General features: G+C 41.6%; 5 protein-coding genes across 7 annotated transcripts in view; 3 read left to right on the top strand and 2 right to left on the bottom strand.

Annotated features, from left to right (window-relative positions):
* Positions 1–33,356, top strand: part of ubac2 (UBA domain containing 2) — a 42,382-nt gene extending 9,026 nt beyond the window's left edge. The window contains exons 4-8 of one of the 2 annotated variants that reach the window (XM_072657545.1): positions 16,737–16,802; positions 18,975–19,022; positions 19,288–19,545; positions 28,857–28,997; positions 31,062–33,356. In XM_072657545.1, the coding sequence (XP_072513646.1) occupies positions 16,737–16,802; positions 18,975–19,022; positions 19,288–19,545; positions 28,857–28,997; positions 31,062–31,169 (621 nt within the window). In that variant the 3' untranslated portion in view covers positions 31,170–33,356. Of the gene's footprint in view, positions 1–16,678; positions 16,803–18,974; positions 19,023–19,287; positions 19,546–28,856; positions 28,998–31,061 lie in introns of both variants that reach the window. The other variant, XM_072657544.1, reaches the window with a different exon arrangement.
* gpr183b (G protein-coupled receptor 183b) lies at positions 5,963–11,280 on the bottom strand. 2 transcript variants are annotated; one of them, XM_072657542.1, is made up of 2 exons: positions 11,248–11,280; positions 5,963–7,993 (listed from the first exon to the last, which is right to left on the bottom strand). In XM_072657542.1, the coding sequence occupies exons 1-2, from the start codon at positions 11,269–11,271 to the stop codon at positions 6,884–6,886; spliced, it is 1,134 nt and encodes a 377-aa protein (XP_072513643.1). In that variant the 5' UTR covers positions 11,272–11,280; the 3' UTR covers positions 5,963–6,883. The 2 variants fall into 2 exon arrangements, with proteins under 2 accessions (XP_072513643.1, XP_072513644.1); XM_072657543.1 differs by having other exon boundaries at positions 11,221–11,254.
* Positions 33,357–36,613: 3,257 nt separating the features above from the next.
* On the top strand, positions 36,614–49,292 carry LOC140535483 (transformer-2 protein homolog beta-like). Its single transcript, XM_072656879.1, has 8 exons — positions 36,614–36,737; positions 41,901–42,040; positions 42,332–42,503; positions 43,755–43,943; positions 44,223–44,338; positions 44,427–44,537; positions 47,500–47,573; positions 47,779–49,292. Exons 1-8 carry the CDS (start codon positions 36,705–36,707, stop codon positions 47,787–47,789), a joined length of 846 nt encoding a protein of 281 aa, XP_072512980.1. The 5' UTR covers positions 36,614–36,704; the 3' UTR covers positions 47,790–49,292.
* A 1,740-nt stretch (positions 49,293–51,032) lies between these two features.
* On the top strand, positions 51,033–108,337 carry igf2bp2b (insulin-like growth factor 2 mRNA binding protein 2b). Its single transcript, XM_072657326.1, has 16 exons — positions 51,033–51,461; positions 52,665–52,725; positions 79,185–79,233; positions 82,031–82,082; positions 87,745–87,808; positions 90,689–90,982; positions 92,925–93,059; positions 93,164–93,286; positions 95,484–95,619; positions 97,387–97,518; positions 99,177–99,239; positions 101,823–101,939; positions 102,261–102,335; positions 102,986–103,117; positions 103,260–103,373; positions 104,866–108,337. The coding sequence occupies exons 1-16, from the start codon at positions 51,287–51,289 to the stop codon at positions 104,962–104,964; spliced, it is 1,821 nt and encodes a 606-aa protein (XP_072513427.1). The 5' UTR covers positions 51,033–51,286; the 3' UTR covers positions 104,965–108,337.
* Positions 108,338–114,792: 6,455 nt separating this feature from the next.
* Positions 114,793–129,116, bottom strand: tmem41ab (transmembrane protein 41ab). The gene is made up of 5 exons (XM_072657691.1): positions 128,944–129,116; positions 118,902–119,052; positions 118,427–118,588; positions 116,552–116,690; positions 114,793–115,022 (listed from the first exon to the last, which is right to left on the bottom strand). Exons 1-5 carry the CDS (start codon positions 129,114–129,116, stop codon positions 114,793–114,795), a joined length of 855 nt encoding a protein of 284 aa, XP_072513792.1.
* Between the last annotated feature and the right edge of the window lie 15,063 nt (positions 129,117–144,179).

Genomic DNA, 144,179 nt, shown 5'->3' with positions numbered 1-144,179 from the left:
AATAAATGTGGGGGTGTTAAAATATTTCCCTTACAGGAAAGTGACATTTCTATTCATTTAAATTTTAGTTTCAATGATGTCCTGAAAGACGTTTCCTCAATTGTGTGTGCTTACTTGGATGACCTTCTTCTCATTATTGAACACATGAAGATTAAGTGTCCAGATGTTTTAAATATGTTCAAGACAGTGGTTTCCCAGGGGTGCCCTTGTCATTTTTTTTTTTACATGACTGTATTTCTCTTCACCACCAGAGAGGGCAGTTTATATCATTTAGTAGTGCATAGTTTACATCCCCACACTCAACTTCCTGTTAGAATGATTGCTACGTTGATAAACTTGTGGCTAATGATGCATTTGCTGGGTGTTTCAAAATTTCCTCTCTATGTTCCTCTCTGTATGTGTAGTGTCGACATCTGAATTTAGTTCCAACATTGTTCTTTTTTGTTGTTGTCCATTTAATAGGGACAGATGGATGAGCTTAAAAATGTCTCATACGGTGTGTCCTTATATAGCTCCCTATAGCTCAATGCTGATTTACAGTGTTTGCCCATAGGCCTGTGATAAAACCCCATTAGAGACTGTGTTAATAGGCTACTCAAGTGTATTAAAGGGGAAGTTCACCATATGTCACAGTGAGCACTTCTGGATATTGGTCATTGGTTTACTGAATTTGGCAGAGTACATAATCCAGACATTGACCACACATGCCTCGGCTGGGGGAGGGGGAGACCCCGCTCTTCTTCTTTAACCCATCTACAGCAGTGAACACACACACATTCTAGTAGGCAGACGGCTATGCGCTGTGCTGGTAGGGTGCAGTATGGGCCACTGGTGGATGGTGGGCAGTGGATCTCAGACCCTGGCTACGATGCTGTGTCGGGTCTTGATGTCCATCCTGGCACCCCGCCGTTAAAATCCACAGTGAAACGTAGAGGCGAAGGCCCTGGACGGAAGGAGCGATGGGGCACGCTAGGCAGCTTTAGCTTACTACGTCTTGGAGGGCCAGAAGATATTCATAAGACATGCTTTGTACATTTACACTGGAGGGGCCGGAAGGACCCAGCTTAGCTTAATTAGAAAGGAAACTCATATTTAGGTTCCCAGGGTGTGTATGTACAAATGATGAAAGTACTGTGCCTTGCAACATAACACTCTTACCAAACATCTTGTAAGACAAGCAGGAAAGTACCTTTAATGACTCTGCCAACCTGCCCTGTAACAGGCCTTGGGAAAACAGTGGGTACCAGTCCTGAGAGAAATCTAGCATCGCTTTGTTCTCACTATACTACACAGTAAATGACTTATGAACTTTTACTGCAGCGAAGTATTGTGCTACACACCGGCCGGCCGCCTCTTTGAAAATGAGCTCCACTTATGAGTCATATAAACAGTCCTAAATACACAATGTTTGTGGACACTTTCTAATGAATGCATTCATCTCCTTTAAGTTGCACCCATTGCGGACACAGATTTGCAAGTGCACACACTATAGAGAAGCACTGCCAATAGAATAGGACTCTGTGAGCAGATATATATATATATATATATGAACCTATTGGCACCATCATGCTTCCTAATGCCAGACTTCGACTAGAGGGCTATAAAGCTGCCCAGCAGTGAGCAATGGAAATGTGTTTTCTGGAGTGATGGATGGTTCTCCATCCAATACTTTTGGGAGAAGTTGGGGATGAGGTGGGTTGGTGATTATCAAATTTTATATGTATGTATAAAATATGTAAATGGTATAAAATAGCCCACAGTAATGTTCAAAAGGTTATGAGGGATCAAAATAAGTCTTAAGTGCAGTGTTACATGTTTCTAGAAGAGTGACAGATCTTACATACTCTATGAAATCATGCAAGACATGCTGGTCTTCTGACATAATGGGGACTTTGGGGGTCTAACATAAATAAAAAGCTAGTGGAATACACCACAGAGTGAGGAAATGGCATCATTAACTGTCAACAGGGTTTTCAAACCTCAAAAAAGGTTTCTGTTCCAGATCACTTTTCAGTTTTTGTTCCTTTGCAAAATATGGCTTCACTGTATAACCCATTCAACCATAGATGTATTATTCAGTTATTAATCCTCAAGCATAAACCATTGAGAATTATTTGGCAACCATTAGATTTAGCATGTCTTGTGGAGTCCCACAGGGTTCTACTGTAGGGCCTATGAACCTATGGTTAATTGGGATAGTATTGTAGTTTGAGTAAATAACTGAAGTGATGGCGTACATACAGGGGTAATGGCAGGGGTGGATAATGGGGGTACGAGTCCAGTACAGTTTGCTGATCTTCCTGCTCTAACAGAGCTGCTAAACCTGCCAAGTAACAGGTGAGATGAATCAGTCTGTGGAAAAGCACAAAACTGTGCCCTCAGGGACTGGAAATGCCCACCCCTGCTCTAAGAGATTAAACCAAATACTTTTTCAGAATGGCAGTGTTAGATATGGACAAAAGTATTGGGACACCTGCCCATCCATTGTTTCTTCTGAAATCAAAGGTATTAAAAAGAGTTGATCCTGCTTTTGTTGGAGTAACTGTCTCTACTGTCTAGGGAAGAAGGCTTTCTACTAGATTTTGGAACATTGCTGTAAGGATTTGGTTGCATTTAGCAACAAGAACATTAGGGAGGTCAAGACATTGGATGATCACTACCCCTCCTCATCACCAACTCCACAGCTCACCCCAAAACTATTAAATGGAGCACTATCCATCATTCTAGAGAACACAGTCCCACTGCGCCATAGCTCAGTGCCCACCACGCCTGGCATTAGGCATGGCTTCGTGTGTTTATCTACTGGGACTAGACACGTTGTTTGCATGCATTTACACATCTGTCTCAGCAATGGGTGCAACTTAAAGTAGCTGAATGCATTCATTGAAAGGGGTGTCCACAAACATTTGGACATATAGGCTGTGTTTTACTGTGTAAAAATGATTATAATAATAATGATGAAAGGCATTTGCACACCAGGTGAGGATGAGATTAAAGTAGCGAGGTGGTGGTCTATCTGGTTTGCAGTTAGGTGTGAGTGTGTTACATTAGTTCAGAGGTTGAGACGTCTACTTGAAAAAGCTCTTGTTGGTATCGCCGCTGGTTTTCACAGTGTTCTCTTTTTAAAGAAGTGTCGAGTAGAAGTGTGCTGTTTCATCTTGACAGGGCATGATCTTGTAACGTTAAGCCTCAGAACCTTTTTCAGGAAGTATTGTTCTGTTTTCTTAGATTTCAAAACTCAGAGATTGCCTCGCAGTTAACACCCTAAACTGTGTGCTTATTTATGTCATTAATGGTAGGACTTACTTAATGGACAAAAGTATTGGGACTAGACTTAGGTTATATAATGGTAATATGGTATACTGCTGTATTTAAACATTTTGGTAGAATTTTTCAATTATGAAGTGTCTGATACATGTCTGATCTAGTACACGACCAAATAAGCCAATTTCTCACATGTGCATTTTAGGGAGCCATAGAGTGATGCGCTGTGGGAGCTCAGTGATTGGAATCTGATGCCCGGTGGAGCTGTAGCTGAGCTAGATCCAGAAATGATCAAAAACCACAGGTTCATTTCAGCTTTCTGTCTTTTCTGGCAACAGTCTCTTGATCTGACTTGGGTTTCAGTCACAATGTATTCTGTGGTGAAGAAAGAAGTGTTATCTTCCTAACTAAGCTGACGCTAACCGGCGCCTCTCTCCTGATTCAGAGCAGTTTAACATTAGTAATGGTCAGATTGACGGTTTAACATTAATTGAGTGATTGATTTAGCACTGTGCAGGGTTCACTTTGTCACCCTGTGAGAAAACTCAACATTGTATTTTGTGTTTTTAAAATAAGACAGGATGAGATTGTAAGGACGCCACGTAAACAGAAGACCACCCACGATAATACTATATACCGGGGTCTTATTTCGAGAAGTGATTAAAAAAAAAAGCAGAGACCACCCAACCCGAATTGGGACACCTGCTCATTCATTGTTTACTCCAAAATCGAAGGTATTAAAAAGAGTTGATCCTGCTTTTGCTGGAGTAACTGTCTCTACTGTCCAGGGAAGAAGGCTTTCTACTAGACTTTGGAGGAGAGCATTGCTGTGAGGATTTGTTTGCATGTTGTATGATCACCACCCCACTTCATCCTCAACTCCCCAACTCATCAAAGGTATTGAATGGAGCACCGTCCATATAGCTCACCCCTCTATAGCTCACGTTTGACATTAGGCATGGTGCCGGTACGTTCATGCTTATGCACTTCAGAGAGTCCTGTTCTGTTGGCAGTACGTCTCTGTGAGGACTAGGCAAGCTGTGTGTGCAATCCGTGTTCGGAAAGGATGCAACTTAAAGTAGCAGAATGCATTCCCTGGACGTGTGTGTTTTGATGGCTGAGATTGGGTGTAGTAAACTGCTCAAAAATAATATGTCTACATTAATAAAACATTGGGAAATTCTTCTCCTCTTCTAAAGGCATATGCTTAGTCTTACAGTACATGGTTGGTGTGGCGCAACAGATAACACCACTACCTGCCTGTGAGCTACCTCACCATGTGGGAGACTGGGGTTCGATTCCCGGTCTGGGTGGCTATGCTGCGCTACACCAATAAGAGTCCTTGGGCAAAACTCCTAACACTACATTGGCCCTCCTCTGTAATACCAGTAACCTTGTAAGTCGCGCATGTGTAGATATTTAAAAACCAGTAGACGGGCCTTAAAAAGGAAACCTATACAATACATTTAAAAGTGTGTAATCAGGGGACCTACAGTGATGATACACTGGCTCCTAATGTGCGACAAACGTCTCGCACCAGATTTTAAAAAACACCCACCCCACATGGTTTAGCAAGTTCTCTAAGTGCAAGATCAAAGTGCATGGCCAAAGATCCTCATTCATATGTGGTTGGACGTGGCTTTAAAGGTTCCTCAGAGATGTACAAAACTGTACAAGCATGACCATCAACGCTGTTTGAGCTGTACATGAGTTGTACACAGTAAGTCACATCGTCGCAAAGTTAACTTTCTAACTGATGTGACTTTGCTAAATTGGGTGGGGTGGGGTGGGTGTGTGTATTTTTAAAATCTGGTATGAGATGTTTGTCGCACTTTAGGATCCAGTGGTTCCACACATGTATTTTAATACCTTTTAGAATAAGAATAATTTCAATATGTATTTGTAAATGAATGCAGTTTGAGTATAGTTAGAGGCGCAAAAAAAAAGAGACAGGGGTCCAGCAGACTAAGACGCTGTCACTGTGATCAGAGGTTCGCTGGGTCGAATCCCGATTACACCAGGGCCCCAGAGAGAGCGCAGTTGGCCTTGCTCTCTCTAGGGTAGGTAGATGACGCATTCCCCCACATCACACTAGTGCGGCTTAGTACAGGGCTTCCCTCCAAGTGCGTTGGTTGTCGCATCAGCGGCAGTTGGCTAGCTCCGCAAGTGCCGGAGGGGCCGTGTCTTGGTCTCGCCCTCACTAGTGTCGGGGGCTTTGCATGCGATGGAGCGGGGGAGAGAATGTGTACGGGTTGGGTAATTGGCAATGTAAATTCAGGGAAAAATCAGAAATCACAAGCTGCAGCCCACTCAGAACTGTGAGGGCGTGTCAGATCGCAGGACGATTGGCAGTGGCATCAAAATGGTAACGTAAACAACCCCCTGTCAGGAGCAGTGCCAGTCTAAAATGCTAGCCTACTGGGCAGACAAGATCAGATCATGATTCTGGTGGTATTTTTTTTTTTTATTGTTATAGCCACTTTTGGCATGTTTTAATAAAGCAGTGACACTTCATGACTCTGACTCATGTTTTGCTGGGTCAGAGTGATTATATATATTTACAAATTCTAAATAAATGAAGAGGACAGAGTTAACCATCCTTTAATCTTGCTTGCTATAGGTAATAGTTCAAAGAGAATCAGAAAAATGAGAAGACAGTGGCTTTAAACAAGTAGTAAATTAACAGCTCACCAAACTGCAAGAGTTAACATAAGAACTCTTTATTTTGTTATTCACTGTTACTCAAGCATTTCCTCACCATTGTTCTACTTTCCAATCCTTTAAACATCAAGGTTGTACCACTGACTGCAGAAAACATGGACGCTGTGCTTCCAGTCCCTTCCATATAAAAATAAAAGCCGAAACCGTCTGCCATTTGTCCGCCAATTTCAGAGAAGCCCTGGATTCCCAGTTGATTTCTGGGGGAAATTAAAAATGCGCCAGTGGAGATGGAAATGCAGTTTAGAGGACAAACGATGAGATGGAAAATGGGCCGCTTTGTCATTGAAACAAATGGGGATGGGCAGATCTACACGTCATACTGCAGCCAGCCAGCAGAGGCACTAGACGCGTGCTGGCTTCAGGTTTTAGATGCGTTTCAGTCCATGTTTTCAGCAGTCATTGGGTTGTACAGTTAACGTTGCCATTTCAGTTAACTTTGGATATTTCATAGATTTAGATACAGAATCGTATTTGATAAAAACCATGTCCAAGAAGTCCTCATCATAGAGAAGAATCGTGCAGACAACGTGCATGTTGCCTCTAGTACCAAAGTTGAGAAACACTGCTGTAAACAACCATTGCCTTTAGGAAAGAACTAAAGGCAAAGGTGATGAACCTTTTTTGATTATTATTATTTTTATTTGTTTGAGAGAGAAGGGCTGTAGGTATAAGTTAATATATTAGACGACTGCATTAGTTAAGAGGCACCAAAATCCTGTAGCAGAAACGTTTAGCAGCTTGCATGAGCTAATGATCATTACGAACATTACAGCTAACCACAGGATGCTCATGAGAACTCGCATGTTGTTGAAGACTGGATCATGTCACATAATGTACCTTATGTACCAATCCTTTATCCAAGACTCACCCATAATCTTCACCTATGAGGTGTTTGAGTTCAGGAGCCACTCCTAATGGGGCTCAGAGCCATGTCTTTGAGGTGACGACTCTTGTTTCGGGAATGATTCAAATAGTTCTCGTGCGTGCCAGAGCTTTCAGGTGAAGTCCTTCCCACACTGGAGAACGAAGTGCTGACCTGCCGCTTTAGGATCTTCATCACCTTCCTCTTGTAGCCCTTGCAGGCAAAGAAGTAGACAAACGGGTCCAGGCAGGAGTTGAAGTTCATCAGACACACAGTGATGTGCAGGGAAATCTGGAAAGACTGAAGCTCCCCACAGTCCGGATTGTAGAGGAGCTTCCGGACCATGTACTGCAGCAAGTCCAGGTGGTATGGGCTGAAGCACACAACGAACACCAGGACCACTCCGGCGATCACTCCTCTGGCCTTTTGAGTCCTTCCAGAGCGCTCCGTCAAGTGGTTATCCTTTGCGGCCAGCTGCAGCTTGCGAGAAAGCACGGAATAGCATATGAGGATAGTCGCCAATGGAATCCCGTAGCCCAGAACCACTGCGCCGATCAGTATGTATGGCAGGCCTTGGACGATCTCAAAGTTTGGATACTCCATGCACGTGATGGTACCATCATGTTCTTCATGGGTCATAGGCATGCCCAGTAGCGGTAAGGTCTGTGCCAACACCACCAACCACACGATCAAGCAAATGTACTTCACGTTCTGCACCTTCCTCAGCTTGCTCAGCCTCATCTGGAGCACCACGGCCAAGAAACGGTCCACTGCCAGGCAGGTCATGAAATTGACCCCGGCGTAGCAGTTGAGGTAGAACAGCAGTGCCGTTAGCTTGCACAGGGTCTCTCCCATAGGCCAGTGGAAGCCGAGGCCGTAGTAGATAACTCGAAGTGGGAGTGCCAGGCAGAAGAGCATGTCGGACACTGCCAGATTGGCTGAGTACAGCGTGGTGGAGTTGAGCTTGTTGCGGTTGGAGCGGATCACCTGCAGAGCCAGAACGTTGCCCAACAGGCCCAGCAGGCATATGACTGAGTAGATCAGGGGCATGAGCACTTGTGCCACCGGGCGGTGGTTGTACAAGTTGGTGCAGTTGATCAAAGTGGAGTTGGAGGCCTGTTCCACCATTGTCACTTGATGATGACTCTGAAAGAAAAGATAAGAATGGGCATTGGAGGTCATTTTATTATTATTTTTTATGAATTTTTACCCAATTGTCCTCGCCAATTTTTAGATAGCTAGTTAACCAACCCACTCATAACTTTTCTCCACCTCACATGTAATGCTCCCAATACTGAGAGAGTGAGGATTGACACATGCGCAACCAGCCACTGCCTCTTTCCTAACAACCGCCGATGCAACATAACTGGGCAACTAATGCACTTGGAGGAAAGCGCCAGGTTCCCAGCACTGATGCATTGGCAGGCCGAGAGACCGACAGAGAGAGAGAGAGAGACAGACACATCTACCCAGTAGGATAGAGCAAGGCTAATTGTGCTCTCTCTGGCTCTGACTGCTGATTGCAGGCAGCGTGACCCTGGATTTGAGCAAGCACCATAGTCAGCTGAACCGCTCGTACCCCCTTTTTTTATTTGTGTTTTTTATTTATTCATTTTTTAAAATATATATAATGCTAGAAACACGTGACATGGGTGGGTTATAATACAAAGGGTTCTTCAAGATCTACATTCGGATTCACATGAACTAACATCCATGGTTTTTGACTTTTGGAATCTGGAGTATTAATGGATGCCAATATCTGTTTTTGTGTTCAAACAAGCTGTTTTCTATTGAACCTCCTTGCTCAAATGGGCATCTAAAAGTAGGACACAATGTTCAGTCTGTCAGCAGTGCATTAACCGACAGGAAGGAACACACATCTAACAATGTGAGTGTGTGCTGTTTCAGACTAAATTTGTTGCATATGCTGATATTCACTTAATATTTATACCAGTGATCATGTCCACCACTATGGGCTGTGGCTGTCTCTAGAATGTACTAAAATACCAAAGTTCTTTTAGATGTTGTCCAGCGCTCAGCCGTTTCATCAACCCAATTAAATTGCGTCTGCCGGTATGCATGAACAGATGTGTTGACTAGATAGTGCCCTGTAAAATCAGTTCAAGCAGTTTGAGTGCTGATAGAACTCAGACCAGTGCCACACAGGAGATAAAGTAATAGCCTGAAATACCTTGAAAAGAATGGTAGTTATATTTTAAGTAAATATTATCTTATTAGCTTGTTAATGGGGTTTATTCCATTACACAATTGTTGTTGCACTTCTGGGATTACTACATTATTGAGAAATTAATGCAATGGTAAGTTTCACAATTTATACTATGTTCCTTACAGTAATGTAATAACCATATACTGTACACCAACTGAGTTTCTCACAGTATGCATGAACTGATGTGTAGCCACATGTCGCCTACCCCAATTCCACTAGTTTATCTAACTAGCTTCCAACACCACAGCTATAGCGAACGTACTGCTCCGTACTGCTATGGTGTTGATGCTGATAGAATTTGGACCAGCACCACACAGCAGATGAAGTAATAGCCTAGACCATCTTGAAAAGAAAGAAGTGTGAGCCTGAATTACAGTGGGCAACAAGGTGACTGAGGGGGACAGCTCGCACAGCTGAGTGTGGGGAAAAACACCTCCTAAAGGCCAAAACGATGACTATCAGCCTGCTGAAAGGTAAAGCCCCAGAGTGATGACATACACACACCTCAGAGTAACATCTGATCAAAGCAAAAGAAACACTCATCATGGAACGAATGGCTCGAAATATATAATAAACTATATATATGATAACTATTAGTGTAAACAATGTTTGGTATGAAGTTTACTGGTGAGTGTATAGAATATTCCTCTTAGCTTTTAAGAAAAAAAAAACATTTAGTTACTATACTAAAATAATTAGGTTGCTTTGTTATTGTTTACTGAAATACAAATAACTTTGGGGCTAATTTGTGACCTTATCAAATATTACTAAATAATACAGAAATAAATTCCCTTTTTCTTATTGTGAACTATGGTTAATTGTGCAAAATTGTAAAGATTTGAAAAGGCCGTACTAACTTACAGGCCACCAACTACAGGAAATCCTCAGATACATGCTCGAAACACCTCTTGGAAAGATGTAACATAGGTTTTCAGGCTGGCAATGCTTGCTGGGTCACACTAATAATACCGAGACCTTTTATACTCTCTCTGAAAGTTTGAGGTCTAGAAGAAAGGCGTCAACATGCCAGTTACGCAATCTTTTGGTTGCCAACCAACCAAAGGTAGAAATGAACAGTGTTCATGCTCTCAGAAGTAACGATCACTATAAATGACTCAGTAATGTGAGTAACTCTCAGTTGATGTACAGTATATGGTAAGTACGTTACTGTCAGGATTGTACTATAAAACGTGAATATAGATGTAAAACGTCTGATTGTAACAATTTCTCAATAATGTAGTAATCCCAGAAGTGCAATAACATTTGTGTAACGATATAAAACCCATTAATATGATATAATAAGCTATTACACATGATCAACATGATAATATTTATTTAAACTATAACCACCATTAAATGTCAGATGCTACATTATTGGTAAAACTGGCATTACGTTAAGTCAGTATTACAGTCAGTATCCTGTAATACATTCATAGGCAAGATATTGCATTATTGACCAAGTTAAATACAGAGTTATACTCCGTAACTGGTTCATTTGGTTTACAGTGATATTCTTTATTGTGATAATCCTGCAGATGACAGGCATTTTTAAATGTATATTATTGCCCAAGCGTAATATTTTGCTCAGACTTTCTAAACCTTGACGACAGCCTCGTGGTCACACGCATGCAACATGCAACAACTACATGAAGTATGAGCAGATTGACGTTCTTCAAGCACAGTAAGCACTGATTTTTTTTGTACAACAGCAGCTTGACAAGAAATTTGTTAGACTCCCAATACTTCTGAAATGATTTATTATGCAAATGTGTTTCTTTCAAACTTCAGTCACTAATTTATAGAAACAAGTTCTTAAAAACGTGTCTTGGATTTCTAACTAAAATTCTGCTAAATTCAGTTCTGCTTTTGGTCAAAATAAACTATTCTTGCCTCAGTTTTTGGTTTGTTTGTAAGTTAATCACGTCGATGGTTATGTCCAGTAATGTCCGTTATCATTACTAATGCCCATTATTATTAGAAGGTTTAGATAGTTGGATGAAACTACACCCAATTTGTCTCTGTCCATCACTCTGGGACCATTTCAGCTGCTTTACGAATTCATTAGGATGCTCAGATTTTACACACAGCAGCTTTTTGCAACAGCCATATCATAAAAAGCAAAAAATCAGCAATTCTGTTTACTCACCACAAGGCTGAGACGCAACTGACTTACCTGGTCGAACACTTGGTTACTCATTCGGCAAACACAGCCCCCCCAAACACACACACACACACCTCTCTCTCTTTTTTTTTCCTTCTTCTTTTCTGTTCAAAATTGAAATGCGGAAGTGTGAAACTGCTAAGCTTCATCACTTCCTTTCTTCTTCATTTTTTCTTCTCTCTTTTATCTCTCTCTCTTTTTCCCCTCCCATTCTGTGAGCCTGGGGGAGAAGCGAAACTCCATCCTCAGACGCTTTGACATGAAACTGAACTTAATGTTTTTTTCTTTTTCCACCTTTCCAACTCCTCCTCGGTCCGCATTAGTGCTCAGTGAAACTTCGTACTGGCCAAGCATGAATGGGTGAGGGTCATTAGTGGAAAATATGCTGATATTGTAACGTCATATTATAGTCTATTACGCAAGTGGAAACTTGAGCATCACGAGCATTAGTTTTGGTTCCACTCTGCCACTCTGATTTGCTCCCCTTGTCCAAATCTATCGTAAGAGAGATGTGACCATTGAAATCATGGTTCAAAACAGTAAACTGAAATTCAACAAAGCCAGTAGACCAAATCAGAATGGGCTGCTCAGCGAGTGAGACGCTTATTTTATGTAGCAGTAAACACTGTATGTCCAAATTTTATGTCTAAAGTTTGTGGACAGCCCTTCTAATAAATGGGCTTCGGCTACTTGAAGTTCCACTCTGACACACACAGCTTACCTAGTCCCTGTAGAGAAGTCCTGCTAATAGTATAGGCCTATCTAGTACAGATAAACATGAACCTCTTGGCTCCATGCTGCCTAATGCCAGGTGTGAGCTAGAGGGGTATTGAGCTGTGGAGCAGTGTGGACTACTGTGTTCTCTGTGATGATGGATAGAGCTTTATCCAGTACTTTTAGCTCTTTTTACCTGGTCAGTAGAGACAGTTCCGCCAATAAAAGCAGTTGTGACGCGCACCTGGGGAAAGGGCCACAGTGACCTGGTAGGCAGCGAAGCTCAGAGACAATACAAACACAGGGCTCAGGTGACTCACCAACCTTTATTTCCCTCGCCCTCCACCACACCCAACCGAAAACTTCAACAAAACATCACTCCAGCAGTCTCAACACACGTGCAGAATTTCCGAACTGCGGGCCCTTTTGTGCCACAGCCTGGGCTCATTAGACTAGTTTCCCGGTGTCTGGAGCAGAAGGTGAGGGAGACAGGGGTTGCACAGTCCGGATGAGTTCATGACGATGGCGGCCCTGGAGACTCTTCTGTTAGCACCGTGGAGGCTCCGCAGGAGGTCCTCCGCCTCTTCTGGGAAAACGCAACAGCAGCAGTAGTCTGGGCCGGCGTGAGTGCAGTCCACCCCTCTGTGCACCATTCAAACCAGCCAAGCTCTGGATGAGGCTGCCGCTGCCGGTCCTCCCGGTGGGCCTCTTGCTGCAGTAGATGGACCCATTCCCGCCTTTGTGCTGAAGTACCCGGCGGGGGCTGCCGGCCATGCTGCTATACAGGATGCTATACAGGAACTATACAGGAATTTTTTTATTTATTATTATTTTTTTTTAATACCCTAGATTTAGGAAGAAACAATGAATGAGTAGGTGTCCCAATATATTTGTCAATTTTAGTGCATATGAACAAGACAGGCCCTGAACCAAAACTTTTATTTTTGTTTACTCTGTTTCCTGTCGACCCAGTAGGGGGCACTAGTATTTTCAGGAGTACAGATTAACTCAATGGGTCTTGGATGATCAGCACCTCACCTCATCCCCAACTCCCCGGCACATCCCAAAAGTACTGGATGGAGCACCACCGTCCAGCATTCCAGAGAACACAGATCTTCCACTGCTCCACAGCTCAATTCTGGGGGGCTTTATACCCCTCTAGCCCACAGTGCCAGTGGGTTCATGTTCATCTGCTACAGAATGTCCCATTCTATTGGCAGCACTTCTCTACAGGGACTGGACAAGCTATGTGTGTGCATTTGCACAGCTTTGTCAGCAATGGGTACAACTTAAAGTTAAAAGCTGAATGCATTCATTAGAAGGGGTGTCCACAAACATTTGGACATAGTGTACCTCTCTTGAGGATCAGTCTCCCCCACTGTGAGCAAAGGGTTCTCCAAGAGTTCTTTACTAAAGACACCTCATCGAACCGGCTCAGACGCCTTAATGATTCTTTGCCTGTTGAAAAGATTCATTGTCGGAACCGAGCAAGTCTTTAGGAATTGTTTTTAAGTGTTTACCCCTATCCCGACCACAGCTTTAACCAGAGTTCACACTTCTGTTTTCTTACAAATACGCCAAGCATGACAACTCTTCAGTTCAACAATCAAGTTCACCGCTGGCCAGCACAATCATGTACATTTAAACCAGGGCCTGTGTACAGCATGTACAGTATATATGTCCCGGGCCTAAACCGATCCCTGGACTGGAATTCGGGCCGAGATATGACTTGAAAGAACTGGTCATGGATCAGCTGTTTGATTTTATGCACTTTAGGTAAGAGCTAACAAACCTACATAAACGCTGAAAACGCTTTACGCTACATATGATCACTCTCTCTGAACCTGCCATTAGTAGAGAGAGTTCCTCATCTTGTTGCTGCGTTTTGCAACACGTAGAGATTTCATCACCAGACCCTGTGGCATATGATTAAAAAAAAAAAAAATCCCCTCATCCAGCCGTCTGTTGGTGCAACACTTTGCTACAATATTGGTCACGCGCCGCAGCCGGAGTCAGCCGTTCACTTGCACTGTTAGTGGTAGTAGTTTTAAACATTTGTGAGCTTTAAAGCAACCTGTTGTGGTAGGGGGGACGACCCCATGCTGTGCTGTGGTAGGGTTTTGGATTCAGGTTGAGGTTGTCTAGTTTGACAAGTGGGCGAATGGAGAGAAGAGATGGTAAAGGCTTATGAGGCCTGGTGCACGTCGCAACCCGTATTTCCATAACTAGCAAAGTGTGGGGTGATGAGCTGCTTTCCAGTCTCAACACCACTGTATTCTCCTGAAGTCGCCATGGTGTTTAATTTTTCCTCCAGTGTTGGTTAGAATTTATGTCAATTTTGGGGGTGTAAATAAAACGAGGCTAGACTGTGATGTAACAGTTTGGGGGGTTTGGAATTGCCCTGTTATCCAGCTCCTGGTTCTGCAGAATTTCTATGGTCAGTTCCATGAACTGAAAATGCAGTTCTCCATTCTAGGGAACCTTAAGCTGGAGTGTGTTTACAGGGTATAGGAGGTGAGTTAGGAGGCCATTAAGGGCGCTGACCGACTATTTACACCAATTACAGTTAAACTGCTTTTGTGTTTTGGAGACAATCACCTGCTAACTGCTTTCAAACCACAAGTTCTCCTTTCGCTGCCAGCATGAAGTGTAAGTGCATCTGTCTGGTGTGTGTGTGTGTGTGTGTGTGAGAGAGATCTACAGTGGCATGCGCTTGCACAGTTTGCCGTTTAACAAGTAAGTGCAGGAGTGGGGCTGTGAATTTCACACCTACCAGCATGAGCTTGCGTAGGCTAGACGAGCGCATGTGTATTTCAGAAAGGTCAACATGGGGCTGAGCCGTCATAAACACAAGCAACCTCCTCCTCGTACACACTCCTCCGACTAGGTGTGGCCGCACTTCTCATCCTGAGGTTTCTTTGATCTGTTTCAATTTTTAGCTGCGAAGAGAACGGCTGATAGAGCGGCTGGCAGTTTCTCAGTTCTCTACGACCGTTCCTGTACATCTGTCTCGCTTTCTATCCATTTCAAACCCCCCCCCCCTCTTTATTTCTTGACGTCCCTCTCTGTATACCCCCCTCTCTCTTTCTCCAGCTGTACACCCCCCTCTCTCTTTCTCCAACTGTACACCCCCCTCTCTCTTTCTCCAACTGTACACCCCCCTCTCTTGACCTCGCTCTCCCCATCTCGACCCCACTCTCTCTGAACACCCCGTCTCTCTCTCTCTCTCTCTCTCTCTCGCTCTCCCCATCTCGACCCCACTCTCTCTGTACACCCCGTCTCTCTCTCTCGCTCTTTCTCTCTCCCCATCTCGACCCCACTCTCTCTGTACACCCCCTCTATCTCCAACTGCACACCCCCTCCTCTCTCTCTTTCTTGACCCCTCTCTCCATCTCAACCCCACTCTTTCTGTACACCCCCTCTATCTCCAACTGCACACCCCCTCCTCTCTCTCTTTCTTGACCCCTCTCTTCATCTCAACCCCACTCTCTCTGTACATCCCGTCTCTCTCTCTTTCTCTCTCCCCATCTCGACCCATCTCGACCCAAATCTCTCTGTACGCCCAGTCTCTCTCTCTCTCTCTCTCTCGCCATCTCGACCCCACTCTCTCTGTACACCTCTTTTGTGGTGTGGTGTAGTGTCAGTGCTGGGAGCAGCTCTCTACCTGGTCTGGTGTGGGCCGGTCTCAGCAAGGTCCGTCATCTGAGGAGGGGCACAGACTGGATAACAGCAGAGCAGTTGGCGGCCATAATAGGCCTCCGGTCAGTGAGTGTGGTTTCACAGGGTGCCTCTGACATGGAATATCTGGATGTGACATCCGCTGATTCTCACCGGAGTGACCCCATTGCTTTCCCGGAGTTGGCGGTTAGAGAAGAGCGGTAGGGCTGGGACTTTGACACTTCAGTGGTCTCAGTAAACAGGCTCTATATTCCAGTTGCATTAAATCGCTACACTTCCAAAGCCTGAAGAATTTAAACGAGACTAGATGGACAAAGGTAGTTGGCGATCCCTGTACAAAAGGGCCATTGGAAAGAGGGTGGGAGATCTCCAATGCAGGATTATAGCTAAGATCAGACACATGGCACAGCTTAATCCTTTAGCTGGGGAAGAGTGTCCTTTTTTTGTGGGGTCCACATTTTTATACAGTGTCCAGATTTCCATTTTACAGCTAGCCAAGAGCTGGGGTGAGAGTTTGTTTGAGTATGGACCAAAGTACTCTGTTTCACAAAAAGAAAAAGTCGTTCCCTCAAATGTTCTGTACGGGGCAGCTAAACTGCCAATACGGTGTACAAGGAGGAACGAGATAAAGGGGCGTCAGGGGACTGACCTGGTTCTGATGGTCCGGGGAATGGTGTTAACACGACTGAAGTTGGATTACACTGGTTACAACCTGATAGATGATATCAGTTTCTTTTTTGTGGTGTGGGGTCTGGAGGTGTTTGTGAACCTGACGAGCAAGGAGGCTTTTTTCTTTGAAGATAGGTTTTTTGCTTTATAGTGGTTTCTTTTTCTTTTCTTTTCTTTTCTTTTTTTATGCTTTGATGGAAGCCGTTTAAAAGTCAAAAGTCTCACAAATGCATCACAAATGTCTGTCTCTGAATGTCCCTTTCTCTACAGGTCATGTGTCTCTCTCTGTATATACCATGCATGCCCCCCCCCATTTGATATGTAACTCTCTGTATACATCATACATTTACGCCCCCTCTCTCTCTCTTTCTCTCTCTCCCAGGTTAGGTCCGGTCTTTGCTCTCTTTGTGCCTTTCTTCTATTCTATTCCTCGTGTTCAGGTCACTCAGCTACTGGGCTACATCTCCATCACCAACAAATCTCTCGTCTACATCGTGGGCCTGCAGGTGAGCTGACGTATAACCTGATTTACATTTTCAATACAACTGAGTCGTCCACTACATGTCCAAAAGTGTGCAGATGCTTGCTGGTCTTCTACCCTACTGTAAAAGCTTCTACTACTGTGGATTTACTGTAGGGTTTGATTGCGTGCAACCACTAGAACATTAGTGAGGTCAGGTAGTGATGTTGGAACTCGACTCCAGACTTATCCCCAAGGTCCCGGGTGGAGCTTTATCACTCTAGAAAACAGTTTCTGTGCTCCACAGGCCCTCAGGCTGACACTGGGGGTTTGACCTGTTGACCCCATTAGCATTTTCTAGACAGCTTCTCTTTAAGTCCATACTGAAGTGGCCTAAGATAATCAGCGTCTGTATGAACAAACATGTCTTACAGATAAACAGATAAAGGTGTGCTTTCAGCACGGACGTCCACCACAAACATCTAGCGTGACTGAAGGAGGGTGTTGTCTTCACCATTACACTTTGCCCAACATCTGTACACATCCTGAGATCAGAGTATGAGCTGTGATGTGTCAAAGCATCAAAGCATCAGCAACTGTGTTGTGAATAAAAGCTTTCGTTATGTGCTAAGTCAGCTGCTGTGGCCTGGCTGCTCAAACCCCATCTTCTGTTTGGAGGTTTACCAGTTCTCTTTGTGGTGAGATGTTAAACCATCAGTGCTTTAGTAAAGAAATGTTGAAGCTTTCATAGCCGTGCACATAACTGTTTACTCTGTAGCATACAGATAGATAGATAGATAGCTAGATAGATAGATAGATAGATATAGATAGGTAGATAGATACAGATATATAGGTAGGTATAGATACAGATTGATGGGTAGATAGATACAGATTGATGGGTAGATATAGTTAGGTAGATAGATACAGATAGATAGATAGGTAGGTATAGATACAGATTGATGGGTAGATATAGATAGGTAGATAGATACAGATATATAGGTAGGTATAGATACAGATTGATGGGTAGATAGATACAGATTGATGGGTAGATATAGTTAGGTAGATAGATACAGATTGATGGGTAGATATAGTTAGGTAGATAGATACAGATTGATGGGTAGATATAGATACAGATTGATGGGTAGAGATAGATACAGATAGTTAGATAGATAGATACAGATTGATGGGTAGATATAGATACAGATTGATGGGTAGATATAGATACAGATTGATGGGTAGAGATAGATACAGATAGTTAGATAGATAGATACAGATTGATGGATAGATATAGATACAGATTGATGGGTAGATATAGATATAGGTAGATAGATTCAGATTGATGAGTAGATATAGATAGGTAGGTAAATGCAGATAGATAGGTCTTTAAAGTGGGGCCAAAAAGTATTTAGTCAGCCACTGATTGTGCAAGTTCTCCTACTTAGAGGTCTGTAATTTTCATCATAGGTACACTTCTTTATATAGCATTTAGCAGACGCTCTTATCCAGAGCGACTTACAAGGTTAGTCGTATTACAGAGGCGGGCCAATGTAGTGTTAGGAGTCTTGCCCAAGGACTCTTATTGGTGTAGCGCAGCATAGTCACCCAGACCGGCCATCCTTCTGGCTCTCACAGACCTGTGACTACATCTTTAAGAAGCTCTTCTGTCCTCCACTCGTTACCTGTATTAATGGCACCTGTTTGAACTCGTTATCTGTATAACACCTGTCCACAGCCTCAAACAGTCAGACTCCAAACTTAGCCATGGCCAAGACCAAAGAGCTGTCGAAGGACACCAGGAAGAACATTGTAGACCTGCACTAGGCTGGGAATAGTGAATCTCCAATAGGCAAGCAGGTTGGTGTGAATAAATCAACTGTGGGAGCAATTGTAAGAAAATGGACGACATACAAGAAAATTGATAATCGATGTGGCGCCCACGCAAGAGCTCATCCCGTGGGGTCAAAATCATCATGAGAACGGTGAACAAAAATCCCAGAACTACATGGAGTGACCTGATGAATGACCTGCAGAGAGCTGGGACCAAAGTAACAAAGGCTACCATCAGCTTTGGAGATGTTTTAGTGAACACAGTGAGGGAGATGTTATTAGGGTTTATGCTAATATTACTGTTTAGTGCTCTGAATATCATATCTGTCTTACTTTCTTCAGAAATGAATAAGCATCCCAGTCTGATTATGTCCATTTATCTGTCTCACAGTTGTTGACCTCTAGTGCCTACATGTGGGTCGTTGCTCTTAGTGGACTGGTGAGTTTAAAAACTAAAAACCCCTCATCTTCACATTTCCTGCAACACAAATAATCCTCTGCAAGCTGCTCTGCATACCTGCAGTTCTGTTTACTCATCCACCTCAAAAATGTGTTACCTCTGCTGTTTCTCAGTCAAACAGAAAACCACCTATACAGTCATTGGTTCTGCCCCTCTGTTAATGTTTGTGTTTGTGTCGTCGTGGCGACTCAGCCATCAGTCCTTTGGATATGTTACCATGGTGTCGCATGTTGCTGTGTTCTAGATCTCTGGCTTGCTGTACTATAGCAACGCGTTAGCGGTGCAGTGGTTCCTCCAGATGCCCCGATGGCTGGCTCGTTGCAGCTCTCTGACCCTGGAGCCCCTGTTCTCTGGCACGGAACCACGGGCAGAGGCTCCGGTGGGCATGGGGGCCACGCTGGATATCCAACGGCAACAGCGGATGGACATGCTGGACCAGCAACTGCTGCTCTCCCAGTTGGCCCAGTTCAGGAGGAACGCTCAGCAGCAACAGCAGCCACAGGTAAAGACTATGAAAGATATTCCAATGCCTGTACGTATATTGAAACCTTAGTCATTGGCTGCGGGTCCGATATTTCCTTCAGAAACTGCTGAGCTTCAAAATTGGCGTTTTTTTGTCTTGTCAGATGTTTGTCATATTTTTTCCCTATATCTCCCAATTTGGTTTTGCCAGTTAACCAACCCTTTCGTAACTCTCTCTAGCAGTAGCAATGCTCCCGACACTAGGAGGAGCATTGTATCTCCTCTGATACATGTGAATCCAGCCTCCGCCTCTTTTAGAACTTTTTAAAGTTTTTTACTACAGTTTACCACCTTCACCACAGTGCAGTTCAGCTTGTACGGTAATTCATGGGCTCTAAGTTCGACAGCATTTTAAATGTGGTAAATTCCAAAAAGTACATTTTATTTTGAGAGACAATTTATGGGAAAGTTTGGCTTGAATGGTTAATGTAGTGTTTTTCAATCGTTTCCATCGATTGGTATCTGCGATCGGCTAATCAATCTGAAAGACGATCCACAATGGATATCAACCCCAGAACACTCCAAAATGGTTAAACGTTGTTCTGTTTTTGGCCACCAGGAAACTATTTTAAACTACTATTTTGAACATTTCACAATACAAATACATACAAAAATACAAAGCAGCCAATGACAACTGAGTTCATTTGCAGATCATCACATTTATGCCATTTTTGGATTTTTGAATCTGAAAATTCTCCATTTCATTGTAAAGGTAAAGGTGCACATATCTGTCACTGTACAGCGAAATGTGTCCTCCGCATTTAACCCATCTGTGGTAGTGAACACACACACACGAGTGAACTAGGGGCAGTGAGTACACACACCCAGAGCGGTGGGCAGCCAACTCCAGCACCCGGGGAGCAGAGAGGGTAAAGGGCCTTGCTCAAGGGCCCAACAGTAGCAGCTTGCCGAGCCCGGGAATCGAACCCACAACCCTGTTATCGATAGCGCTCTAACCGCTAAGCCACCACTGCCCCAGATTATTATTGGACTAATAGAAATGCTCCAAATTTATATGAACTAAAGTAATTTTATCTTGGTTTTCATTGAAAGCTGAGCTATTAGCTTTCCTTCTCTTGTAAAGTTACTATTTTGGAGATACAAGGTTTATATTATATATGGATTTACAGACCGTGGTCCTAAGCCTATAAGATCTGCCTTCCTGCAGCTTCCACGTCCAGCCTAAATTAGATTCAGCTAAGCAAACACTTCTGAAGGCAATCTGCGAACCCCTGATCAGGAGGTCTGTATGGCTTGGAGGTAACATCTGCAAAGCGGTAGAGCTCCATGAGAGGTGTGGTGGAGGCTAAATTTAGAAGGATAGGAGCGATTGGAGAATTATCATAGTTCCAACTATGTCCAAATGTTTGTGGACGCCTGGTGTAATGAATTCATTCATCTACTTTAGGTTGCACCCGTTGTTGACACAGATGTGCACATGTATACACAGCTTCTCTAGTCCCTGTAGAGAAGTATATGAATCTCCAGAGCAGATAAACATGAACCTATTGGCACCATGCCTAATGCCAGGCCTGGGCTTGAGGAGTATAAAGCTCCCAAGCATTGAGCTGTGGAGCAGTGGAACTGTGTTCTTTGAAATTATGGTGCTTCTTCCGATACTTTTGGGATGAGATGAGGCAGCATCCTGACCTCATTTATAATGCTCTTGTCGCTGAATGCAATGAAATCCTCACAGCAATGCTTCTCCAAAATCTAGTAGAGAGCCTTCTTCCCAGGACTGTAGAGACAGTAACTCCAACAAAAGCAGGATCAGCTCTTTTTTAATACCCTTGAATTCAGAAGAAACCATGAATCAGCAGGTGTCCCAATACTTTTGTCCATACAGTACATGTCATAAGTGAACATGAGGGCCAAGGCAGTGATATTTCTAGGATTTCATACAGCGAATACGCAGATGTTTTCAGTTGCTTTGACCTAGACATAATAGCCTGTCCAGGAAAGAGCTCTGGGTCCTAGCTAGCAACCACCTGTGTTTGTGAGCAAGCTCATGACCACAAAAGGAAATGCCAGGCTTCCCACATTTTTGCATGAAGTTCACTTTTGGAACATAGTGGCACGTATACACAGTGTTAATGTGGGACAGTGGTTCAATATCTGTCCATTCATGGTTCAGGTGTACAGTAAGATGTAGATTGGATTTCTGTATAAGGTGACCTAAGAAGGTTATAGCAGGTTAGTGATGGTGATAACATCAGACATCATGATTGTCTTCCGTTCACACAGATGTTGTCACTAGTTTGTTGTCAACAAGTATAAGCAGGCTGAGCTTTTTCCAAGCTAAATTAAAATATGACAAGCAAACCCCATCACTCTAAGAAGTGTATGGAAACGTATAAGCCTAGCTAGTAGTAGCTAATCACTGTTTTCACTATTTTTCAATAAAATAAAAATAATGAATTACTAAAATACATTTAAAAATGTAATTAATAAATAAAAACAAAGAAAACTGGTCCAGCGGCACTATGACCCAAGTTCATGCTGCCTGCCATCAGCAGCCAAATCCTGAGAGAGCACAATTGTTCACTCAAGGTGGATAGATGTGCTTCTGTCTTTCTCCCCACATCACTTCAGTGTGATGCTTGATACTGGCTGAAACGGGCATCTGCCAGCCAATGCATCAGAGCTGGGAACCTGGCGCTTTCCCAAGAGCGCGTTGGTTTCCCAGTGGCATTGAGAAAAGAGGCCAGTTAAAAAAGAGGCCCTCACCCTCCCAGTGATAGGAGAATTACATGTGATGGGGGGGAAGAGTAGTAATGAGTGAGTTGGGTAATTGTCTTTCTAAAATTGGGGAGGAAACCTTTTATAATTATTAAAAAACTATTAAAATAACCCTAAAAAAAACAAATATTTATTATAATTAAAAAGAAAAAACAAAAAGAAAAAAAAAAAATATATATATATAAATTAAAATATATATATATATTCATATACTCATTTTGTGACAGATTTCATATTGAAAATCAAAAATAAAAATATGCTTATAGTTTCATTCCTATGAACAAAAATGCTGTCATTTTTTAATAGCAATAATAATCATAATTATAGTATTATAGTATTATAACAATATTCAGAATTCTTTTTGCTTCCAAAGTGGTGCTTCAATTACTTTGAAATAAAGCCAATGATTTAAAATGGATAATTACATTGAATTGTTTATTAAAAAACACTTTTTAGGAAAATGCTTGATATATTTATTAAATCTATAAAAGGTACTCAAACAAAGAATGTACTGTAACTGTAGTCTGGTTTATAATATTTACAACTACATAATCTTTAAATCTTTGAATCTGCATCATTTAATGTAATGTTAAATTACTGATAGATAAAACCTGACTTTTGAAGTAGTGTTTTCTGTGTGTTTGTTTCTCTAAAATGATTACTGAAAATTAGCTTTGCGCTGTAATGAATACAGCTCTAGAAATCCAAATAACAAGTTCATAAACTGGTTGTCTTTTCAGCATGGAGCTGTTTTGATCAAAATATGTTCTCTAGATGTTCTCTTTTTTTCCACCACCTTTTTTTTCTTTTTTGTTCTCAAACCAAAGGAAGAGGTTAGTTTCCTGCCTACATGTGCGAACACACTCCTTCACTGTGGACTCTGTGATTAACATACGGAGCAAGTGTGGCCTGGTGATTTCTGATAAACATTCTGATTTCTCACAGGAACATTTGAAAGGTTGCTTTTCCGTGGTGTCCTACCCTGTGATTGAACTCGACGAATCATCATCAGACCGATCTCTGAGCAGTTGTTTTAGGCTTTGCTCATCTGAGTTTATCTCTTTTAGTTTCTGACTGCTTAGATTGATTGTAAACACTGCAAGTCTGGAGCGGCCAGATCTGATTTAAATGCTCGGACTGGATCGATGCAGTCGCGTTGGTTGTGGGAGTAAGATCACAGCAGGCATGCCCACTCTCGACAGGCGTGGGGCAGACCCTTGTAGGCAGTTCCTCTCAAAAGTCAGCTTATCGCACATCTTAACATCAAAAGGCACAAATGACGGAAAACCCTCTGTAATCTGATCTGACTCGTCACTGGAAATACAGCAGCTACATCTTTTCTGCTTAAATTGGGTAGGCCTGTGCAAGGAGGCTGTGAAGTGCTCTCAAGATCGAGGTTCTCAAACCAGTCCCCTTGGGCCACTGGTTAGTTCACAGTTCACAGTCAAACCTCTCACTGCTCTGAGCACCAGTTTGAGAACCACTGCTCTAACCCTAGGCCACAGCATAGGTCAAGGGTGCCCTTTCCTGGTTCTGGAGATCTTCTACCCTGAAGAGTTCAGGTCCAGCGCACCCCTAATATTCTCTTACATTTAAATGCCCCTGATTATATTCATTACCTGGATCAGGTGTGTTAGTTTAGAGTTGGAGCTCAACTGTGCCAGGTGGAAGATCTTTAGGCTTTGACCCTTCTGCTGTAAAGGGCATTCCCCTGAATGCCATCATAACTGTCCCTCAAACAGGGTGTGGATCGCACTGGATTCAGATGAGCACCCGTACCATGTTGCGCTAGCTGTGGGAGGGTGCTAACTCAGGTAGATGGTAGATTACCAGGACTGGGTTGGACTAGTTATGTTTAAGTCCATGCTTAACTCTCTTGAAAGCCTACCATCATGGCGCCTTGCCAGCCTGAGTATGCACGTGAAATAACAGGTGGCGGGAGTCACTGCAGCCACACCGACCAGTCTACGAAATATTCACTGTGCTCTCTCAGATGAGGTTTTATCCTCTAAATGTGTCCAAATTATGTTCCTCTGGGTTGAGTTTTGGCAGCGTTGTGTAGAGACGGGTTAGAGGAACCACAGGTGAGACCGTTCCACGGCAAATTCCAGTGGTGGGACAGTACTTGCTATAGGGTTAAGTGATAAAGTCTCTACTATGTTCTGAGTGGACACTGATTTTAAACTAGTGTTTTACACAATTCAGTTGCACTACTGATCTAAAAGTTCGGCCCTGGCTAGCAACTACTAACCAATGCGTTCTGTCGCTTGAGCTTGACGTTAACAAGTCCACAACCAGTAGAACAAAATCTAACTGGAACTGTGGGGGAGTTTGAGGTTTTAACCAGCGTCATGACTACAGCTCAAGTGGTTTATTAGCAAAAAGTAACCCCTTTTTTCTAGTACACTCATAACAATGAAGGTGCAATTCCATAAAAGAACCATGCATGTTGTATGTTTGTAAAAGGGATGTGTGAGAGTGAGGAACCTCAAAGTTGCTAGAGAACTTTAACGTGAAGTGAAGGTTATTTAGACCATTAAAAGGTTCTTCACCCATCTGGTTCTTCTGTAGCTTCGCTCAAAAAACAGTTAGAAGCCCCTTTATTTGCAGTGGTGGCTCAGCGGTTAGATCTCCAGGCTATTGACGTCAGGGTTGTGGGTTCGATACCCGGGCTCTGCAAGCTGCCTTTCTTGGGCCCTTAAGCAAGGCCCTCTCTGCTCCCCGGGTGCTGGAGTTGGCTACCCAACGCTGTGTGTGTGTGTATATGTGTGTGTGCTCACTAGGGCTGCAACAACGAATCGATTATTAAAAGTGTTGGCAATGAATTTCATTATCAATTTGTTATGTTGCACGATTTGTGTTACTCGCCTTGTCATATCCGCTTACGTCCACAACCAGTCCATAAACGTGCTGCCTTTAAATTCAGTAGAACAAAATCCAGTATAGAAAAGAATTGAACTTTTTCACAATTTAACTAAATACAACTGAATACTTTTTACATATTGTTTGTCTGTTTTTTATATATTTACTGACAGTGGGCCATATTTATTAAACCTCTCAATAGCTCCCTGGGAGACTTAACAAGATGGGCTTGGATTAAAATCACTGCACACACTGTGGATTCATATTGGATACAAAAATTCACTTCACCGTTAATAATCAAGCTGTGGACCAATCCTACCAGTCCACCTCCTCTCCTCCGTGACCCAGGAAGCTGATTCTGTGATGCCATCTTGCCGTCTGTCCAAATACCGTAAGAGATGAGGAAAACTGCCATCAAATTCTACAAGAAGCGTAGTCAGATTTTACTGTTCTGTATCTTCGGAATGAGCCGGCGTTGAAACACTCACAGTTAACGCAGTTAAATGGACGGAATTGCCGTATTTGTGCTGGCTCAGTGCAGCAGCTGCGATTGGCTCTGGAGTGTTAGGGCTGTGCCGAAAGCAAGCGTGCTCATAGGCTCAGGTCATTAGTACTCAACATCAGATTTGAAAGGGATCAGCAGCCCCGTTTCCCTTACTTGCTGCTCGCATTTTGTGCTCCATCAACATTGACATTTGTGACATTGTTGACTCCGTATCAGGATGCATCTAAGAATCTCACAGTAGCACTGCTGGTTCTGGATCAGGCCTAATATAGTTCTAGCCAGTGTTACATAAAAGGCATAATTATCATCCTAAGACATTATAAGCGATTAAACATGGGCCATTGTTCGGGTATGAATGTCCAGCTTCTTGTAAACGACTGTTTCTGATCAAACAACCCAACCAGAGAATCAGTTTAGACGTTTCTGCCTCGGCTGAGCCTAGCCTCACCTAACTGGAACTGTGGATGTGGCTTCATGTTGGGAGTTTGAGGTTTTAACCAGCATCATGACTACAGCTCAAGTGTTTTATTAGCAAAAAGTAACCCCTTTTTTCTAGTACACTCATAACAATGAAGGTGCACCACTATGGGTGTGTGTGCTCACTAGGGCTGCAACAACGAATCGATAAAATCGTTAAGAATCGATTATTAAAAGTGTTGCCAGTGAATTTCATTATAGATTCGTTGTGTTGCACGATTTGTGTTACTTGCCTTGTCATATCCGCTTACGTCACCTGCGGCTCATCATCTACACTACGTAACAGCACGCTCACACTATGCGAACACGGCACATGCTGTTTTTTTGCTTGTGAACTGGACAATGATAGTGATAGTGTGTGTGTGTGTGTGTGTGTGTGTGTGTTACTTTTATTAACAGTGTAATTCGCTTAAGCAGTGTTTAAATGTTTAAAAGTTTTACACAATGGTGGTAATTAATGATTAAGTTTCAAGTTTTAAGTATGAGTGAAGACACTGCATACAAACTAAAGGCAATTCATCCTGTCCCACTCCTCGCTACCACCCAGTGCAGTGTTTACATCAGCAATGCACTTATTTTTCTTTATTATTTAGTTTTTATATTTTTAATTTATGAATAAATTTGATTTAATTGAATTTAATAATTGAATCTATTGTTATTGAATTATTGTACGCACTTATTGGCTCTGTTATTCAATGTTCTATTTTTAAATAAAGACATGGAAATGTGTTTTTAATCCGATTAATTGGAAAAATAAATAGTCGCCAGATTAATCAATTATTAAAATAATCATTAATTGCAGCCCTAGTGCTCACTGCCACTCAGTGTGTTCACTACCGCAGATGGGTAAAATGCGGAGGACACATTTAGCTGTATAAATAGTACAATGACCGATACGTGCACCTTTACCTTCAACCTTTATTTGTAAGAGTCTTAAATAGTTGGTGAGGACTTGCCAACTGATGTTTGTCCTTTTTGTGGTTTCCGTTGGTTTATTCATCACCTGCTCCGAGGAAGGTGTATGTAATATCTACTATCTCCAACTAAGAACTACTTGTGTGTTGTGTAACCTGTCCTGGCGTAGTAATGTGGAAACCTGTTTGGTAAACTCTTACGTTATAACCAGCCTACGTTTGAGCTTGACCAGGCTGTAATAGCTGTGTCACAAGGTTTCAGAATGGATTCTGTTTAATGGACAAATTGTGAGTGTGTGTGTATTGAGGTGTGTACTGCTTTTGTTGGAGTAACTGCCTCTGCTGTCCAGGGAAGAAAGCTTTCTGCTAGATTTTGGATAGGCATTGCTGTGAGGATTTGATTGCATTCAGGAACAAGAGTGTTAGTGAGGTCAGGATGTTGGATGATCACCACCCCACCTCATCATCCCCAACTTCCCAACTCATCCACTCGTAAATACGGTATGGAGCACAGACCATCATTTCAGAGAACACAGTTCTTCCACTGCTCCACAGCTAACTGCTGGGGGGCTTTATACCCCTCTATCCCACACCTGGCATTAGGCAGCATGGTGCCAATAGGTTTATGTTTATCTACTTCAGAGAGTCCTATTCTATTAGCAGTACTTCTGTACAGGGACTAGACAAGCTGTGTGTGCATTTGCATTTTCTGTGTTAGCTGAAAAAGTAGCTGAATTCATTCATTATAGAGGAGGTGTCCACAAACATTTGGACATATATTGTGTGTGTGTGCGTGCAGCTGTACACTGCACAGCTGGATATACTCATAAAAAATGAGTTTTAGGGCAGTATTGAGCGTGGCGGCTACTTTTGAATGTCCGAAAGTATGAAGACGTTTGAGCGTGATCATGAGGACACTACATCCTCCCATAATGCACTGGTAATTTCTAGTGAACAGCGTAGCTCACTACATGAGCTGAATGTGGACCAGAATGCATGACTAGCAACAGACAACATTTACTCACTAAAGCAAATGATGGTTTCAAGCCACGGGATGCCGTGAAATTCAGATATTTCCCATGTAGTTTAGTAACAGTAGGATTAGGTTGCTCAGCAGCATTAAAGACCATTCAGTGAACTCCGCTCTTGTGTGTACGGAGCTTTAAACACGGCCTAGCCGCTCACATGTACGTTTGTATGACCGGTGCTGACACATTTTGATGTCGGGGAAGCATCCGAATACATTTAGTATAACTTACTGAGTGGTATTTCGTAGTCCCTCCCTATATAGCGCAGTACTAATGAAGGAGTAGGGATCCATTACGGTCACAGCCATTGAAAGTGTAATAAACATACCCCAACCAGCAACTGTTTAAACAGGACAGAAGCAAATAGCTGATTGGTTGACAGCCCATAATGACCTCATTGTATTTCAGCAGTTGTTTTTTCATAGATTGTATTCACTTGTATAATTATTCAAGTATTTTATATATGGTTCTACTCTTGCTGATACGGTTTACCTCATTGATCATGTAAAAATCTATAAAAATGCGCCTGCTTTTATACTTTTTTGTTGACTAAATCACTTTCTAACCCATGACACTGGGACTCCGGGCTTTGTCTCTTATGAAACTTCGCCTTTCTCATAAAAAGGGAAGGAAATGGTAGTGTTGGTTAAACACTCCTTAACTGTAACTGAAATGATCAAATGCATTGTGAATAGTGGAGAGTTGCAATGGCATGACTAATGAGTGTTGTGTTGCTTTGTTGCCCTCTTTTCCCAATCAACAACAGGAGGGAGGACTGCTTAACTGGAACAGATTCTTTCCTGGACTCAGACACAGAGGTCAGAACCGGCCTCATGTGCAGCCACACCCACAGCAGCCACAACCCCCTCAGCCACACCCACTGGACACGCCGGTGGCTGAGGAACAGGTGAGGGACTAATCACAAACAGTTCCACTGCACTAATCAATAATCAATAGATCACTTGGAAGCTGGTCTGACATATAGTCTTAATATAGAAAACGACTGACTAGAACTTATGTTACTTACAGTTATATCCACCTGAACCTGGATGGGTTTATGGATCGTTTATAGCTGGCACTTATTTTATCAAGATTGATCAAGATTTTTAACCCGGGTTACGATGGGCTAATCCACACTAGTAAACAGCAGTAAAATCTGTAATCAGACAAATTTCTAATTTCATTTACTTTGATTGGAGCAACTTTTAAATTGACTTTTAAACTCCTTAGGGTTTAATATCTCACAGTCCAGTCTGACTGACCTACCTGACCATTCAGCTCCCAGTTCCTTTACAACTCTACAGTCAGATCACTTGGTGTGTTAGCATTAGCATTAGCCTCCTCCTCGGTTCTGAATGTGTCGTTCAGAGCTGGTTTAGAACCAAAGAAAGGAGCATTGTTCTCTTGCTGGTACTATTTTCACCATAGTTTGGTTTCTAACCGGACAGAATTCCAGAGTAAAGATGGGATGTTAGGAACGTTAGACTTCCTAAATGGAATAAACAATGGAATAAAATATCTTGTCATGAAGAAAAACGGCTGAAAATAGACCAACATTTTGTGTAAAAGTGAAGAGTTAAAATCACACACACTCTCTTTACCTGCTGCTCCGAGAAAGCGTCTGTCTGCTGCGTCACGTTTACAGCAAACTCTCAGATCAAATTTTCCTCTTCTTCTGGAACTTTCCTTTCCACCTTAAATGGTGCAGCAGTTCGGCTCTGCTGCTGAAACGTACACACTGTAACTGCGGCACTGTTTAAGGTGGAATGGAGAGTTAGCTTTAGAAGCCAACTTTAGCTTCTGTTTTGGCTGCTAACTGGTAACGTCAAATAAAGCTGAAGTAATGTCACAGATGAACTCTTAACTCCGGAGGAGGACGCCAGATCACACTCTGCTACAGCAAAACTAAGGGTCAGGAGCGGATTGGAACCTTAAAAGCCAATACCCCATCCATTAAAAATGCCTTGATCGGGGGTAGGGGATAAATTTAAAAAATAAGAAGTACTAAAGGTAATAAAGAGCTGATATTTACAGAAAGTAAAGAGCTGATATTTACAGAAAAGAACATCTGTACAGTGTGCAAATAGTCATAGTGCAAATAGGCAGAGTGCAAAATAGCTGTTCAGTCCGGTTTGGTACAGTTCAGTTGTATGTTTTGAGGTCACAGTGGGAGGTGTCCACTGTGGTTGAAGAGCGCTACAGCTCTGGAGAAGAAGCTGTTAGCATGACGTGTTGTGCTGGTTTTGATGGACCGCAACAGTGCCAGTTTACCAGATGTGGGTATCAAATCCTGTGATCAGTAACCCAGTGCTCTAACCACTGAGTCACCGTTATTGATCACTCCAGCAGCAGATCTCTGATCTCCCTTTCTCCATCCGTTAGCTGTTATCACCTTTAGGAAATACTGCAACATTTTAGGACATTTTGAGAATGCTATAGATCAGTAGCTCTCCAACCCTCCTCCTGGAGAACGACCTTCCTGCAGGTTTCAACTTCATCCCAGATCTAACACACCCTATTCAGCCAAGCAAGGACTTCTGAAGGCAGTAATTAGTTGAAGCAGGCAGGTGGTTTAGGGATGGAAGTCTTTGGAAAGGAAGCTCTCCAGGAGCAGGGTTGGAAACTACTGCGATAGAATTTGACCGGCTGGAGTTTACAAACCTGTGAGATGAGTGAAAGCCACCAGAAGCCACCTGGTGTGGGTTGACCTTTTTCGTTACCATAGTCTCAAACCATACTGTAAAGGACCTCAAACTGCCATGTGTGGTGTGTTTGTGGTTTCTGCCACTACATGAGACACTGTTATGGATACAAATGGACACAAGTGAGTCACCTAACTGAAAACAGTACTATTGTCCATTTTAGACAGATCATTTTACCTTCTCATCCATCACAAACTATCTGAGATTGGAAGTTTTGGCTAATGTCCAATTGATCCTAATCCCTGTTCTTTTTTTTTTGTTTTGCTCAGGTGGCCAGACTGATGGAGATGGGTTTCTCCAGAGTGGATGCCCAAGAAGCTCTGAGAGCATCCAACAACGACATCAACATGGCCACTAACTTTCTGCTTCAGCACTGAGGCAGAGCCTGAGGGAACAGAGGGTGGAGTGGAGGAAGGAGGCAGAGCTACACCTACTGGAAAAAAACACGTACAAGATGACCTACAGAAACTTGAGCAGAACCTCGTACTGTGACGTGAGGCGCCAATGCCACAACCACATGTGGTGTAGCGTTTAGATTTAGGGGGTGAAAAGGAGGAACTGAACGGTTTGGAACTCTCAGGAGCTTATGATGTCACTTCCTCCTGATCTGATTGGACAGTGAGGAGCTGCTGAAGTTGCTGACACTAAAGCTGCCATGCTTCCGTGCTTGGATGGAGCGAAGGTGACGATGGTGGCGGAGGATCACTCAGTTATCTCAGGGCTTTCTCTGGCCTCGTCTTCTCCTGGTTTCTGCCAGTACTGCAGTACAGTTCTTCTCAATAACTCCATGTGGGGGGGGTCTGCCTGATGATGATGATGATGATGATTACAAAGCAGTGTGACTGAAGTTTTAGTAGGAAGATGTGAGAAGGTTTGTTTGCCAGACTCAGAGCTACTGTAAATCTTGGTATTTCACAAAGCAGGCTTTCTTGGTAAGCTACATAAATTAGGCCAAAAGGGAGGATTGTCTTAAAGAAGAGATCTTTCGGTCTTTTCAAAGTAGACCGAAGTAGACTTTTGGTTAGTTGAATTATTTTGTGTTATGTAATTAAGCTAATACATATTTACTTATTTACACTCTTTAAAAGTATAGAAGTGCTTTAAAGGGTTTTTTAGCCATGCCATAGAACAGGGGTCTTCAAATCTGGACCAGTCCAGTTTCCAGTCTACAGTCCAGGGAACAGTTAATGGAACTGATTATTGGCCACATAGTGTTACACCCACCCGTTTACACCTAGTCACCTCATGCGCCCTGAGGCTTGAGTAGCTTATATCTGGATAAGGCCAAGTCACATAAAATGTGACTGTGTAAACACCCCCAAGACTCATTTAACCCATCACTCAAATTGTGTGAACCCATACATCTCTCCAAGACATATTCCACAACCAAGACCCCTCCCAGTACAACTGAAACACCAGTAATAATTACGACACATTGAGCAAATTTGCAGATTCCGTCCCACACAGCAATCGGATTTCAAACGGACGCTTTTGACTACCCAGTGTAAACGCATGTGGCTGGTAAAATCTGATCAGGATACAAGCTAGATACTAGTTACATGAAGTGAGCAGGTGTAAACAGGGTCATGGATTAGGACTGGACTGGAAACTGGATTCAAGATCCAGATTTGTAGACCGCTACCATCAATAAGAGATTACATATGGCATTGATCCAAGAACCTGAAGTAGCTGTATTTCTAAGAGTGTACATGTTGGATAAATTACAAATTCCTGTGACTTATAAAGGTTACATATGGTTTACCATGAAGTCTAGTTTTGGGAAATACCCCTTAGTTTTGGGTCTGTTGGCCTTTGGGTCCATAAAGCTAGTAGAACGCATGTAGCGCAAAGCGTAAGACTCTCAGATTCAAGATTCAAGTCTCAAAAGTTTCAGTTTAAGTGTTCAAGGTTACACCAAGTAACATTTTCATTGGTTCGGGTTCTAAGTTGGCTGTGATGGGAGAAACAGGAGGCGCACCGAAAGGCATTTCACCTCACTCAAAATCCGGTAGCCTTAGTTAGCCTTTATTACTTCAAAACATATTGCCACCTTTAACTGTGCCACGCCAAACTGTGTCTGTTCTAACGATGTGACTTTGTTGCATAATGAAGTGATACAATGAGCACCAGGACACCATGACAAGGTACCATGACAAAGAAGGTTGAACCGAATGATGTGTAGTTATCTGAACGGATGTAGAGTGTATTTCTCAGCAATGTGTACATACGAAGCTTATCTGTGAAACTCTGTTTCTGTTTGTTCTGTGTGTGGTGGGGGTGTATGAGAGAGATTTCAACAATGTGATTTCAACAATGTGGGTTCACATAAAAAAAGATAACTTTAAATAATATGGTTTGGTTTTAATAATTTAATTATGAATCGTGTAAAAAAAAAAAAGAAAAAAAAAAAAGAAAGAAAGTTTGATTTCTATGACTGACCAGTAAGTTCTCCGCTCATCAGTGAATGCTGCCATTAAAATCATTTTAATTTATTTTGAAAATGTGCCATTGGTTGAGTTTATTGTTCTTGTTGTTATGCTTGTGCGTGCTGATGTGTTTTGCTGTTAAACTGGTTTATGTGCAAGATTAAAACAGAACACGTTCACGGTTATTTTTCATAATGAGATCTTTCAAGAATAGAACCCATAATGATGCCACAAATCCGGAACAGCTCAAACATACATGCTTATGTGAGCAACAGATAATGAACAGCTCACACATGCGCCCTCATGTTGCTAGGAATCAGGAACAGCTCAAACATACATGCTTATGTGAGCAACAGATATTGAACAGCTCACACATGCGCCCTCATGTTGCTACGAATCAGGAACAGCTCAAACATACATGCTTATGTGACCAACAGATATTGAACAGTTCATACATGCGCCCTCATGTTGCTACGAATCCGGAACAGCTCAAACATACATGCTTATGTGACCAACAGATATTGAACAGCTCACACATGCGTCCTTATGTTGCTACGAATCAGGAACAGCTCAAACATACATGCTTTTGTGAGCAACAGATATTGAACAGCTCACACATGCGCCCTCATGTTGCTACGAATCAGGAACAGCTCAAACATACATGCTTATGTGAGCAACAGATATTGAACAGCTCACACATGCGTCCTCATGTTGCTACGAATCAGGAACAGCTCAAACATACATGCTTATGTGAGCAACAGATATTGAACAGCTCACACATGCGTCCTCATGTTGCTACGAATCAGGAACAGCTCAAACATACATGCTTTTGTGAGCAACAGATATTGAACAGCTCACACATGCGCCCTCATGTTGCTACGAATCAGGAACAGCTCAAACATACATGCTTTTGTGAGCAACAGATATTGAACAGCTCACACATGCGCCCTCATGTTGCTACGAATCAGGAACAGCTCAAACATACATGCTTATGTGAGCAACAGATATTGAACAGCTCACACATGCGCCCTCATGTTGCTACGAATCAGGAACAGCTCAAACATACATGCTTATGTGACCAACAGATATTGAACAGCTCACACATGCGCCCTCATGTTGCTACGAATCAGGAACAGCTCAAACATACATGCTTATGTGACCAACAGATATTGAACAGCTCACACATGCTCAAACATACACGCTTATGTTTGTAAGGTTTTTGAGTCTGTGGTTAAAAAGTGATTCAGTAAAATGAAGACAAAGTCATAGAAGACATGCTTTGCCAGTTTAACGATGAAAAAATGCTTTTGATGATGCAAAAAACGATGAATCACAGGATACAAATTAGGTTGAGTAAATACAAAGTAAAAGAGTTGAGCTGAGAGAATTTTCTACGTATTGGCTGTCCACTTAGAAAGTGTGTTCGGTCCCAAGTCGTCAGGCTGGTGCCCAAAAGAGGTTTGCTGGAGGTTTTATACCCTAACGGGCGAGGTCGCATCACCTCACCGCACCACAGAGCCCTGCTAGAGGGTCAGCATGACACCTAAAGGTTAGTCCTCAGCAACCTTCGCCATGAATGTACCTGAATAATTACAAACAATTCCTAGCGATTAATTAGTTCCTTGTCCACGAAGAGATTAGTGGGAGCAGCACGCAGGAGATGTGTGATGTGTGAGAGGGAGGAGGAAGGATTTATTGGAGATACAATAGATGCATGTATTGGAATGTACATATGTGAAGATGGGGGTTGTATCGATCAGGGTGGGTGTTGTGAGTGTTCTTGGAAATGTGTGCATGAGGGTGGGTGTTCTAAGAACGGAACAGAGAAAAGTGTGTGTGTGTGTGTCTGTGTGTGTGTGTGTGTGTGTGTGAAGGTATGTTATCTGTGTGGCCAGTGGGTATGTGAACGAGGTCTTGTGGGAACGGAACAGAGTGTGATGGATTAGCACTGCAAATGCATGCGTAAACATGATAAAGGGGCCGGCTGGAAGACAAAACAACTTCGGCACATTGCCTGCATTTCAAATGAACCAATACTGCATTAGAAACAGTTACATAAAAGTTTAAATGGTTCTAAATATGATTGGAATATGAATATGAATATGAACGCATTAGCAAATGGTTATATAATATTATGAATTAATAATGACCTGGGTGGATGTAGACCATGCATTTCTCTTACATATTGCTACAAAGATGGAACAGATCAAACATGGGCGATAATGATGCCGCGGATATTGAGCAGCTCAAGCGTGCACCGTAATGTTACTATTAAAAAGGAACAGCGTGAGCATCACTAATATTGCTAACAAACAAGGAACAGCTGAAACATGCATACTAATTATATTAATTAAGGAGCAGCTCAAACATGTATTCCAATGTTGCCAACAAAAAAAAGGATAAGCATAAACATACACGCTGCTGTCGCTAACACGCTGCTGTCGCTAAAAGGAACAGCTGAAACATACTTACTCGTCTTAACGAATAATATAAGGAACAGCTCAAACATGCATTCTAATGTTGCAAACACAAGAGACGGCTCAAACATACACACTAATGTTGCTTACGCGTGATAATCTTGCCGATGAAATGGAACAGCTCAAACATGCATTCCAATGTTGCCAACAAAAAAAAAAAGGATAAGCATAGACATACAAGCTGCTGTTGCTAACAAATAAGGAACAGCCAAAACATACATAATTGTGTTAAGGAATTAATAAGGAGCAGCTCAAACACGCACTAGCATATAAGGAACTGCTTAAACATATTAAATGTTGCTAACAAGGAGCAGCTCAAACTTGCACTCTCCTGTTGCAAACAAACGAGGAACAGCTCAAACATGCGTTCCAATGGTGCCATCAAAAAAGGATCATCATAAACATACACGCTGCTCTCGCTAACAAAGGAGGAACAGCTGACACATACTTACTTGTGTTAATGAATTAATAAGGAGCAGCTCAAACACACACTAGCACAGCTCAAACCTACATCCCAATGTTGCCATCAAAAATAGGTTAGGACCAAACACACACACACACACACACACACATATATATATATATAAGGAACAGTCCAAAAAACAACCGCTAAAAGGTGCAAAACATCAGAACAGCTCAAAATACACACCAGTGGTGCTGACAAATGAGGAACAGCTCAAACATCCAGTCAGTGTTTTGAACGCAACCAGCAGGTGGCCTAGTTCTGCAGGCCGCTCTTCCTATTCACAGACAGCGGCGCTGATCGTATGAACAGCTGATCAAACGGCGCCACCTTGCGGCCACACATGGGAAGTGCTGCAGCGTACACCAGCCCAGCAGCTCGTCGCCACACCAGTAGACGGCAGCAGCCCTGATCTTCAGCCCAGCTTCAGGGAAATCTCCCGTCTTCACCGTGAGAAGCTCCAGAACCCACCTTGAAGTGGCAGCTGGCCGTTTAGTGCACTTATTCTCACACTTTCCAGCTTAAAGCAGACCACTTTAGGTCATCATGAGTGACAACGAGAAGGAATATGTGGAGCGGGTGCGTGAGATGAATGGTTTTTTGGTCATTATTATTATTATTATTAGTAGTATAAATGAATTACTTAGCGCTGATTGTGCTCCTGTAAACTTCCAGTCCAGTGTCTCGGTGGTGGGGGTCTTTGTGAAGGCTATGATAACAAGCCAGCTAGCTTCGTTTCACACGGCCATGGATACGTTCAGTAGTTAAAATGCGGCTGCTGTCTTTATTACTCGGGTTTCCAGCTGAAACCAGCTTTACTTAACATTTTAGCCACGTGGAGAAAGTCGTTGACATCTGGCTAGCGAGTCCTCGGCAACCGTTTAGCTAGCTTAGCTTAGCGAGTGCCAGCTAGCTAGCTAGCTAGCTACCTGCTAACCGATTAGTCGTTCGTTAGCTACGTTAGCAATGTAAAACTCTTCATTTCTAGACATTTATTGGCTGATATGTTTTGTGTAATACGTGTTTTATAAGTTTAACAGCAGGTTAGAAAGCTGACAACACGCTATCGTTACTTTATCGACTCGAAAAATAGGGAGAGATTGAATCCGGCTAAGCTAACTAGCTAGCTAACCCCAGCTAGCTAGTGCTAGCCACATTAACGAAAGTGCAGGAAGTCGCCAGCTCCAGTTTAACCCTCCTGTTGGGTTCGTTATGTTCTGGTAACTACTTTTGAGTACAGGTCAGACTTTTAGAGCTGATGATGATGATAATAATAATAATAATTAATATAGTGCTATACTAATATAGTGGTTTTATCACCTAATGTTGTGAGAGAGATGGCTGGCTTGGCTTGGCTAGCTAAGTGAGCTTCTCATTATGTTTATGGTCTGTGGGCCTCATTAACCTGTCCTTTTTGAGTAAAAAGAGCCTAATTTTAGTAATAATAATAATATAGTTATGATAATATAGTAATAATAATATAGTGCTATAGTTTTATCACCTAATGTTGTGAGAGAGATGGCTGTCTTGGCTTGGCTAGCTAAGTGAGCTTCTCATTCTGTTTATGGCCTGTAGGCCTCATTAACCTGTCCTTTTTGAGTAAAAAGAGCCTAATTTTAGTAATAATAATAATAATAATAATATAGTAATAATAATATAGTGCTATAGTTTTATCACCTAATGTTGGGAGAGAGATGGCTGTCTTGGCTTGGCTAGCTAAGTGAGCTTCTCATTCTGTTTATGGCCTGTAGGCCTCATTAACCTGTCCTTTTTGAGTAAAAAGAGCCTAATTTTAGTAATAATAATAACAATAATAATATAGTAATAATAATATAGTGCTATAGTTTTATCACCTAATGTTGGGAGAGAGATGGCTGTCTTGGCTTGGCTAGCTAAGTGAGCTTCTCATTATGTTTATGGCCTGTAGGCCTCATTAACCTGTCCTTTTTGAGTAAAAAGAGCCTAATTTTAGTAATAATAATAATAATAATATAGTAATAATAATATAGTGCTATAGTTTTATCACCTAATGTTGGGAGAGAGATGGCTGGCTTGGCTTGGCTAGCTAAGTGAGCTTCTCATTATGTTTATGGCCTGTAGGCCTCATTAACCTGTCCTTTTTGAGTAAAAAGAGCCTAATTTTAGTAATAATAATAATATAGTTATGATAATATAGTAATAATAATAATCCAAACTCTCACAATCTGGAGTTGGACCAGTGTCACTATCTCGAGAACTGCTTCCCCTGACACACCCCTGACACACCTGTAGGCTCACCTGGCCGGTCATGTTTGGCCGAGAACCATCAACCAACCAAGGTGCACAAATGTTCAATAAAATACCTCAAATGAACATAAATAATATAAATTCATGTTATGTTGGCAAAGAAAAGATTATCATGATGATCAGATTAGATTAAATGAGCGTAATATTTCAGAGAGAAGACTTTGACCAGAACTCAATAGGAGGGTTAAACACTGATTTAAGTAACACCAGTGCGTATACCTCCGTCATCCCCGCGTTTAAGGTTCTGTTTATTGTCTGTTACTGGTCCGTGCGTTAGACGCTCAGATTAATCCGCTTCTGATCGATTTGAATGATAACTTACAGACCTAATGTACGGTTTCAGATGTGCTTGTTCAGTTTAAGATGAATTGCTATACAGTCATGTGTGAAAATTAGGACGCCATGAAAACCTTTTGTCTTTTTGGACATATTTCAACAGGTGGACAATTGATCGCTGGCAAGCTTACAGGCTTAAGTCTCTCCCTAATTTAGTTTTTTGAGAGCAAGGGTTTCCTCCTTGCTCATCTCCCATGAAAATCAAACATGCTCAGGCTCTTTCTGATGCTAGACGCTGTACTTTGACATCAGGAGTGGAGAGAGCTGCCTTGCTACTGTGATGACTGTTTAGGATTGTTGGAGACTTCTTTAAGCCATCTTGTGGTCTGCTCTTGAACTTGCCAGGACGTCCTGTTCGGACCATGTTGACAGTTGTTCCACGTAAACAATTTTTCCAGACAACTGAGTTCTCCTGTGCTTTCTGAAGGCATCATAGAGCCATGGTGATCTTCATCACTCACTTCAGCAACCAGTCAAGAGCTAACCAGACTAAATATCTGAGGTTTAAATAAGACAGACTCCTCCAGAATCCTCTCTAACCATGTTCAGATCATCTGAGCTGATCTTAATTTTACACATTTAACTGGTAATAAATCTGGAGATACATTTTTTTTTAAGTAAATTGCCATAAATTGTCCGTATGTTTTAAGTATGTTCAAAAACAAAGTTTTTTGTGGGGTTTCCTAATTTTTCGCATGACTGTATAACCTTAATTTCTGTATACAGACAGTTAAATACCCTACTTATTGTTACATACTGACCCACTAGTTGGGGATATACAGGCTTAAGATGGTTTATACTGTTTATGTAAAGTGTAAGGTGGTTATTATTGTCTTCATGTTGCTAGCTACTTCTTTAACCTTTACCTTTAGCTGATTTACATGTACTTCTGATTTCACCCTTCACCCTGGGTTGAGAGTCATTTGGAAAGTGCATAGGAAACTTTTAGCAACCAATAATGAACTCTCAGTCAGTATTGTATTGTTTTTTTATGTGTTGTAACAGTTGTAGTTGATTGACTTTCACTTCCTTCCTGGACTTTTTATTTTTTTTATAATGAATACAGCTCATGTAACTTTTTATTACCAACATGCATACCAACATAAACAACGTCCTTACCCCTTTTCTGTTTTTCTTATTAAGGTTAAGGTGTGAAGAATGAAAATGTGGATGAAGTCAAATGTCAAGTTTTTTTTTTTTTTTTTTTTTTTTAATGAGGCTGAATTTTGAGAGTGCATGCTAATTCTGTGTGGCAAGAAGTTCTAAGAAGTTCCCTGCGTGTAGAGTGTTGTGACATTGGGAGCAATGAATGGGCAAGATGCAAAGAAGTCAGAAATAAGAAACGGAAGAAAGAAGATCAGAATGTTGGTTGAGAAGTTGTGAAGTTAATCTCAGAAGTGTTCGGGTGGATAAGATGAAACAGGGCTAAGTAATTTGCATTAGTCTGTTCTGTCTGAATATAAACCTCTCTCTTTCATACACTTTGCATGCTACTGTTTCTACGATGTAATGCCAATGCAGTGTAATGAAAGCATTCTGATGCCAGGCTTTGGTAAAAATGTTTATCTAGGATCCTTCATGTAGGTCGACTGTAATGGTATCAGTCCAGCATGCTTAGCCAACGGACCTCTGAGGTTGTGTGTCGTTCTGTGGGCGGTGTTTGAGCAGATAAGGTCAAGTGAATAGCGTTTCATGCCCTGCGTTGAACAGTAATGTCTCAAACCTGGGTATGTTTTACCATGCATTGCGTTAAGAGTTTCTCTTTGGCTGGGACCAGAATGGATTCCTGCTCCCTCATTACTATGACCGTATAGGAATAGCCAGTGTACCATTTTGAGTGAATTCGGTCACTTCATCAAAGTGGTTCAGCACCACTCACTTAAACAAATATGTGAGTGGCTGAGCCGTGTTTAAATCTCCTTACACACCAACTAACTTAGTAACTCAGTGAAAACACTGTGCTGAGCAGCCTAGTCCTACTGTTCCTGAATTGCATAGAGAAACATCTGAAATTCACGGCATCCAGTGGCTTATGTGAGCAAACCTTGTCTGCTCCAGTTAGTTCCACTGTCTGTTGCTTCGTGACTAAACGACTCCCAGTGCATACTGGTCCACATTCAGCTGATGCAGTGAGCTAGGCTGTTCACCAGAAATTACAAGTGCATTGTGGGAGGTTGTAGTGCCCACAATCATGTTTGAATTCCACTTCACGGTTTGGACAAATGGCACATGTTCTCAGCAGTGCCCTAAAACGTAAATATGAAGCCAGTTTGTCATTTTAATTTCTATGCAAGTTCACCACCTACTGGGTGAGATGTGAGTTAGTTCTAATTTTCTGTAGAACCCTGAGATTAATACCTTCAAAGGGTCCCTCATTCGAGTATAAAAGCTAACAGGTGAACTGACCCTCGGTCTAAGCTTTAAATTGCTCATTTGCCGTTTGGACATAACTGAAGGCAGAGCTCCATTTCGTTCCTCTTCAGAGGAAGGTAGTGGATCAACACTGCTGACCAGAAACACCCCACAGACCTTTAGACCCCATCATCTGGCTGTACCAATCTGACCCATGTCAAAAACTATTTCTTCTGCATCCAGCACTATGGCTACAAGAAGTGACTGTTAAGTTACTCTCTAAAAGGCATCCAAGACCTTGACTTTTCCAGTTGAAACAGAGTAATCGAAGTTATGTACTTCGTCTTAATGTTTTGGCTCATTAATGTATAACGCCCTCTACTCAGGTTGCACTCTACTGCTTCCAAAGCCTCTCAACCCTCTTAACCCAATATGGTTTGCTGGCTTGTTTTGGGCATTTTGTTGCGGTGGCCTGTCAACAAACGCTTTTCATTTTTCCCCCAAATTGAAAAGACCTGAGCAAGAACCAGGCCTAGAGTTTCTTATCTGGGCCCAATCAGTGACTACAAAATGACGCCACAACTTCAGATGTCCATTCTAGGACTAGATTTAAGACCATCACTTATGTTTATCTTGATGTTTAGGCAACATGAATCCTGGAGTCAGTTAGTTGTGTTGTCAACATGCTTAACCAGTAAACAGGCCTGGAGCCATGACTTAGAAGGTTCTGTCTGCTTTCGGGGTGCTAATCTGCTCTGATTTGCGCAGGAGTCCCGGTCTAGGAGCCGGAGTCCAAGAGGCTCCGCAAAGTCCAACAGCGAATCCCCGAGACGGTCTCCAGAAGGGTCTAAAGATGGGTCCCATCATTCCAGATCTAAATCCCGCTCCAGGTCCAGATCCAAGTCCAGGTAGCAATCGTTTAAAAAGCGCTGGGTGGTACATGTTTACGAGGGTAAATGGTTTAATAAAAAACTTTCAGAGCATTTCCATTGGTCCATTCGTCATGAATTGTAACCCAGTGTAAATAAGAATGGTCAGAATCATATTGTCAAAAAGTGAAACGATGAAGTCACTGGCTCGATATTCGCTGATGCAGCTTCTTGTATTAGTAGCAAGCCAGTGTGTGCAGGTAGAGTATGTAGCTGTAGGAGTTTAATGATGATGCCTTTAATTATACCTTTTGTCTTTTCTGGCTACAGGTCTCATTCCCGTCGGAGCTCGCGGCGGCACTACTCTCGCTCACATTCTCGCTCACGCTCTCACTCTCGCCGACGGCACTCTCGCAGTCGGTCGTACAGCCGCGAGTACCGCCGGCGGCGAAGCCACAGCCATTCTCCGATGTCTAACCGCAGGCGGCACGTTGGCAATCGGGTATGAGCTCTCAGTTCTGTGAAGAACAATCAGGCTACAAGGGGTTTTCCTTGTGTTCAGGCGGAGCTTTTAATGTTCCTATATAAAACCACTGCTCTCGAAGAAGTCCTGTCATAAAAGGTATGATTCTTCAGCGTTGCTGTATCAGCTCAGTTATGGTTTGTTTTAGTCCATTGTTAAATGTTTGTTTTGCTCCCTCACTTATGCACTTGTAGCCGCACTGTCGTGTGCAGCCTTTGATTATGGGGTGTTCTCCTGAATGTTCTCAGATGATCAAAGGTCATCCACTGGCCCAAGGCAGACGTCAAAACCATAGCTAATTTAGAGGCTCTGAAATGTCAGATGTTTTTTTTATGTTTTTTTAATGCTTAGCAGTAATGTTGCCCTTGGCTGGTCTCAAGTGGAGTGAATAGGGTTGCATCCCGCAGTTAACTAAAAGCCACTTCAGCTTTCCTCATGTGCTACAGCTATACTCGTACAAATACACACAAGTTGTTTATTGCAGTTCAACTGCTGATCTAGGATATATATATATATATATATATATATATGTATATATGTATATGTATATGTAGGTAGGTAGGTAGGTAGGTAGGTAGTACCACTAGTCTCCATTGGTTGATGGTATCATCAATAGACAAAATTGAATTTCAAGTAGTTTTGGAGCGTTTCTGTAGGTCCAGTCATCATGATAAAGAACAACTGTCAGATTCACATCATGTCAACAAGTGAAAAATGTTTTGTGTGACATTGATGATATATTATGATTCGGTGTTCTCAAAGTATAATAAGGCTGGAAGTGGGTCTTGTTATGCTGACCTGAGATCAACTCAAATTTACAGTATTTTCCACTACCCACGCAATAGTGACCTAGGACCGTAGGATCATGACATACTCATACATAAGGTCCATTATTTTATTTACAATAATCAGAATAGAGAGTAGTTATTGGTATTAAAATTTGAGACCAATTAAGTTATGATATTACCTGATAGTTAGGATTTGGGTAGGTAGGTCTGTTTCCTGATCTGTGTACACTGACGGCTTCTTCAGAGAGTGTGCAGAAAGGTGTAAATCTTAGTGTAGTGTAGTTGGTAACACCACCTTCCCTGTGGCATACTGGGGTTTAATTCCCTGGCCAAGCATGTTAACCACACTACACCAATAAGAGTTCCTGGGTAAGACTCCCAACTCCACATTCTCCTGCCTGAGTAACATGATTCACATGTAAGTCACTCTGTTTGGCTGTAGGCGAATCCTGACCCCAACTGCTGCCTGGGTGTATTTGGCCTGAGTCTTTACACCACAGAGAGAGACCTGAGAGAGGTGTTCTCCAAATACGGCCCCCTGAGCAGCGTCAGCATCGTCTACGATCAGCAGTCACGCCGATCGCGAGGCTTCGCATTCGTCTACTTCGAGAACAGGGAAGACTCCAGGGAGGTGAGTGATCCCAGAAAATTAGTCACTGGCGATTCTGGTGCTATTTTCAAATGTTAAAGTACTAAAAGAGTATTGTTTTAATTGCCTGTTATTTCAGGCAATAGAGTAAATACAATATGTCCAAATGTTTGTGGACACCCCTTCTAATGAATGCATTCAGCTGCTTTAAGTTGCGCCCATTCAGCTTGTTAGGCTGTACGGACAATACATTCTTCACCCATCCAAAGCCATACAGCGGTGTTTCTATTTTTCTAAAACTACCTCTTCTTCTGTGATTAGGCAAAAGAGCGAGCTAATGGCATGGAGCTGGACGGGCGACGTATCAGAGTGGACTATTCTATTACTCAGAGGCCACACACCCCCACTCCTGGCATCTACATGGGACGACCCACCTAGTAAGTGTTCTCCAGAACTTAGACCTTAACACTGATCTAGATCTCCACAACTCAAACATCTCTCTCTGTGTTGTACACGTACTTGCAGTGGAGGAGGAAGACCCAGCATCTCCGCCAGCCGCTCTAGAGATTATTATGATCGAGGGTATGAACGGGGCTATGACCGCTATGATGACAGAGAATGCTACAGATCGTACAGGTTGGTGATTGTGCCTTTTTTTTGTTGGGGGGATAATGTTTGTTGTGTATTATCTTATTTACTATGTTTAACTTGCAGGGGGGGCAGTGGATAAGGCTTAAACAGATCTGATGCCACTAATCAGCCAATTAACAACCGCTTCCTGAGCTGAAGTGCATTCATTACAGCAAGAAAACCTTTAACATGCAGGAGGCATAACTAAAGATAGTTTGAATGCTGCATGTAGAAGTGCGGTCGTCTTAGAGCAGTAATGTGAACTCCCAGTAGGTTCTAAGATTATTGCAAACATCACATTGTTAAAAAAACAAAGCAGATAGTGGTTTTCTGCAGAGGTCTGCCCATTCAGTTTTGGCTTTGTCAATTATAGAACTTCCCTTCAGACTGTGTACAACCTTGCTATGTTGTTGCAACAGGATATCTGAACCTTTTTTTTTTTTGGGGGGGTCAATTTAATAACTTGGTAACTTCCCATGAATTAATGACTTAAGACTTCAGTCTTGTGCATTCTAGTAAGATTTAACATTTATTGAGCGCAGTCCCAGTTTGCACTTTAAACAAATAAATATCAAGTTATATACAAGTAAATCAGTTGAATTCTGAAATATCTAAAATATCTGATTGTATTTGATACTTTTAATCATTATAATAATTCAGCTTAATTGATCTTAATGATCAAATGATTATAATTCCATATTAATGTGCCTCTATTTTAAACATTGATTACTGACTGGAGGATTGGTTATTGCGAATATAATTCACAGCATTTATTAAGCGAATACTGAAGGCTAAAAAGCCCCAGGCTAGTCCTGTACTTCTTGCAACTCTTCCTTTAAGGCCAGAGCACTCCGACCAAGCATTCCAGGACACCTCAACTCTCCGCTGTTGGCAGCTGTAAAAAAATAACCGGTTGAAACACCACCGAACAAATCAACAGGTCTTCATTATTATTATTATTATTATTATTATTATTAGATAAACGGGGAATGATGAAGACTTGAATGTTAAGCTCTATTCAGGTGGGGTTAAATATATTTGGGGTCCTGGGGTAATTCTCTTTTTCACGGGGGCTCCTGTGACTTATTTCCTGTCCAGATCGTTCCTCTGAGACCATTACATCCAGAGTTACCTACTGTTTTTGACTGAACCCTGCGATCTGTCCGGATTCACACACCTACTTTTCTAGGTAGTTTTCATATGTTGGGGTAAAAAGGTGCCATGTTTAGTCCCTGAGCACTCGTATCAGAGCTCTACCGGTGGACAAGAAAAAAAAAAATCTAAAATAGTTAAAGATCTTTACTTGGTTTGCACAGGGGCGATAACCACCAGGTTAAAGTTAGCCTGGTAGCCACTGCATCTCTTTGTCTAAAGTGTACTCTGGGGTTTTTGGCAATAAGTAACTCCTCTTCGATCCAAAACGATGCCATTATTAATGTCTTAGCTTAGCCAGAAAACGAGCAAACCCGTGGAATCAGAGCTGTTGACTGTGAGTTTCAGTGGGGGCGCAGATGCCTGTGGAAAAGTCTGTTAGAGTGCATTTAGAGTAAGCGTCTCTTCAGAGAGAGGAAGAATCTATGCATTTCTGCTCAACTAAAAATCTTAAATACACATGGAGTCACAACGCTACGTTATTATAGTTAAACCTTCGCCCTGGTTGCCTAGCAACAGTGCTCACTGCTAATGGACTGTGTTGTTTGGAGGAATAGTTTATTGTAAATAAATAGATGAATCGAGCAGGGTGTAGGTTATCATAATTTGTGTTCACACATTGATCAAATCAGCGACATTCGGCCTCTCGTGGCTTATTGCTTTATTAACTCTGAACCATAGAGGACTGCTGTCTGGTGCTTTTTAGAGTCCTCTATTCTGTAAAGACCCGTATACAAGTCCTACATGTTTTCCATAACAGAAAAGGTCCCAGAGGTAGGTCCCAGAAATTGTGATAAACAAGCATTTTATTTTATTCCACATATTGACAATCATTCAGTTCAGCCCTATTAAAGAGCAGGGAACTTTCTTTTATTAAGAATATTCACACATTGAAATATAAAAATGTTTTACATATCCTAAATAAATAAAACATTAATAAAATAAAGTTGCGATCCCAGCTCTTTCACACAGTGGCCGATACTGTGGACTGCAAAATAGGCTACATTCACATTACAGACCTCATTAATCCCTTTCCCACTTTTTGCTGAGGTCTGATTTGGCTCTTGACTTTTCACATTCATAAATGTCCTATATATGTCCCCGAAACCACACGCATGCACACTGATGCGTTCATCCACATCACCTCCATTCCTTTTTCCATGCTGCCGGTTCTGGCTGATGGCTACAGCACTGAGCGCAGGCATACAGGCAGAAATGCACAATCTGACGTCCACATTCATGACATTCATCGGTCCTATGAAATATGACCAGATTTTCACTTATGAAAGTGGCTCAATTCTGAGTTGAAAAGATCTGATTTGACACGTCTGAACAGCCCTGAAATAAATCAGGTTCGTCTCACATTAAGGCAACAAGTCTGATTTGACACACTTCTGTCTGGTAATGTGAACACAGCCATAGATTGTACGATATGTCGTTTATTTGTTGTAAGATAAGTCAGTAATGTAATTATTGTGACAGACCTAGGTGGAGAACCCTTTGCACATGTTGATGTGTGGTTTTACACAGACATGACTTCAGTTCTTCCAGAATTATTTTTTATTTAACATTTATATTTTTTACATATAATTTTAAATGGATATATGTAAATAAGCATGTCGGCCCTGTGTTGGTCTGGCTTTTCCCTCACATTTTCCATAATCGGAAATAACCATTCAGCGAGGTGAAGGACCCTTTACATATTAAAATGGTGTTATTTATTTATTTATTATAGTTTTTTTAAGTTCATTATTTGGTAAATCAGTCAGCCCTGTGTTGACCTTTTGACTTTTTTTCCCCCCCTCTGTGTGTGTAGGCGCAGGTCTCCGTCACCCTACTACAGCCGCGGAGGGTACAGGTCACGCTCTCGGTCGCGGTCGTACTCCCCACGTAAGTAAAACCACTCATTAGTGGTCGGACTTTGTAAACAGACACATTCCCCATAAAATGTAGATGAGGTCACTTTTTGTGTTTTCTTTTCTCTGTGCATTTTATCGTGGAGGAGGGCAGGACTGTGGCAATATGCCGTATTGTATTGCGGCTTGTCTTTTCCAAGTGCTTTGCTCTAACCTGAATCTCTGTTCATTCCCAACAGGGCGCTACTGAAGAAGAAGCAGATGTTACTGTGTCCATTCGGAAGGAGGGATTTAGTTTTTATTCATATAAACAGTGAATAATGGAAGGATATTTTGTTTCTTTCTTTTTCTTTCGTTTCTTTGTATGTATGCTTTTGAGTTTGTGTATTTTAAGACACTTGATATTTTGGTTAGCTTAATGCTCATCCTGTCTGATAGTCTTGCGTAGGATGAGCTGTGTCTACCTTCCACTTTCCTTGCTACATGCTAGTAGTCGTTTGTGTCCTGATCTGTTTGACTGCAGGCCTTGTTTGATGATATAGTCTTTATATTGAGATGTGTGTTCTGTCCCAATACCCCAACAGTTTCCCAGGCAGTTAAGGATTCCCCAATCTTGGAGGGGGAGGGGGAGGGTTTAAGAAGCGGGGGTTTCTAACTTTCTCAGATGTCAAATGGCAAAAGCCCCTTTTTGCCTTCTTACTCAACACTGGACAGATTCCAGTTCACAGTTAAAGGGAGGCTCCAGATGGTTTCAGCTAATTCTCTATTTGGCACGTCTGTAAGTGTACCGTCAGTTTAACACGGACCGTTTTAGAATTAGAAAACAACAAAACAAAGTTGTTGTCTAAAACCGACGTAATAATAGGAAGCATTGGGACAGTTCAGAATTCTGTGAATAAATGTGTCTGATATAAGAAGAATTGAAACTACGGGGCTCTGAGTGGCTCAGCAGTGTAATGCACTGCCCTATGGCGGAATCGCACGCTATTCCGCTTTGCCATCAGTAGCCAGAGTCAGAGAGAGCATAATTGACTGTGCTCTCGCCGGGAGCGCAGATGACCCTCTCTTCCCCCCCCCCATCACTCATAAGCGATGTAGGCCGGCACTGCTGATGCCACATCAGCCGCAGTTCTAAAAGAGGTGGTGGCTGGCCTCACATATCAGAGAAGGCCTGTGTTGAGTTCTTTCCCTCCTAGTGTCAAGAGCACTGCTAGTTCCTAGAGCTACGAACGAGTGGGTTAATTGGCAGTACCAAATAAAATTATAATAATAATTAAAACTACAACCAACAATCTTGAACACTTACAGGTTTTAAGAAAAGACAAACATTAGAGAATGTTGTTCTGAGATTTTCTGGGATCTATGCTGTGAAAACCCCGCTCACACCACTACCTTGAAAATATGTTGCCGCAAATTCATCTGCTGCAAGACTAGTCCCACGCCTGAAAAGGCTAATTACACATATTTAAAGCTAAAGTTTTCATGGAATTCGTTTATTAAAATGAATGAATTAAAGTGTTCCACAAAATAGTGCTTGTGTTTTCAAATAAGCAAGTATAAAGAATGTCAAAATGCAGTAAATTGACTGCACTACAAAGGCAGCACTGAGATTAGACTGAAAAATGCTGGAGTTCTCCTTTAAATATTCAAAATTCCTGCTGGGAAATAGCAATACTCGTATTTAAATGGTACATAAGATGGCCAGTATCTCATGTAAATGTCTGTTATGTTGAATAAACATTGCATTTTACAACTTTGTGGTCCTCTTCCATTGTCTTAGTTTGGTCATTCATTAAACCTCAGTGTTGACCGTATACAGCAGGACTGTGCTGTGGCAACAGGGAACCTGAACATTGTTTTACTGGGGTCCAAACGAGTAACATGGTAACTTCACATCATTTACAGACTAATACTGCAGTCCTGTGCATTCTGGTCGGATTAAACAACATTATTGACCTCGGTCAGTGTTGCACCTTCTTGCATGTGTGAAAGTCAACCCACAGCTCATATTGTACAAATATGTCTAATCAATATGATCTATAGATGTCATGTATTACAAATCAGATGATTAGATTGTCTTGAATTAAATTTATAGCCCATTTAATTTGTGCATAATTAATAATTGCTGTAATAATCCACCTTAATTATGACCATAAATAATAGGCCTAGAATTAAAATTTTTCACTTTTAATTTATTTTGGCATTTATAAAACAAAGATACATGACCTGGCCAAATATATTTGGACATCCCTTCTAATGAATGCATTCAGCAACTTTTAAGTTGCACCTCTTGCTGACACACACGTGCAAATGCACATGCAGAGCTTGTCCAGTCCCTGTAGAGAAGTGCTGCCAATAGTATAGAGTTCTCTGCATCAGATAAGCATTAATTATGCACCATGCTGCCTAATGCCAGGCGTGGGCTAGTAGAGGGGTATAAAGCCCCCCCAGCATTGAGCTGTGGAGCAGTGGAGAAACTGTGTTCTCTGGAATGATGGAGTTGGGGATGAGGTGAGGTGGTTCTTCTCTGGACAGCAGGGACACTCCAGGTTACTCCAACAAGAGCAGAGAGAAACAATGAATGAGAGGGTGTCCCAATACTTTTGTCCATATAGTGTAGATCTAAACAGAACCATAGAGGAGCCACCTTTTTAAGGCTGCCGATAATATACATTGTGTACATTCACTCGCCACTTTATTAGGAACCCCTGCCTTGTTCCTGCCACATACTGGTGGTCAGGAAGTGAAGTGCTGAAATACTTGGTTTAGTGGATTTTAAATATTTTTTAATATTTAAAAAAATTGCCTGTACTGTACTCTGTTAATGACAGCTTATTTTTCTTGTGTTCTCATGATAAGCTGAGGTTTTCTTGAGATAATCTTTATGTAAGTTGTATTGAAGTTACAAGTTTACATATTTCATATTTCCAGGCTTTTGTCCAATGTACTGATTACAATGCTATAAAAGGCCTTTATCAGTACAGCACCCTTCTCCTCCTGGCTCGTCCTCCCTCTCCCTCAATCACAGCAAGCTAATCACAGTCTAGTCTTGGAGACTGGAGGGTGAATTTGGTGTAAATCTGTAAATCTTTTGGTGCACCTTTCCTTTAAAACCACCCACGTGGATGTGATGGCAGCCACAACAACAGCAACAACTGATAACTGCCAGCACAAAACAAGGTGTGAAATAGGTGTGTCCTGAAATGATAGGCGTTTAGTTTCCCCTCCTGCTGCCCTTCTTTCTCCCTCTGTATCTTCTCCACAGGTCTGTGTGGATCTGCTCCAGTGCGGTGCTGGGGGAGGCTTATTATTGATCTTTTTGATGTTTTGATGTTTGATGTTTTATTGTAATAGATTTGATTCCCTCCATCGAGGCGGCGCTTGTAGGACTGTAGGCAGCCCTTAGTGCGAGTGACGTGGGGAATTTTTTTAAACCTTAGTCACACACACACACACACACTCTCACACACACACACACACTCTCACACACACACAAAGTGATTTACAAGTTGATGCCGGGGAGGAGGGGGGGCCTTGAACCGGATTGTTGCTTTTCTTTTTTTTGTTTACATCCTTTATTTTGTTGTTGTTGCTATTTGCTGACGAGCACGTTGTTGTCACAGCAGCTGGACGAAAGTTGCTTATAACGCTGCAGGACTGCTTATATACATTTCGTTCATTTTTTTTTTGTCATTACTTTTTCTTTGTAATTCGCCTCCCTTTATCATTTCGTGCCTTCCCTGGATCATGAACAAGCTTTATGTTGGGAACTTGAGTCCCTCGGTCACCGTGGAGGACCTGAAACGCCTCTTCGGGGAAAGAGAGCTGCCCGTAACCGACCAAGTCTTACTCAAGTCCGGCTACGCCTTCGTTGATTTCCCCGATCAGAAGTGGGCCATAAAAGCCATCGAGACGCTGTCAGGTAGGAGCCGTTTTTTTTTTTTTTTGCAAACTGCTCTTTAGGAGACTCTCTGCGCGCAGGTAACACGGGCTCGGTGGCAGGACGGTCCTGTGTTTTGCTATGAAGGCTTATAACGCACTAAGCGAAACTCTCCTCTCCTCTATAGCTTGAATAGACAGATATAGATGAAGCAGCAGCGGCGGCAGCAGCAGCAGCAGCAGCAGCGAGTCCAGTACAGTCAGTAGCTCGCATAAGGTGGACCAGCCTAGCCGTGGTGGTATCCAGCAACCGCTCGGCTTAAACGTTATGATGAAGCCCATCGACCCGCACACCGTGTCCGCACACCAGCCCCGAGCTCGTGCCATGCTCCGTCCGGGCTTGTGTTTGTGCCACAGGGGCTCTCGGAAGCACGGTTTAGGATGACTGGGTGGTCCCCGCCAGTGCCTCGGGATTGGCATAATTATATTTTTCGCTCATTTTTTGTCGCGAATTTTCTGGGGGGACCTCGCACGCGCCCCGGCCAAGACAGTGGCACTAAAGCGTAGTCCAAAGGCCAAGCTAGGTTACTACGAGGTGGCCTGCCGGTAGGTGATGTTCAGCTGGAGCAAAGCGAGGAGAAACGGACGGTGGGCTCTTTCAGGGCAGGCAGGCGAGGGAAGGAAGGTGAGGGTCAAAGTGAAAACGGCGCTGGAGCTTTCTAGGCCTGTGCTCTGAACCCTGAGCCGTGGGGAGGGGAAGAAGCGAAGAAGAGCGAGGGAAAGAGCCGAAATTCGGCATTTAGGTCGCCACACGTTAGACTTTGCAAGCCACAACTAGGCACAGTTGCCCAAAAAGCGAGAGAAAACACCTGAGCTCGTTAGGCTGTCACCTACAGCTCTGCGGGGAGCTGGACGGGCTTTCACGGCGTGAGAGCGGCTTCGAGAGCACAGAAAACCCCCCAACTTTTTATTTATTTTTTTTACATTTATTTAAAAATAAAAATAGTCAAATCTAGTTTATTTGGGCGTATTTCCCTCCTGTACACGTGTGGCTACTCTTGTATCACCTGTGGAATTAAATGTAACATTTAATTTAATGCATGTATTTTATTCTACGGCCTATAAATCACTCCAAGCTGCTAATTCATTATTATAATTCTTTTCTTTTCAAAAATAAAAAACAAAAACAGCCTAAATATCCCTAAATATTATCTGCCATCTGAAAGTGTCCATTGTTTTCTTATAGGGAAAGCCGAGCTACACGGAAAGGTGATCGAGGTTGACTACTCGGTTCCCAAAAAGCTGAGGTAGATAAACCCTTATTTTTTTTAATTTGCTCATGTTTTCACCATAACCACTGCAAGTTGGGCCCTGCTCGGTTTTTTTGTTTGTTTTTTTTGAGTGTGTGTATGTCAAAAGCTCTCATTACGCAACGAAAAATGTTGTTTACACCTTTTTTTGTTTCATGATTTTGAGGGGAATTAAGGTACAAGTCCCATAACCTCGTAAACAACTAGCTAGCTACCTTGAAAGGTGGCCTTTCTCTCAAGGAGCTGCACTAGCTAGATTTCGCCCAGGCTGCGTCTTCAACCGCAGCCCACCGGACTTGCCCTACCACGCTGATTAAACGCACTACTAGTGGTTGGGGTACGCGTTTGTGACGCACTACTAAGTGGGGTAGTGTGCAGATTTGAACACAGCCATGCTGTGCGTAATAAAAGCTGTTTAAATGGCACTCAGTTGACCGAGTTGAGACTTCCTGTTGCTTTGTGTGCCTTCAGGTCCACACATACACAACATGTCACTTTAGTGCTGAGGTAGTGCGTGTGTGTGTGTGTGAGGGGGATATACGTGTGGATTCATACGCTTGCTATACGGAAAATACTGTAGGATAGGGAGCCTGTCTGTGAGAGCAACCTTACAGCCTAGCTAGCTACCTTCCTGTAGCTCAGCGGCCTTCAGCTACGTAGGCTTGAGCTTGTGTAAGGGGCTTGAGAGAAAATGCACCAATAAATAAATAAATAATAAACATTAACATCAGCTAAAGCCCTGTAGGCAACCAAGAAGGCCAAAAAAATGGCGTGTCCATGTTTGTTTGTGGCTTTATTTCTTTATTTACTTTATAAAGTTGGTCTCCCTAACGACTGAGTCTGACCTTTCCTCATTTGCTTGGTATTTTTCTGTTGTTGTTGTTGTGCTCAGTAGCTCCGTAGCTACCTACCATTTTTCTAACCAAAAAAAAAACCCCTCTTTCCTGTGCCTGTGTATGTCTGGACGCAGATTAAAAAAAACCTAAAAATGTGAGCGTTAACACAGAGACAGGAAAGACTGCCATTTTCATTGTGTGGTCAGACTAAAATCATTAAGGCCCTAAAAGCCCAGAGGCTTCGCTGCAGCCCTGCCAGATCAGTTCCTGACGAGGGAACCTAGATAGCATTACAGGCTAATGTGTGAGGCGTTTGATTAAGGGCCTTTTTCGTCGACGCACGACTGCCCAGACCGCATGTTTGAGCCATGAACAGTGCAAACAGTGATCATAATGTGCCACCGTTTCATAACATGGCGCTTGTCCCCCTTATTAGGAGCAGGGGAGGGGGGCAAACGTGGAGAAACACAGCGCATAAAAAAGAATAGGCCTGGCAAACGACGACGTGCTTTACGTAGCTATAGGGCTCTCTATAGGGAGGCTACGCCGAAGGAGGGCAAAGAATACGTGTGTGCGTAGGGTACGTTCGTTGCGGTGTGTAGGACTTGCTTATTAGGCTGCTTTTGAGCTGAAGTTGCACATTTTAACAGTTTAATCCCGTTAGATACAAATATTTAAGCGTTTGTTTAATGTAAATTTGACTTTCTTTCTGAACAAGATGAGCAGGATTTCTTACGGGCCATGTTTACAGCTAGGAAAGCAGTAATGAGCTCAGGCACGTTTATTAACCACGTCTTTCTGTTGAGAGGTTCATTCATTTAATCCACTGGTGCTTTTTACTTTTATTAAAACAGACTAGTTTAAATTCAGTGGGGTTTTTTGTGTGTGGACTGTGTTGGACAAAATGGTGCTGGATTTTGGATTTTATACTTTCAGTTTTATTAAAAATAAAGCCTTAAATATTATATTATTATTATTATAAACATGCTATCATTTGCATGTGCTGTTTACAAATGTGCTGAGAGTGAAAAGTCTTGTAAATAATAATCCTAGAAATAATAATAATAAATGTTTGAATGTAATTTGATGTGAAATATATTTTGCTAAAGCGAAAGTTGATGTTTGTCTTATTATTTAAAGCCCTAAAGGCAAACTGTACAGCCTTAGTGAGAGTCAGTGTTCCCAAACATATGATTTCTGAAGCATTTAACTGAAGTTAAAAATTAATTCAACATTAATTTGTACCCCTGTTTAATCATTTATATTTATTTAGTCATTCTTAAAAACACACAAAAACAAACAAGAATATATGGCAATAATAATAATAACAATAACAATAATAATAATAATAACAATAATCATAAACATAATGATGTGAAGATATTTAACAATTATAAAATATAACTATAATAATTATTGAGAATTTCCCCACTGCAGGACTAATAAAGAATTATCTTATATTATCTTATCTTATCAATATTATATGTTCAGAGACAGAAATAAACTGTATTTAATTGTATGTTTTTAAATCATTCAAGTTAAAGGATTTTGTGCTTAAGACAAACAATTAATTCAACTTCATAAATGTCTCAAAATTGCCAAAGATTGAAATGAATGAAATGTTAATGGTTTGGTTGATTTTAGATGGCATTAAATTTCTTTAATTTTTGCTGTGTGTTTTAATTTTTACAGAGTTTACATGTTAACAGAATTAAACTGTTATTTCTTAAAATAATAAAAAAGCCTAAAATAATTGTGTTTGATGTGAAATCATGTTTGCCGTTCTATAAATGTGCTGCTGTTTGATTTAGCTTTACATTTATACTGTTACATGGACCTCTTTTGCTGAAGGTAATTGAATCTGTCTAAATACACAACGGCAAGCTGGCTGTATTCATTAAAATGTCACTGGGTTCCTGGTTTGATTAAGTTCATGTGAATTTAAAAGCAGCATCAGTGTTACACTCAGAATCCGGATCAGTGCAGGTTTTTCAGTATTCTTCATTTTTCATGTCGTTCTCTCAGATAAAATCATTACTTTAGGTTTGGAGGTTTGCGTATTTCCCACATGTTTCACTTTAACAGGCAGGAAAACTGTTTTTCAGGACTATGTCTGTGTTAAGAAACGGTGAAGTTAGTGGAGACGCTCCGTAGAATCTAGAGAGGGAAGGAAAGACCGAATCGGTAGAGGAGAGATAAAGAAACTGAATGGCTAGTAATAGAGAGAGATAGTGAGAGCGAGATTAGGATTGGTAGTGAGAGAGAGCGAGAGAGAGCGAGAGACGGCATAGAATGACTCGTAGAAAGAGACATGAGTGCCAGTACAGAGAGAGAGAGACAATAGGTTTTGTAGAGAGAAAGGCTGTAGGGTCGCAGAAGGATAGACAACAGGATGAGGGGAGAGAGAGAGAGATAGACAGGTAGAAATAGCGAGAGATCAGTGGAGAGAGAGAGAGAGAGACACGCTCACAGTAGGGTTGGTAGAGAGAGTGAATAGGCTCGGTAGAAACAGAGAGAAAGCAGAATCGATAGAGAGCAAGAGATAGACATTAGGAATGAGAGAGAGAGACAGAAGTGAGGACTAATAGAGAGAGAGAGACATTAGGAATGGTAAAGAGAGAGTAGCCAATCAGGAGCAGGATCAGCAGAAAGAGACATTAGGAATGGTAGAGAGTGAGAGTGAGAGAGAGAGAGACTGACAGAGACAGTAGGATTGGTTGAGAGACAGCAGGATCAGTAGAAGGAGAGAGAGAGACAGTAGGACTGGTGGATCGAGAGAGAGAGAGAGAGAGAGAGAGAGAGAGAGAGAGAGAGAGAGGGAGAGGTTAGGAATGGTAGAACAAGAGACAGCAGGATCAGTAGAAAGAGTAAGACATTAGGAATCATGCAAAGAGAGCAGGATCAATAGAGAGAGGGACATTAGGAATGGAGACAGTTTGATCAGTAGATAGTGATTAGGATTGGTGGAAGAGGAGACAGACAGACAGACAGACACTGTATACAATTCTTAAAGTCTCTCTCCCTCTGCTACTGATTAAAGAGAGGGAACAGGACCAATAGAAAGAGACATTAGGATTGGTACAGACAGACAGACAGACACAGACAGACAGTTGGATTGGTAGAGAGACAAAGAGATAGCAAGATCGGTAGAAAGACAGAGGGACAGTAGGGTTGGTGGAACAAGAGAAACAGGATCGGTAGAGAGAGAGAGAGACATTAGGGTTGAGAGACAGTTTGATCAGGAGAGAGAGCAGGATCAATGAAGAGAGAAACATTAGGAATGGTAGAGAGACTATAGGATCAGCAAAGGGAGAGAGACATTAGAAATGGTAGAGAGAGGAGAACAGCAGGATCAGTAGAGAGACAGACAAAAGGATGAGTAGAAGGAGACAGGTAAGACTGGTAGAAAGAGAGAGACGGCAGGATCAGTAGAGGGAGACAGAGAGAGAGAGAGCAGAAAGAGGCAGTGGGATCAGCAGAGGGAGAGACGGGCAGTGGGATCAGCAGAGGGAGAGACGGGCAGGGGGATCAGCAGAGGGAGAGACGGGCAGTAAGATCGATGTTTGAAGGGAGAGACAGGCAGGGGGATCAGCAGAGGGAGAGACGGGCATGGGGATCAGCAGAGGGAGAGACGGGCAGTAAGATCGATGTTTGAAGGGAGAGACGGGCAGGGGGATCAGCAGAGGGAGAGACGGGCAGTAAGATCGATGTTTGAAGGGAGAGACGGGCAGGGGGATCAGCAGAGGGAGAGACTTTCAGTAAGATCGATGTTTGAAGGGAGAGACGGGCAGGGGGATCAGCAGAGGGAGAGACGGGCATAGGGATCAGCAGAGGGAGAGACTTTCAGTAAGATCGATGTTTGAAGGGAGAGACGGGCAGGGGGATCAGCAGAGGGAGAGACGTTCAGTAAGATCGATGTTTGAAGGGAGAGACGGGCATGGGGATCAGCAGAGGGAGAGACGGGCAGTAAGATCGATGTTTGAAGGGAGAGACGGGCAGGAGGATCAGCAGAGGGAGAGACGGGCATGGGGATCAGCAGAGGGAGAGACGGGCAGTAAAATCGATGTCTGAAGGGAGAGATGGGCAGGAGGATCAGCAGAGGGAGAGACGGGCATGGGGATCAGCAGAGGGAGAGACGGGCAGTAAGATCGATGTTTGAAGGGAGAGACGGGCAAGAGGATCAGAAGAGGGAGAGACAGGCATGGGGATCAGCAGAGGGAGAGACGGGCAGTAAGATCGATGTTTGAAGGGAGAGACGGGCAGGAGGATCAGCAGAGGGAGAGACGGGCATGGGGATCAGCAGAGGGAGAGACGGGCAGGGGGATCAGCAGAGGGAGAGATGGGCAGTAAGATCGATGTTTGAAGGGAGAGACGGGCAGTAAGATCGATGTTTGAAGGGAGAGATGGGCAGGAGGATCAGCAGAGGGAGAGACAGACCGTAAGATCGATGTTTAAAGCGAGAGAAAGCAGATGAGCTGTAATATGAAATGAGCGAGAGAGGAGCGCGAGAGACAGTCAGAGTAATACTCTGAATGATGGAGAAAGGACTCAGTAAACACCCTGCAGCTAATGTGGAAGGGATGTAGTTGGGACACAGGGGAACTGTAATAGGGACTTGTTGACGGGGTGAAAACGTCCAATCATGGGATCAGTGACTGAACTGGTCCTGGTTCTTGGTATTACTACAGTACAGTACAGTACAGTGTTTAAGCAGCACAGTTAATCACTGACCGCCTCCGATGCAGGTCTTAAATTGATGTGTGAATCTGACAGGTTTTCTTTACATTGTGTCTCAATTTCATGATGAATGGACCAATGGAAATGCTCCAAAAGGACTGGTTAAGTAGGCTTTTCCCTTCTCCTGTAAAGCTGCTGTTTAGGAGACACAGTGACCATATGTGTGTGTATATATATATATGTGTGTGTGTGTGTGTGTGTGTGTGTGTGTAAAAGTGTGTGTGAATATTTTTCTATTTTTTTCTTTAACTGATTTAAATTCTTGCAGTTATTTAATAACATGAAAAACATCTACTGCAACATTAATAAACACTTGTGTAGTTCTTTTTTCTGTCAATATCAGTGCCCTCATTCTTTCCTCATTCATTAAATATACAAAAGAGTTTTACTCTCACTTCACTTTCACTGAAGTCCCTCATAATTCTATTAAATTTGCAAATCTACACGTTTACTTGACTTATAGCAACGCTACCCACAAGGGTTTTCATCTAATACAGCTGTGTGTCATTAGAGTGATAACTGTCCCTAAAGGGTTAAAGGAACTGTAAGATCGATTGATCGAGAGAGAGAGAGAGAGAGAGAGAGAGCGAGAGAGTGAGGGGGGGAGAGAGAGCATGTTTTTATTTGGAGGCGTTTGGTGCCGCCGCTGTGTTCAGTGGATTCTGTCCAGGCGACTCTACTCCGTCTTGAATGTGTGCCGTCTACTCCAACAGCGGGTTGCCAGATCCACACGTGGTGTGTGGTTCACCTAGAGCCTATCGCTTGCTTGTGTGTGTGTGTGTGTGTGTGTGTGTGTGTGTGTATTTGTTTTTGTACATTTCCAGGACAGAAGTGTCCCGACGTCATGGGTAATCCGTATAAACCAGGGCAGCTCTTCTATAAGAGGCTCTGTTATATTTAAAAACTTAAAGAACTCAAAAGCAGAGATGCAGATGTGTGAAATTGGGAGCTGATGTGTGATATTAATCATGGACATGTCTGCTGATGCCAATACAGAATAATTTATGAGATCTAGAAGAAGAAATACAAAGACAATTATTACTGTAGGGTTACATACAGTCATGTCAAACCTTCAGGGCACCCCATTAAAACCTGTGTATTTTTGAACCTATTTAAACATCTGGTCATTTGATCTTCATGTGAACAATACTGAGGTCTGATCTGTAGGTGAGATCACCAAGCTCAAACTGAAGAAATGTCTTTAAACCTCTTATAAAATGTAATTAATAGAAATGCAATTTTCTCATGAGAGGGGAAACGTTAGATCATCCCCACATTTCTTACTACTAGTCTGGTTTGCTCTTGATTGTTGAAGTGAGTGGTGAAGATCACCATGGCCAGATCCAAAGAGCTCTCTGAGGGATGAGGTTTAAAAAGATCTCAGAACAGTTAGAAACCAGTCGTTCCACTGTCCGCTAAACCATTTACTGGTGGAACAACTGGTCAGAGGATGGTCAAATCAGACCATCCTAGCAAGTTCAGCTCAAGAGCAAACCACTAGATGAGTAAATAAGTCTCCAACCATCATGAAGTGCCGTTGTCAAAGTAGAGCATCTACCATCAGTAAGAGACCAAACATGGTTGATTTTCATGGGAGAGTGCAAGGGCTCTAAAGATCCACCAGGACAAGACCAGTTTCTATAGTGAGACATTCTGGACTGGTTTCTTTAGTTTGGTAGCAGGTTTGTTAAAATTAGCATTTTAATCATGTGTTTAATATCTTCTAATCCAGTCTGACCCACCTCTCTGACCACTCCACTCCTAGCTCCTTTAAAATGCTGCAGTCAAATCACTAGACCTGTCATAGTATTTTTTATTTATTTATTTTTTGGCTGGTAAATTGTACCAGTAATAATAATAATAATAATTATAATGTTGTTGTTGTTGTTCTAGACCGTGTTATACCACTATTGTAATGATACTAAAATAAAGCAGCTACACACTTTAAAGAGCAGAGAACTATTGATTGTTAACAATAGTCACCCTATTAAATCAATGTGTGTATACATGTATTTTGTGTATATATGTGTTGTTAAAATATACACATACATAGGGTGTGTATAGTGTAAAGTTAATTCTACTGTGTGTGTGTGTGTGTGTATATATATTTACACACACAGTAGAATTATATAAATATTTATATTTACACACACACACACACACAGTGTTGCACTGTTTGAAATGTACAGGGGTATACACCTGTGCATTGTAAACAGTGCAACACTGTGTGTATGTGTGTGTGTGTGTATAAGGTTAATTCTATCTCAGTGATGTTTACATTACTATTACATGTAGACACTGAATAAGGTGTGAATTCAAGTGTAGTGTGAGTAGAAGTGGTCGTCTTTGGTGTTCGTGTCATACCGGCTCATTCACGTTAATGGACTCTCCTCACTAAATGAACACAATATTGAGGTCAAAAGTAGGTTGAGGTCATGTCTTTATATTATACGACAAATGATGTGATCTCTATAATGTATATGTATAATTCGCCCCGTCCTCAGGGTTTAGAAAGCTGCTGTTCAGTGCTGGTTTAAAACCAAAGCGAGGAGAAGCAGAATGTAAGAGATGCGCTCTCAGCTGAGCTACTCCGCTCTTTTCAGTGAAGCAGAAGTGAGCTATGATCATAACGACATGAGGTTTACAGGCACAGGTAATATATATATGTGTATATATATATATATATATATATAATTAAAAAAATAGAAGGTGTGTGTGTGTGTGTGTGTGTGAGAGAGAGAGAGATATCGGACGCGTGTGTGAATGAGACTCCAGCTTCGTCATTTCGTGTCACCTGATGCCATGAAATCCTGTCACTGAGCACATGGTGTATGTAGCGCTGCAGATGAGAACAGCAGATGTGTGTTTTCACACACACACACACACACACACACACACACATATATATATATATATATATATATATATATATATATATATATATATATATATATATATATATATATATAGTGATACATGCTCTCACACTATTTCTTCAATTATTTCATGCCCTCTTTTCTGAGTACTGAGGCTGTTTCTCCGAAGTGGTGTGTTCAGTGTGTGCTGATTTATATAATTAGGACATTATAAATAAGGAAATCTGTATATTGTAAAGTTCTGTCAGCTGCACAACTGAACAGTATTATAAATAAGTGTTGATAATAATACCAAATAAATGATTGGGTTTGTTGGGATTATTGTAAATCATTATTGTAAATCAGTAATCAGTAAGCTCGGCTATGGTAACTCTAGTGTGGTCTAATGGAAATAACTTTAGTAAACATTAGTGAAGTACTGTAAACGAGACTATAGAAAATATAAAGTATATGACTGTAAATCAGTAAACTGGACTATTGTAAGTCCAGTGAGTGTTGAAAAGGCCAGAGCACACCACCCCAAAAATCACCAGGTTTTGTACCCACATTCTGTAACAGTGTGAATGCATGGAGAGAGCATGTTACACTGATGTGAACGGAGGAGAACATTATCGGTGTGGTAGGAAAAAGTGAAACGGGGGGAGGGGAACGTTCTAGGAGAAAGGGTCTTTAAACTAGAGCAAAGAAAATGCACAACGTGAACACAACCTTTGTAAATGTACTAAACTATGCTGCTGTAAATTAGTATTATGAATATAGAAAACATGTAATAGGTATAGAGTACAGTGAATGAGTAGTGATTTAGACTGTGTTAAATTAGTGTATTAATGTGTATAGACTGTAGTAAATGAGTATAGTGATTTAGACTAGACTCAGTTACTGTAATAATGAGTATAGACTATTGTCTGTTGTAATATAGACTTTATTAAATAAGGATGGACTATAGTGAATGAGCACAGTGATCCAGACAGTATTATGTGTATTAATTATTAGACAATTGTCCATTGTAATCTAGATTATATTAAATTAGAATAACCAATTTAAATCTAGATTAGATTATAGACTGGATTTTATAAATTAATATAGTAATCTAGATTGCATTAAATAAGTATAGACTATAGTCTATTTTGATCTAGACTATATTAAATATAGTAATGGGTGAAGACTAGAAGTATATTTATTTAAATTAGTATAGTGATCTAGACCGTATTAAATGAGTATAGACTACAGTAAACAATTATAGTGATTTAGACTAGATGAAATTACTGAGGTAGTGAGTATAGACTGTAGTAAACAAGTGTAGTAATACAGACTACATTAATATATAGTATAATATACTGTAATAATGGGCATAAAATGTGTGTGTGTGAGAGAGCGAGAGAAACCGTGATATTTTAATGTATCTATTTCACTGGCGTTCCTCGGCACTTGTGCCGTGTGTATGTGTGTGTGTGGCACCAGCAGAGGGGGTGTTAACACATGCTTGAATTTACTCTCTCTGTCTCTTTAAACAGGTGGTCAGCACGGTCTGTCTCTGTCTCTCTCTCTGTCTCTCTCTCTGTCTATCTCTCTCTCTCTCTTTTTCTCTCTGTGTCTCTCTCTCTCTCTCTCGCCCTCCCTCTCTCTCTGTCCCTCTCTCTTTCTCTCTGTCTCTGTCTGTCTCTCTGTCTCTCTCTCTCTGTCTCTGTCCCTCTCTCTGTCTGTCTGTCTCTCTCTCTGTCTCTTTGTCAGAGACTTCATGTCAGACTTCATGTCAGAGACAAACTTCATTTACTAGATGTCATCCACTCAGACGCATCGGAGGGAGCACCATCATTCCAGAGAACACCGTTAGTTCCACTGCTCCACAGCTCAATGCTGGGGGGCTTTATACCCCTCTAGCCCATGTCTGGCATTAGAGATGGTGCCAATAGGTTGATGTTTTTCTGCTCCAGAGAGTCCTATTCTATTGGCAGTACTTCTCTACAAGTTGCAATTTGCGCAACTTAAAGTAGCTGAATGCATTCATTCAGAAGGGGTGTCCACAAACATTTGGACATGTATAATTCAGGAACGAATGTTGAACATTTTCAGCGATCTCCAGCCCCTGTGTTTCCTAAATTTAGTCCTCTGTCAGAATGTGCAGTTGTGTGTTCTGGATATAAACGCCACATGTCCACTACACTTCCGCCACACGTCTCACATCACACTGATGTTACTGTACTGTACCAGCTGTCAGTGGTTTAAACACACACACACGTTTTCATGGAGACACATAATACTCATAATACACAAGGTGCCACAAGATGATTGGTGGATTGGGGGGTTGTGGGTGGAAGATTTGTAATCCGGCACTTGGCTCATGTCTCAGAAGAGACGTATAGTGGTTATTATGGGTTATAATTACGTGCATGCTGTTTTTTTTTTTTTTAAATGCTGTCAGCCACGATGAATGAACAGGTGGATGGATGGATATCTAGATAGAAAGATACAGCACATGTAGCACATACATGTAGTATTTTGAAAAAGGTGTTATAAGAAAATCACTAAACATTTTTTTTTTACTTCTTTTCAACATATTGTAACAAAACATATCAAATGTGCCAAACTTTTTTTTTTACAATTATGTGAATCACAAAAACAGTAATTGTATACTCAAATGTAGAATAGAAATGCAGTGCAGTACCTTTATTTTGACCTAAATTTGTACCTAAGTTTAATTCAACAATTTCTGCAATTTGTAGAACAGTTTCTGTTTATTTAATGAATTTAACAAATTGTTAAAGAAAAATAACATATAAAATGTGCCATAAACCATCAGTCTTCACAACTGTGCTTATTTAAACGCAATAATAAAAATAATGCTAAACTAAAATATGACGTTTTTGCAATTTTATGGGGGATTTCTGTTTATGTACTGAATTTTATTAATGGTTAAAAAAACATAACAGAAAATGTGCAATACACATTGTTTTATTATCATGGTAATGAACAAACAGTAATTGTGTATTAATATGTGAAGAATTGTGCAGTGCTTTTCTTTTGTAGAGTGTCATGAAAACCCTGAATTATTTTTATTTACGTTTTTAAAAAAAAACATTTTTTGCAATTATTAGAGCAATTTCTGTTGATTTGCTGAATTTAACACATTGATTAACATTATAACATAAAATGTGCCATGAACCTTTCTCTAATTACAAAAACATTATAAAATCAGTAATTGTATATTAACATGTATCATCAGAAAAGAAAAAGCATGAGTTTCTGTTTATTTGTAGAATTTAAAATAACATATGAAATGTCTTAAACCATCAATCTTTACAATCTTTATGTTGATTAAAAACAGTAATTCTGTATTACAGTCGACAGAAAGGCACAGTTATTATTTTAATGATATAAAATTAATTAATGCCAAACTTGAACATTTGTTGAGCATTTTCTGAATTTAACATGTTGATTAAAAATAATACATGACACACAAAATCTGACCCATGCTGTTTTACCACTATGTTCATTTATAAACAGTGTTACATTTGCAGAAGTGTGTCTCTGTAGAGGATTTGTACTTATTTACACTTATTGACCAAGGATCACAATCATATGTGCACAAATCAGTTTTTCTCTTTGGCTTTCTTGCACGCGCACACACACACACAACCACACACACACAACCACACACACACACACACACACACAACCAAACACACCCACCCATAAAAATTCCACATGCATGTTTTTGTCCTATATGCCGCGTTGCGTACTCTGGCTTTACACTCCAGTGGCGTGGACTTAGGGATGGCTGGTGGTTGCTATGGCAACCCCATCGCGGACCCAACGCGTATAGGTGTGTGTGCGCGGCGGGGAGGGAGGGTGTGTTGGGGTGTCGATCGGCGGATCAACAGGTTTGCCGTATGCTGAAAATGAACAGAGAGGAGGAAGAGGGTGATGAGGACTGAGAGCAAACGAGTGGAGAATTCAGCTGAAGCTGCGAGGTGTGTGTGTGTGTGTGTGTGTGTGTGTGAGAGAGAGACCCTAATCCTGGGTGGTGCACCTTGTACTGTCGCTGTAAACTGAGAATCAAGATTAACGTGTGTGTGTGTGTGTGTGTGTCAGATTTTAGCACTGCTTTGACACACACATACTGTACAGAAAAGAAAAGTATTGGGACACCTCATTCATTGTTGTCTATGTACTAGATGCATTGCTGTGAGAATTTGATTGCATTCATCAAAAATAGCAGCGTTACGGAGGGCATGATGTTAGATGATCACCACCCCACCTCATCCCCAACTCATCCCAAAAGTATCATTCCAGAGAACACAGTTCTTCCACTGCTCCACAGCTCAATGCTGGGGGGGCTTTATACCCCTCTAGCCCACTCCTGGCATTAGGCAGCATGGTGCCAATAGACTCATGTTTATCTGCTCCAGAGAGTCCTATTCTATTGGCAGCACTTCTGTACAGATGTCACACATGTGCTGACACGGATGTGCAAATGTGTGTGTGCATTTGCACATCTTTTTGAGCAATGACTGCAACTTAAAATGGCTAATTGATTAAAAAAGGTGTCCAGAAATATTTGGACATGCGTTTGTATATGTGTTCAATAACTGACCTACTCAAGCGTTTCTGTCACACACACACACACACACACACGCACACACTCGCTGGTCAGCTCTTTAGACGCTTGAGCCAGATGATGCGGATCAGGCTGGGATGGAGATAATGCTGCTTCAGCTTCTTCACAGTCACATGACGGTACAGTGATCTAACAGAGGAGGACTGGGCGGGTGGATTCACTTATATGGGAGTTGCCTCTGTTACCGTGACAATAACAACAAGCAGGACCGTTTAGGGCCGTCACAAACTGACCCAACAACTGACCTCAGTTGGGACGGTACTAAACGTCCCTGCTTGGTCTTCTCAGCTGCTCACTTGAATGAGCCCATCCAGAGAGCCTTATTCATTTCTAATGACCCTGACCATATATGTGTGTGAAAGGTCACTACTAAATTGGCTGTCGTTGTGCTACCGAGCTAACGTTAGCATGGTGCCAGTTTGGATTAGCCACAACAGCACAGTCCAGCCTTAATCTGTTAGATTGAATGGGATTCTGTGACGCTCGGCCGGGGCACGGATGGGTCATTTCACCGTTCAGTTCAAGCTGGCTGTGTTTAGCTGTGTAACTTTACCACCCTGTTATATGGGTTAACATCAGAACAGCACACCATTCGAAACATTCGACTTAACACTCTAGCCACAAGCTAAAGTTAGCCCCAGGCTAACACACTAGCTAACTTGCTAGCCCTAATAGGGCGATGTACGCCATATGCAAACTATATAATGTTTGTGACAAAAGTATTGGGACACCTGCTTGTTCAGTGTTTGTCCTTGCTTTTGCTGGAGTAATTGCCTCTACTGTCTGGAAGCTAGATTTGCTAGATTTAGGAGCATCGCTGTGAGGATTTGATTGATTGCATTCAGCGATCAATCAAGAGCGTTAGTGAGGCCAGGATATTGGATGATTACCATCATACGTCATCCCCAACTCTGCTACTCAAGAATCCTAAAAAATTGGATGGAGCAGCATCATACACTATATAGGTACAAATATTTGTGACCAAAGTATTGGGACACCTGCTCATTCAGAGTGTATTCTGAATCTAATCATGGGGATTAAAATAGTTTATCCTGCTTTTGCTGGAGTAACTGTCTCTTCTGTCCAGGGGAGGCTTTCGGCTAGATTTTGGAGCATTGCTGTGGGGATTTGCTTGATTGCGTTCAGCGATAAGAGCGTTAGTGAGGCCTGGGTGTTGGATGATCGCCACCCCACCTTATATCCCCAACTCAAGTATCCTAAAAGTATTGGATGGTGCACCAACCATCATTCCGGAGAACACTCTTCTTCCACTGCTCCACAGCTCAATGCTGGGGTGCTTTACACCCCTCTACCCCACGCCTGGCATTAGGCAGCATGGTGCCAGTGGGTTGATGTTTATCTGCTACAGAGAGTCCTATTGTATTGGCAGTACTTCTAAACAGGTGTTCTCTACAGGTGTATGTGACTTTGTGTATTTACACATCTGTGTCAGCAATGGGTGCAACCTAAAGCTAAATGCCTTTTAGTTTTGGGAGGAGGTTTTAGGGAGGAGGTTTCGGTTGAAGGAGTGTGCGTAAGTATGTGCTAGGGGTGTGTGTTGTGCGTGCGTGCATGTGTGTGTGTGTGTGTGTGTGTGTGTGTGTGTGTTTTTGCTGTGGCAGTGTTTACGTACGTTGTGTACGTGCAAGAGTAACTCTGATTAACCCTTTTGGCATTAGGGCTTGGACTAAGAAAGTAAGCAGTATGTATGTGTGAGGGTGTGGAAGTGGAGTTGAAGGGGTGTGTGTGTGTGTGTGTGTGTGTGAGGGGTGTGTGTGTAGCACAAGCACCACTTAGCGAAGGCCCTATTTGCTCCTATAATAATCCCAATCCCGTCAGATTAGAAGGATGATGAGGCCGTTGAAGCTTCAGCGTAGCCTCCAGCTACTTGTAGTCGACTCAGCGGCCAAAGCCATTAGAATTGGGCACAACGTTCTGGGTGCTCATAGTCCACAACCAACCTGCCTGTCTACCTGCCTGTCTGCCTGTCTGCCTGCCTGCCTGCCTGCCTGCCTGCGCAACAGCCGTGGAATTTTCCTCTCTCTAGACTGGTTGTGCTGGTAGTTGTGAAGGCGTGGTCGTATCAGCTTGCACGTAGGTCGTTGTTACTTCAGTGACTGGAGCAGGCTTGCTTTTGAAGCTCTCACTGACCTGGCACGGAGGAACCGCTGGGATTTAGGGTTTGTCGCCGTTCACTGCTAACAAGGCCAATTACCTGAGGTCATTTCTGACTCGTGAGCTGCGTCCGGTCCTCATGATCTCCACGCAGCATAAACCAGGTATCTGATGTGCATGTTTTTTGATTGTTAGCGGAGCGTGTGGTTCCAGTTTAGCACGTGTGGTGCCATGCTACTGTACTGCACTGGAGCAATGATCTGATCTGATGCTTTGACTTTAAGCAGCTAATGGTAACCTGGCTGCCTTCACATTCAGAATAACCTCGGATTGGAAGTCAACAGAGTAATAATCTGTAATAACAGTCAACTTTTTTTAGGTAAAGGTAAACTAGTTGCAGGTTATATATATATATATATATATATATATATATATATATATATAGTATTTATATATATATATATATATATATATATATATATATATATATATATATTATTTATATTACATATATTATATTTGTGTAAATATTTTTATATTCAAATAATTTTTAGAATTGTTTTTATTTATTTTATTATTATATATCACAGTACTGTGAGCAAAGTGATATATTGTGATTTTTTTTAATTACACTTTAGGAAGACTCTTGTCCTGTATTCAGGTTAGATGCAGTGCACACCAGTGTTTCAACAGCCTGTTGTTTGGTTGATATAATTTTTCATGTTTTACAGGAGGCTATATAAATCTTTTAGACTTGTTTATGTTGTTTTGTTTTTTGTTTTGTTTTTTGGCCGTATTCCAGATTCAGCCTGGTTGGCTCCTGTTAGTGTGTGAAAGTGAGTTCACAGAATAGTAAATGAAGAGTCAAACAGCTCTCAAAAATGCTCTACCAGAATGGATTTACATAAATCTCCTCAGTTGTCCAGTGCTTGGTTAAATACATGCTGATAAGATTTAGAAAACTGTTTTTTTTAACCACTGCTCAAATCTCCTGGCACTTATGTACTTTGTACTTATTGTATTGGGTAAAATGAAAAATAAGCATTTCTACTGCTTGATTTAGAGCCAGTCATTTTTCCAACTGGTACCCAAAGCTCATGTCCCCTCTAGAGATAAAAGGATTCAATGGATATGTGTCGGTATCGGACGATTTTCAGCCAAAATATGCGATTTGCAATCCGATTATAATTTGGCCGATCCTGAGAGCAGGTCAGATCATATGATCTATATTATGGGAGGCCACAAGATGCAGAAGTTTCTTGTTCGACCTTTATATGGGAAGACGGACCTCACTCATAACTGCAGAAACCCATTGAAGCCACTGTTGAAATCCACTCTGGCGGTTTGTACCGTATCTAACTCAAACTTGCCTGTTTGTAGAATGCGAGTACATCACTCAGCCCAGTACAGTGAGTATCAGAGCACAGCAGAGCTCGCAAATAACGCTAAACACACTTTTACTGCCACAGTGCGGTTCTGCACAAGAAGAGTTCTGCAGTGTTTTAAATGTGGTTGATTCCAAAAAGCAAAGTACATTTAATCATAAGAGACTCTGCACAGGGCATTACAGAAGCCCTGCACGATGACGCTTTACCCAGTTTGCCTGGAAAGGTTAACATGGCACCACAGTTCTTGTGCCTCTGCTGGCTGATTGCAGTATGATGTGTAGCTCTGCCCATCCCCATATGTTTAAATGACAAAGCAGCCCACTTTCCATCTCATTTCCATCTAATTAGACACTTTCCAGTTTTCCCTGTGCATATTTCTTTTCCACCAGATATCAGTTTATAAACCCTTACTACTGTGCAGACTCTGATTGTAAAGTTGACTCAATAACTACAGAATTCCATATTAATGCCTATGGGTTTAGAATGGGTTGTCAGTAAAGCTCCTGTAGGTGTAATGTATAGGTGTCCCAATACTTTTTTCCTGTTCCTGTGCATATTTATTTTCCCCAAAAAGTCCATTTTGAAACCCTGCACAAACTCTGATTGCAAAGTTGACAACATAGCGGACAGTTAGGCTTAGTTTCTATCGGATGGAAGGGAAATATGACCATGGCGTCCATGTTTTCTATAGTCGGGCGGTAAGCTTGATGAATTTGGCCCAGTGTGATTCTGTGAACTAAAAAAAATTAACATATGACAACAGATGTAAGTCCAAATTTGGACCTTCTTGCACCATCTGACTTACCTCCACAAGTATTGCTGTTCATGTATTTGCAGAAATGATGTTGGATGATTTGCCGTGAGTGCCATCAGAATAATCTGCAGCATTTTCTGTTGTTATTGCAGTTGACAGAGACAGGACCCAGTCAGGCTTTGGAATTACAGCAAACTGATCTCAGACCAGCGTCAAAAAAGGCAGTTTCTACCACCTTCCCACTGTTTTATCAAGGCTGGACACGCTTCTCCCTAAGCACAGTATGCTAGACAGCAAAAAAAACACATGCATTATGGATGACAGACTCATGCAGTACAGATGAGTCATACTGTTCTAGAGAGGCTCACGCATAGCGATAGTATGTGTCTGTATACCGGCCGCACAAGCCGTACGCATCGTGTTCAAGTCCTGGGGTTAAGCAAATGTCAATTTTGTCTATTGTGTTTGTGAATTGAACACACTGAATGATTCAGTTAATGTGTTTCTGAGCAGAAGGATGTGGGTGATTAAATTATTCAGCGCATTTCATTTGAATTGTCCTGTAGTCCTGTCCTGTGTTCTGTAGGATCCACACAAAGACTAATAGTGCTTGTAATTAGTGAAAGCTATGAAGGACCAGCCCAGCAGGCAGGAAGAGGTCCATTTGATGTCAGATAGATCGATACTGACATTGAATTGGAGTTGAAAATGAAAATTGGGTTGACGTCCAATCAAAATTCAATGCGTGTACAACGCAGGGTTTTCAATCACAATCCCACGTCCATCCAAAACCAACACTGCGTTGACCTCAAGGTCTCAAGTGTTGAATTTTGGTTAGTAAACACCATGAACCTAAAAACCCAAATCTGATTAGTGTTTGGGTGCTATATGGGCAAAAGTATTGAGACACTTCTTTTAAATCATTGAATTCAGGTGTATAAAATCAAGCACCTAGCCATGCAGTCTGCCTGTACACACATCAGCTGGTGAAATTTCTTCCCTCCTAGATCTTTCACCATCAGCTGTAAGTGGTGGTATTGAACAGTGGAAGCGTTTAGGAAACACAGAGAGCAGCTCAGCCACCAAGTGTCAGACTTGGTTACAGAGCCGGGTCAGGGCCGAGTGCTGAGCTCAGAGCATAGTGCTAAAAAGTCTCCAATGGTCTGTTGACTGCAGAGCTCCAAACCTGCTGTTAGACCTGCAAAGAGGGACCAACTCCATAGTAATGCCTCCAGTAGGTGTAACGTGTAGGCGTCCCAATACTTTTGTCCGTTTTGTGTTCTAATTGGCCGCCCTGCATTTTGCCTCATTAAAAAAAAAAGAAAAAACTACAAGAAGCAGTCCAGGCTAACACTGTGTGAATGGGACATCACACACTAAACACAGGCTGTTTTCAGAGTTAACTATTCCAATTCCCAGAAGTGAGGGGAAATTCAGTGTTTTTGTTTAAAGCAGCAGTATGCGAATTTTGTTTTATTTTTTTATTTTTTGATGATCACAGGATTTTGAGCTTTGAGCCACCCCTAAAAGACATGATTTGCATTTCTGGACAAGCTATGTGGACGGAGACGGTGAAGTAATATTACAGGATATGACACTAACATAACATAACTCTGGTTATGCAGTGTTGCGCAGGTCTTGTGAGCGTTGTCTTGTCCGTCTCACTTGAGTTACCTAGTGCAGTTTCTGGTGTGCTGAACCTGGAATAGCAACAATAGCTGTGCTGTTCTCCCTATTATAGGTCACTGGAGCATCAACATGATTTTAAAGCTGGTATTTTAAGGTCAGAATGTTACATATTGCTGCTTTAACAGCGGTCATAAAGATAAAGTCTTCTGCAAGCTGCCCATTTAACATGTGTAAGTTGTAAGTTTTGTATTGCTAGCTAATGCGGATAATGAACCTCTGTTTAGAGAATGCTGATTAAGAAGCACTTTCTTCTTGTGCACCAACATGTACGTAGTATGAGTGCCCCTTCATTATCAGCCAGTTTTAGTTCTGTGGAAAGCTCGATGATATTCCAAGAGCCAATTTGGTCAAATAGATTCTCCCACAAGTGATAACGTTGTCAACAGAGTAGATACACAAAAGGCTGAGAGATACAGAATGCTAATATTTGGAGCCCTGTGGGATGCTGTTCTATAAGCTGCAGCATTGCAGTAGCATGCTAATGGATTAGCTTGTGCTTTCAGGGGAAGCAGCAGGGTGGAGGACATGATAAGACGGTGTGTAAAAATAAGCCACAGCTTAAAAGAAATTCTGCATGTCTTTCCGAAACAATTTACGTGTTTTTTTCCGCTATTTAAAAGTAATTGGTTCAAGTCAAAAGTGATTTGTTTGGGAGTGTTTCTTTTCCCAGGCGGTGCTAAATGCGATCATTTATACACTGTGCTGTGTTGACTTTCTATATTTCTATACGTGGCTCTTCAGCTATGGCAAAGCTCATTCTTATTCCATGAGCGCAAGTGGAAGGTGGTGTTAAAATTCAGGCCTTGTCTATATCCTTCGTCACACCTCAGCCTCTAACAGTGCATATTAGATTAGGAGGGAAGACCGGCCTTGTCAGTCATGCATGGAAAAGCATTAGAGAAGCATCGATCGAGAGTCTGTCTATCACTATCAATACAGGATCTTGGAATTTGATTAGATTACTACCTACGTAATACTGAGTAGACCACAACAGGTTTGACCTCTAAAGATGTCCTGCAGCATCCGGCACCAAGACGTTAGCAGCATATCCTTAAAATCCTGCAAGTTGTGAAGTGTGGCTTCCATGGATCGAATCAGTGACCCTTGGGCATCCATGATCCTGTTGGTACTGACCACTGTGTACCAGAAAAAAAAACTTGCCTAGCCTGATGTTTTGGAGATGACCTCTAGTCGTCTAGCCATCACAGTTTGGTTCTTGTCAAAGTGGCTCAGATTCTTATGGTTGCCCATTTGTCCAGATTTTAACACCTTTAAGAAGTGACTGTTCACTCGCTGCCTGATATGTAGATCCCACCTCTTGTCAGATGAAGCCAGTGTAGATGAATATATGTTTGAAATTCTTTGAAAGTGTTTTAGCTGATCAGTGTGTGTTTGCAGTTTATTTGATTTAATAATTTGTAATAATCAGTGATTTTAACCAGTGCTTTAAAAAAAACAAACAAACAAAAAACTAATCCTGGAGCCTGGATAGGCCTAAGTGGATATACACAGCGATGACCGACATGCCGACATGTGATGACGAAGCTAACCTGAAGGCAGTTGAGAAACACAGTGATCTAGTTAACTTAAAATAACTGTCAATAAAACATGCCTGGCTTTTAGGGTGATGTAACTGGATATCAGGGGTGATGTCTAGTTAAGGCTGAACTTTGTGGATGTGGAAACCATTTCTTAACCCTTAGAGTGAATCTTCAGAAAAGAGTGGAAGCCATAATAAAGGTAAAGGTGGACCCTCTTAACTTAAATAACCTTAAATAATCCTGATTAATTACTGTGAAGTCTGCGATTTGCACCCCTGATGGGCTGTAGAGTAAAGTGTGTATCTGTGCTAGCATTCACTCCTCCCAGACCGGTGCTGCTGAATGGCCTTTTGGCTTCGGCCCCTCTGGCAGCCGAGCACGATTGTTACTGGCTGTGGGACATCTCCACCTGTGCTCGCTCCAGGGGGTCTACGCTCACTTACACTCATTACGCAGTCTTTCTTGTCCAGCCTGGCCGCCTCTTTCAGGTGAGGGTTTCAGGTCAGCAGTGGAGGCAGCCAAAGCAACAAGACAATTCGCCGCTTAGTTTTACTAAGCTGCTTCTTATAGCCTAAAGCTAGGCTAAAACTGTCAGAATCAGGTTCTGAGGTCGATTAAGCAGTGAGCCAAGTTGGTGCTGTTTGTCCGATAATAGGCTGAAGTCAGGTCAGCGGAGATGACGTAATAACCTCACCGTAAGCTCAGTGTTTACTAACAGAGCAGATTCGCTGATCTGCAGGTGATCTGCATTTACTATTGGGGTACTTGATCAGCCATGATCAGTGTTCAGAATTCACCAATTGCACTTGCCTCACAGACACCTGCCTAAAAAAAATCTTATCTACAAGCATTTTCACATATACTTCTATATCATGCATATCCTTGCAGCTTTTTGTTAAAACAAGTGATTTGACCAGCAATAGCCATTTTATGCTCGTAAATTACACACTTGCTATTTTGAACCTGGCTAGTGCTAGTGCGCCCCCTAGAAGTTGAAAATTCAGTCCTGCTGCATCGTTATTTATTTGTTATTTGTTACCCAGTTTTCCTTCCCAATTTTTAGATATCCAATTACCCAACCCCCTTGTTGGCACTCTCCCCCATCACTTAACACTCCTGACACTGGGAGTATAAGGACTGACCCTTTCCTTGCTTCAGCACATGTGCAATCAGCCACCGCCGCAGGTGCATCGCCACGAAAATGCTGGGTACCCAGCTCTGATGCATCGGCTTGCAGACACTAGCAAACTGCAGTGATGTAGGGAGAGAGCGAGCCATCTACCCAGCCGGAGAGAGCAAGCACCTGGCAGTACCTTAGTCTTAGTCTTGGACTCCTTTCTGCTGCGTTTTTAAAGATACACCGATCAGCCATAACATTAGTACCATGTGAAATGAAAATATTGATTATCTTAAGGGGTGGGAATCACATATAAGGCAGCAAGAACAGAAGGCAATGTGTAAAACCCAGAAATGCAGTGGTCCGTACCTGCCAAAAGTGGTCCAAGAAAGGACAACCGGTAACAGGATCATGGGCACCTAAGGCTCATTAATGCGATCCATGGAGGCCCCACCTCACCACTTGCAGGATTCAAAGGATCTGCTGCTGAAGTCCTGGTGCCAGATACCACAGGACACCTTTTAAAGGTCTTGGGGAGTCCATGCCTCGAATGGGCAGATCTACTGTGGCAGCACAAGGGGGGCCAACACAACATTTAAGCAGGTGGTGCTAATATTATTACTATATAATTGATGTAAGGTTTTGTGTTATTTTCTACATTCAAGAACATCCCTGAAAAATATTGCAGATGATAACTGAGCATAGCATACAGAAGCAGCAGACGGAGGTCAGGTTGACGAAACGCTGGAGCATTCCTTTAACAAAACCGTATTCATTCCAAAGTCACATGGATGCTGTTTGGATACTTTCTCCCCATCTCTCTCTCTCTCTCTCTCCATCGCTCGCTCTCTCACTGCCACTCCCCGCTCTGCTCAGACTTCCAGGTCCCTTATGCGCTTATGGGCTTAAGAGACGAAGCAGGAAACCGGGTTAATTCAGCTTAGAGGTGTCTCTGGAAGTGCATGGTTGGGGGAATGTGGGGGTGTGTCCACTCCAGCTGAGTCCATCCACAGCCTAGGAGGACATCGGGGGCCAGGAGTTGACCCAGAAATAGATCAGTGTGATGAAAGCTGCCTTAGATACTGAACCAGCCTTGACCATCACTCTGAGCAAATGGCCTGAGGAGTAATCAGAGATGTTCCCTCAGACAAGTCCGAGGCTGGTCAGATTTAGGCCTTTTGTTTAGGCTGTCTCCCTTATGGAGGAAGCTGAGCTTTGGGATCCCCCCCCCCCAAATCAGGCCTGACTGCATATCCTGTAAAGCTCCTTACACTATGTCCAAATGTTTGTGGACACCCCTTCTAATGAATGCAATTTAAGTTGCAGCCATTGCTAATGAAGCAGATAAACATGATCCTGTTGGCACCATGCCTGATGCCAGGTGTGGACTAGAGGGGTACACAACCCCCCAGCATTGAGCTGTGGAGCAGTGGAAGAACTGTGTTCTCTGGGAAGATGGATGGTGCTCCGTCCAATAGTTTTGTGATACTTGAGTTGGGGAGGATGAGTTGGGCTGGTGATCATTCAACATCCTGACCTCACTAACGCTCTTGTGACTGAATGCAATCAAATCCTCACAGCAGTGCTCCTCCAAAAGCTGGTAGAAAGCTACCTTGATTTCAGATGGAATAAGCAGGTGTCTCAGTACTTCTGTCCATATGGTGTATATTTGACTTTTTATATTCCCAAAAGGAAGCGGCAACTACGAGCATCCAGGACATCTTGCTGGTGTGTGTCTTATCCCGGTGATGCACAGAAGAAACCTGCTTAAGTTCTGATAAAGTCAGGGTTACAATATGCGATTTTGATCCAAATGACTCCTGATTATGTCAGAGCATATCCAACAAGGTTCTCTTTAACCTGGTAAAACTCGTAATCTAGTAGTGTATGCTGATCAGTGACTCAATCTGAATCTTGTCAATAACCAATGAAAATTGAGTACTGAAATTGCAGTTCTTAGGCAGTTTCTTATTTAAGTTTTACGTTCTGCCTTAAATGATCCAGCAGCTACATTCTGCAACTAGTACATAGTCTCGTACTTTGTGTATACAAAACCAACATCTGCCTTATTTGTAGAGTAGCCTCCAATATGTGCTGTGGTCCTCACCTCCGCCTCCCTCTGCAGTCTGTACAGACCATGTTAGCTTACTCCGTCTTCCCACCCACAACCTCACCTTCACGTTTCCTTTGTTTTGGGTCAGCGCAAAAATGATCACCATCAAAATCAGCAAAACTTAACAGGGGAGTGTGAGTGCTGCTGCTACTTTAACATCTGTGTAGTGTACCCAAGACTTAACACCCTATATATTTGTGACTTCAGCAGTTTCAGTAAAAAATCGATTATAAAAAATGGAAATTCAGTAAAATAAAGCAAGTTGGGGGGAACACTAAGCCGGATTTCGCAGGGCCCTACATTTGCTCAGTAGAGTAATCCCTCAGTTAATCTATATCATCTATAAGCTGTCTGTCATTTGAAATCTAAGCAAATTTGCTCCTCTGCGCCCCGATTGGATTAGGATTGGAGAGGTCTCGTCAGCATCGGCTTTCCTTTGCAGGCGTAGACTTGTGCGCTCCATGTGCATGGTGAGGTTTAGTGTGCGAATGAACTCTCTCTACGCTTGTGAAGGTGTAGGCCTGAGCACGAGGCCTGTGTCCTGCAGCACCCCTGTGGTAAAGGCAGAGCGCTTGTATTACTGCTCCTTCTACAATGGACTTGTACAATATGCTGAATCTTTCAAGTTTACATGAGTTTAACCAAGCTTGTAGGATCTGTGGGACACGAGTGCCAGTGGTCAGAACCAGTTCTCCAGCTCTGCAGTGGGCAGTCAAAGCGGGTTGCTGCAGGTTTTCATCTAAATAGCTTTGCACTAGCAGAGGAGCAGTAGCTGGCACGCGTCTGATCTCATTAGCGAAGGTGATGCAGCCCTGTGATCTTGTTACCCAATGATGTAATATGCTGAAGATGCAGTCTTGCCACCCAGGGTCAGGCATGTTGACAATTCTCCACTCAGTTTTTTTTAAATAGGCCTACCTTCTTAATGATCACCCAGCACCAACAAGAACATGGCCTTTTACCAAACAACACAGACGTAGTAGTGTGTGGTCGTGTATTTCTAACACTTTGTGGGGCTAATGTAGCTCCACATGTAGTGTGGAGCAGTTTGGCCTATGTACACCAAACTGCATCATCCTTATCAGGTGGGATTGATGTTTTGATTTTAGTCCTTATCAGGTGGGATTGATGTTTTGATTTTAGTCCTTATCAGGTGGGATTGATGTTTTGATTGTAGTCCTTATCAGGTGGGATTGATGGTTTGATTTTAGTCCTTATCAGGTGGGATTGATGGTTTGATTTTAGTCCTTATCAGGTAGGATTGATGGTTTGATTTTAGTCCTTATCAGGTAGGATTGATGGTTTGATTTTAGTCCTTGTCAGGTGGGGTTGATGGTTTGATTTTAGTGTTTAACGGGTAGGGTTGATGGTTTGATTTTAGTCCTTATCAGTTGGGTTGATGGTTTGATTTTAGTCCATATCAGGTAGGATTGATGGTTTGATTTTAGTCCTTATCAGGTGGGATTGATGGTTTGATTTTAGTCCTTATCAGGTAGGGTTGATGGTTTGATTTTAGTCCTTGTCAGGTGGGATTGATGGTTTGATTTTAGTCCTTATCAGGTAGGATTGATGGTTTGATTTTAGTCCTTATCAGGTAGGATTGATGGTTTGATTTTAGTCCTTATCAGGTAGGATTGATGGTTTGATTTTAGTCCTTATCAGGTAGAATTGATGGTTTGATTTTAGTCCTTGTCAGGTAGGATTGATGGTTTGATTTTAGTCCTTGTCAGGTTGGATAGATGGCTTGTTTTTAGTCCTTATCAGGTAGGATTGATGGTTTGATTTTAGTCCTTGTCAGGTGGGGTTGATGGTTTGATTTTAGTCCTTGTCAGGTGGGATTGATGGTTTGATTTTAGTCCTTATCAGGTAGGATTGATGGTTTGATTTTAGTCCTTATCAGGTAGGATTGATGGTTTGATTTTAGTCCTTGTCAGGTTGGATAGATGGCTTGTTTTTAGTCCTTATCAGGTAGGATTGATGGTTTGATTTTAGTGTTTAACAGGTGGGGTTGATGGTTTGATTTTAGTCCTTATCAGGTAGGGTTGATGGTTTGATTTTAGTCCTTATCAGGTAGGGTTGATGGTTTGATTTTAGTCCTTGTCAGGTGGGATTGATGGTTTGATTTTAGTCCTTGTCAGGTAGAATTGATGGTTTGATTTTAGTCCTTGTCAGGTAGGATTGATGGCTTGTTTTTAGTCCTTATCAGGTAGGATTGATGGTTTGATTTTAGTGTTTAACAGGTGGGGTTGATGGTTTGATTTTAGTCCTTATCAGGTAGGGTTGATGGTTTGATTTTAGTCCTTGTCAGGTAGGATTGATGGTTTGATTTTAGTCCTTGTCAGGTAGGATTGATGGTTTGATTTTAGTGTTTAACAGGTGGGGTTGATGGTTTGATTTTAGTCCTTATCAGGTAGGGTTGATAGTTTGATATTAGTGTTTATCAGGTAGGATTGATATATTTCTAAAGCTGAAAGGCTGTATCATAATGTGGCAGTCTGAATGTACACAGGTGTATGTGGACCAGCTCAGATGCTTCTGGGTGTTCGTTTCTGTCTGTAGGCTACTCCAATAGTTACTTAGTAACTAAATCAACGCAGGTTTGTTGCCATGAAAATAAGTTGATCTAGTACAGCAATCTAACCTAATATCTCTCCCTCGCTCTCCCCCCACAGGAGTCGTAAGATCCAGATCCGGAACATTCCCCCTCACCTGCAGTGGGAGGTAAGCCCTGCTGCTTCTCATTAGTGTACTGACTTGATTTTAAAACTAAGAAAAAAAGACTGATTGCTCTCTATTTATAGTCCACTCATCCTGATCAAAATTACCCTGATGATGGTGATTCTCCCCTGAAGATGAAGCATATCAGGCATTATAAGTACAGTACATTCAAAACATACTTCAAAGTAGCAGTTATCACAATAACACAATCATGATGTAATTACACATGAGTTATTTCTCATAGCTCATAGTGATGTGCAGAGAAACACTGTTAAACATGGAGGTTCTGAACGACAGCTGCACTTAAACACCTCATTTCAGTTGCATTGGTGGCTTTTTTTACTTGTTTTTGTGTTTTGTCAGATCAGTGTGGATGGTTTAAATTCAGTCTTTATCAGATGGGGTTGATGTCTGATTTGAGTCTTTGTCAGATGGGATTGATGTCTGATTTGAGTCTTTATCAGATGGGATTGATGTCTGATTTGAGTCTTTATCAAATGGGATTGATGTCTGATTTGAGTCTTTATCAAATGGGATTGATGTCTGATTTGAGTCTTTATCAAATGGGATTAATGTCTGATGGTCTGATTTGAGTCTTTGTCAGATGAGATTGATGTCTGAGTTGAGTCTTTGTCAGATGGGATTGATGTCTGATGGTCTGATTTGAGTCTTTGTCAGATGAGATTGATGTCTGATTTGAGTCTTTATCAAATGGGATTGATGTCTGATTTGAGTCTTTGTCAGATGGGGTTGATGTCTGATTTGAGTCTTTATCAAATGGGATTACTGTCTGATTTGAGTCTTTATCAAATGGGATTAATGTCTGATGGTCTGATTTGAGTCTTTGTCAGATGGGGTTGATGTCTGATTTGAGTCTTTATCAAATGGGATTAATGTCTGATTTGAGTCTTTATCGAATGGGATTAATGTCTGATTTGAGTCTTTATCAGATGGGGTTGATGTCTGATGGTCTGATTTGAGTCTTTGTCAGATGGGATTGATGTCTGATTTGAGTCTTTATCAGATGGGATTGATGTCTGATTTGAGTCTTTATCAGATGGGATTGATGTCTGATTTGAGTCTTTATCAGATGGGATTGATGGTCTGATTTGAGTCTTTGTCAGATGGGATTGATGTCTGATGGTCTGATTTGAGTCTTTATCAGATGGGATTGATGGTCTGATTTGAGTCTTTGTCAGATGGGATTGATGTCTGATGGTCTGATTTGAGTCTTTGTCAGATGGGATTGATGTCTGATGGTCTGATTTGAGTCTTTGTCAGATGGGATTGATGGTCTGATTTGAGTCTTTATCAGATGGGATTAATGGTCTGATTTGAGTCTTTATCAGATGGGATTGATGGTTTGATTTGAGCCTTTGTCAGATGAGATTGATGGTTTGATTTGAGTGTTTATCAGATGGGATTGATGGTCTGATTTGAGCCTTTGTCAGATGAGATTGATGGTTTGATTTGAGTCTTTATCAAATGAGATTGATGTCTGAGTTGAGTCTGAGTTGTCTTCTGAAAGACAAAGGATCCAGTGATCTGTTGGTCACTTTAATTCTTCTTTTGCAAGTTTGGATCAAGCATATGATCATGTGGGAGGAGACTGTTAAAGAGGGGGAGATCTCTGAGAATGTTGGGCTGGAGTTCAGGTAGCTTCTGATAAGTGGAGCTGAGCTGACGAGGTGGCGGTGGGTTGTGGAAACTTTGTCATGAACACAGAAGACAGATGGAACTTGCAGGATGTTCCTTCTCCCAAAATTAATAATAATTTAATCGTAATTCAGTCATTAAAGCAGGACTGAATCCAAGCAGTCATTAAATATTGAGTACTGATTCTATACAGTGTGCTCTGAATGTCTGGAAGGATGCAGGCAGGTGGACGTGGTATTTAGGTGGTGTGGTGTTGGGTCTCTTTGCTCTCTCTCTCTCTCTCTCTCTCTCTCTCTCTCTCTCTCTCTCTCTCTCTCTCTCTCTCTCTTCTGACCCATTTCTACACTTTATTTAAGTATGCCCTTCCTCTCTGTCTCTTCCCCGCCCTCTCACTTCTGCACTGCATGGCTAATGGCTCTGCTTTTATTTCTCTGTGTATGTCCCTCTGTATGTCTCTCTCAGTCTTTACCTCACTGTCTCTCTGAATGTATCTACAGACCTGTTTAGCTAGGGGTGTGTTCAGTTACACTGATGCATTGTGATATATCTGAAGGTGGAAGGTGGTCACACAGCTGCAGCTACTGTTCAAATCAATCACAATCAATTAGAATCAATCAGAAAATGATTCAATAGAATCTGTCTGTATTGACTGTCGTTCTAGTTCTCTATCTACCTGTCTGTCTGTCTATACATATCTACGTGTATGCCTGTCTATACATATCTATCTGTCTGTCTGTGTCTAACAATCTATCTATTATTGTCTGTCTATTATGTCTGTCTAGCAGTCTGCATTCATGGCTGCCTGTCTGTCTGTCTACCTTTTTTTCTGTCAGTCTGTCTGTCTGCCTTGATGTCTACCTCTTTGTCTATGTGTCTGTCTGTCATTCTTTCCGTCCTGTCTGTCTGTCCATCTTTCTGTCCGTCTATCTAGCTGTTACATGTGTTATAACACATTGCATGTCTAGGCTGTGTGTCCAGACGTGACTGTGTTTGTTAAACTTATGAATTTACTGAAACAGAACAGAAGCATTCTTTTGCTGTCTGACAAAACTGGGGCAGCAAAGCACAGGGTTGGTGAGTGTGTGTGTGAGTGTGTGTGTGAGTGAATGTTTTATATAAGTTTATTATTTCTTTTTCTCCACAGGTATTAGACAGCCTGTTATCTCAGTACGGTTCAGTAGAAAACGTGGAGCAAGGTATGATCACCATTATAATGTGAGTGTGTCTGTGTGCAAAAGCAATGTTCATCAATATAGTGTGTGTGTGGGGGGGTGAAACTGTCTAATGTGTACAAATCATGATAACTATTTGTCATCGGTCATCCTTTTTGACCCTTGTGACCCCCCCATAGTCCTTAATTGTGATTTTTTTAAAATAAAAGGGTGACAGAGGAGTTTATATCATTGTAGTTTCACTTGTTTACCGGCTGATTTCTTACACAGGTTTTTGTTACAATTTGTTTTTTTTTTTTTTACAATTTTAGAATATGGGGTCAAGTGTGTGTAAAATATCTATTGTACACCTTTTATCTCTTTATCACTTTTTGACATGATGGGAGTCTGCTGCTGTTCTTTATATTGCATCAAAGTCTGATGATGAGTGGACCAATAGAAATGCTCCATAATGGCTTGGAATAAAATCTTTTTGAAGATTGAAGGTTAAAAAGTTTTTGTGTGAAGTTACTGCAGCTTACAGGATTTCACCGATACCAAAGGACACCTTCAGAGGTCTTGAAAGTCGAATACTGTGGGTGGTTTTAATGTTATGGCTGATTGTTCATGTTTGCTTTTTTTTCTTTCAAAAACAAAAGGACACACACACACACACACACACACACACACACACACACTCACACACTCTCTCACACGCCGTGACTACAGATGACTTTCTATAGTTGTTTACAGCTGACATTGAGCAGTGAATCAGTGTCTTCTCAGGGAATGACTGCGTCGACAGTTTGCACTTGTGTTTACTGAAGCTAATCAAAGAGTGTGTGTGTGTGTGTGTGTGTGTGTGGTACTGTCTCTTATAAGCCGTCTCTTTCTGTCTTTCTTTTTGCCTCTCTCTCTCTCACACACACACATACAAACCATCTCTCGCACATCCTTAATCCAAATACCGCCTCTTACTCATCTAATGGACCATTTAGCTGCTCTGAACTTCTTGTAGGTCGCCCATGTGCTCGAGCTGCTCTTCTTGGCCCACTCACTCATATCAAACCTCGCTTTATACGATTCTAACGAGAGCAGTCTGTGAGAACGGGCTTTTCTTGCTCTTGGGCTCCTCCTCCAGTCAGGAAGTGGAATTTGCGCTTTGAGCCACCTCTACAGGACATGCTTTACACATGCATTTCTGGACAAGCTGGAATAAACAGAACAGTCACTGAAAGTGAAAGAAGCATGTGGACTGAGGTGGTGGAGTAATTCTACATAAATTGTCTGTTAACTTTCACGTGCGAAATTCCATGCATTACAATGAAATTTGCCACGAAAGGCGAATTTCCCGCATGCGAGTCCCTGGTCAACAGAGCTGCTACTCTGGCTGTGTGACCTATGACATGCTCTGTACTGTACTGTCTGTGCTCTGTCTGAGCCAGCATGGAGGAAGTGCTGATTGTTGAGGTCTCAAAACAGGAGCTATTCTACAGCTCTTTTTGTGCAGATTACAAAATTCAGCACCAGAGAGATGTAACACAGGCTCCGTCAGAAGGTGAGATTAGAGATTTTGCAAGGTGACACGAAATGCAAAAGTCCAGCGTGACCCAGCAGCAACTTACAGCAGTTACTTACATGCAGGGAGCAGCGTGTATGAGCGCAAAGCCCAGAGTAGCAGCGATAGAGATGCTAGTGACCAGCAGTGACCCTGAAGCTGCTATTGCGTTGCTGGAGAAAGAGCTGTGTCCGAAGCCGTTTCTCCACATGTGAGAATCTAGATCACTTTATGGGGATCAGAATTCCACAAGCTAGTGAAAGAGTTTTGATACGTCATTATACGAGTGCATCGCGTAAACAGTCTGACGGCCAGTCCAGTCCTCCTCAGAGAAGCTGTGCGATGCAGTGGATGATCTGATTTGCTGCAGTCTGTTCGTTTGTCTGTTCTTGAGCTTTCAGCAGTCTGTATATAAGCTCTGAACTCTGCTGAATCCGTGTGTACAGTCAGTCGTGCAGCGGCTCTTCCGCTGCCAGTGACTGTGGGCTGTGGGCGTGGCTGCAGTGACTCCCGCCACCGGTGACGTCACATGCATACCCTCTGTTATTAAACAGGGATGTGTGACGGGGTTGTACTTTTGCCATCGTTTTAGAGACGTCACTTCCGACTCTTTTGGAGTTGTAGAGAGTTTGTGTGTGTGTGTGTGTGTGTGTGTGTGTGTGTGTGTGTGTGTGTGTGTGTGTGGAAATGCTGTTTTAGCGGAAATGCTGTTTAGAAAGCTGGGTTTCTTGTCTCAGGGGGATGTGTCAAGTAGTCTGTGGTTCTTTGATCTCCGGGAGGTCCGTCCACATGTCTGTGTGTGTGAGTGTGTTGAGTGCTCTGATTTAGGGCTTCCTGTCACTGGGCGACAGGCAGGCGCTTGATAATAGATGCAAACGTCTGCATGTAGTAAAGCAGCCGTCACAACCACCCACCCACAGTATGCATTCTTGTGTGTGTGTGTGTGTGTGTGTGTGTGTGTGTGTGTGTGTGTGTGTGTGTGTGCTAACTTACTGGAGCAACAACTTTCTAAACTGACTTTTCCCAAATCTGGTTTATTTTTGGTTACTATGGTAACTGATGAACATCAGAAAAAAAAGCTTAACATTTTGTTTCTAAAGCAAATCTTTAAGTAGTAAGCATGATGGATCACTGTAGACTGCATGGGCAAAGGTATTGGGACACCTTGCTTATTCATTTATTCTCCTGAAATCAAGGATATTAAAGTGTTTATCCTGCTTTTGTTGGAGTAACTGTCTCTGCTGTCCAGGGAAGAAGGTTAGGTTATGGAGGAGCGTTGCTGTGAGGATTTGATTGCATTCAGCAATAAGATCCCCATCTGCGATACTTGCACATTTGACGCTATTCCAACACCCCCATATTTTGAGACTGTAGTAGGGGCATTGTAGCAGTGGGGTATTGTAATGTGCTGTAAGGACAGGCGTGTATATGCAGCTCTTAAACGTTATCTGTCCATTGAATCCTCAGTAAACAGGACGCAATGTTCTCAGCATAGGAAAGCAAAACTGAAACCTCGCCGGCAAAAACAAACACCTCTCAATCGTTTAGCTCTGCACACACACACACACACACACACACACACACACACACACACACACACACACACACACACACACACACACCCTTACTAACTGTTTGCTGCTTTTCTCCAGAATCCTGTACAGAACACACCCTACGGTGTGTTGAGACGAGACACTGCAGACATGCAATCATGTGTTTTTGGCCTGTTGTTGTTTTTTTTTTTTTTTTTTTTTTTTCTGCACTTTTTTAGTTTGTATCTGTGGATTTCTTTCTTTCCAATTTAGTATTCAAATACTCTGCATTTCCAAATGTTTGTGACACCCCTTCTAATAAATGCATCTAGCTTCTTTAGGTCACCCAATTGATGACAAAGGTGTTTGTGTGTGTGTGTGTGTGTGTGTGTGTGTGTGTGTGTGTGTGTGTGTGTGTGTGTCTGCTTGTCTAGTCCCTGTGGAGAAGTACTGCCAATAGAAGAGTACTCTCTAGTGTGATACACCTGAACCTATTGACACCATGCCTAATGACAGACGGGGGCTATAAAGCCACCCCTCCCTCCCAGCATTGAGTTGTGCAGCAGTGGAACCGTTTACTTTTGGGATATGTGAGTTTTAAGGATGAGGTGGGGTGGGGATCGTTTAACACTGACCTCACTAATGCTCTTGTAGCTAAATTCAATCAAATCCTCACAGCAATGCTCCTCCAAAGTCTAGTAGAAAGCCTTCTTCTCTGGACAGTAGAGTCAGTTACTCCAACAAATGAGCTTTTGTCCATTTAGTGGAAGTTGCCGTTCAGAAGCAACGTGCAGTGCTACAGCCACTGTCTGCACCATGTCCTCACAGGTCCAGCTTCTGTCCTGCAAAGATCAGATATCCAAGTATGATTATCAGATCCAAATATGGTCATTTTCTTTGTATCAGCAACTAATAATGAAAGAAAAATGGGTGCTTTTCTTTGTTTATGCATATGTAATTTCATAATACAGATCTTTTAAAGGTGGTTTTCTCAAATTAACTTTTTTTTGGGCACTGATTTTCCAGTTTCATCCTTATCTGTATTCTGTAGCTTTGTACATTCATAGTCTGAGTAATATAGTGTTTTATGCCTGCAGACTTGGCAGTGTTTCTTTTATGGCTGGTGACGGTATGTTCTGATTTACAGAAATATTAAATGTATTCTAATGAGCACATTTTTTAAATTAGATAATGGCTTATTTGCATATTTAAACATAAGATTTCAGAGAAATAATACAAAAAATAATAATGCTTATGTAAGTAATCAGATGAGAAAGTTTTATGGTGATCTATATTAGGTAAAACTAGTCGAGCACAATTGAGTAAAAACCCAGGGACTGTTTAAATGAAACAGGTCGTTGACGAGAACTGGGTGAGCACTTTGGAAGTGGTTAAGCACACACACACACACACCAATCACAGTGTATTGTTAAGTTCTTCATTTGTATTTATTCATGCGTCCTCAAACGCCTACAGTTTTGAACGGTCCAACATGTACAACAATCCGCCATAACATTAGCACCACTGACAGGTGAAGTGAAAAACATTGATTATCTTCATCTACAGTGGCCTCATCTGTCAAGGGGTTGGATCCACATATTAGGCAGTGAGTGGACAGTCCGTTCTTATAAAGGTGATGAAGTTGTTAAAGCAGGAGTGATGGACAAGCAGAAGAATCAGAGACTGTGTTGCCTAGACGACTGGGGGAGAACATCTCCAAAACGTCAGGCAGGTGGGTTTTTCTGGTATGCAGTGGTCAGTATCGACCAAAAGTGGCCAGGAAAGGACAACTGTCGACAGGGTCATGGGCACCTAAGGTTAACCGATGTGATCCCTGGAGGCCCCACCTCACAAGTTAAAAGATCTGCTGGAAACGTCTTGGTGCCAGAGACCACAGGACACCTTCAAGGGTCTTGTGGAGTCCATGCCTCGAATCGTCTTTATTCCAAGTCATTTTGGAGCATTTCACACAATATGAAGAACATCTGCCAGATTCATATTATGTCAACAAGTAGTATTCTTTTTTTTAACATGTACGTACAGCCTTAAGGAAAAGTTTTGGCACCCCTAGTTTTTGTTGTAAGTGAACATTTTAGACACCATTCTGTTCTATTGCTGATCTGAATTGAATGTATTAAGACACATTTAAACTGTATTCAGTGTTCAAGTGGGGGGAGTTTGGTGTGTTCTCCCAGTGTCTGAATGGGTGTCCCCTGAGTGCTCTGGTTTCTTCCTGCCTCTCAAAACACACCCATTATGTAAAATGGCTTGGCTAAATTGCCTCTAGGTGCTAGTGCCCCTAGGTATTCCTGCTTTGTGCCCAGCGATTCCGGGTAGGCTCCAGACCCACCGCGGTCCTGACGAGGATAAAAGGGGATACAAGGATGGATGGATAGACATTATGTTTAGTAAATAAACCGTAGCAAGACGTGGCGTGTCCAAACTTTTGCATAAGAGTGTGTGTGTGTGTGTATGTGTGTGTGTGTGTGAGTGTGTGACTCAGACTCTGTGACCAGACCAGCTGTGAATGGCATAATAATCAAAATGTGACAAAATGTATGAATGTATTTTTAGATTGACCCCAACTCTCTCTCTCTCTCTCTCTCTCTCTCTGTAGTTAACGCTGACTCAGACACAGCTGTGGTGAATGTCACCTATGCTTCAAAAGAAGAAGCTAAAGAGTAAGAGACTCCGCACCCATCCCTCCATCCTTCCTCCATCTGTTCATACTTACAGCCGTCTCTTCATCTTTCCAGCCGTTCACCCCACAAACTACTAGCCTGTGTCTGTGAAGGCTCTGTTCATGTGTATTGTCCTTCATATGGCTTGTAGTGATCAGGTTTTAAGGTTCTTGGATGTGTCACAGATGTGTTCTTTCATAGAAGCTACTGCCAGCTTGGACAGGCTTTAGAGAACTTTAGAGAACAAAAATCCCATTGAACTCAGTGCTACACAACTGGGTTATTAATCGCGGGGGGTCGTGGGTTCAATACTTCAGGTCTTCTAAGCTGCCACTGGCTGCGCTCACATGCAGAGATTTTCTCCAATCTGATTAAAATCATTCTGATTATCGATGAAGACTGAGGTGTTTATATGTACCACTAAGTGTACATGTTACCATGACAACGAGCATCCCGTGAGCCAGCGGTAGTATGGTAGCTACCTTCAGAGTCCTCAGATGGTCCTACGAGTGGGATTAACCGTGGCTATGCTCAAATGTGATGCAGCAATCAGCTTTAGTCCCACAAGTTCTTCTAACTTGCTTGTTAACACACTCATACCTAACTGCCAGTCATACCTAAAGGCCAGTCATACCGGCCACACACTCGTTTCTCATTTTAAAGATTCATTTTAAAGATATAAACAACCCAAAAAGTTTGCTGTGCACTTATCTTGCACTCTTGTGGTTCATTCAAGCAAATTAATGGATTATTCAAAGGATTACGCTCCTCGTTCAATCGGATAGAAATAGTATTTAGAGTGCCCTCAATCAGACCAGTCTGACTAGTCCCTTCTGAATGAGGTATAAACATGGGCTTATTCTATTCCAATTAAGCCATTAGTCCGATTATTAATGGATTATCAGGCTGCTTAAAAAAAAAAAAACATGGCTGCTGTTGGGCCCTTGAGCTGACCCTGCTATACTCTGACCCTGGTCTGACCTTGGCTTTGGTTATAGTTACTCTTTTATGGTTACAGACATCTTGCATGTACATGAGTCCCAAGTTTCCCCCCAGCCTAGGGATAATCATGAGCCTTAAATAAAGTCTCAAAGTTGTGAGATGATGTAAGTGTGGGTTGTGAACCGTGTCACTATGTTAGGAAGCACTACTGGTAGGGACTTTTATTTAATTTGGAATTAATAACACTGTAATACAAGTTTAGGACGAGCTGTGTGTTACGGCTTCTCATTAGGGTGAATGGGATTTTTGCCAGCATCTTGTAAAGCTTGGCAACAGTTGCTACAGAAGAGCGCATTCACAGGTGGAGCATGAATACGTCAATTAACAACTATTTCCAGAGCACTGAAAGGAATGTGTGATGCTAATAGTGATAGTAGTAATGTGTGTGTGTGTGTGTGTGTGTGTGTGTACATATTGCATACACACATCTTTATATATGAATATACACTCCCTGAGCAATTTATTAGGAACTCCATAGCAATACTGGGTAGGAGTATACTGGTTTGTGCTCTCAAATCAGCCTCAGTTCTTCATGGCATGGATTTCACAAGCTGTTGGAAACACTCCTTTGAGATTGTGGTCCATGTTGACCATGCTTACGTCATGCAATTCCAGCAGATTTTTCAGGAGGACTTTCATGAATTTCCTGTCCTACCAGAGACTCCAGAGGTGAGCGTGCAAAAATAAAAAACTCCATAGATTTAACAGTGATGGATGACAGTAATTGTAAGATAGAAAGTATTTGACGAAGGCCTCATCGAAAGCCGCCCAGGTCTCGTAACATCAGGGCCCACGCAGATCCTGCCGTACGTGAATGGCAGGGGCGGGGCCTACCCTCTGGGCACAACCAAACTCTAGACGGCAGGGGAGGAAGGAGGAGGAAAACAAAACTGAAAGTCTGAAAGCAGCAGAGAAAGCGTCTAAGTAAAGGTCTTTTAAAGACAGAAGCTGGTGACTGATCGAGATATTGGTGAGGTACATTCGTCTCCTGGTAGAACCTGCGCTGAAGCTTTCACTTCTGTCACATCCTAAAGGTGTTCTACTGGATTCGGATAAAGGACTGGAAGCCCCTGAAGAAAACCGAACATCTCAGCTTGAAACAGCTTTTGCTTTGTGACCTGGTGCTTCATCATGCTGGAAGAGGACATTTTGGAAGATGGGTAAACTGTGGCCATGAAGAGAAGGCACATGGCATCAACAATGCTCAAATAGTCTGCAGCATTCAAGCCATGATTGGTTGGTGTTAACAGACTCAAAGTGGGCCAAGAAAACATTCCCCATATATTACACCACCACCTCCACCAGCCTGGACTGGACATAAGGCCGGTTGGGTCTGTGGATTCATGCTCTTGGCTCCAGATCATCTGTGAGCCTCAGCAGAAATGGAGATTCATCAGAACGGTCCTGCTTGGTGTTAGCCTGTGCACACTGCAGCTTCAGCTTTCTGTTCTTGGCTGAAAGATATGGAGATTTTCTGCTGTTGTAGCTCATCCACCTCATGGATGGAGATGTTGTGCATTCTGAGTTTTCTGCTCACCACAACTGGACAGAGTGGTTATCTGAGTTACTGTAGCCTTTCTGTTGACCTCTCTTAATGAGGTTCATGAGGTTTCCATCTGCCGGACTTTCAATGTGTTTCCTTTATTACAGCGTTTTAAAGTAAACTATAGAAAATCCCAGGAGATCAGAATTTGAGAATTACTCAGACCAGATGCTTGGTTCTCCCAAATGATTGGTTGATTAGATTATTTTATTAATGACTTCAGCTATACAGCATTTCCTAATAATTTGCTCAGTGAGTGTATTTATAAACCACCTCTCTGTTGTATGCACAGTAAACACAGCCTCCCATCTATCTCTCTCTCTCTCTCTCCTCAGGGCTATTGAAAAGTTGACAGGTCACAGTTTGGATAACCACTCCTTCAGTGTGTCCTACATTTTGGACGTGGAGGGGGGCGGAGGGTCTCAGGCCCAGCGGGCGACACCCCGAGGGGGCCGAGGGGCACGGGAGCCGGACTCCACACATCCCGGGGCCATGGGAGGCCTGCAGGGGCCCCGACACGGCCACCACGAACTCCCACTCAGGCTGCTGGTACCCACACAGTTTGTCGGAGCCATCATCGGCAAAGAAGGACTGACCATCAAAAACATCACCAAGCAGACACAGTCCAAGTGAGCAGCCCCTGTTTGAACTCCTATTCAAGTGGTAAAATCCTGTATCGGCGTATTACTGCAAGAACATATTAGCCTGTTAGCTAATATGCTAATATGCTAACTCTGTCCTATCTGGGCAGCCTGTACTTCTGTTTACGTTGTAGTTGTTCATGAAGTGCAGTATATCATAAATGTTAGGTTCATGCTTCAGGCAAGACGCATCAACTTATCACATAATTACCGAGCCCATAATTGCGACCAGCTTTGCCTGCCCTTCCCTAGTTAGCGTACTTGCACACGTCATTACTATGGCAACCAGTATAAATTCAACTTCGGACGCTCATTCAAAACCTCATATTTAATAAACAAATCCGAACTGCAAATTTGAACTGCAGTGTGAACAAAGCGGGGGGCTTTAATTCTGCAGTTGCTGCCATCGTACACTTATGAGCCAGAAACCTCACGAGCACCTGCCTAATATGCTGTTGCTACACTATATGTCCAAAAGTTTGTGGACAACCCTTGCGATTAATGTATTCAGCTATTTTGAGTTTCACCTATTGCTGACACGGATGTGCAAATACGCACACACACACAGCTTGTCCAGTCCCTGTACAGAAATACTGCCAATAGAATAGGATTCTGGAGCAGATAACCATGAACCTGACGCCAGGCGTGGGCTAAAGGGGTATAAAGCCATCCAGCGTTGTTCTCTGGAATGATGAATAGTGCTCCATCCAGTGAAAAAGCCTTCTTCCCTGACAGTAGAGACAGTTATTCCAACAAAAGCAGGACAAACTCGTTTAAATGCCCTCGTTTTTGGGAGAAACAACAAATGAGCAGGTGTCCCAATACTTTTGTCCATATAGTGTAATTCATTAGTCATTGTATTTTAAATGTAATGCACCAGAATCTAATCCTTATGGAACTGATCTATTCTTGCTCCATCCACAAATACATTCTTTTGCATCTAGCTACTGTTGCCTGGTTGGAGAAGCACATTGGCAAAAATCCCATTCAACCTAATGAGACGCTGCTTATCATATTGTATTGTTTAACACAGGCCTTGTAGTTCAATACGCACCGCTACCAAACAGTACCTTCAACAGACTGGAACACCTGAAGTACCTTTTAAGACTGATTATTCTGCTTGGAGTGGAATACAGTTTAAACAAGCAAGCCCACAATGAGGTTCGACTAGCCATCAAATCCGAGTGCATTTGTCACATACATATTCATACACAGTACAGCTAGCCATAAAAACAATAGGATAAGGAGAGGATGTATAAAATAATATGATTAAATAAAATAAGTGGAGTTATGACATGACACTACGTTTTGAGAGATGAGCCATGCCCCGGCACCTGCACCTCACCTCGCCCCTCTGCTTGAACAACCACCTCAGCCGCCATGAACTCCGGCCCAAAAGCCTCCATGGGCGTGGACCATACACGCAAAGTAGAAAATATGTGCTGAGAAAATTAGTAATATATAGAAGATATGAATAGCAATATGTACAGTATATGGACAAAAGTATTGGGACATCTACACAGTACACCTACAGGAGCTTTTCTGACATCCCATTCGAAACCCATAGGTATTAATATGGAGTTGGTCCTTATTTGCAGCTCTAACAGGTCTGGAGCTCTGCAGTTGAGACTTTTCTGCACTATGCTCTGAGCTCAGCACTCGGCCCTGACCCCGCTCTGTAACTTTACATGGTCTGACACTTTGTGGCTGAGCTGCTCTCTGTGGTTCCTCCTAAACGCTATCACTGTTCAATAATACCACTTACAGCTGATGGTGGGAGATCTAGGAGGGAATAAATTTCAGTGAGCTAGGGTCTTACTTTTATACACCTGGGGGACAAATGGGACTGAATGAAACTCCTGAATTATTAGGTGAAATGTTAATGCAGTTTTACCCTGATGTGAGGATCAACATGTTCAATCTCTTTCAGAGTGGATATCCATCGTAAAGAGAACGCGGGGGCTGCAGAGAAACCCATCACCATCCACTCGTCTCCAGAGGGCTGCTCTCACGCCTGCAGAATGATCCTGGAGGTTATGGAGAAAGAAGCCAATGACACCAAAACGTCAGTCTACCTTTAACCTTCTTTGAACTTCAGCTCTTGTTTGTTAATTGTTTGGTGGGTGTTGTTATATTAGTACAGTGAACCTCTGTGTCCTTGTGAGACAGTGCTGATGAGGTTCCTCTGAAGATCCTGGCCCATAACAGTCTGGTGGGTCGTTTGATTGGGAAGGAGGGCAGGAATCTGAAGAAAATTGAGCAGGATACCGGGACCAAGATCACCATTTCCCCGTAAGCGCACACACACACTCTCCTACACCCTTCTATCAAACCTACAATAACAAAGTATGCACCCAACACTAGGTCATCAAAAGCCACGGTGTGCTAGTAGTTTAACCACAAGTCACCTAGTGTGCACTAAATAGCATGATGTTCACTAAACTACTGGTGAAAAGTTTGGAAGCAGCTTTTTTTATGGGTATTAATTAATAACCAGGTTCTTCCACAAATTTCCTGCATGTTTTAGCATATCTAGGCATGGGCAGTACATGGGTAATAATATTGTGTTCTGTGTTAAAGAATGTATTTTTAAAATTACATGCATTTAAAAGGGCCACAGGAAGGGGGTGTTGTGCTGCTCACTGATTGTTGAGGTCATGCTCTGGTAACAGGCTGGAGAGAAAAAAAACAAACCCACTGTAAGTGCTGTAGATTGCCTGAAAGACAGCGCATAGATAAAGCAGTCCACTAAATGTGTCTGAAAATCTTGGAAAACACTCTTAAGCCACTCTTAACCTTTGCCTGGACTCTGTGCTCTCCCATATGAGGCTTTATCCTCTAAACCTGTGAGATTCGAGCCTCAGATAGCCGGAACACAACCTGTGCTGTGGTGTTTAGCCTGCTAGCTAACTTATCAAAGCCTAGATAGCCGGCTACAGTTTTTATCATCAACACTTGTGTCGGTAGCTCAGCATCTGGCCGACAGCAGCTGCACTGGGCTGTCTGGAAAAATAACTAGCTTAACCAGTGGCTGCAGATCCCAAACCAGGAAAAACTAAACTTAAACTTATTCACCTTCCTGTCCTTTTAACAACAGTCGCTGGTCTATTAGTCACCAGTCGCATGAGTCTTTCTCGTCTAAACATCTAAAAAGTGAGGTTTCAGTCAGTCAGAATTTTTTGTTGTTGTTGTTGTTGTTGTTGTTAACTTGGCTAACTAAGCTAATGCCAGCTCTAATGCCAGCTCTAATGCCAGCTCTTCCACCTCATGAAAATGTCAGATATCCACTAGATTCAGCAAATTTACTATAAACACTTGTTAAGTGGGCCAAATTATAAGGGCACATCATAAAAAAATGATATCCCCTTTTTGTGTTCAGTCCTAGTTTTAAAACATGACATTTAAAAGGTAAAGGTGCACATATAGCAAAATAGAGCAAAATGTGTCCTCCGCATTTGACCCATCTGTGGTAGCACATACACACACCCCCAGAGCGGTGGGCAGCCAACTCCAGCGCCCGGGGAGGGTGAAGGGCCTTGTTTAAGGGCCCAACAGTGGCAGCTTGCTGAGCCAGAGTATCGAACCCACAACCCTGTCATCAATATCCCGGAGCTCTAACCAGCTGAGCCACCACTGATCAAAACTCTTCACTCTTGGAGCAATAAAGAAAACATACCTTTTTTTAATCAGTTATTTGTTTGAATTTAACACTGGCTGGATCATGTGGATTCAATTATTGTAAACTAGACACGTCTATTCAAAATGTTGTATAACAAAAGTTATTTAACTAACTGAAGTTATTTATCTAATGAGACAACACTGTATTTATAGTCATTTCTTGTCTGTGAGGTTTAATCACCATTTTAAAATGTGAGGCATCCTGTATGTTAATTATGTTGTAACTTAATCCTGGATCCAGCCTTTTCAATTATTTTGGAGTAATTTAAAGTTCTGTTGAATATCTGGAGATATTTCATAATTCTTCTTACAGGCATTTTACAATCACTTTAGAAAAGCTTTCTGGCACAAAACTGCTTTTCCATCACCCCAAACCTTCAAATCTTTTTTTCCCAATTGAGTGATGTCTAGTTCCTACATGCTAGGCCTTTCTCCATCACACAATGCATACAAGCTAGTGGGGTAAAGGCATATAAAGCACTACGGCTAATGCAGCATCATTGAAGCCCAACATGCTTGGAGGAGAACACTTAACTGCCAGTTATGCTACGTCAGCCACCCACACTGTCCAGCATCATACAGAATCTAAGCGCTTCCAAACTTTTGTACAAGAGTTAAACTCTTATTATTTTGTGTGCGCTGCATATTACAATATTCATTAAATTACAATATCACAAATAAATTGCCAAGCACACCCTACTGTCAGATCAGCATCACAAGGTCTAAAGCCTCATTAGCCTTATTTATGAGGGGCTAAGCCCTCCTTCTCATCCATCACTGTTATTTTTTTCCCTCTCCCCTGCGTCTGCAGGTTGCAAGACTTGACCATATATAACCTGGAGCGTACCATCACAGTGAGAGGAGGGGTGGAGGACTGCTGTAATGCAGAGGTGGAGATCATGAAGAAGCTGAGAGAAGCCTATGAGAACGACGTGGCCGCTCTGAATGTAAGAACATCACACAGAATATCTCAGGCCTGGGAATGCTGGGTATACTACCCCTGCAGTCCAGCCATTCAATAGTTTTTCAACAAGGGTGTAAATCTGACTTCACGTCTCATTATGATAATTTGGGTTAACAAACTACCATAAATTCTTATTTTGCTACAGCTCACTTTATGTATTTTTTTAACATAATTATAGTACCTATAGTGTAAAATTACAATATTCACAAATACAGTTTAACATACATATATGCAGTACAATATACACACAGTACATTATACACAGGTACAGTACAAATGCATACAGTACTACTGCAGTACAGTACACACACTACAAATACAGTACAAATACACATACATTACTTCAGTACGGTGTACACAAACCGTACAATATACAGTACATATGATGCAATGCAGTATCATAGCATACATACAGTACATACAGTATTGCAGTACATACACTATTGCAGTTCAATACACACAATACAAACAGAACACTATAATAATATACAGTACTATAAATACATGTACAGTACAGTATACACATACAGTACTATAAATACATGTACAGTACAGTATACACATGTAGTACTATAAATACATGTACAGTATACACATACAGTACTATAAATACATGTACAGTACAGTATACACATGTAGTACTATAAATACATGTACAGTACAGTTCACACATACAGTACTATAAATACATGTACAGTACAGTATACACATGTAGTACAATAAATACATGTACAGTATACACATACAGTACTATAAGTACATGTACAGTATACACATACAGTACTATACATGCATGTACAGTACAGTATACACATACAGTACTATAAATACATGTACAGTACAGTATACACATGCAGTACTATAAGTACATGTACAGTATACACATACGGTACTATAAATATATGTACAGTACAATATACACATACAGTACTATAAATACATGTACAGTACAGTATACACATACAGTACTATAAGTACATGTACAGTATACACATACAGTACTATAAATACATGTACAGTACAGTATACACATACAGTACTATAAATACATGTACAGTACAATATACACATACAGTACTATAAATGCATGTACAGTACAGTATACACATACAGTACTATAAGTACATGTACAGTATACACATACAGTACTATAAATACATGTACAGTACAGTATACACATACAGTACTATAAGTGCATGTATAGTACAGTATACACATACAGTACTATAAGTGCATGTATAGTACAGTATACAGAAATACAGTTCTGAGCTTTAAATGCTCTAAAAGCAGCAGTCAGTGGCCTAGAGAGTAACAGCATGTGGCTCTAAATGCTTTTGTTTGTTATGCTTTATTGTTTCATTGATTGTCACAAAGGAAAGCGTCCTCTATAACAATCAAGAACTGCTTGCCTGGCAAATGAGGCGTTTAAATGTTTGGGTTTTTTTAATCAATACTTGGCAAATGAGGTATGAACCAAGCAGCCTTTACGCATCCGTGAGTGTGGCTCTCTGTTAGATGAACTAAAATGGATTATAATTCAGATGGTCTTTTCTGGCCTTAAGAACCAAACCAGCAGTCAGCCTTGTAGCACTGCACCACCTAGTGGCACTCAGGAGCTATTACACAACATTTGGGGGATAAAATCCTACAGTTTAACGTTCACATTGCATTGTATTGTATAGCGCTTACTGAATAACTTGGATGAGATCCTAAATTATAAATATTTTAATTTTTCTCTCTCCGTCTGTAGCTGCAGACTAATCTGATCCCAGGTCTGAATTTGAGTGCATTGGGGATTTTCTCCTCTTCCCTGCCTGTCCTGTCTACAGCTGGGGGACCTCGAGGAGTGGCCCCTCTCCCCTCCACATACAACCCCTTTATGGTGAGCACAAATGTTCTGGACATTTTAAAACAAAAAAGACATTTATTGTGCATCAGTGCTTGGACTAGATTTTATGAGTAGCAATGTGGAGTTGCCCAGTCCTTTGGTAAACCTAAGGCTCTAGCTCTAATCGAGAGTGGCCTTTCACAGACAAAATAAATGTCATTTGATCGGACATGAAAGAAATATATGCGTATCACCAGTGTCCAGCACAAATCTTGAGACCTAAATTTTGCCATTTTTGACATTGGCAGTTGTTCTTTACATTGTACGTACAAAAATACTTCCTCTTCTATGTAGACACAAGAATCATATGGGTTAGATTGTCTTCCGAGTCTTTACAATTTGCTCCATTGAATTTACTTTTTTCATTTACGCATTAATACATCAGCCACCAACTTAGTCAGGGAGTTCTCTTATTTTGGCAGTAACCGTTGATGTAGTAAACTTATAGTAGGGGTGAAGCAGTATACATGTTTTATGTATACAAGGGTAGGAAAAATTATGGTTATCATATATATATACTTATACATTTGATTAATACTGGTACTTAAAAATGCAACCTAACAGAGAACCAGTGGAGCAGAGGAACAACTGTGAGAAAAACTAGACTAGTGAAGTACTGTGTACCATTACATTTTCTGAGAGGGTTATCATGCTGTGAAAATCTCATAGCGTTGCAACTCTAATGTAAAACCATCTCCAAAATGGCAATGTTACAAAAGGGGGGGGGGGGGGGGTGAATAATGAAATAGAAGAAAACATTTAATTCCAAGTCATTTCAGAGCATTTTATTGGTCCATTCATCATACAATTTGGATACTATGTAAAGAACAGCAGCTAGATTCACATTAGGTCAAAAACATATTATAACAGCGTTGATGAAAGAGGAATAGACAGTTTGATTGAAAGGAGTACATAGCAGTCACACGAATTACAGGATACATCATCGATATGATGTATAAATTAGACTTATGTAAATAAAAATAAAATCCATGTGGAAATGATGCACACTTTTCAATCAAGTCGATTGATTGCAGCACTTTTTTTTTCAATGTAAGTGCTTTAAATAGATAAGCCCCCTATACTAAAGGGCACTGCTTTAGCTGGTCAGACTAAGGTGAAGCCTTGTGGACGGTCTGCGTGTTTGGTAACACACTGGTGTGGTAACACTAGGGTCTGAGTCACTGTGAATGAGTGAGCAGAGGAGGTTAATCATGGCTGAATCATTTGTTATGGTTCAGCTTTACAGGAAGATCCACCACATTAATAGCAAGGGGAGTTTACTGAGGGGCAGGTAGGGTCGTGCCCTCTGTGTGTGTATTAGCAGGAACCTCAGCTGAAAATCCCCCATCTCTCCCTTTAAGACGTGACTCATCTTGTTCGTGTTTCTATTGAACACACACACGAACACAAACACACTTTGTTTTGATTGGTGTCTGAGGAGTTTGTTTGTATGAGTGTGCACGGTCAGTGTGTATGTCTAGTTGAGTGTGTGTGTGTGTGTTTATAGTACTGCTGATGGATGGATAGTGAGGCAGACAATGACATAAGGATGTTTGGTCATGTGATTCAGCTCTAGTTGGGGTCGGCTGTTTAGTCTACATATTTGTGTTACACCACATCCTCCATGTATGTGTACGTGTGTGTTGTCACAGGGCCACACTTCAGCACTGGGCGGTCTATATGGAGCACCTCCCACTTTACCCCTGCAACAAACGGTAAGTCTGTACTGCATTTTCTTTAAAATCACCTTGCTTCATTAATAACAACCACAGTCGTCTCACTGGGGGTCTACAAATGCACTTCTTACACTGGTTCCAAATTCTTAAATTCAGTCAACCTTTTATCTCAGGAATACATTGAAGGAAGCCCCCATTTACAATGTAGCCGAGCAGTAATTACAAAATTAGAGACAGAATGACAAATTAGCTTTGAGGTCAAAATTAAATTAGAATTTAAAAAGTAAAGAATTGTTTTAATAAGTAATTTAAAAAAATGACTGTAGAAAACATGGACTCCTTGGTTCCATTCCCGTCCGTTCTCTAGAAATGAAGCCAAAACTGTCCGCCATGTTGGCAAATTTGCAACCAGAGTCTGTGCAGTAGAGACCAGAGGCAGAGCCAGACTCTTGGTTGACCCGCCTCATTCCCCCAGACCAACTTTACGTTGGTATACGTCTCAACAGTAAACGTGCAGCTCATGTAAGTTCCTCTACAACTCAGCTTCTCCATGTAATGAACAGAAAGGGTCTCATGCAGGTCCTGCAGATGACCAGGCTCTTCAGGCCCAAGCTGTCAATCACTTCATTCCTAAGTGTGACCCCACCTTCTTATGCTAGAGCAGAGTAAGGGTTTAAAGGCTAAGGGTTTCTGGGGGGGAAATAAAAAAAATGGGTGAGTTAACACAGAGAAAACTAGCTGCTGGAATTTGAAACATTGAAATATATGGGGATGGGTGGAGCTATACGTCATACTGGAACCAGCCAGCGCTAGACCAGTGGTTATATCACTTGAGAGATGTTGCGCTGTCCATATGTTAAACAATGTTATAAATAATTTACAGTAATGTGTGTGTGTGTGCTCTGTACATTGTAAGAACAATAAGATATAGATTAAGAAAATAATGGAAAGGTGGTGAATGTGTAACTTCACTGAATCATTCTGAATCAGACCAAAGGAATTCACCCAGAGTGAATTAATCCAGTATGAAGTGATCTAATCGTTTCCTGTGTGTTGCTGCGAGGTCGGACCTTTACAGCACCGTCGCTTTCATTCCTAAAGAAGGCAGAGAAAGACTGAGGAGGTTGTTGTGTAAGAGGAACACGTGGCAACGGTAAAAGAGTAGCAGGATAGAACAAGTCAGACTGCTCTTCACGTCAACACCTCCGTTCTTCTGCTGTTTACTTAATCTTTATGTGCCAAGACAAATTACAGAAATACACTGTGTCAAAACACAAATTGCAGTGAGCGAGTGAGTGTGTGTGCATGGCTTTGTGGATTTGTGGGCGCTTTCAGTTTTGAAAAATCCACATTATATTTTAAGTGCCAAAATGTTTTGCTTCCTAAACTATGATTAATAAGACATTACATTTTTTTACACATAGAATTATAAAGACATTGTCACCTTGCGTGTTTAAGGTGGTAGTAAGTTCAGGGTCCTGCAGATGGCGCTGCACAAGGATGATCAGGCTATAAATACCTGCATGGTGTTTGACAGGATTGAGGTGACTGAAGTGATAGAGGTGGTACAGTTCAGGGAGTGTTTTATTGGATGTGTTGAAAATGGGTCGTAAAGCAGATAATAGCAAAATAGCTTTGCTTTAGGCTGGATTTGCTTGTAGAAGTCAGCGCAGGTCCTTCTGCCACTGCTGGTAGACCCATATGACCGTATGCTTCCACACACCTGCAAATTCAGCTTCAGCAAATTCAGCTTCTTGGTCTTTTCCTTCATTGTGGACATTAATTATGTTAATGTTCAGAGTGAAGCTAACAAGCAACCACAGCCTATCAGGTTAGAAACCATAGAAATGTTATCTGAGAGTTCAAATAGGGTGCTCAAACTTTTTTTTTTTTTTTTTTTTTTTTTTTTTTTAAATGGAAAATTTTACTAACAGGTCTGTAACAGGTTTTAGTAACAGATCTGTAAACCTATAATGTCTGAAATCCTATATTTGACCCCTGTGTCCTGACATTGTGTAAAAGCAAAGTTGTGTGTGTTGCTTGGTGTATTTTAAGGGTGTGAGGGGGCTGGTTATTGGTTATGCTCAGTCATTCTGTAATGGCCGTTAAGGTTGTGGTCATGAGTAGCGCTTAGACCCTAACCTCACAAGGACACATAGTTACCTTTAGTATAGTTAGCTTTAATTTTTACACGCTAAATGTCCAAAAGTGTGTGGACACTTTCTCATCCACCCTGAAATCAATGGCATTGATCAGGAGTGTGTCCCACTTTGCTGCAGTACCAGCCTCTAAGCTTTACACTAGATGTTGGTACATGTCAGTAAGAGTTTGATTGCATGTAGCCACATGAGCATTGCTGAGGTCAGGTACTGATGTTGGATGATTAGTTCTGGCACTGCAATTCATCCCACTGGATCAATGCTAGGGGGCTACATACCCCCTAGCTGATACTAGACAAGCCTTTCTATGGAGATTATACAAGCTCTGTGTGCAGTTGAGCACCTGTATCATTGGTGGGTGAAGCTGAAAGTAGCCAAATAGAATGTATATCTATATACTTTGGGATGTGTTGATTTTTACACATTTATTTTGTGTGTGTGTGTGTGTGTGTGTGTGTGTTAGGCACCGGAGCAGGAGGTGGTGTATCTCTTTATCCCTACTCAGGCAGTAGGAGCTCTAATAGGAAAGAAAGGACAGCATATAAAGGAACTAGCACGGTTCGCGGGGGCATCCATTAAAGTAAGACTTCTCTATTTGTCTGACCTTATTTGTCCATCTATCCATATACCTATCCATCTGTCTTTCTATCCATCCATCCGTCTGACTGTCTATATAAAGAAATCCGTCTATCCATCTATTTCTGTCTGTATCCATTTATGTCTTTGTGGCTGTCCATCCATCCACCGGTCTGTCCATCTAGATCAATAATTATCTGTCTATTGATCCATCCATCTACCAATCTATTGATTTGTCTGTCTGTCTATCTATGAATTTATCTATACTCTGAATTTCCAACCCTAAGGACTGTAGTAAGTAAAGTCTGTGTTTTGTTGTTTGCAGATTGCCCCCTCAGACAGCCCTGATGCTCCTGAGAGAATGGTCATCATCACTGGTCCTCCTGAAGCCCAGTTCAAGGTGCAATATGTGAACTGATTGTGTTTAAACTATATAACAAAAATTACTTTCAGACATACACTCAGCCAAGACGTGTTTGGTGTGTAAATCTTTACACGCTTACATCAGTGTTGAGTTATTAGGTCATGAGTCTTTGGTTTGGACTTTTGAGCATTGTTGTGAAAATTTGATAGCATTCAGCATCAGGCGATGGATGCTGGATCATCACCACCCCACTTGATCCTCAACTCATCCCAAAAGTATTGGATGGGGCACCAACCATCATTCTAGAGAACAAATTTCTTCCACTGCTCCACAGCTCAATGCTGGGGGGCTTTATACCCCTCTAGCCCACGCCTGGCATTGGGCATGGAGCGAATAAGTTCATGTTTAACTGCTCCAGAGAGTCCTGTTCTATTGGCAGTACTTCTCTACAGGATCTAGACCAGCTTTGGGTGTGCTGTATCAGCAATGGTTGCAACTTAAAGTAGCTGAATGCATTGATTAGATGGGGTGTCCACAAACATTTGGACTTGTAGTGTATTGTAGCCTCAGCTGCAGTGCGAAACTACAGAAGCATAATTCAGACATCACATGTCTTGGCTGACTAATCAAATGTGGTGTACGGGAACTGTGTAAATGACATTTTTATGCTCTGTCTGTGGCCGCAGGCTCAAGGACGGATATTTGGGAAGCTGAAAGAGGAGAATTTTTTCACCGCTAAGGAGGAGGTGAAGCTAGAGACGCATATCAAAGTCCCTGCGGCTGCTGCCGGTCGAGTCATAGGAAAAGGCGGCAAAACGGTGTGTCTGAACGTTGGAGAGTTATTATTAGCGTCATATTTTTTTTTCCGTTTGTTGTCGTCTCGTCTGTTTCTGGTTGACTTGTTACCACATGCCATATTATGAATGAGTATCCCTTTCTCTCTCGCTCACTTCACTACAGGTGAATGAATTGCAAAACCTTACTAGCGCTGAGGTTATAGTTCCACGGGACCAAACGCCAGATGAGAACGATGAGGTGTTTGTGAAAATTATCGGCCATTTTTTTGCCAGTCAGGTACGTGCATGCCCCTTTTAAATGAAGACTCAGACAAATATGCATCAGCTCAATAACAGGCAGTGTAATTACACTCTGACCTAACACACTATATTGCCAAAAGTGTTTGCTCGCCTTTGCACGCATATGAACTTGAGTGAGATCCCATTTTTAATCCATAGGGTTTAATATGATGTCGGGCCACCCTTTGCAGCTATAACAGCTTCAGTTCTTCTTGGAAGGCTTTCCACAAGGTTTAGGAGTTTAGTGTTTATGGGAAAGTTTGGCCATTTCTCCAGAAATGCATTTGTGAGGTCCGACACTGATGTTGGACAAGAAGGCGTGGCTCACAGTATCCGCTCTAATTCATCCCAAAGGTGTTCTATCGAGTTGAGGTCAGGACTCTGTGCAGACTGGTCACGTTCTTCTACACCAAACTCACTCACCCATGTCTGACCTTGCTTTGTGTACTGGCGCGCAGTCATGTTGGAACAGGAAGGGGCCGTCCCCAAACTATTCCCACAAAGTTGGGAGCATGAAATTCAATGAAGAGTTCCTTTCACTGGAACTAAGGGGCCGATCCCAACTCCTGAACAACAACCCCACACCATAATCCCCCCTCCACCAAACTCTGCACTTGGCACAATGCAATCAGACAAGTACTGTTCTCCTGGCAACCGCCAAACCCAACCTCGTCCATCGGATTGCCGGACAGAGAAGAGTGATTAGTCACTCCAGAGAACACATCTCCAGCGTCAGCGTGCTTTACACCACTGCATCCGACTCATCCGACTTTGCATTGCACTTGGTAATGTAAGGTTTGGATGCAGCTGCCTGGCCATGGAAACCCATTCCATGAAGCTTTCTATGCACTGTTCTTGAGCTAATCTGAAGGCCACATGAAGGTTGGAGGTCTATAGTGATTAACTCGCGATTTTACGTGGCTGAGTTGCTGTCGTTTCCAATTCGTTATACTCCCACTGACCGTTGACTGTGGAATATTTAGTAGCAAGAAAATTTCACGACTGGACTTGCTGCACAGGTGGCATCCTATCACAGTACCATGCAGGAAATCACTAAGCTCCTGAGGGTGACCCATTATTTCACAAATGTTTGTAGAAGCAGTCTGCATGCCTAGGTGCTTGGTTTTACACACTTGTGGCCATGGAGTTGATTGGAATTACCTGTATTCAATGATTTTGATGGGTGATAATATTTTTGGCAATATAGTGCATCACCACTTTCACACAAAAACCTCCAAACTGTCAACTTTACAGGAAAAGCCAAAAATCTTATCAATGTAAAAATCTTATCAATGTTATTCCAGGTAATTTTGGAGCATTTCTATTGGTCCATTCATCATAAAATCCAGACACAATGTTAAAAACAACTGCCAGATTCAGATTGTGATTTTGTATTCTATATCTATAATATTATGGTCTGAGAGCAGATATTAATTAATGCTGTATAAAATGTTTAAATTAATTGACTTGAATTTTGTGTTGATTGGCAGACCGCCCAGCGGAAAATCAGAGAGATCATTCAGCAAGTAAAACAGCAAGAACAGAAAAACCAGCAGGGGGCACCAACACCTTCGCAGCACACCAAGTGACCATCAGAGGGCGCCAGCAAGCAGCAGCAGCCTATGAATGTAGCTCCTCCGAGCGCAAACCAAAATGAGCAAAAAGCGCAAGCGAAAGAAAGAAAGAGCGACAAGGAAACAGACGGGAAGGACAAGAAACACGATCAAAACCAAAGAACTTTAAGTAAAAAACAAACAACAAAAAAACAAACGACAGAAAGCTCACTAGAAGAGCAGCAACAACAACAAAAAAACAACAACAAAAAAGAGGCGCAAGTGCTTCAAACTCGACATTGGAATGAACACGTTAGCGGGCGAGGGGCGTCGAACGTTTAACGTGTCGAGATGCTGTCTTATGGTACGCAAGCGACCACTGTTCGTAGGGGTTGTGTCTCTCTTCGAGAAGCACACATGCAGTAATTGTTACTACGTAAAGCAGAAACTGCGCCACCTGTACGCATATGAGACGGTTTTACCAGCAAAACATCGTACTTCTCGTGTTCTTACAGGCAGGCAGATGCAAAGCGCGTGGGCACACTGCGTAAATGTAGGCCGGACTACAATTTCAAGCCGTTAAAGGCAGATTGTTGCGTTGATAACGAACTACCTAAGGGAGATTCGAGAAAGACTAGTAGGTCTATTTGTTTTAACAATGTTAATTTATTAGAAGACCATAATGTGCTTTCTATCTAAAACAACGTTTCTGTAGTAGAACAACACTCTACTTTAGGACGCCTAGAGCAGATTTTTCTCCAAAGCATTTAGCATGTGTTACAATGGTTAGCATGTCCAGTTTTCATGACCCGATCGGTAGTACTTGGATCATTACGGATTCCTTGCCCGAACACGGCCAGTCGCAGTCGTCGGCCGTGTACAAGCTAAGCGATTTTGTAATTTTGCACTTACTAGAGTTAGTAAAATCAGGCTCTTAATGTGAACAGGCAGGCCTAGCTGTAGGTACTCTGTTACTCAATTTATTTTTTAAGCTTAGCACAAGCACTTCTTACCAGACAAAAGGTTAAACTGGTAGTCAGAAAATTAGCCCGTGTGCCAACATTTGAACGGTTTTACTCCTTCACCCACATTCTGCTTCTCCCACCTGTTTCTGGATCTTTCTCTTCGACTTGTTTCCTATGTTTAAATTTCTAGCTCCTCCTCCAATTATTCTGGCCATGCTGAGTATTTTCAGACCTCTGCCTCCAAATTATGAGGGAAAAAAAAACACAAATCATGTGATGATTATGATTGTAAAAATCTCAAGTCAGCCTGAATTAATGATTGTTGTTCAGAATGTCTTATTTTGCATCGCAAAAGTTCCCAATCATGCAAACCCACATTCAACACAAGCACTTATTTGTGAAAGAACAGCAAAAGTCTTGTAAAGTGCGAGTGCAATAAGGAATAAGGGTTTGGGCTGATAATCAGGTCCTGCCCAGGCAGCCCTGATAAATGTCATGAATGTATATTGTGTATCGTGAGACTGCCTTCTGCCAGCCGATGTGCTGTACAAGGCCAGGCAGCTAACGCCAATTTGCTAGCGTCTCCCTCTCTGTCTCTTTTTCCTTCTTTCTTTCTTTCGTTCGTTCTCTGTTCCTTGTTCATGACCTTTGTCCCTGGCGTGTGGTTCGTCACGGTTCTGCTGCAAAAACCAGTCCCTATGAGGATATCAAGTCATCATGCGAAACACGGTTTGTGAGCGTGTTTACGTTCGTTCTTATGTAGCCTACACCGAAATAATATTTATGATTTTATTTTATTTTATTTTCAGTCCTAAAAGCATATGAAAACAATGCTGAGTTGTTTAAATTCTTGTTTTTATTTTTTTTTAGCAATTTTTAGACCCTTCAGGATTTGGAAAAATACCATTTTAAATGAGATCAAGATGCTGACTTAAAAAAACAAAACATACACACACACACACATTATATATATATATATAAAATATTGACCTTGTGTGTTAAATTTGTAAGCAAATCATTGAAGAAGAAAACAATTTAAGTAACATCACTACATTGATCATTGATCGTGACTGGCGCGAGAGTGAGAGTAGTACACACTGCAGTATTTTAACGTCGCCTGTTCAGAGCCAGCAGTGGGTTTGTTTATCAGCCATTGCTCCAAGAACAGTGAAAGCAAGATAAGAAGGAAGAAAAAAAAAGCAACGCCAATATGATTGTCTACACAGGTCAAAAAAGGCGACCTCTTACGCAAACTAGTACGATAACGTTCTACCTCAAGAACAGGGTACCTCAGTCCGATGTTTTAATTTCTTTTTACGTATTTTGTATACCTTGTAAAGCTCACGATGTTGAGCGTTTTTTAATTCATTTTCTAAATAATAATAAAAAAAAGAAGACGACGAAGAGGAGTGGCAAAAGAAAAAAAAGAATTAGTCAAGAAAGTGTGTAGCACCAACATGCTTCTTTTTTCTTGGGGCGAAAAAAAACAGGGGCTTCGCTCCCTGGCGTCGGAAACTGTGCAGTGCTTATTGGACCTTAAAGAGTTCCTTGTTGAGGTTAGCATAACTACCCCTTACTACAACTGACCACCTGGATAGATGATATATCCGTATGTACGTATACAGTATCTTGCATTGAGTTTGTTGTTGACGTTGGAAATTGATGTCTTTTAAAAGGTTCAAAGCGGCGAATAATAAAAGAGAAGGCTAAAAACTAAGGAGAACTGAAAATGAGAAATTAAACGCTTGCTAGGCACAACTTATGTAACCCGTAAGTCTTCTTTGCAGTGTAATTCAGTAACAGGTTTGTCTTTTTCCACTCCATTGTATGTTCTAGAGAAAAGGGTACAGTATCTTGAGATTAGTTTGGACATTAACACATCCGTTCTGGCTAGTTTGCTAACACCAGTCTGTGTGGTTTTAGCAAGGTTAGGGACATTAGTCGAAAGAGAGATTGGAGTTTGATCCTGTCGTATGCCATTCGATCTCTGTCTGTAGTAGAATTTTGCTCACTGTTGCACTCGGTGGTGGTTGTTTTTTCACTTTCAGGCTTGTTCCTTTTCAGTTTTGAGTGCACGGACAGTTAAACACATCATCAAGCGCATGACGTTCTCACTCGACAACTTTGGCATTTCTGCGTTTTTTCGTTTAGTTTCTTTTACAGTTTTTATCCTTTTTTTCTGTGTCAGGTTCTTACTACCTGTACTGTGAACGGTTTGTGCTTTTAGAAAAGTCAGACCAGGGAAAGCACTGGCTTATATGAGGTGCTTATTAGCAGAAATGGGTTTTAGACGACACACACAAGCTTAAACTTGCTACAGATTCACTTTCAGTTTGGAGGGTTTTAAGTTAGCTTTTTTCCGTTGGTTTTTGTTCTGTTTCTTTAGGTAAACCACACAGCCCACCAGCTTGGACATGAGCAATAAAGAGACACTTTTAAAACTATGCTGTAACGGGATCCTTGTCGTGTATTTGTTGTTTACACTGATCAGCCATAACGTTAGCAAATCATTTATGTCGGACGGGCGCGGGACACGGCTGGCATTTGGCTTCCGCCTTTAACCCATCCGTGCAGTGAACAAACACACACACACACACACACACTCTCTCTATCTGATCAAACACACACAGTGACTGTTATCACATGTACCTGGGGCACTGGGGAGCCATTGCTGCGGTACCTGGGGATCAGAGAGGGTGAAAGGCCTTGCTCAAAGGCCCAACAGTGGCAGCTTGCCGAGTCTGGCTATCGAACCCGCAACCCTGTAATCAAGAACCAAGAGCCCTGCCTAATGTAGAGTTGGTCCCCCGTGTGCTGCCACAACAAATCTGACCATTTGAGGCATGGACTCCACAAGACCTCTGAAGGTGTCCCTAGGTCTCTGACACCATGACTAAGGTGCCTTCATCACCTTAAATAACTGACCGTTCACTTGCTGCCTCATATGTAGATCCCACCTCTTAACAGATTCCTCTGTAGATGAAGATAGTCAACTGTTTCACTTCACCTGTCAGTGGTACTAATGTTATGGCTGATCGGTGTATACCTTCATAAGACGTGTGTGTACATGAATAACCCATCATCAACAGTTTCTGCCAGAAGTAAGTCAATTAGATTGCAAGGAACAGGGGCACACATGAGCCAAAACTTTACGACCTTTGGATGCCACTACAACAGCTCACTCTACAAGACCTCTGAAGGTGCTCTGTGGTATCTAGCACCAAGACGTTACAGCTGATCCTTTAAGCCCTGAAAGTTGCGAGGTGGAGTCACCACGGATCAGACTTGTTCCAACGCATTCTGCAGAAAAACAGCACACTTCCCAGCAGTCCATCTGAAGTACAAGTAAACTCAGACCAGGCGGCTCTCTTGCATTGCTCCAAGGTCCAGTACTGACTCTCGCATATCCATTGGAGGTGCTTTCAGTGGTGGACAGGGGTTAGCATGGGCACTCTGACCAGCCCCATCTGCAGCAGGGTGGGATGCACTGTATGTTGAGACATTGTCCTCCCGTGACCAGCATTAAAAACCTCTGGGACTTGCACCACAGTAGCCTTTTTGTTGGTTTGGACCAGACGGGATAGCATGGGAACATCCTGTCGTCCTCTTCAGACCGCTGTTCGTTGGTACAATGTTCACTGCATTGGAGATGTTCGAACTCCGGCGTCTGGCCATAGCAATTAGGCTACTGTCAAAGTTGCTTGGGTCTTCAAACCTGACCATTTGTCCAGCTCCAACACATCGACTACACAACCAACTGTTCACATACTGTCTACTATGCTTCCCAGATCTTCTGTTAGATATCACGACGAGATAATCAATGCTAAGTACTTACACTAAGTGGTCATAATGTTCTGGCGCTTCTGTGTATACTGAACTTAACTTTAAGTGAAATAACCATTTAAATAATTAGATACTGCTTAGCCAAATCGTATCTCTGAGTGGTTGGTGTAGCGCAGTGGGTAACAACTGTACCCTCCACCATGGCAGCCTGGGCTTAAGTCCCTGGCTGGGCAACCACACCACTCTACACCAATTAGACCCTGGGACTCCTAACACTACATTCTCCAACATGTGTAACATAATTCACATTGCTCTGGATAAGAGCATCAGCTGAACACCATAAATGTAAAGGTAAGGTCAGTTAATTTATTTGGGGGGGAAAGAAGAGCAAACTACTACGTCTCCATACTCCGTTCTGTACATTCACATTTATTACCCTTAGTAAACATGGCTTTGTGTTTCAGAGGATATAACACAGTTAACAGTCTACTGACTGCGACATTAGCATCACAGTGCTTTAAAAGGCCCGAAATTGTCCTCCATTTTCAAACATGAGTGTGTAATAGATTCAAAACACTGCCTTCCCTTCCCAGTCACCCAGATAACCTGCCTAGGTGAGGCATGTATGAGTAGCCCAATTGGGAACCAGAAAGTTCTGTCCATGGTTTCCATGTTGGCCCCACATATAGATGCCCACCAGGGTCAGTGATCGAACTAGGAAGGGTCAAACATGGGGCCTTCTGGGTTGTACACTAGATAGGACCCATGTGAAAGTAGGCTGCCTAACTGGGTCCCAGTAACAACAAATGTACAAACCTATTCACTGTTTTCAAATCAAATCAAGGGTACCAAAAAAAAAAAGTAACTAGTAACTGCCTCTACTGTCCAGGGCAACAAGCGCGTTAGTGAGGTCAGGATGTTGGATGATCACCACCCCACCCCACCTCACCAGCTCATCCACTCAAAAGTACTGAATGGAGCACCAACCTTCATTCCAGAGAACATAGTTCTTCCACTGCTCTACAGCTTAATGCTGGGGGGCATAATAACCCTCTAGCCCACGCCTGGCATTATGCAGCATGGTGCCAATGGGTTCATTTATCTGCTCCAGAGAGTCCTACTCTATCGGCAGTACTTCTTTACAGGGACTAGACTAAGCTATGTGTTTCAGCAATGTGTGCACACACTACTTAAAGTAGCTGAATGCAGTCATTAGAAGTCATTTGTGGGTGTCCGCAAACATTTGGACATAGTGTTTTTTAAACATACGGATATTTGATCTTAGTTTGAACAATCTTGAGAGATGGAGGTAATAAACAGAGTAAAGAACAGATGGAGATGATCGTATAGTGTAAAAAAGTACAGCATCACAGTAAATCATGCACAGAAACAAGTCAGTAAAATTAAACACATGCACAGTAGGCCAAACTGAGACACTCAGACAGGAGAAATACACTGTGTATATGTGAAGTGTACAGTTAAGTCATCGGAGAGGAGTGAACCCTGGATACACACTGCCTGTCAAAAGTTTGAAGCCTCGGAAGGTTGTTATATTAATTAATACATGGCACAAGCCAACATACTGCAGACTAAGCAGGGAATTAAACAGTTTGTGCCAGTCATACCTTCAGAATAACACCGAAGCCCACCTATTACATGTTCCTCTGTTAGGGTTGGGCTGTATCCACTATCTGGAGGCCTCATAACACTCAGGCCTCTCAGGAGATTAAAGCACCTTTGGGCCAGCAGATCTTGGTGGCGCTTCCTATGGCTCCTGTATTTGTAATGCATTATATACATAAGGTATTCATAAGTGTTTCTAAACTGCATAGTTACATGCATAGTTTTATATATTTGTTATATATATTTTTAATATTTAACATTGTTGTTTTTTTATTTTAAAGGGTGATTCAAACCATAAAGGAACCACCTTTGGATCCATTATATTCATTTTTTATTATTTCAACTTTTTGACCAAATGTGAATCCAGCCGTTGTTCTTTACACTGTGTCCAAATTGAATGATGAATGGACCAATAGAAATGCTCCATAATACATATTTTCACATTGAATTCCACCATAAGTTAAGAAGGTTTTTGCTATGATTATGTTAGAACAGACTGTAAGAGATGAACTCTAGGCTGGAGATCTAGGCAGGCAGCTTCTGCTTTAAGCTAGAAGGCCAGACCCCTTTTTAAAAGTAGCAATGACTAAGGGTATAAAAGTCGCTCGCAAACGCAGACTGAAGACCCACCAAGAGTACTTGGGCAAATAGTAGAGTGATCACCTTACTGACTTGTGTTTAGTAGTGTCTAAAGTAGTGTCTTAGCCCATTCAAACTGGCTGAGGTTTTTCTTGGGTAAATAGCAAAGCACTTTTGTAAGTCGCTAAATGCCCTAAATGTAAATGTAAATATATCCAAAATATCAGAAAACATCTGTCTGATAATATTAAAACCTTTGCAGATTTTTTTTCTGCTTTTGACTTTTGAGAGGCAGTGTGTGTTTAAAAAGTGCAAAGAAGTTTCCATTAAGGCACATGATGGTGTGAAAGTCAGGAATACAGGAGATTTCTTCAAATCCAGACAGTTACAGAAAAACTCAAGCCCAAAAAATCAAGGCTAAATCGAAATCAAATCTTTCACATAAACACTTTCCTTGGTATTTTAATACGTTTCAGCTCAAGCATCATAAATACATTCCTTAGAAAAAAACACAGCAGCATTAAATACTGTCCTATAAAAGGTGTAAACAAACGTCTACAACACCTGAGACACGAATCCACCTCGTCCTTCAGTGCATTTCAGAGCTTTCATCAGGTTTAAGGGCACAGTAAAGGCAAAAGGCACATCAAATCACACAGCTTTAAAATACAAACACAACACAGGTACTCTTAAAAAACCTGCAGCTGTAAAATAATCAATAAAAAAAAGATTTATATTTTAAATATACGGACAATGTTATTTTTATAGGGACCAGCTGATCTGATATTTGCTGTATTACAGTCTGGATTAAAGTTTGTGCCTGAATGTGTTTTAAGACCTGATGATTTTGGCACGACTGAATTTGTGGCAAAGATTAAGATTTCCAGTGAAAATACAGGTTCTAGCTTTAATAACTACAATATACTTGTTCATCTTAACCCCCCAAATCCTCCCTCTCTATTATTGCTGTCAATACAATCAGGGCATCAAAACTGCCCCTCGACCAGTCGTCCAGACTCTGTGGAAGGAAAGTGCAGAACTACACCACCTGCTGGTTATATTCAAAACATGACTCTCCATTCATTTAGCCATAGGTAAATAATTCACAAGCAATTAAGTAGGGGTGCACCGATACGACTTTTTCTGTTCCGATACGATACATAAACTTTGCGTGTCGATCGATACCCGATACCGATCTGATACCATTGTTGAATGACTATATCATGTACCTCACCATGTGGGAGAGACTTAAGGCATCAGGATTGACTTAAACTCATTTACTTATATTACTTATACTAATTGTGCTGGACTTTGGCGCAGTGTGAATCTAGTGATTTTAGTGGACTTCAGCTGTTTTTCAGAGCTAGATAGTCAGGATGACAGGTTGGGGGCGCTGGTGATAGGGTAGATAGGGTAAGTCTTGCTGTTTGCTATGATATGTGTATCATGTCTGTAGGTTACACTGATCCTGAGTTACCGGCGGTGCAGGAATCTGGTTCAGTGAATGGGTCGGCCTTGTGGATCAGCCTGATTATCTGATACCCGATCCAGCTAACTGCGTTAGTATCAGGACCAATATCCAATCCCAGTATCAGTATCAGCAGCGGTCCATCCCTGCAATTACACCAAATCACTGGACTGGAATCAGATAAAGATACAATGTACTGATGTACACTGATGTACTACAAATCCCATGGCTTTGTAAAGTGTCACTGCATGGGACATGTGCAAGACTTTGAAATTGCATATCTGCCTTTTACTGTCAGGTAAATATTTAGAATACTGACCTATAGCTAAAGCTGAATATGGGGGTAGCACAGTATTCTATGGTATACAATCACATTCATTTCATTTTAATAGATATTTTGAATGCGAACAGCAAGAGGCGCCTGCTTGACCTTCCTTCCTATAGTGTGTGATCCACTTATCACACCAAAGTAGACCTGGGCGATATGGAAAAAAATGATATCACGATATTTTAAGCCATTTCTTACGATATACGATATTTATCACATTATTTCATCATGTAGACAAAATGCACCAACAGCGAGAAATGTTTAAAAACTGCTATTCAAGTATTCTCACATACTGAGTCCTTCTATTGAATTAAAGAAGACTGATTAGACTGTTTGTAATGAAACGTGCAGTTAATCAGTTGCTCTTTAAGTACTGACGATATCCATGATACACTCAGAAAAGCATATTGTGTACCACAATAACAACATTTATCATCACGATATGATAAAATATTCTCATATTGCCCAGCTCTACACCAAAGTGCTCTTTTCTATGGCAGGCTCCTCAAACTCAAGTGCTAGAGAGCCTCTGGACCAGGGATGACTGGAGGGTGAAACTGAAAGTATTTGAAACACTATTAATACTCTAATAATAATCATTTCTCTAATAGTCATTTTTAAAAAACCTAGTGGTGGTTCCACAAAAATCTAATTTACAAAGTTTCCTCTCGGTACAGATGCAAGTTTCTGAAGGTTGTTTTGCACTGCAGCTACGAGGCCAAGTAGCCGGTAATGGAAGCCTAATACCCCACCAACCCCACGAGTTATTAGATAGCATCAAGTCCAAATTCGACACACTTCTATCTATAAAACCAACAAAAGTGCATTAAAAATGTGCTGCTACTGTTTTTAGCCATGCTGCACAGATCTGTTCATTACTAGCTACCTACGTTAGTCTCGTAGCTCCAGTGCAAAACTACAAATGTAAACTTCAGACCTTGTCAGACGTGTCTAAGCTGATCGACCACACTTAATTAATAAAAAACGGTGTAAATTAGATCCTGTCAATCGACCACCATTTTAAGATCATTGGATCAACTAGCTTCTGGTAAACAGTGTAGCCCAGCAGTCAGGACCAGTGTTTCACACCCCTGCTGTACGATACCAGCAGGGTTGCGTCATCTGGTCTTGCGGTCGTTGAAGTCATTGGGGTGGCCGTTGACCTCCAGGCCATCCAGTTTGAGATGAGTCTGGCTGTAGCGGCGGATCAGGGCGCCTGGCAGTAAGGCCATACAGGCTATCAGCAGCAGCTGCAGCAATGTACGGCAGGAGAAAATATCGTCCAGAGACGTGATTTCGGAGAGGATGGCCCCTGTCCTCACACAGATGAAGTTGTAGGGGATCAGACCTGCAGAGAAGTTCATTTTGAATGAACAAGAATAAAATGAATGACATGCTAATATTGCAAACGTGGCCTTGTGCTAACGAAAGCCTTGTGCTCTGATTATTTGAGGCCTATGTTTAAAAGGCAAATTCTAATCACCTCTAGCTAATCTCATCAGAGATTATAATTACACAAATATCATACATTTTTAAATAGCTGGAGACATGCATATATCGTCACTGTCCAATGAAAATGGGGAAGTCTAAATTCGCCCCTTAATCCACAGCTGAAGGGCATTTAAGCACGGCACATAACCCCCAACTGCTCCCCGGGTGCTGAAGTTGGCTGCCCACCACTCCGGGTGTGTGTGCTCACTGCACCTAGTACACTAGTGTGTGTGTGTGCGTGTGTTCACTACCACGGATGGGATAAATGCGGAGGACAGATTTCACTGTACATTATACAATGACAAATACTTGCACTTTACTTTACTTTTTAAAAACATGTATCTCCAAAATAGCAACTTTACAGGAGAAGCAAAAAAACCTTAAATTGGAAGTGAAAGTAAAATAGTTTATTTATTTATTTTGGAGCCTTTCTATTGGTCCGCTCATCCACAATCATTTACACAGTGTACAGAAGCAGCTACAGTGTTCAAATTATTCTAATTTTAATTATTCTAACTAGCTGAGGTTTTTCTGGGGTAAATAGCAAAGCACTTTTGTAAGTCGCTCTGGATAAGAGCGTCTGCTAAATGCCTTAAATGTAAATGTAAATGATAAAGAATACTAAAAATTAATAAAAAAAATAAAAAAAAATTCTCAATGGTTTGAACCCTGCAGCTGCTTCTGTACACTGTGTAAATTATTCTGGATGAATGGACCAATAGAAATCCTCCAAAATGACTTTACTGAATTACATTTGCAGATACATGTTTTTCATTGGACAGCGATGATTATATATATATATATATATATATATATATGGGAATAAATAGTGTGAAACACATAATGGACATAAATGTTTCATAGCTAAACACAGTAGTAGAGCGTCCTAAAGCCGACTACATGTGTGTTTATAGATAGCAGTGTGTCGTACAGTGTCAAACCACCTTGGGAATAACACTAAAGCCCAGCCGCAGCACGTTTTGAGACTATCTGAGATAAGTGTGTGATGATTCAGGCATGCGGTTTGCGTAAAGCCAAAGGTGCTGCTTACCTGTTTGCTGAATAAGCCTCGTAGTTCAGAGCAAAACTACTGAATCAATCAGAACTGTGCTAACCTCCCTCCTAAATCACCACACAGCTGCCTCCATCAGTGCTGAGCTAGGAGTAATCTCCTATGTGGTTTCTGACACCGTGTGACACACTGTCATCTACAAACATGGACAAACAAGTCTCAGGGTTCAAGAAGGTCGCGACTGTTGCTTTTAGCTGTCTGAGGTACTTTTGTCCATTTTCATAGAGTTTGAAATAACATTAACAACACTGCATTTCTCAGCTTCGACTGAGCTGGACGAACCACTTCAGCCTCTGCCTTCGAAGGCTGCTCACCAATGAGGACGGAAAAGAAGAAGATGGGGATAGGAATATTGAGAATCGGAGAGGTTATGTTCAGGAACCAGTTGGGCGTCATGGGGAAGAACCGCAGGAAAAGCAGGAAGAAGAACAAACTACTTCGGTTTTCTTCTGCCTGAGGTTGAATTTCATGAAGAGGGAAGGGGGGAAGAGACGGAGAGAAAGAGAGAGGACGAATTAATCAAGTTTTCATTAATCTTGCACTGACGTAGGTCAGCTTAGCCACACTATACAGGCTATGATACATCTGAACAGCTTGAAAACCTGCTGGAACTAAGCAAGGCAGGGCGATGCCAGGTTATTTGTATAGCGCCTTTCACGCACAGTGGCAATTCAAAGAGCCGTACATAAACAGCAAAATACAGACAAAGAAAAATGAAAGCATTAAAGAAACATTAAAAAAGCATTTAAAAAGTATTTAAATAAAAAAAAAAGGGGTGAATCTTTTTTAAGATCTTTTTTTAAGCACTCCTTGCTGTTAAAAGGTGTATTACTATTAGGTGGAAATCACATAAACCCCCTATATATATATATATATATATATATATATATATATATATATATATATATATAAAATTTAATTAATATTTAATTTAATAAATTTACTTATTAAATAAATCATTTAAATGATTTAATTAACAGAAGAAAAAACAAACTGTTTGAGAAATGCTGGGGAGAATCTCTTGTCTACCTTAATATAGTGCCTCTCCTGGCACTATGTGGGTGGAGTGATAAGGGGGGTGGGTGGGAATGCTGTGGTGTGGTTGATGTGTGTTGGATTTGTACGTATACGTCTATAAATGTTAGAATGTAACTTTGAAGTGAGTGGATAGAAGAACTAATCAATATATTGATTAATAAAATAAAATAGAATAGAAAATACATTCAGTGCCTCTGGATTGCAGCCGTAACTGAGAAAACGTAACTTCAAAAGTAAGACCAGCCTCGAAGCTGTTAATCAGTTTTGGGATACCCCTGCTAGCAGAACTTTAAAACCTCCAGAAGAAGGTTCGGGAATATTCGTGTTAGTAAATTTTTCCAGGTCAATTCTTTGAGTTCACACACAAGTCTTTTCAACTATGACTGAAGTGCGGTGAAAGATCACCACCTACTGGACATACACAGCCATCACACACTCAATTCAGACATATACTAGACAGGTAACCTCAGCAGGAAGCCCACCTAAGACCTGAAGCGTCTTTTGGTGGACAGACATCTTGCATTTTTTTATTTTAAGATTAACATTTTCCTGCAGATAATCAGAGGAAATACATGCAAAGGTTTTGTGTGTATTAAACATCCATCAACTCATGATTTGGATAGATTCAGCTTCAACACACTTCACTCTTCACACGTCCATCACGTGTGGACTGAAGGCTAGTTAATAGAAAGTATGTGTACTGTATCGAAATTCATTAACTGTGGAAGTGTGGAGCCATAAATATGTGAATGTAGGTAAAATTTAAAAAATAATAATATGAGTAAATAAAAACAAATAGAAATATATCCTTCAACAGGTAGATTATACTAATTGTAAGCAGTTATATTATTCTTCTATCCATTTGACTGGATATTTAAATTAAGACAAATGTAATTGGACAAAGCACAACTGCATTGTCCAGTGATAAGGTACAACCAGTCCAGCGATTCCAACCCTGGGGGAGCAGGGTTTGCCTAAATAGTGATTTGATATTAATCAAATATTAGTATTTCTTTTATTTAAACTCAATTATCATCATTTCCATTTCAGTCCCAGTAGCTAGGTCTCCCCTATGTGCTTCCTCCAGATATCAAACCAGCAATCTCCCGACGACAGGGCCAATGGAACAGTGCTTCTAACTGGAAACTCACCTTCCTCTGTAACATGGCCACCTTGTCGGGGAAGAGGCGTACGATGTGGCGTTTGCCAAATGTGCGGGACAGGAGGTAGCAGTTTGTGGAGCCCACCGTGGTGAGAACGCAGGCGATGAACAGACCATGCCAAGGACCAAACAGCGCCCCAGCCAACATGTTCTGGGAACAACACGGAGCCAAAAATAATGAAGATTATCTTATTTTGCTGTTTTTTTATAACGTTCCTTATATCGTATCAGTATTTCATGATGACTGGACCAACAGAAATGCTCTAAAATGGCTTGGAAAAAATCTTTGTACACTGAATTCCATCAAACAATAAGGAGGTTTTTTCCTTCTCCTGTAAAGCTGCTATTATGGAAGGTGTTTGCATGCCAACGGCCATATGCAGATCTATAGGCTTGATCTCTGTCCGTTCAACTGAGCCAGTAAAACTGTGTAAACTGCTGTAGGTGTTCTTTTTTCTACTAACCAGAAAGGAAGAGCCAGGAATGGCGAAGGACTGCTTGTAGAGGTAGGCGCTGCAGTACAGCAGCAGTACGTAACCCGTGTGCTGCCGTTTATAGAACTTCAGCAGCTCCGCCAGCTCCCGCAACTCATCCAGATCCGACGGGAAATGTAAGCTGGTAGGAAAGAGAGAAAAGCTGCTGGTTGGCACAAGTTTGGATGTAAAGCATAAAAATAGGACACTGGTGTATGCAGAAGTTTGGACACCTATGTTTCTATTTGTTCACTGGAAAAAATTTTAAATGTATATATGTTAATGATAATAAATGATAATAAACTAAGCAAATAAACCATAACTGTATAAAATATGCAGAAGTGTGTCTCTGTAGATCAAACATTTGCATATTACTGAATATTAACAGTTTTTTTATAGACAATTATAAATTATATAGTGTATATTTAAATATTCAAAAAAATGTAGATGCTGTAAATTTCTAAATCCATTATGTTTACTATAAAACCATCAGACTTTGGCATTTCCACCTGTTTGCTTTACAGCCACAGTTCTCAGAGTGGATTCGGGGAGCCCCAGGGGGCCCAGGACATACAGCCAGGGGCTTCTCGATTTTCTTAGTGTTTATTTCTGAGCCAGTTTAAACTTTGACATGAGCCAAAAGAAGCATGATATGCACAATATCACTACACTTACCACTCACAGCTCTACAAATCAACTAAATCCACTAAATTCACAGTACAAAGATGACTACATCCAGTCTGGCTCAGTCAGAACATTGACAGTAGACCGAAATGTAATCGATTTCAATGTTCTAGCAAATGAGGCCATGAATCTCTTTAAGATCTTGTTTTTCAAACAGTGTAGTCTTACTTAATAATGTAGTAAAATACTAGGTCTCAAAAATAAATCATGGGTTCAAGGGGTTGATTCAGTTTGGTTGGAATATCGACCCAAAGAGCCAACCATCAGTCTGCCGTAGGGCTCAAACTTTCTCCTGTGAAACAAAGAGCATTTTGAGAACATTTAGGAAGAACCTCATCGATTATTATATTCATGTTAGTCTCTTTATTCACATACAGCTCTGGTGATCATTCTGACCACGTCTTTCTGAACTTTTTCACAACACTGTTCTTTGTTCAAACAGAGCGTTCTAGATAAGGTGTTCTCCACAGAGTGTTCTCTTCATAATGCACATATCACAACTCCACTCTTCAGATAAGCATGGTTAACCCGACTCACCCACTGGGAGGCCTTCACCCTCCCAGTGTTCAAAGCATTGCATGTGATAGAGGGAGAATATGTATGGGTTGGGTAACTGTTGGGTAAAAAGGGTTAAAATTCTGAAAAAAATGACCAATAGGAATGAAAATCATTTTATAAATTTCCTGCACCAATATTGTTATTTTTTCATTATTGATGATATTAATTCTGTGACATTTCAACACATGAACAGCTTCAGAGAACCTTCCTACAAAACAGAGAGAGAGAGAGAGAGAGAGAGAGAGAGAGAGAGACAGAGCGAGAGAGAGAGAGAGAGGGAGGCAAAAATGAAACATGACACAACCGTGAGATGGAAATAGCATGGTGCTCTCACAGCTGTGTGTGTGAGTGTGTGTGTTTAGTGACCCCCACTGCCTGTAACAAACTCCCCCTAATATCTGCCAGGCAGAGGCAGTATAAAGCCAGTAGTTTCTTGCCGTGCCCTCAGTGTTGTAGGTCCTGTCACCTGGTTTCATTGGCTAACGAAAGACGTCCCGTGCTGCTATTGGTAACCCGAGCCATGTGGGGCAGTCCCATTGGCCAGACAGGCATCAGAGCAAGGCACTAATAGCGTCCCGCAGGCCGAAAGCAGGGGGTTTAATTTCGCTTACGCACTACTGAGAGAGACATGCACGACACACAGAAAAGAGGCGGATATGCAGTGACTGCAGCTAGCAGCCAGCAGCTAGTGGAGGACCGAACACACCCGCTAGCTGCTCTCCGGCACTCAAGTGGCCCTTTCTGGGTCAGTACCGGTGGTTCATTCGTCATGAAACATTTACACAGTGTGATCATCCTACTGCACTCCTACTCCACACACACATTCACACACTCAAACACCCACACCGGACCCCTCAAGACATCTTCACTTCCCTGGGAATTTCCCTGCACTACAAATAGGAGTGTAGTGTCATAAAACAGAGCTACGCTGTCTGTAGGCCACTTCACACACCTTAAGAGTCCATCCAGAGACTAGAAAAGCCCAACAGGTGGTGCTTCAGTCAAATTTCTGGACTTTCCAAACTCCCCTTTCCCATTCTTTTACAATACCACGTGTATCAGCTTTACAAGATATCAGTGTATGAGATGTCAGACACAGCGTCTTAAGGGGGAACTGTGGCCTAAAGCAGTGTTTCTTAAGCCTGGTCCTGGAGGCACCTTGCCCTGCACATTTTAGCAGACTCCCTGCAATGACACATGCCCCGTCACTCAACTTAGGGGGCTTGTTTATGAGCTGATTAGTTCTCATTAACTCAGCTGACCTAAAGGTTAAATAAGCAGGCTTGGGAACAGCAAGTTGCTGGTTCGATTCCCTGGACTGGCAAGGGGGTGACGAAGGAACAGTGTTTTCTCTGCCTCAACATTCATGGCTGAAGAGTCCTTGAGCAAAGCACCTAATCCCAAATTGCTCCCCAGGTGCTGAGTGGTTGCTCACTGCCCTGGGTGTGTGTCCATACTACCCTACCACTAAATCACTTATTTATTTATTTATTTGATTTATGAATGGGCAGATCTGGTCCTGTATTGCTGTGGAATAGGCCCAAATAACCCGTCTGAGGGCCCATCCACACATATCCGGATAACCTGAGGCTTCTGTCTGCGCTTTGGCCTCATGATAACACATGGTGACTGAGCATTTTGGTCACTAACAACTGAGCTTTATGAAAATGCTGACATCACCACATGCATGTTTCTGTCTGAATCTCAAATAGCTCCTTACTTCCTATATGATGAACTACACCACTCATAAAACTACAACATCTACACACAGATGGCAGAGAATTTCAGATTTTTTTTTTTTTTACATATAAATCAGCCTGACCTCCCAGTGACAATGTCCACAGTCCAGTGGTCATCTGTTTTGTCTTATAAAATGACCCAGGGAACTCCTGTCAGAGTCAACTCACAACTGAGAAAGAAATAAAGGAAAAACTAGCAAACTGTAAATTGTCTTAATCTACAACTACACCTTAACCTACATCTATGCATGTATTTGTCACTGTACTATGTACAGCGAAATGTGTCCTCCGCATTTAACCCATCTATGGTAGTAAACACACACACACACACACACACAAGTGATCTAGGGGCAGTGAGTACACACACACCCAGAGCGGTGGGCAACCAACTCCAGCGCCGGGGAGCAGAGAGGGTAAAGGGCCTTGCCGTGGTAAAGTGGCAGCTTGCCGAACATGGGAATCAAACCCACAACCCTGTTATCAATAGCCTGGTGCTCTAACCGCTGAGCCACCACTGCCCGGGTCAGGCTCAGGGGGTTCAATCCAGAGCCATACCACTTTTCCATCAGCGTCCAGAGTCTGAGAGAGCACAAGAGGCCGTTCTTTCTCCAGGTGGGTGGATGGCACTGCCTTCCCTCATCACTCTTAGGCAATGTTGGCCGGTTGGTCTGTTAACGGTTGGTCTCTGGTGAGGTGGAGGTGGGGCCCGGCAATGCTGCATTGGACAACAAGGTAAATATAAAGTCCATAGCTTTCTAGTCAGGAGTCGGGAGCATTGCTAGTGCTAGGGGGAGCTATGAACGAGTGGGTTAATTAGCAGTACTAATTTGTGAGAAACAATTTTTCTATTATATATATATATATGTTTGGACATACTACTACATACTACTTCCACTGTTTCCCTTTAAACTCTGTTATTCTGACTGCTTAAGTAACTCAAGTTACTCAGAAACAGCATCTCTCTCTCTCTGCCTCTGACTTGAAGTCCTATTTCTATTGACTTATTTATTATACACTTTATTTTAGTCACATCTGACAAAGTAACTCTGTCCTGCCAAGGACACTGGCTGCATAGTGTCCTCAAGAGCATTCACTTCTCAAGAAGATCCTCTCTCCCTTTCGCTCTCTCTCTCTCTCTCTCTCTCTCTCTCTCTCACTCTCTCTCCAGAAGCCTGGGGCACTCCAGAAGGAATTGTGTGATGTTTTAACTGTCTCTCGTCCCTCTGGCTCCGGGCCAAGCAGCATCATTATAGACACAAACAGCATTCAATTTCCTACAGCCGAACATACTCAGCCAAACTCATCTACCGTTTCCAGTTCCTTAAGAAACTCATCCAACATCCTGACCTCATTCTTGTAAACTAAAAGCAACCAACACCTCACAGCAATGCTCCTTCAAAATCTAGTAGAAAGCCTTCTCTCTTCTACTCTGGACAGTAGAGACAGTTACTCCAACAAAAGCAGGATAAACATTTTTAACACCCCCTGATTTGAGAAGAAACAATGAACGAGCAGGTGTCCCTTTACTTTTGTCAACATAGTGTATCTTGGCATATGTCTTCACCCATCAACAAGTCTTCAGAATGTAACGGGTAAATGTGGTCTCCTCCTAGAAGACGTTCTGAGGCTGAAGACAGGTGCTGGGTGTGTCATGGGCCCCAGAAGCCGTCTAGTCTTTCTGCTGGCCAGGAGAGAATCTGAGGAGCTGGCCACTTGCTGGGGGGGAAATTTATGGGTTGCGTTACACTGTGAGACATAACAGCGTGACCTGGGAACTCCGAGGACTGAGAGTCCGAAATGCAGCGAGAGTCACTGAGGATAAAGTAACAGAGATGACGAGTGGACTGGAGAGCAGATCTAAGCAGGATGTTCCTCAGGATTTGAACTGTGTCACGGCCACCAGCATCTGAATAGCCTTCTTTCCATTCTGTCTATCTGTCAGGCTGTCTGTCTGTCGGTACCTTTTTATCTCTGGTCATATAATGGAAAATCAGACGCTCCTCACTTTTTTAAATAAGACAGTTCTACAGTTTGGTTGGACACCTAAGCATGTCCCCACCAGTAACTGAACTATCAGCATAATCAAGTGTAATCATTCATCATAATTAATCAAATTAATGGAAATGTAATAATTCATCAAAACTGTAAAAAAGCTCCAAGGTACGGGTTCAGATTAGGTTTAGGGGTAGATTAAGGTGTAGGTTAAGGTTAGGTTTAAGTGTAGATTATGGTTAGGTTCAGATTAGGTGTATGTATGGATTAAGGTGTAGGTTAAGGTTTAGGTTAAGGTTAGGTTAAGGTTAGGTTAAAAATAGATTAAGGTATAGGTTCAGTTTAGGTTTAGGTGTCGATTAATGTGTAGGTTAAGGTTAGGTTTAGGTGTCGATTAAGGTGCAGGTTCAGTTTAGGTTTAGGTATAGATTAATGTGTAGGTTAAGGTTAAGTTTAGGTATAGATTAAGGTGTAGGTTAAGGTCAGGTTTAGGAATAGATTAAGGTGTAGGTTAAGGTCAGGTTTAGGTGTATGTTAATGTGTAGGTTCAGTTTAGGTTTAGGTGTAGATTAAGGTGTAGGTTCAGTTTAGGTTTAGGTGTAGATTAAGGTGTATGTTAAGGTGTAGGTTCAGATTAGGTTTAGGTGTAGATTAGGTGGGTATATGGTGCTCTCTCCCCTCATCACACTTAAGCAATGTTGGCTGGCACAGGTGTCTGTTGGACTGGTGGTGCGCTGGTGCGGTGGAGCTGGGGACCCAGCCCTGACCTCCGAGCATTTCGGCTGCCCGGCGATGCTGAAACAGCAGCAGTTCAAAAAGAGACAGGAGAGGCTTTGCATCGGAGGAGACCTGTGCTAAGTCCTTATCCTCCTAGTGTCGGGACCATTGCTAGGGGGAGTTATGAACGGGTCGGTTAATTGGCAGTAGCAGAATAGGAAAGCTTACTCACTAAACTTAACATCTGAAGAATCCTACAGAACGTCTAGACGAGCCAGATGAGTTTTGAAAAGAAGGGCAGACTTCAGGGGAACCGAGCATCCTAACGCTAACACCCAGGGGCACTAGAGGATCTCTATCTCATCCAGCCTTTAAAGCCATCAATATAAGAACTGCGTTTTCATCCTCAGAGGAAAAGCAACATGGCTTTTATAGTGCTGATCCAAAGATTCACTGGCAGACATCCAAACTTCCAACCTTGCAACCACACACTTAACCTTTACTCTCATCTTACCTCACCCTGAGTCTTAACCTTTATCCACCATCCAGCAGCCACATACACACAGGCCAGCCGGACTGTGATCTGGACACAAAAAACGATACACTCCTAAAAATAAAGGTGCTACAAAGGGTTCTTTGAGTGACGCCACAGAAGAACCACTTTTGGTTCCATAAAATAAACTAGATTTGTAAAAGAGCGTGAAGAGCATTTATGTTCCTTAGAACCTTAACATTGACTTCTTTAAACCTTTAAAAGGTTCTTTACACACATTTCTTTTACAAAAATGGTTCTCTGATGACCTGCTGTTAGAAGCTGAGTACCTACGAATTATTCAATCCCTATTTATTATTCAGAACCTACTGATGATTTGAGATAAGGTTCAGGTGTAGATCAGGGTGTAGGTTATGGTTAGGTTCAGATTATGTTTAGGTGTAGACTAAGGTATAGGTTTAGGTTAGGTGTAGGTGTAGAATAAGGTGTAGGTTTTAAATTAGGTTGAGATTAGGATTAGGTGCAGATTAAGGTTAGGTTGAGATTAGATGTAGGTGTAGATTATGGTTAGGTTGAGTTTAGATGTAGGTGTAGATTAAGGTTGGGTTCAGATTAGGTTCAGGTGTAGATTAAGGTGTAGGTTTAGGTTAGGTTGAGATTAGGATTAGGTGTAGATTAAGGTTAGGTTGAGATTAGATGTAGGTTTAGATTAAGGTTAGGTTCAGATAAGGTTCAGGTGTAGATTAAGGTGTAGGTTTAGGTTAGGTTGAGATTAGGATTAGGTGTAGGTTTAGGTTAGGTTGGGATTAGGATTAGGTGTAGATTAAGGTTAGGTTGAGATTAGATGTAGGTGTAGATTAAGGTTAGGTGCAGATTAGGTTCAAGTGTAGATTAAGGAGTAGGTTTAGGTTAGGTTGAGATTAGGATTAGGTGTAGATTAAGGTTAGGTTGAGATTAGATGTAGGTGTAGATTAAGGTTAGGTTCAGATTAGGTTCAGGTGTAGATTAAGGTGTAGGTTTAGGTTAGGTTCAGATTAGGTTCAGGTGTAGATTAAGGTTAGGTTCAGATGTAGATTAAGGTTAGGTTCAGATTAGGTTCAGGTGTAGATTAAGATGTAGGTTAAGGTTAGGTTCAGATTAGGTTTAGGTGTAGATTAAGGTTAGGTTCAGATTAGGGTTAGGTGTAGATTAAGGTTAGGTTGAGATTAGATGTAGGTGTAGATTAAGGTTAGGTTGAGATTAGATGTAGGTGTAGATTAGGGTGTAGGTTAAGGTTAGGTTCAGATTAGGTTCAGGTGTAGATTAAGGTGTAGGTTCAGGTTAGGTTCAGATTAGGTTCAGGTGTAGATTAAGGTGTAGGTTTAGGTTAGGTTCAGATTAGGTTCAGGTGTAGATTAAGGTTAGGTTCAGATGTAGATTAAGGTTAGGTTCAGATTAGGTTCAGGTGTAGATTAAGATGTAGGTTAAGGTTAGGTTTAGATTAGGTTTAGGTGTAGATTAAGGTTAGGTTCAGATTAGGGTTAGGTGTAGATTAAGGTGTAGGTTTAGGTTAGGTTCAGATTAGGTTCAGGTGTAGATTAAGGTGTAGGTTTAGGTTAGGTTCAGATTAGGTTCAGGTGTAGATTAAGGTTAGGTTCAGATGTAGATTAAGGTTAGGTTCAGATTAGGTTCAGGTGTAGATTAAGATGTAGGTTAAGGTTAGGTTTAGATTAGGTTTAGGTGTAGATTAAGGTTAGGTTCAGATTAGGGTTAGGTGTAGATTAAGGTTAGGTTGAGATTAGATGTAGGTGTAGATTAAGGTTAGGTTGAGATTAGATGTAGGTGTAGATTAGGGTGTAGGTTAAGGTTAGGTTCAGAGGAGGTTTAGGTGTAGATTAGGGTGTAGGTTAAGGTTAGGTTCAGAGGAGGTTTAGGTGTAGATATGGGCTCCTAGTGGCTCAGCGGTCTAATGGGCTGCCACTATGACCCGGGGGTCGAGAGTTTCATCCTGAGCCATGCTGCTTTACCATCAGCAGCCGGAGTCAGCTGTGCTCTCTCCAGGTGGGTAGATGGCGCTCTCTCCTCTCATTACTCTCAAACAACGTGGCCTTTAAGGTTAAAGAGTTGTTTAGGGTTTTAAACAAGTTTCTTGCCTATCCTATAAAATCTACTCCATTCCTCTCTCTGCAGGACCTCACATCTCTCTGTATGTCCACAACGTCCACTCTATAAGCAGTGATAACCTGATGGTGGTCCAGTCGGTGGGTTTCTGAGGGAATACTCAACTTCACAGCGTAGATCAAACAACAGAGATCAGCTGACCAACAAAGCAAGAGAGCTATGATGCAAAACATGCCAATGGACGTCCTCAGATGTTATTATAACAACATCTGAGTGTGTGTGTGCACACACACACACACGCGACACTGTGGGTTCAAGGTTCCTCTTCTGTTATCAGTTGTAACCCCTCAGCAGTCACAGGTCACTGTAGCTCAGATAAAGGTGCTCCACTTCTACAACCTTCATCATCTTCACCTCTGTCTACTAAACCTCACAGCTCAGTGTGCACCGTCCCCCCCTTCCCCCAGTTTACTGCGCAGATCTGCATTTCCACTGAGACCCCAATTCCTAATGCACACCCTATACCACCTAACACAGGCGCTGCTGCGAACCAGCTTTCACAAAGGGGACGCTATCAGACTCTGTAATAACCTATTTACTGAACAGGGAGATCAGACCACCACCTTTAAATACGGGGCATTCTGTGTATTAATGTTATTACAGCTTATTACAGCCATCAAAAGTTTGGGTACCCCTGTTTAAATGGCTCTTTGTGGTTTGGAAGTAGGGGGGGGTGATTTTAGCTCGATCTACTTTACTGAAGGACTGATTAGATAAACTAGGTGTTGGGTTGGAACTGAGAATGGCCTTTATTATTTATTATGTATTTATGAATTTATTGTTTTTTATTCTTTATTCATATATTATTTGTTTATTTTTTTAAATTAATCTAAAGTGTATTTATTATTCATGAATTTATGATTTGTTTATTAATCTATGATTTATTTATTATTTATAAATGTATTATTTGTTTATTAATCTATAGTTTATTTATTATGTATAAATTGATTATTTGTTTATTATTCTAAAGTGTATTTATTAGTTATGGATTTATGATTTGTTTATTAATCTACTATTTATTTATTATTTATACATGTATTATTTGTTTATTAATCTATAGTTTATTTATTATTTATACATGTATTATTTGTTTATTAATCTATAGTTTATTTATTATTTATAAAAAAAAGGTAAAAAGGTAAAGGTGCACGTATTTGTCACTGTACAGTGTACAGCGAAATGTATCCTCCGCATTTAACCCATCTGGTAGTGAACACACATTCACACACACACATGTGTTAGGGGCAGTGAGTACACACACTTATTATACAAATTATACATGTATTATTTGTTTATTAATCTATAGTTTATTTATTATTTATACATGTATTATTTGTTTATTAATCTATAGTTTATTTATTATTTATACATGTATTATTTGTTTATTAATCTATAGTTTATTTATTATTTATACATGTATTATTTGTTTATTAATCTATTATTTTTTTGTATTTATTCTATATAAACTAATCAGCCCAGATCAGCAGCTTTACCAGATACATGGCTTTTAACTAGTTCTGCACAGCCCTGTATGTGCAATTATCAAAAGCATTTGATTAATATAAGATTGATTTGCATTAATTTTCTGTAATAAACTATAATTTAATGTTATTCATCTAATAAAAGTTATACAGAACTACAGGGCTACACAACGTCCTGAGTCGTGAATGGCCATATGTGATTTGCTCACCTGCGCTCCTCCTCGTGCTCCTCCTCGTGCTCTTCATGCTCCTCTCGCTGCTGCGCAGGTGCTGCTTCAGGCTGTAGGGCTCGAGGCGGAGCTGCGGGCAGGAAGGTGGACAGCAGGTACAGGTAGAAAGTGGCGGCGGCCACCACAGCCACTAAACCCCAGAGAGAGCGCATGCTGCCCGGCTACAGCTCCCTGCAGAGAGCCGCGGGCTGAGCGACTCCAGCGGAGAAGAGCTCTCACACACTCAGAGCTCCACACACACTTTCACTCACACACGAGCGTCCAGACATACGGGGAACAACAGCGAGGGGCGGGAAGGGGGAGTACCGGAAACACCCCCAGTGTGCAGCTCACAGCAAGAGGTCAGCTTTAACGGGAGGCCGTCACTGATATGTAGGCATGGAGTACATGGAAGTTCATTCCCCCACTTTAAATAAAATAACCACATTTATTTATTCACCCAAAAGCACCAAACATATTAAAATAACAAGAAAGTATCTTATAATACTGAGAAATCTCAAAATAATGAAAAGTGTCTCAAAATATAAAAATGTTATCTCATTCTAATAGCAAGAAATCATCTCAAAATAATGAGAAGATATCTCACAATAATTAGAAAGTGGCAAAGTATTAAGAAATAAGCTCAAAATGATATAGAGAAATCATCTCAGAATATCAAGAAATTATCTCAAAGTATAAAAATGTTATCTCATTCAAATCATCTCAAAATAATAAGAAAGTATTTCAAAATATGAGGATATCATCTCAAAATAGCAAGAATTCATCTAAAAAATGAGAATGTTTCTTAAAATATTGAGAAATCATCTCATAATAACAAGAAAGTATCTTATGATCTGATCTTGAGAAAGCATCTCAAAATAATGAAAAGTATCTCAAAATAATGAGAAAGTATATCCAAATGATAAGAAAGTATCTTAAAATAATTAGAAAGTATCAAAGTATTGATAAATTATTTCTAAATAATGAGAAAGTATCTCAGAATATTGTGATATTATCTCCAAATGTCAAGAAATCGTCTCAAAATAACTAGAAAGTATCTCAGAATATTGAGAAATCATCTCAAAATAATATGAAGGTATCTCAAAATAATGAGAAAGTATCTTAAAATATTGAGAAATCATCTCAGAATATCAATAAATAATCTCAAAATAATGAGAAAGTATCTTAAAATAATTAGAAAGTATCAAAGTATTGAGAAATACAGTATCTCACAATATTGTGAAATTATCTCCAAATATCAAGAAATCGTCTCAAAATAACAAGAAAGTATCTTATGATCTTGAGAAATCATCTTAAAATAATGAGAAAGTATCTTAAAATATTGAGAAATTATCAAAGTATCGAGAAATGATTTCTAAATAATGAGAAAGTATCTCAGAATATTGAGAAATCATCTCAAAATAATATGAAGGTATCAAAGTATTGAGAGAAAATCTCAGAATAATGAGAAAGTTAAAATATTGAGAAATCATCTCAGAATATCAATAAATAATCTCAAAATAATGAAAAGTATCTCAAAATAATTATCCAAAAGAAAGCCAAAAGCCAAAAACCAAAAGAAAGTATCAAAGTATTGAGAAATGAAGTATCTCAGAATATTGTGAAATTATCTCCAAATATCAAGAAATTGTCTCAAAATAAAAAGAAAAAATCTCAGAATATTGAGAAATCATCTCAAAATAATATGAAAGTATCTTAAAATATTGAGGAATCATCTTAAAATAATAAGAACACTGGATCAAATCAAGTACCTACCAAAAGTGCTTCATAGGCGGACAATCTGAGAACTTACAACAGGGTCATGGGTGCCCTAGGCTCACTGATGTGCATGGTGAGCTACTGTAGCACACCCTACTGAACAGCTTATGCTGGCATTGTTTTGTGGAGTCCATGATTTGAGAGGCCAGAGCTGTTTTGGGGACCCTCACAATATTAGGCAGGTGGTTTTAATGTTATGACTGATTGAAATGAGAGTTTAGCTTTAGTGGAGGCCTCTTCAGTCCTTTAGTAAGATCAGTGAGGACACCACTCTGTTTTCAGGTTTTCTGGATTCTCTGATCGTGAGTTTAACAAACCCCAGAAGTTCTGTTCTCCTACAGTCTGACTTCTGTGTGTGCTGTGAGCTGGAGTTTGAGAGTGTGATACTGCCCCCTACCACCAGGTGGCAGTGCTGTCCTGTTCTTTTCTAAAAACACACGTCATGCTCCTACACTTCATCTAGCTGATAGATGAGATGATTTTGTGTGTTATTTATATTATAATAATTTGATTCTAATATAATGATGGGTGTCATTATTAATGCATGATTCACAATAGTCATTAATGTCTTTAATAGTCTTTAATGTTTCGTTCACTAAATATCCACCAGTACTGATGCTCACACCAGCAGAGATCATACACACTGCTGCTTACTACCACTGATTCAGACTGGACTGCTGATCTTATAGACAGCAGTGTGATTTTATCAGTCCACTTCTAAAAAGGGGTAATGGACAGGGACGGTCAGAACGTCACCATCTACTGTGGTTACGTTTAGGGTTCAGTTAGGTTTAGGTTGAGGTTCAGGGTAGGGTTAGGGTAAGGTTTGTCCTGCGTTTAGGCTAGGATTAGGTTTAGTTTTAGTAGGTTAAGTTTAGGCAGTAAAACGAGAGGGCGACCTCAGGATGAAGGAAGATGATGGTGTTGATACTGGAGAGCAGCTCATCATCTCTGCTAGTTATGGGAGTATGAGTTGCTACAGAAACCAGACCTGAGACAGTTTTTATTACGTGTACTGCATGTAGTTATTAAATAAAAACAGGACATGTATTTCTTCACTCCAGGCAATGGTTCGATCTACTCTGAAGGTGTGGCAAGCCCTGAAGGTTCTCCGCCAACTGTATTAGCAATTAGTAGGTTTAGGTCGAGGTTGAGGGTAGAATTAGGTTTAGGTGTAGTAGGTTACATTTAGGCCAGGTTAAGACTAGAATAAGGTTTAAGTTTAGGTTAGGTGTATGCTACGTTTAGGTTAGAATTACGTTTAGTTGTAGTAGATTAAGGCTAGGTTAAGTTTAGGTGTAGTAGGTTAAGGCTAAGTTTAGGTTAGAATTAGGTGTAGTAAGTTGAGTTTATGTTAGTTTGAGGTTTAGAGTTAGGTTTAGTTGTAGTAGGTTAAGGCTAGGTTAAGGTTAGGTGAGTTTAGCTTAGGTTAAGATTAGAATTAGGTTTAAGTTTAGGTTAGGTGTATGCTAGGTTTAGGTGTAGGTTAAGGTTAGAAATAGGTTTAGGTGTAGTAGGTTAAGTTTAGGTTAAGATTAGAATTAGGTGTATGTTAAGGTTAGAATTAGGTTTAGGTGTAGTAGGTTAAGTTTAGGTTAAGATTAGAATTAGGTGTAGGTGTAAGTGGGTTAAATTTAGGTTAGATTAAGGTTAGAATTAGGTTTAGGTTAGAATTAGGTTTAGGTGTAGTAGGTTAGGTTTAGTCTAGGTTAGAATTAGGTTTAGGTGTAGTAGGGTAAGTTTAGTTTAGGTTAGAATTAGGTTTAGGTGTAGTAGGTTAAGTTTAGGTTAGGTTAGAATTAGGTTTAGGTGTAGTAGGTTAAGTCTAGGTTGAGGGTAGAATTAGGTTTGGGTGTAGTAGGTTAAGTCTAGGTTGAGGGTAGAATTAGGTTTGGGTGTAGTAGGTTACATTTAGGTTTAGGTTGAAATTAGGTTTGGGTGTAGTAGGTTAAGTTTAGGTTAGGTTTAGGTTGGAATTAGGTTTAGGTGTAGTAGGTTAAGTTTAGGTTAGGTTTAGGTTGGAATTAGGTTTAGGTGTAGTAGGTTAAGTTTAGGTTGAGGTTAAAATTAAGTTTAGGTGTAGTAGGTTAAGTTTAGTTTAGGTTAGAATTAGGTTTAGGTGTAGTAGGTTAAGGCTAGGTTGCGGTTAGAATTAGGTTTAGGTGTAGTAGATTAAGTTTAGGTTAGATTAAAGTTAGAATTAGGTTTAGGTGTAGTAGATTAAGTTTAGGTTAGATTAAAGTTAGAATTAGGTTTAAGTGTAGTAGATTAAATTTAGTTTAAGTTAGAATTAGGTTTAGGTGTAGTAGGTTAGGTCTAAGTTGAGGTGTAGGGATCAGACTATATTTAGTACTAGTATTTTATAAAGAGGAATATGTACATTCTTTGTGAGACCAGGCTGGGCTAAACCTAAACCCTGAATTAGTAGTTAATCTAACACATTAGGCACAGGTTCCTGAAGGCCTCACTTGGCTGCATCTACCTGAATTCAATGGGAAACAAAACCTTGCTAGGACAAATTTCTATTCTTCAATTTAAATACAGTTTAAATACAATAACTGATGCTTTTATTAAATAAAAACTGGTTTTCTTTAATGGTAAACTGTATTTCTTCACTCCATGAAGTGATTAGATCTTTCTGAAGGTGTAGCAAGCCCTGAGGGTTCCCCACCAATTTTACTACCGTAGCATTTAAAACACAGTCAATAATTTGTAATTACTGCCTTACAAATAATAAACCATAGGGTACTGTGAGGAAGCCCAAAGCTCTCACTGTACTATGTTTCTAACCCTGTTAGTGTGGGGCTGTATTTAAAGTTTAATCAGGAGAGTTCTCCAGGGGAAACAGGCCTTGTCATCACAGACCAAAATAGCACGAGCCTTCGTGGTGTATCACGAAGGTACACTCAGAGCTGGAGTTACATCTTCTGCATCTTTTAGACATCTTTTAGAAATGCCCACCATCGCATGACTTTTGTGAATTTATTTTTCTTCCAAATACACTATATGTCCAAATATTTGTGGACAGCCCTTCTAATGCATGTATTCAGCTACTGTAAGTTGCACTCATTGCTGACACAGTTTGTCTAGACCCTGTAGAGACATACTGAAAATAGAACAAGACTCCCTGGAGCAGGTCAACATGAACCTATTGGCACCATGCTGCCTAATGCCAGGTGTGGGCTAGAGAGGTATAAAGCCCCCCAGCATTGAGCTGTGAAGCAGTGGAAGAACTGTGTTCTCTGAAAGCGTGGATGGAGCTCCATCCATTACTTTTGGGATGAGTTAGGGAGTTGGGGATGAGGTGGGGTGGTGATGATCCAACATTCTGACCTTGGAAATGCTCTTGTCAAGGAATGCAATCAAATCCGCAGAGCAATGCTCCTCCAAAATCTAGTAGAAAGCCGTCTTCCCTGGACAGTAGTAGAGACAGTTACTCCAACAAAAGCAGGATAAGCTCTCATTTAGATTTCAGAACTATGAATGAGCAGGTGTCCCAATACTTTTGTCCATATTATGAATTTGTATTATTATTTACATGATGTCACTGAAGCCTTTGTTGAAATATAGATTTGCTCACCACAGCGTGAACCCTAATCACTGTAGTTCCCCCTTCAAAAGAACACCTAACATACCGAAAACGGGCCAATTCCAAACCCCCCAAACTGTTACATCACAGTCTTGATGACCCCCCCCCCCCCAGAATTGACCTAAACCCAGCCCACTAGCGAAGTTGGTGAAGCAGTGAAACGCGATGGTGACCTCAGGAGAAGATGCTGTTGTTGATACTAGAGAGCAGCTCATCACCTCCAGACTCCAGCTTGTTAGGGGAATAGGGGTTGCTATGGAAACCAGGCCTCCGGGCCATGGCTTTTCCTGTGCCAGTGTCTGCAGAAGGGGAGCTCAAACTTGGCACGTGATGATGCAAAATCCAAAGAGGCAAACGTGGGTCTGTGCTAGGCTTAATGCTAACACCAGCTAATGCTAGCTTTCCCCACCTCTTCTCTCCATCGTCTGCTTCCTCGTAAACGCATTGGACTACCTTAGCTGAACCAAACTGGAGCTAAACACACACCAGCTTATGTTTTGACACGGTGTCATGACGCATCCTATCCCCCCTGGACACATCCTATCCCCTCTGAGGTCATCTTACAGAAGGACCTGCTTATAACAATGTCAAGAAAAGAACACAGTAATAAAATTAGATATTTAATATTTATTTCAATCGTGAATGGGCAATTAATCACATGGACAATTTCACCCAATGGATCAGTCATGAGAGATGACGTGTCAGGGGGAAAGGATATAGATCACTGCTGCTAATATTTGTTAGCAAGGAACTAGCTCGATAGCGGATAGCAAGTGCACGATAGCTAGCTTTATCGTTGGTATCAGCTTTATATTGCCTGTGTAGCAACAACAATATTATATCACTGAACTTGCTAATATGTGATTCACATTTAATAACTAAACTTAAATAGCAACACTTTATTAAGATAAAAACGTCTCAGTAATAATCAATAATAATAATCAATAATATAAGTATGACAGCAATGTAAAGATCGGCATTTAATCACGTATGCGATTTAACCAATTAAACAGTCGGGGGATAGGATGTGTCCAGGGTGGATAGGATGCATCCCGACACCGGTACTGACTTGAGAAAGACAGACAGCTACGAGAAAAGCTAAAAGCCAACCAGCTACAATCTTTTCAGCATATTGAGCAGAGAGGACACAAGTGAGAGGACAGCAACACTGCCACTGCTGTAGGACTGTATGAATAATTACTGTGTTTTTGTTACAGTGTTACAGTGTTAAAACTATGCTGGAATGCTATTAAACTGCTTGTAATTGTTTTACTTGTCATGAGCTAAAAGGAAAATCAGTGTGAGGTGAGATAAATCATTCTGAGGTGAAATAACAGGGTGGTAAATAGGCTCAATAACTAACTACAGGTTAAAATGCTAAAAAGACACATTCAGCTTTAAAGGGCCGTGTTAAATAATGATAGAAGCCGCTGGAGCACCTGGACAGGCACATGGTTGAGGTTGTTGACCGCAGCGGATGGACCCTGCGGATACGAGCAGAACTATGAGCGGACTCAGAGGTTTCCTGTATATATCTGGGATCAAATTACACTCATGTCTCGTTTTCGTACTCTCCGCAGCACCGTCCTTCCTCATGCTAGTACAAAGGGGCAGACTGAGATTTCACATTCGGAGAGGCTTTCTCCAGGCCTCCACTCTTCATCTCCACACAACAAAAAGCGTTTAGGAGAGAGTCTCCTACATTACATCATACGCTGCTCGGGCCTGAAGGGACATGACATAAGGATTTAACAGAGCAGCCAAATACCCAAAGCACTCTGAGAGATTTTCTGGGTGTTTTTTTAAGAGAGCGAGAAAAAGAGAGAGAGAGAGGGGCGGGAGAGTGGGAGGAAGAGAGTTGGAGACAGAGAGAGAGAGAAAGAAAGAGATGGTCTAAGGAATAAAGGAGCTTATGTCTGATTAGATGGAGTGAGATGTACTCTAAACTCAGCCTGGCAGGAAGGAATCCAAACCATTTTAGGGGATGGCTGTGCTGAGAGGAGTGTGTGTGTGTGTGTGTGTGTGTGTGTGTGTGTGTGTGTGTGTGTGTGAATGGTCCATACATTTAGTTCTCATCATTTTACACAGTGTTTCCATCTCTAACTTCAGTTTCCCATGATAAAGGCCCTAATCACAGATTCTCTTCTCTCCTCAGGTCTACCTCTCAAGGAAGATCTGGCCTTCTAACTTCAAGCAGAAGCTGCTCAGAACTCCAGCCCAGGTTCTCAGAGTTCCCTCAGCTCCCAAATCTACATTTGATTGTGAATAAAAGTCAGATAACTTAAATGGGTCCTGTTAGATGTTCCTCCAAAGTACTCTCTCCCTGAACCCCTTGACATCTAAGCTTTGGTTTTGAGTTTTCCTCTTAAGACCATTTTTCTATAATTACTCATCTTTCAGTAACTGCTGTGACAACAACATGTAGCTCATGTCATTTGGTGGGAAGGGACTGCAGTATGGGCCCACAGGTTCCTTATAGGGTTCTTTAGTAAGCGTTAGTAATAATTGTTCTTCATGGAATCACGGCTACTCATGTTTATAGGATTCTCTGCCTGGTTGACGGGTTCTTTTGGTAACACTTTATTGCATAGTGTTTTTATTACAGTGTAATGAGCAAAGTAAAAGTATGGGTTTCCCATAAAGAGATGTTACATGAGTTAGAATATGAGAACCTAAGAACTAATATAGTTTATTTATATTAAGTATTAGTTTGAAGTATAATAATGTAATTTGTATGTAATTACAGAAATATAACAAGTTGTAGAATTCCGATTTGTAGTTACACAAATGATAAATGTGGATTGTGTAATTACATCACATTACATTTGTAATTACAGGAGAATTACAGGGGAATTCAGATATGTAATCACACAATTGTAGCAAGGTGGGAAATTCCAATATGTAATTACTCAAACAAGGTGTAACAAGGTGTCAGATGCTCATATATAATTACACAATGATAAGCTGTGAAGTTCTGATATGTAATCTCACAAATGCAGCAACTTGTGGAATTCTCATGTGTAATTATGTAAATAATAAACTACAATATAATAAACTACATATACAATGACACAATGTCCATATTCCAAACCATTTAACTGTTATTTTGTCTGAAATGAATGAACTGTAATTACATTCCTGACGCTCAGAACATCTGTCTAATGATGATCATTTCTAGCAGTTTTCCTCAGATACTAATATGATTCTAAAATTAATGTGCATCACTAGTAGAATCACTAAATGATTCTGCTATAATAATAGCATATAGCCTATAATAATATGCTATAGGTAGTATTGATGCTGTTAAAGTGAGTATTGGTATTGTTTCTAATTTACAGAATCTATATGTCTAATTTTAGTAACCTGAGTTCTGAGGATCAAACCTGAACATCTGATCACATGAGCAGACTAGGTTAATGTGCTGACGTCAACAAAACAGCCAGTCTGCTGTATATGCACACTTACTCACACAGACACACACACATACACACACAGACACACATGCACAGTGATTTATGTCAGCTCACTCACTGACTGCAACATCTGGATCTTGCATCTGCCAGCCCCCTCCCCCATTTCCCTACACACATACATGCTTTACCCAGTCAGGCGTTTAGTCAAAGCAGATGACCAGACAACCAAACCTCAGAAGAGCTGTTCTTTAGAACGTCTACCAGCGTTTCCAGAGAACTAGACCAATAAACTGCATGAGAAAGAGGGTTCTAGTCGCCTACACCTTGAGAATGATAGGTGGGCTCCCGTGTGGAAATGACTCTGGCCCTTTAAGAGGTATGAGACTGACCCAGTTTCCTGGTGAAGGCCTCGGCCCACTGATGGATCCAACTCGGTATACCAGCTAAAGGGTCTCTGAGCCGCCCCAGCACAGTCCCAGCCTGCGTAACACACATCTACCAGCCTTACAGCCTCATCAGTCCAACCACAGTGTGTGTGTGTTGAGCAGGGTGGTGTGATGGGAAGTAATATGGTATCTCAGATGTCATATAAATCTCCATAAATGTCTAGATGATTGCTCAGAGGAGTTTCCAGGTGCCTAATGAAAATATGACCATGTGTGTGCTAGTGTGAGTGTGTGAGTGTGTGTGTGCTATTGTGAGTGTGTGTGTGTGTGTGTGTGCATGTTACTAGTGTGTGTTTCTTTCAATCTGAGCAGAGTTGTTGCTTCAGGCATTGATCTATCCAAAGCACACACACAAAGCAAGCAGCAGTCATGCAAAATCCTTATGTGAGCAATAGAAGGAGGGAAGGTATGGGTGCTGTTTCTTAGCTAAACATGTACTTGAATAAAGGCTGAAATGCCAAAATCCTCACAGCAATGTTCAAATGTTCATCTACACTGTCAAAAAAAAAAAAGTCAGACCAGAGGCTCCTCCCCCTCCATTTGTTTACTGTTTATTCCTATCTGCAGGCTAGAACTCCTCATCGCATTATCTCCTCAGACTGGGAGGCTTTTGACAATAGAGCTTATATAGCATAGACAATATGATCTCCCCACTCTTGATGAGCAGCAGTTAGACCGTAGGGCCGGTCTACTGAAAAGTTAGATGGCTTCTCAGCTCTAGAGTGAAGCAACTGTCTAACTGCCTGCTGGTCAAGAGAGTCAGGGGATCATAGGTTCTAATCCCATCAACACCACAACCCTCCATGTTCAGGAGTCTGAGAATCAGAAGGCCTCCATGAATGTAACGGGGTAGTTCTAACCTGCAGATGGGAGTAAGCAGTAAACAGAATGAGGGGGAGGAGCCACAGACTAAACATCTTACACAGTATTTAATCGGTTTCAGCTGCAGATCATTTACTAAGGATTTTGAGGCTCAACTCAGTGTGTATTGTTAAGCAGACTGAGATGAGTAGTAGTAGTAAAGTACTGCAGCAAATAAGAGATGATCTCTCCATTAAGACCCTTGATTTTAGAGGAAACACTGGAGGAGCAGGTGTCTACACACTGTTGGACCTTCACAACAATAAAAGGTGCCTCACAAATGGTTCTTTGAGCGATGCTATAGAATAACCACTATTGGTTAGAGATGTATGAGTGTGAAGAACCTTTTAATGGTCTAAAGAAACTACACTTAATGTAAAGGTTCTTCACATATCTCTATTTGGCTCCTTATGGAACCAAAAGTGGCTCTTCTATGGCATCACTCAAAGAACCCTTTGCAGCACCTTCATTTTCATGAGCATATGATCTAGTCCAGGGTCTGCTTGTACGTGCATGTGGCATAGTTAAAGCGAAACAGGACTACTAAAAGTTTTATCACTTTTTTTGCATATATCAGATAAAGTGTAGTAGGATATAAATATTAGCAGCGCAGTTATGAAAATTTCATGTTCAGTGATTTCGTCTGAAGATGCTGGCAAATACTCATCACAGACCACTGCAAACATTTAAAATGCAATGTTGGATAAAATGAGTACACTACAGGCCATTAAAGCCATAATTAAGCAAAGCCATCTCCTTCAGGAACTCCCTGCTCTCTCCAGCTGCAGAAGCATGAAGCCTTGAGGTAGTAGTAGCTGTAGATGACCAGTTCTCTAGTTCTGGAAACCTGACTCAGTCATGCAGATTTCTCCACCAATTCTCAAAAGAGAGGCCACCCAAGTGCTCGTTCGGTCCCTCGCCATCTCCAGTCTTCATGAATGCAACACCCTCCAGACTGGTCTTCCTATGTGTGCCATCAGGTCTTGAGTTCTTAAAGTCCACTCCTGATGACCAGTGCTCTCGTTCCATACTCATGTTGTTAACCCAGATTTCACCTCTACAACATCTGGAGAATTCAACGAATTCAACGTCTCTAGAGAGGCCATCCAGGTGCTCATTCAACTTAAGGCTTTATTGTCCCCTTCATTGTCCCCTCTGGCTGGTCTTCCTATGAATTCCACCAGACCCTTTGCGGTGGATCCAGAACCCAGGCAGTTCATCAGATGGAACCGTCTTGATGATGACAGAGGTCAAAAGAAAATGGCCAGACTGATAACAGCTCGGTACAACCATGATGAGCAGAAACAACGCATGCAACCTCGAGGCAGATTGGCTACTACAGCAGGAGACGACAACAGGGCTATGCTTCTTTCAGCCAAGAACCAAAACTGAACAGTAGAGAACTGGAAACAATACGTAGCCTAGTCTGATGAATCTGTGATGATTTCAGTTGAGGCACTAACTGTTTAAATCCATGGACCCAACCTGCCTTGATGTCCTTTTCTTTTCTGTAAATATATTTTTCAGCTCTTTATTACCTTTATTACCTTTAGTACTTTCTACTTTTTTTTTAATTTATCCCCTACCCTATTTATTGTTTAGTGTCATTTTCCTTTAGTTTAAGACTGTGTCCTGTGTTTCTTTGTTACTTGTCATGCGTGTTGCTCTCACCAAGACAAATTCCTTGTATGGGTAACATACTTGGTGAAATAAAGAGATTCTGATTCTGATTCTGATTCAACAGTCCAGGGGTGCAACTTCTTCATGATGTCTTCAGTCTTCTTAGGTTCAGTCATGTAACTCCTGATGACCAGTTCTCATGCAGATCTGAAGAATTTAACCCTTTCTTTTTAGAGAGGCCACACAGGTGCTCGTTCAGTCTCTCGTCACCTCCAGGCCTGACTACTGCAACTTTCTCTGCCTTCAATCATCCTAAGTTCAGCCATGTCACTCCTCAACTGTGTTCTCTTATTGGCTTCAGTCTAATCAGGGTTTTTAGGAAGAGCGTATCCTGCTTTTCGTTCGTCCAGAAAAGGCCTACTACTAGATTTTGGTGCATTGCTCTGAGGATTTGATTGCATTTAGTGATAGGAGCGTTAGTAAGGTCAGAATATTGGAATAATCACAACCCTCACCCAATCCCTGACGTCCCAACTCATCCCAAACGTTTTGGATGGAGCACCATCAATCATTCAAGAGAACACAGCTGACAGAGCGATGCACCCCTAGTATCAACAGGTTAGTACCAACATAGTACCAACAACTCTTGTAGCTGCCAATCATATTTAAAGGCCTAATATTTGCCTACAAAGCCAATGATGGACCAGCTCCTCCATAATAAATGAAAATGGTCAAAACCTGATCCACACCAAGAGCCCTTCGAGCTTCAAGTACGGCTTGGCCTGACCCACCAATCTTCATGATGTATGGAAAACAAGCATCCAGACTTATCTGTTCTGGCGCCAAGGGGGTGGGACAAACTTTCCTCGGGTGTCCTGAAGAACTGAGTTGTCTTCAAACGCTTCAAACTACTTCTTTGAAGAGCTCTTTGAACAGCACTAATCCCCAAATATTAAAGGCTTGTGAATGCACTCAATGGTTTGACCTCCATGTAATTAGCTTTTGAGTACTGTGTATCTATGTATCTAGGTATCTATACTGACTTTTGTATAGGGCACAGAGGTACGCTGTGCGGACAAAAGTATTGGGACACCTGCTCATTCATTGTTTCTTATGAAATTTAGGGGTTTTAAGAAGAGTTTATCCTGCTTTTCATTTGTATAGAAAAGGCTTTCTTCTAATTTTGGAGCATTTCTCTGGGGATTTGATTGCATTCAGCGAAAATAGCAATAGTAAGGTCAGAATAGATGATCTAGATGATCACCACCCCATCTCATCTCATCCCCAACTCCCCAACTCATCCCAAAACCCATCCCAGTACCATCATTCCAGAGAATGTTCAGCTCAATGCTGTGGAGCAGTGCCGTCCATGCCTGACATTAGGCATTGTACCAACAGGTTCATGTTTTTCTGCTCCACAGTGTCCTATTCTATTGGCAACGCTTCTCCTCAGGGACTAGAAAAGCTGTGTCAGCAATGAATGCAACTAAAAGTAGCTGAATGCGTTCATTAGAAGGGGTGTCCACACATACCTTTAGAACTTTAGTCTGTTCACATTCACTAGGGATATTCTCTGGAGTGAGTGGAGAACTAAGCACTTCTTTAAGTTGCTCTGGATATGAACGTCTGCCATGAATATGCCATAAATATAGATATTAATAATAAAAGGCCCTTTGCTTGGCTGACAAGGTCATGTTTTTCTGTGCTGTAAAGAATTGGCTTGTGTGTGATTGGGTGCAGAAGTGGAATCTGTAAGCTAGTGAAAGGCAATGACGTGGAGAAGCACAGAGAACTAGAACTGGTACAAGAAAAGTGGAACAGCCTTCAGGGAGATACAGAGAGATGTCTGACTGCAGAATCAGAGAGAAGAGAGAGAGAGAGAGGAAAAATACTGTAAAAAGATTGGATGTGTGTGTGTGTGTGTATGTGTGTGTGTGTACGAGCATGCAGTGGCAAGTCTGTGCACTCTTGGTTAAAATTGGCGTTATTGTGAATAGTTAAATAAGTAGAAGATGAATTGATATATATATATATATATATATATATATATATATATATATATATATATATATATATATATATATGGACAAAGGTATTTGGACATCTGCTGAGTATATCCTGCTTTTGTTGGAGTAACAGTCTACTGTCCAGGGAATGCTTCCAATAGTCATCCCTAACTGCCCCACTCATCCCAAAAGTATTGGATGGAGCACCACCCATCATTCCAGAGAACACATTGAGTTCCACTGTTCCACAGCTCAACGCTGTGGGGCTTTATACCCCTCCATTACGCAGCATGGAGCCAATAGGTTCATGTTTATCTGCTCCAGATTAGTCCTATTCTATTGGCAGTACTTCTCTACAGGGACTAGACAAAGTATGTGTGTGTGCATTTGCACCTCCATGTCAGCAATGGAGGCTACTTATATTGTGTGTATTGAATCATGTATCCTACACCCTCTATGTGTATGGATATACTTTCACAAAGGTCATTTTCGAAGGTGGAGTCAGAGTGGTGCAGCACATCTATACGTATGTGTGTGTGTGTGACTATGTGTGTGTGTGTGTGTGTGTGTGTGTCCTCTGTCAGAGAGTATCACTTTTCTAGTCAGCAGAAAACCACAGCAGCACACAGCAGGCTGTCACTGTCAGGAAGAAGGAGTGTGTATATGTGTGTCATAATGTAAGAGAGAGAGAGAGAGAGAGAGAGACAGAGAGAGAGAGAGAGAGAGACAGAGAGAGAGAGAGAGAGAGAGAGAGAGAGAGAGGACGATAGAGAGAATAGTGGGTTTGACAGCAGTGGGCTGTGTTTGGTGCTGTTGGTGGGCAGATTGACTCTGGCAGGAGCATATGCAGGACGGCGTTGCAAAAGCAGCAGGCTGCACGAGCACACACACACACAAACACACACACACATACACACACACACACAGATACACACCTCCTCTCTTTTAATCTCCACTTCGCTTTCTCACTCTCTATCCTGCCCTCCACCTCTCTCTCTCTCTCTCTCTCTCTCTCTCGCTTCTTTCTCTCTTCACCTCTCCACCCCTGCACTCCTCTCTCTGACGCCCTCTGCATTTTGATTCAGTGGTTCAGTCTCCCTCGCTGAGTGCATTTAAATGTCAGTACATTTTTGACACTGCACTGGGGGACGTACGCTGAACTGACTGGGGGGATTGATTTGTAGGCCAGCAGCGGATTGACTCCGGGCTGCTGAGGGTGAAGAAGCATCGCTATGTTACAGTAGCAGGGCCTTGTTTTCTTATATTCTTTCTTATATCAGTTTCGGATAACAGTAAAAACACCTCAACTGCACTGTTAAACACCAGAAACGTGTCACACAATTCAATGCTCTTCAAAGGAGCACCCTTGTTGTCTTGGTGCAGTTTTGCGCACTCTTGGCATTCTCCCAAGCAGCTTCATGAGGGAAGATTCTCCTTCAGAACTAATAAATGGTGTTTAGCAAGACAAGCTGCTGTACATCCCTGGAACTACTGGACTTCACCATGATCTCGCCATCACCTT

Source organism: Salminus brasiliensis, chromosome 15 (assembly GCF_030463535.1).
Source record: "Salminus brasiliensis chromosome 15, fSalBra1.hap2, whole genome shotgun sequence".
In the NCBI taxonomy this organism is placed as follows: domain Eukaryota; kingdom Metazoa; phylum Chordata; class Actinopteri; order Characiformes; family Bryconidae; genus Salminus; species Salminus brasiliensis.
This window is presented reverse-complemented; position numbering and strand designations above follow the sequence as displayed.

Excerpts from the sequence above, each read along its gene's own strand:
- gpr183b (XM_072657542.1), bottom strand. The coding sequence starts at position 11,271 with ATGAGTAACCAAGTGTTCGACCAG. Across the intron at positions 7,994-11,247 it reads GTAACCAAGTGTTCGACCAG|AGTCATCATCAAGTGACAAT; the intron begins GTAAGTCAGTTG and ends CTTTTCTTTCAG.
- igf2bp2b (XM_072657326.1), top strand. The coding sequence starts at position 51,287 with ATGAACAAGCTTTATGTTGGGAACTTGAGTCCCTCGGTCACCGTGGAG. Across the intron at positions 52,726-79,184 it reads TCGGTTCCCAAAAAGCTGAG|GAGTCGTAAGATCCAGATCC; the intron begins GTAGATAAACCC and ends CTCCCCCCACAG. Across the intron at positions 87,809-90,688 it reads TCAAAAGAAGAAGCTAAAGA|GGCTATTGAAAAGTTGACAG; the intron begins GTAAGAGACTCC and ends CTCTCTCCTCAG.
- LOC140535483 (XM_072656879.1), top strand. The coding sequence starts at position 36,705 with ATGAGTGACAACGAGAAGGAATATGTGGAGCGG. Across the intron at positions 42,041-42,331 it reads AGGTCCAGATCCAAGTCCAG|GTCTCATTCCCGTCGGAGCT; the intron begins GTAGCAATCGTT and ends TTCTGGCTACAG. Across the intron at positions 44,538-47,499 it reads GAATGCTACAGATCGTACAG|GCGCAGGTCTCCGTCACCCT; the intron begins GTTGGTGATTGT and ends CTGTGTGTGTAG.
- tmem41ab (XM_072657691.1), bottom strand. The coding sequence starts at position 129,116 with ATGCGCTCTCTCTGGGGTTTAGTGGCTGTGGTGGCCGCCGCCACTTTC. Across the intron at positions 118,589-118,901 it reads TTCCTGGCTCTTCCTTTCTG|AACATGTTGGCTGGGGCGCT; the intron begins GTTAGTAGAAAA and ends TGTTGTTCCCAG. Across the intron at positions 115,023-116,551 it reads CTTCTTTTCCGTCCTCATTG|GTCTGATCCCCTACAACTTC; the intron begins GTGAGCAGCCTT and ends ACTTCTCTGCAG.